Source organism: Adiantum capillus-veneris, chromosome 7 (assembly GCF_014529385.1).
Source record: "Adiantum capillus-veneris isolate H3 chromosome 7, ASM1452938v2, whole genome shotgun sequence".
NCBI classification, from domain to species: Eukaryota; Viridiplantae; Streptophyta; class Polypodiopsida; order Polypodiales; family Pteridaceae; genus Adiantum; species Adiantum capillus-veneris.
In genome coordinates, this window is record NC_140937.1 from 22,614,701 (window position 1) to 22,745,410 (window position 130,710).

The 130,710-nt window shown below is 44.4% G+C and overlaps 1 protein-coding gene and 1 pseudogene across 2 annotated transcripts; one reads left to right on the top strand and one right to left on the bottom strand.

The window, feature by feature from the left end:
- The first annotated feature begins 26,601 nt into the window (after positions 1-26,601).
- Positions 26,602-119,755, top strand: LOC147453547 (uncharacterized protein At4g06598-like). Of its 2 annotated transcripts, none has more exons than XM_086515713.1 (6): positions 26,602-27,207; positions 75,734-75,861; positions 117,779-118,599; positions 118,676-118,751; positions 118,840-118,966; positions 119,236-119,755. In XM_086515713.1, exons 3-6 carry the CDS (start codon positions 117,896-117,898, stop codon positions 119,547-119,549), a joined length of 1,221 nt encoding a protein of 406 aa, XP_086371839.1. In that variant the 5' UTR covers positions 26,602-27,207; positions 75,734-75,861; positions 117,779-117,895; the 3' UTR covers positions 119,550-119,755. The 2 variants fall into 2 exon arrangements, with proteins under 2 accessions (XP_086371839.1, XP_086371840.1); XM_086515714.1 differs by having other exon boundaries at positions 117,815-118,599.
- LOC147453548 (uncharacterized) lies at positions 47,073-84,431 on the bottom strand (annotated as a pseudogene).
- Positions 119,756-130,710: the final 10,955 nt, after the last annotated feature.

A 130,710-nucleotide genomic window follows, 5' to 3' on the forward strand; every position in this document is an offset into this window, starting at 1 on the left:
AGTGTAACATAAGCTATGGTTGCTTCCGAATAAGAGTTTTTTGGCACCTATTTCTATGGAAACGTGGGTTTTCCTCGCTAACTTACCAACTGCGGCAATGGAGGAATGTAGAATGAAGATTCTCAAAGGGGTTCAGTTCCATGACAGAGGTGAACTTATCAAGGCACCCTTCAATATGAGCTTCTTAGATGATAAGAAGTGTGGGTCTAATGTTGGTCTATATGTCAAAACCAAGGGTACTATGACCTTCAGTAATAATAATGATGAGTATTATACAGAGACACTTTGGAATGATTTTAGACCATACCTCTAATGTGCATGCTGCTTCTTGGATCCTAAGGCTGTGTGTGAGTTGAGTATCATTTGGTTTGACCGTGTTATTTGGTTTTCTCTCAATAGTTCGGAGAGGATTTTTTTGGAGAAGGCTTCAGAGTTTCATCTTTCCCTCCTTTGTTTGTGGCTTGGGATACAAGCTAAGGAGCTTGTTTTGGCACAAATTGCGCTTATTCAGTACTGGTCATTAATGTGTGACATTCTTAAAGAGCTGGGTCCTGATGAGTGTGGCACACTCCTAACCACTTATGGTGGTTACAAAGGTAGTAAGAACATGTTAAGTCTTGAGGAGTCACAAGTCCTCAAACACCCCAATACGCTCATTTCTCCATCCTCTTCTTTCACTTATTTTTTAACTCCCTCATCTTCTACTAATTATGTGTTTGGAAGAGGCAACTTTAAAAGCTTTACGAGGGGTAGAGGCAGACATTTTCATTGGATATGTAAACCTGCAGGTGTGGAGAAAGGATGGTGGATGACAATGCCTCCCAGAGAAGGATAGTTGTGGCTGATAGAATGTTTGTTCACTGCCTCTTTATTAAAAAAAAATTGGAATTTATTCCTCCTAGGAATATTATGTTTGAATGCTTTGATGCAATTTTTGGGACTCACATGTTGCTTCGAAATATCACCTTTGGTTGGAAATATCATGATTCAATTAAATCAATTGTGTCTTTGAATGACTTTCTTTGAAGAAATTTAGTTTTTGAATGTAATTGTCATTTTTTTTCTGACTACTGCAAGACTTTTGAAGGTTTTGGTGAACATGTGTGTAGTATTGATTTGACAATTATTGTAGATTCTAATGTTAGAAGCCTGCTAAGTAAGGGGATGAATCATATTCCCCTTCACCCTCTTAATCCACACCACCTAGCCTTTGCATCCCTACTAGCTTGTCTAGCAACCTTGTCCTTAAAGCTCCAACGGGAGAAAAAAGTTCAACAGAACTTAGCCCATACACTTGTCGCTATCTTTCTCAGCAAAATTGGTAACTTACTTCAAAGTTTGCTTAGCCTTGAAACTAGTTGGCTCACACCTGAGGTTATGTGTTATTTCTCTAGACTTACAGATCAATGGTTTGTGATTGGGTTGGACGAAGCACCTAATATGGCATCCATTATGAGTAAATAATTGACTTTTGTGGCGGTTACTAATCAACTCAATGGTAATGAGTTCCATAAACTCCGGCACTCACTTGGTAGAATTTCCACCCTACTCAATGAGGAGTTGAGTGGACTGGGTTATGAGACTAGGTTTGCAAAACTGCATGTCTTATTCCCCACTTATAAAAGTCACAAACATAAATTTTGTTGAATCTCAATTGCATCCAATGGGCTTTTTACTAATATCACGTTCGATGTTGCGGAGTGTTTAAATCTGATACTCCTCGAACTTGAATCTATTTGTGGACAAAGAGGAGTGACCTAAAAAGATTTCAAAATATTGAGTGTTGTCTGTTTTGGCTAGTAGAAAATCCGGTACAAGTTTTGATCAATCTACCCCAAGATATCTTTAATATCTTCACTGCATACATAACACAATGTTATGAGAATATACCACTTACTGGTACATTTGGCCTTCTAGATGTTCTAGGTAAATTAACCTCGTGAGCTTTTGCACATAGACCATCTCTTGGCTATAAGGGTATTTTGCTTAGCAAAAAATCCTATTGGGTTGGAAACTCTAAGCTTAGGGCTCCTCTTAATTTTGATGAAGCAAATCTTTGTCAATATATTATATGGATCATTAATCATTGTTTCATTCAATCGCGTGATACTTGCAAATTCAATCGCGTGATACTCTACAGACCTACTACCCATAGAGTATGGTGCATGGATTGCGTGATACTCTACGGGCCTACTACCTAATAGAGTATGGTGCATGGGAATGGGTGGGCGCACACACACACACACACACACACACTAGGTCTCTAACTCAGACCTTATGATATATATCTATATTTATAACTACGCTTGCTTAATTACTAAGCACCAATCAAAATGAAGGAATTGCTTTTTTTTATAGTAGGTGCTTCTTCGTGAATGGTTTTATGGAAAGGTGACTATTGAGCATTTTTTTGGCTAGAAAACAAGGCCGATTTTTGGAAGACTTGGGCTTGGAATATCTCTTTTTTTTTTTATGGTATGCCATGTGTTGCTTGTTTGTTATTCTCAGTGTATCACAAATAAATGGGCATAATACGCAGATGGGGTAGTTGTGCACCATCGGCGGTTTTTCTAGGAAGGATTTGCATCACCATGTGTTGGAGTTTCTCATTGGCGACGATGAAGGGGTGTTGCGGGTGCATACGCCACTTGAGGATTTTTTTCTTTCCTGCCAGGAGTATGATGACTCACCCGAATTTGGTACAGAGTAGGGGGCCGTGGCTACTTATGAGGCGGCTAGCTGAGAGTGAAGGCTGCCACCTTCTTAAACAGGTGAGTTTTTTTTTAAAGACTCACTTATCTTTGTTACTGTTGTGCTTTGCATTTTTTTTATCTTCTCCACTGTTTGTTCCTGCTCTAAGCAAAGAATATGGCAAAGGGGAAGGACAAAGTGTTGTAGTTGAGCATGCCTCTATATCTTCTCAACAGGTATATATGGGCAAAAAACAAACACACAGGTTGTTATGGTTTCAATTTATCTGTATGGGTTTTTGGGTATGGCTATATATTTCCTGCGTGCCAAATATGGCTCGGGTGGGTTTATATTGGACTTTGCCAGGCTGATTTTGGTGGTTTACTTTCCTGACTGTTGGTTGATGAGTTTGAGTCACTGGACACTCACCAACATACAGGAACACTTGATTATCTTGGGCTACAAAGAAATCAAAGATGCTTACTTTCGTCTCAATTGACAAAAGATCAGTTTAGTTTATATGTTGTCTACATGTGCCAATTGTTAGTCTTATTAAAAGCATTTTTGTTGTTTCAGATTGGTAGGCAGATGGAGGCAGCCATGAAAGTGCAATCAGTCTTTGCTAAATACTAGGGTTCATAACAGCTAGTGTCTATACATTTAGCAAAACTGGATCCGGACCTACATACCCATTACCATAGTTGCCAATGCTTATGCCTAAAACGTTGTGCTTGCAACCTACAAGGAAATAACGAAATAATTTCCACGTTAAAGCCATGATAACATGTTTGGACCATAATAAAATGTGAAAATCAAGCACATCTAGGTACCAAATGAAACTTAACAGAACATAGCTTTGGTACATGTGTAAACAACCATCCATTAAAGTTGTTTAACCATACTTGTAATCTTAACAAGTTTTACTAGGTATCCGACAATTTTTAGCCACTGAAATTGTTCCCGATTTGACATTATCAAAATGGTCTAATAAACGAATCTCATCAGCACTTAGGGACTTTGTTGCAACACATAATTAAAATAATGCATGTCATTTTTAGTCCTAGAGATACATATTCTCCACATGCAGAATATGTTTCATATAAGGATGTCCAAAAATCCTTCAAGTATGAGATGTACTTGTGTCTGGAGATAAATGTAAGCACTCAGTGACATGAGAGAGGGACCCTTATAACCCTTGCTCCACACTGGCTAGACCGAACTCCATGAATTTCTAGACTATGTTGCATCCTTTGTGACAACATGTGCCAAACAAAAGCCTATCATGTAGGTCCATGACTATAGGGTGCAGAAGTGTATCTGGTACACTTCTGTCCCAAACTTCTTTGCTCCTCCATAACCTTGTCATGTGTCTGAAGAGCAAAATGGTTGAAAGCATTTTGGCTTATACATCCTATGTGGAAAACTTAATTAAAGCATATAGAAAATGAATAAAACCTAATCATATGCATACCTGGAGGTTGAACATAGAGTTCACTTACCCATAGTCAAGTGTACTTTGCAAACCTGAAAGATACAACCGGAAAGGTGCCTTACCAAAAAGCTAGTCTGAAAGAACTAGCATATTGTTGATCTCTTAAACACTAAATGAAAGATTAGTGAAAATCTAGTAATGAACTGGTAACCCTGGGTGTTGCCCTTGCAATCCAAACCCCTTGGTTAGAATCGTGTTTAATAGTGATGGGAATCAACTTAGGAAGTTAAACTTGTCCACTACCCCTTGGTTGATTACGGACTGCTTTCCTTGAAAGTACAACTATGATGAGATCATATTGTGATCCTCAACACCTATGGAGTGATTGTGTATTAGCTGGGTATAACCTATGAAATTACCACTCCTAGAGACACAATCAGTGCTACAAATAAGCAACATACCTTCTCGTGTTTGAATCTTATTCACAACTAGCTCTTGAAATAATCATATCTCTCCATGAACAAAAGAGAAAGATGTCTTACACCCCAAAGAAGGTAGTCATACTAAATTTTCTTGGGTGTTCAAACAATCGATCCCCTACTTTGAGGCTCCGTTAGTTTATTCATGTCATCTCATGAAATAGTTGCTTGATAGCTAGTCTATGCCTACTTGCTACCACAAAAAGCATCATCTATATTGGTTGCACCTTGTGCATAGAGCCAGTTATGTAAAGTTCCCACCGCTATAGACATATACAATGATCTCAAGGCAATCTATCAGCCTCAATTCTTCTTGAACAGAGTAGTTGATGTTATAGTGGAATCATAAATGAGGATTCAGCGAAAGGAATCATAGTGTACTCGCATGTCATGCATGCACATCAAAAAAATAGTGTGATAAGCCCTTGGCTTCAATGACGGTCTCAACAGTTTGAGCCAATGTCATACATGCCTTGCACGATTGCGCTGGCATGGATACATCACAGTTTGTCATTGTTGCCAAACATAAATTGTGAGCTTATATCCTCTTATTATTAAATTTGCATGCCATTAATCTTGATCCCAGGTCAATTAAAAGTAATTTGACATGGAATGGAGCTTTTCTTTGTGTCAAGTCTATCAAAGCACTTTGCTTTGCACATCAGAGAAATCTTCTCCAAATGAAAATTTAAAGACAAAAAACAAGTAGATCTTGAACCTTGTCGCCCCTCTGAGAGCAGTTTCCTTCGCTTGAATCTAGCTCGTAGCCATGTATGCTAAGAAATTTAGATTTTGTCAAATGTACCTACATGCCCTTGTGGCTTGGTTCATACCGACCTCCAAAAAAAAATCAGGTAGACAAGTTTCCCCAAGTTCGTATACTAATAGCATATTCCAAACTTTGGAAACTTTTATGCTAGATGCTTGAAAGTGAAGCCTTGATTCGCCTAAGTGCATCGGAAAGATGAGACAGAACGGAGCCTGAGTGCTCATAGCTAACAGGTGCTCCAATTGACACATAAATGTCAAAGCACAAGAAAAGCTTGACCTTGTCGAGCTTCCATAGAGAACCTGCCTTGTCGAATCGTGTAGCTTATTGAGAATTGTGAGATTGCCCAATATTGAAAGAGATAGCTCAAGAAGCGTGGCTATCAAATTTCAGCTAATTGCCAAACTCTGCTTGACCAAAGCAACCTTTGCTTGTCATGTGAGCATGGTAAAAACTTTTGCAAATTTAATTCAAAATTATAAACTGTACTTGCATATCAGCTTGCTTGAATTTTCCACCCTTGGTATCGGAATTTATAGCACCCCTTGGTGTAGTTTGCTTGTGTTGAATTTAACCCATTTCCAATTATCATTGAAAACCCATGGATCTGCTCGCCGACAATGAGTTGATCATGTCTATCTTAGACTCCATCAAGTTTAGACAACTTGCATAAAAGTCATGCCCTAACAAATTTGAAACTCCAAATTAGAGAAGTAGATGCTTGTCGGCTTCTTGGAATTGTAAATGATGATTGCCTTTGGCTTACAAGTCACCAGCCATGATGTACTCGCTTTTACTGTGAGGCAACCTTGCCTTGTATGGGTTATCCTTGTAGGAGCCTTGCTCCTTAATCAAGCCATAATCAAATTCCTTTCATGTATTTGAACCGAGTTAAAGGGACATGACCAAGTTTTTGAAATGTCAAAAGTGCTTATAGAAATAGCCGTGCTATCTGCCTCAAGTTTATATAGTGTTGCTGCAAAACAAACTCTGAATGGAATTAGAATATAATTAAACCAAACAATCCCTGACCTTGTTCGTGTCTCTTTGGTTTTGTAAATTTTCTATGCAATTTTGACGAGAAAGTAACCCCATGCCTTGCATGGATTCTTAGGATCATTTGCTATTGTCGCAGTCCTTAGTTTGATGTCATGCATAGTAGAAACCGCACTTCTTATGCAAGGAAATTCAAGAAATTTCCTTTTAAAGGACCGTGTCCTTGTCAAAATTCTTTAGTGAGGCTGCTTTTCATTGTCCGTTGCATGCCAAATTCGCTCAACAAAGCACAAGAAAATTAACATTGTTGAGATTTCCCTTTTTGCAGGTCTTCATAACCCTCACATGACCCCTTTCTTTAGCTGAGCTTGATTTGCTACCATTCAAAATTTCTGCCCAGCATGATCTCCGAATGCAAGTCTTCATGGTCTTTGTCACCATGCACTCTACATGCCTTCCATGTCGGCATGTTGCATGTTGCCTAGCTTGCCTTGCAAGGTCAACCATGCCAAAGCCCTTGAGTCGCTGCCTTGTCATTGCTCTCCGGCTTTGTAGCCGAGAGGGGAAGACTACTAGTACATGAACTTCAGGCTTGAGAGTGGAAACAATATACATCTTGGTAGAGCACTCTAGGTATACCTTTCGAGCTTCACATGCCTCATGAAGTACTTGTGTTGACTTGTCTTACCGTCGTAATAAGTGAAAATTTTAATCAAGAAGAAAATTGATAAATTCTGCTTGGCCACTTGCTCTCCGCCTATGCTAGCCCCTGGTGCCTTACCCCTATCGACGTGTCCTTGGTTACTAGCTTGTTGTTGTGGCCTCTCACATAGGATGGGCCCTTGAGGCTACCCCATGGGAACCCTAGGATGCCCAAATTTAAAAAAATGTGAACCCTATGCAGCAAATAGTGATGGTGGTAGTAACAGGCAGCGAGAGGGAGAGAAAATACTTTGTAGCACGCCGTAGAGATGCAGAATCATGATTTGTATGGATGCTAGAGGCACTACCAATGAGCCCCACCATGAATGCCTCATGTTGGTTGAGGGTCCGCCTTCCCTGTGTGTAAGCTCTTGCTCCCACTATGCTCCCTTCTTACAAACATGATTTCATGCGGGTCTCTATGACCACGCCATAGAAGCTTCAAAGAGAGAGAGAGAGAGAGAGAGAGAGAGAGAGAGAGAGAGAGAGAGAGAGAGAGAGAGAGAGAGAGAGAGAGAGAGAACTGAGAGAGGGAGGCCATGCCTCCATGCTGAGATCGAGAGAGCGACGAAGAGAAAGAGAGAACAAGAGTCCATGCCTTACGTCCTTCCCCTCCTCCATAGCTTACCTTCTCTTGCGAGCTCTGAAACCCAATCTAAGATAGAGGGGACTAGCACATGCAACTCATCAACCAACCATGCCCTGTATAGGCCCTTTTCCATGCTATTTATAGGACCCCCTTTACCGCATGTCCATCCTGACCCTTGGCTTGCCTTGTCTTACCTTAGGCCTGACACACATTATATCTACAGAGGAAACATGGATGGAACTTGAGAAAGAGGAAGCTTTTCTCAGGTAGCCACCACCAAAAAAATCTCAAAGAACTGCAAATTTTTCTTGGTATGTGAGGGTTTTACTAACAATATATAAAGGACTATGCAAAGGTCGCAGTCTCGTTGACATACCAATTGAGGTCAAAAAGTAAGAGTATAAGTTGGGAGGCATTCCAATAGAAAATCTTAAGGTGGACATAGCCGTTGCGCTTATATTGATTGTAGTGGATTCAAATGGGCAATTTTTCTTGGAGACAGACGGAAGTAATGAGGTCGTTGGAGCCGTACTTATGCAAAGGGGATGCCCACTTGCATTTGAGAGTAAAAAGTTAGATCGTGCCCAACGTAACTACTCGGCCTATGGGTGAGAGTTACTAACTATAGTACATGCACTTAAAAAGTGGAGACACTATTTATATGGTGCCTCTTTTGAGGTCGCGATAAACCATGAAAATTTGAAATGGCTTTCAAGTCAAAATGAATTGAAGAAAATCTTAGTGGGCGGAGATCCTACATGAGTTTGACCTTTAAATATGTCATCAAAGAGGTAAATATAACATAGTGGCGGATGCACTTAGTCGCATGCCGCAAATTAATGAATTAAGCTTCACAATCTTCAAGAACAAGTTTTGGGAGTCATTGTGTGGCGTATGTGAGCATGATCCATCTTTTACAAAGGTTTGGTGTGCTACGCGATTGCACTACTTTTACAGAGGTCTGGTGCAATATATTCAATTGCACCACTTCACAAATGTGACCACCTTCCTCGTCATCGGCACGTAGTGCTAGTCCAGAGAGACAATCCATAGGTATGACGAGTAGGGAAGCGACAGTTAGTATGCAGAGACTAACTGCAACTTTTGGGTATAGTTGAGGGCGGAAGATCTCTTACGTAGACCCTTCATCACTTTTGACAACTACGGCTTCAAATAGGGGTGATAAACTTCGTCATGGGGAGAAGTATGCTAACTACTCCATCGATGAGACAGGTACTTACTATATAAGGGTAGAGTGTGCATCCAACTATTGGTGAATTTTGGATCCGCATTCTTAACACTAGGTTGGTAACCTAACAGGACATAAAAGTATCCTTTCAGGGTTTTGAAAAAAACCTCCAAAACCATAGTAGATCCACTCATTTTGTAAAATCCTTTCATGAGGTTATAGTTCAAGGCCTACTACACATGGAAAAAATAAGAAACTTGTAAAATTTCTCATCTTTTGGTCACACCAAGCCTCCAAAGTTGATAGACCAGTGCATTTTCATCAAAACAGTCATTTCTTACGTTTTGTTGCATAAAAATAAGATTAGGTATTTTTGTAGAACTTGATATAAATTCCCTGGTTAACTTGAATGGGTTGGTGATCAGAACATATGATTGCTTCTCACTCACTATTTTTTGTTTTGCCAAAATAAATAGGTACAAAAAGGTTGAATTTTTACCATTCTGCAAACCTATCATCAAAGTTTTTATAGCCACGCTCAATAAAAATAATATATGCATGTTTTCTTAGTTCCGTATTGTCCTTTATGTTCATAAGGATCCGTGGAGAATTTCAAAAGAATAATACATCTCTTACCAAGGGGAATCTTGGGGACAAAGATGAAGTGCTAAATACAACAAACATGAAAAAACTGGGTTCAACATTATGAGTTGTAGAATCCCATAGAAACTATTCAATATCTAGCCAAATTTGATCCTTATGACTAGATATGGTTACTACCTACAAAATGCATGTAGTTGTCACAAGAAACTAACAATATTGAAAAAGCTATACTTGATATACTAGAATGCTTCGTTTTCTTCTATAATTGAAAAAATCAACCATCGTTGTGTACTATGCAAAATAGGGTATTAGGTGCCCCAAAACTCAAGGAATATTAGCTTTATGTTACAATATGCGACATAGAAAATCAAAAATGCATTTGCATATCACGAAATCCACCAAAAAAATCATAGAAGAGCTAAAATTGACTAAAAAACAGGATTTGACAATTTTTGTAATTTGGTCATAACTTACAACTTTTATATTTATTTCTCCCTAGAAGCATCATGACATGTTGAGGACTACTAAAGATAGTTCTCTAGCATTATAGCCCTCACAAACATGAATTCTAGAGTGGTATAGTTGCAAAAAGTTGAAAAAAGCCAAAAACAGGACCCGTTTTTTCACACAGTTTAGGTTGTGAAATGTTGTGCAAGGACAAGGTTAAAGATGGAATTGATATTCCAAAAAAATGTCGAGTTTTTTTCAGCTCATGAGACAACTTTCTAGATAGATAGCACTTCAAAATCCATTTTGAAACTCTTGACATAATTCAAGGAAAATGGTCACTTAGCAGGACATAAAAGTGTCCCAGGACATAAAAGTGTCCCATTACCAACCTAGTGTTAAAGAAAGGCATGATAGTCCAAGTGCAAGTCATCCAAGGATTCAAAGACCTATGCTAGTTAAAAGGAAATTCTTTTGGCCTACTTTGTTTAAGGACATTCAAACTTATGAGCTAAAATGCGATAAGTATCAAGTCAATAATAAACATGCGATAAGTATCAAGTCAATAAACATGAACGTCTCAAGGTTGGGGGACTACTCCATCCTTTGGAGATTCCTCAAGGGAAATAAGAAAGAATTTCCATGGACTTCATTACGATCTACCCAAGACTATTCAAGAAAATGACTCAGTGTGTGTGGTAATGAACATGTTAATTAAAATGGCAAAGTTTATCGCCACGAAGAAAATGGTTAAAACGCAAGAGTCTAAAAAACTCTTAATGAGCACCTCTATAAGCTATATGGTATGCCTCTAGATATAGTGTCAGACAGAGATAGAAAATTCAACAGTCATTTTTGGAGGGGTCTTCAAAAAGCTGGATATTACTTTGAGTATGAGCACAATAGATCATTCGTTGTCTACTGGTCAAACTTAAAGGAATAGCCAAATCCTAGAGTACATGTTGCATTCTTATGTAAGTAAGAAGAAATCTAGCTGGGAAGAGTACTTATCCATTTTGGAATTTGCTTACAAAAATTCCAAACATGCAGCAACTCGATTTACACCATTTATGTTGATGTATGGTTTCCAGTTGAGATCTCTTATGGCCTAGAGAAGGAGAAGATTCAATATGCTAAGGATTTCTTTGAAGATACAAATGATATGTTGAAGGTAATGAAGGAAAGCATTTGCAGTGCAGAGGAACATGCTAAAATGTATGCTAATAAAGGACAAAGAAAAGTTATTTTTGTAGAAGGTGACTTTGTATTCCTAAAGGTTCCTGCAAAGTCAAAAACCAGGAAAACAAAAAAGTGTGAAAAACTTTCTCCCAAATATTGTGGTCAGTATAAATTTCTTAAAAATATTGGGGATGTAGCATATAGATTTGGGTTACCAAAGAGTTCTCAAATTCACCTTGCCTTCCACATAAGTAAAGGGAAGAAATCAATTCATGATTTGGAGAACGTAGTTTCTCCAGAGATTTTGGCTGAATTGATAAATCCACCAAAGATACCACATGAATCGGAAAGGATTCTAGGGTATCGAGATAGACAAAAGCATCATAAAGTGTACCACAAGGTATTAGTTGAATGGACAGACTTAGACAAGGAAGTGGCAACTCGGGATGTCATAGTGCAATTGCCAAGAGATTTCCCCATGTTTTTTTTGAGGATGAAAAATCTTTATGGAGTCTAATGTCACGTAGCTTGTAATGGCAAAGATAAGGTCAACTGCCTTTTCGATCGTTGAGTCAGAAAGGCGAGGTTCAATGGGAGATTGTCTGGCCGTAGTGCCCAAGCGGTCGACCAATGTGGATGGCAAACCACACGTATACAAGCATCTAGTGCTCTCATATTCCAAATTTTGTTGCACATGCAATAATTGTTCAAAAATGGTAGGCAATAATGGTAAATATACAAATGTAAATGTTACGATTTTGTATAGCCACTATGAGCATTCCACCACAAGAGGGTTAGGTCGCCAAGCTCACTACCCAGTCATGAGACCATGAGGTCACCCCTCATCCCCGGGCCCATCAATTGAAAGGCACTCTAATGCACGCACCTGAATCTAAAGCCAAGCATGAAAAAGAAGAAGAAAAACAATAAAATTAGCTGCAAAGCCGGATATTCAATGATACTAAAGAAGCAGGCATAATACTTATATGGATTAGCCAATTGGATGATTATTTTCACAATGAACATTTTTTCAAACGTGATTCTTACCAATCTTGCAAATGGCATGCATTCCACAAGATGTTTGAATTCCATTTCCACCTACATAGTACAAATCTAAAGCACGCAGGGAATGTGATATTTTTAGACAGACTCAATGTGCAAGCAATTGTTTTTTAGAGTATCTAATTCAATTGCAAGCCGTTTAATATGCTAGTGGGAGGAAGCTCAAAACAAAATTTGTATTTGGCTTCGCTTTACATCTAGGAGTAGATGTGGATAGGTTTAATCCTTCTACTCTTGTAGAAGCAATTTCTGTTGCACTTAACTGTGAAAAAAAGAATGGTGGATGTCAATCACCCAATGGATTTCAAGCTACTGATCATGGAAGAAAACCCCAAAGTTCTTCTAATTTTGATAGGCCTAGATTCCCAGGCAGCCACTCCTCAATGATTCACTCCCTATGAGTAAAAGTTGTGGTCATCCATTGCAAACTTAGAACCTCACTCTCATGCAATACTAAAAATAGATGCTCTTGCTTTATTGTTGGAAGCACTATTGTTGGGTTGTTGCGTTGCTGATATGCATTGTGAAATGTTGTTGTCATGTGCGATGTGTGGTTGGACCCTTGCCCACAAAATCCATGTGGTTGTGGGTTGCTGTCAAATTTCAAGGGTGTCAAGCGGTGGTGGTGGTTTGATGCCATCAGATGCATGGCAATTGCTCATCCATGGCATTAATGCAAAGATGGTTGTTTGTGATACTGTTGAGTGTTAGGGTTGCCATGGGTGAGAAGAAACGCCTTGTATGAAATAGTTGATGTATAGACTGCATAAATGAAGACAAACTAACCATGAGGATAAGGGTCATGTGCGGTAATGAGATAACTAATTGCTTCCATATCAGACACCTAATTAGCGTAGGGCATTGCTCCTAGCTGAGATTCCTAATGTTGGTCTAGTGTCGACCATGCATGCATGAGCTACCATTGTCCACCTTACGCTCTCCCGTGAAGGAGCCGGAGCACAGCGGAAGAGGAAGACGCACACACACTCACACACTCACCACCATAGCCACACACATAGGTTAGAGGGGGAGAGCCGACACATACTGTCTGCCCCCTTTCTTTCTTCTCTATCTTATGCACTAAGGCACAATACACATTGTACTTAGTGTTAGTGGCTCACACAAGTGTATAGCTGTACACTTAGGGTTAGTAGCCGTTAGTGATGGGCGGTCGGCCACATGGCCATTAAACCTAGCATTCTCCCACTTGATGGCCAATGTGGGAGACCATAAGAATGAAAGAGAACCACTCTTCACCCACCAATGCCCATCAAGTCACGACAATTCTGAAACTGATGGCTAGAGAGACTTTTAGTGCGTGCATCCGTTGTGTTCTCTGATGTAGGAATCTTCACTAAATCAAGGCTCTTGTTTGCCAGTCATTCACGAATGAAGAGATAACACACATCAATGTGTTTCATTCTAGAATGAAACACTTGATTGTTAGCCAACGCAATAGCACTCTAACTATCGCAATGAAGAACTGGTGTACATTGCTCCAATCCAAGATCTTTCACTAGGCGAGCAATCCAAATAGCTTCTTTGCATGCCTCACTCAATGCAACATACTCTGCCTCTGTGGTAGAAATGGATGTATAGTCTTGAAGAACAAATCTCCAAGAAATAGCAAAAACCAACAAATGTGTAAATCCAACCTGCTGTTGATTTACAACTGTCAACACAACGTGCATAATCACTGTCTACAAATCCTTGAATGGATGACTCTCCATGACCATAGCATAATTGTCTATCTGCAATGCCACTCAAGTATCTGCGAATCAACTTGACAACATCCCAATGTTTTTTACTAGGGTTAGACATAAATCTGCTGACAACTCCCACTGCATGTGCAATGTGAGGTCTTGTAGCCACCATGGCATACATGAGACTACCACAAGATGAAGCATAAGGAACCTTAGCCATTGCAGCTTTTTCCTCAACAGATTTGGGACAGTCGTTCTTGCTAAGTTTCAAATATGCAGGCAATGGAGTACTCAAAGCCTTCCCCTTCTGCATGTTGAAATGATCAAGAACCTTGTGCACATACTCCTTTTGAGAAAGGTACAACAACCTCTTCTTACGGTCACGAGTAATGCACATACCCAAAATGTGATTGGCTTCACCCAAATCTTTCGTGTCAAATTGACTTTTTAGCTTGGTTTTCAAGTCAGCAATGTCCTTTTTAAAATGACCACCAGCAATAAGCATGTCATCTACATAAAGGATAAGCATAATAAGTTGTTCATTGGGTTGTCTTTTCAAGTAAAGACATGGATCCTCATTACTACGCTTATAGCTTGGGGAACGCATAAATGCATCAAACTTTTGATATCATTGTCTGGATGACTGCTTCAAGCCATAGAGACTTTTCAGAAGCTTACAGACCAAATTTTCTTGTCCTTTAGCACCATGTAAGAAAGTTGTAATGACATCCATTTGATCAAGCTCCATATCTTCAGTGGCAACCAAAGCAAGCAACATTCTCAGTGTGGTCATCTTGACCACTGGAGAAAATATTTCCTGAAAATCGACACCATATTCTTGCTTGAAACCTTTGGCCACTAAACGAGCTTTGTAATTGTCAATCTTCTTCTTGTAAACCCATTTACAAGGCAATGCTTTCCTACCTTTTGGCAATGGAACAAGTTCCCATGTTTTGTTCTTTGCAATACTGGACAACTCCCTCTTCATAGCATGTTCCCACTGAACCTTATCATTGGCTAGCATAGTCTCTTTGTAACAAGAAGGCTCAACACTATCTGTCAGCAAAACAAAATCCGCGCCTGGAAAAAAACGTTCTGGCAAATGTGAGACTCTTTGAGGTCTCCGCGGCTGATCAGAACTCGTACTAGCCTGTGTAGTAATTGACTCGGGAGCTGTCTGGACAAGAGGTGATATATTGGAAAATGTCACTTTTCGGAATTCAACCTCTTTCACTGGCTATCTATGTATCTTAGTCTCATTAAAGACAACATCACTGCTACGGATCACTGATCGACTTTCCGGATCTCATAAACAATAGTCAAATCGACCATCTACACCATAGCCAATGAAGATGCATCTCTTGGACTTAGGATTTAGCTTAGCATGCAACTCCTTGGGTAAATGTGCATAAGCTTCACAGCCAAATGTGCGGAGTTTTTCATAAGACAATTTATGTCCTGACCATAACTCCAAAGGTACACAAAAATGTAATGAAGCATGTGGTGATCTATTGATCAAGTACACAACTGTGTGTAATGCTTCAGCCCAAAACGCTTGCAGTGAATTAGCCTGTGATAGCATAGACATAATCCGCTCTTGGATGGTCCTATTCATTTGTTCCGCAACCCCATTTTGTGCAGGGGTATAAGGAGCTGTAAACTCACGCTTAATTTTCCTACTTGAACAGAAGTCTATAAACTCTTTGGAGACATATTCTCCACCATTGTCTGAGTGCAAAGCTTTCAACTTATGTGTGTAATGCTTCAGCCCAAAACGCTTGCAGTAAATTAGCCTGTGAAAGCATAGACATAAACCGCTCTTGGATGGTCCTATTCATTTGTTCCGCAACCCCATTTTGTGCAGGGGTATAAGGAGCTGTAAACTCACACTTAATTTTCCTACTTGAACAGAAGTCTATAAACTCTTTGGAGACATATTCTCCACCATTGTCTGATTGAAAAGCTTTCAACTTATGTTCAGACCGAGTTTCAACACTAGATAAGAACTTCTTGAAGCAAGAAAAAGTCTCATCTTTAGACTTCATGGTGTAGACCCAAACATGCCATGTTGCATCGTCAATGAATGTAACATAATATGATGTACTACAATGGGATTTAGAAGGCATAGGCCCACATAAATCTCTGTGCACAAGCTTTAAGGGTTTTCTTTCTTTGTCAAAAGAATGTGTACGATGTGTCCGTGTTTGCTTTCCATATTGATAGTGCTCACAAAAGGGAAAATAAAAAAATGACAAAGACAATAAGTAGCCCAAACGAGAGAGTGTCTCCATTCCCTTCTTTGATATATGTCCTAACCAGCTATGCCACAAAGCAACGGTTGGCAGCTCGATTATAGAAAAAACACTTCTTTTATCAGAGACATAAAGAGGATAAATTGAACCAACTTTAGAACCATGGGCTATAATAAGATGACCCTTGGCGTGTTACACACCAAAACTGCTGATGAAAAGTGACTTTGTAACCCAAGTCATCAAGACGTCCAACCGAAATCAGATTGCGTGTCAAGGCTAGAACATGATGCACATTATGGATGATAAACTTCACCCCATTTGCCATAACCATGGTAATATCACCTACGCCAACAATGTCACAAGAGTAATTGTCACCAAGTGTAACAGAGCCAATGGTTTTTTCATATGTAGTAAGCCAATGCCTATGAGGTGTGACATGCAACGAAGCACCCGAATCAAGAATCCATGTATGGGATACTTCACCACTAACAAGGAGGTCAGCTGGCATAGAACTCCACAAAGATAGAGTTTTTTGTGCATCATAAAAGACATCATTATTTTTAGTCAACATATTAATGTCTTGCACATCATTGTCTTCCTGAACTATGTAACAAAACAAAAAGATTGCTTTCATCTCATCATCAATAGTCATGTACTGTGCACAAATCTAAGCAAAAAGAGAATCAAAATCATTAATATGGTTGGCAACGCTAGCTGACTCCTTCATATGAAGGTTGAAAAGTTTTTGCATCTGGAAAACCTTATTGCCGTATCCTTTTCGTAAGTGTCGCATAATTTTTGCAATAAAGCATGAGCAGTCTCACATTCTAACACTGAAAAGTACACCGACTCACCAAGGTGCAGTTTAATCATAAATCTGCATAGCTCATCAAGCTCCTCCCACTGAAACTGAGTCATGTGCATATCTTCAGTTCTAGCCGCATAGGCAATAAGGAAATTTTGCTTCTTTTGGACAAGCACATCATGTATTTGATTCTTCCAAAGCTGAAAATTAGTGCCATCAAACTTCTCTATGTCATAAATGTCACGGTCTTTGCTTGTAGACATGGTGACAAAACTACCAAAAGATTCTTGGAAAATTTCGGTAGAGTCTCCTTTGTATTTGGGACTATGTCAACCAAAATACGAGACAAAATGACCAAATATGTCACTTATAAAGCATAAAAGAGGCCAATGCCTCTCAAAAGCACACTATATAGAGACCATTTGAGGCACATAAACTGACCATAGACCGCTGTCGTGCTGTGACATGTACATAGTGGGAACGCATGCTACAAGAGTTATCTTGTAACTTTTTAGATACATAGTTATATTTTCTATAATGTACATATGCATATTTAAGTATAATAATATGCTTTCTATCTCATCCTATTATTTATCTCAAGGGTAACCTATTTTTACTTTACCATCAGAAAATACTATGGGAAAAGCGTCAATAGCTCCGCCTCTTTAACTTGGGGCAAAAGGCATTGATTCTTTATTTCTACTATCTCGTTATCATCTCACATCCTAGCTAGATCCTATATCTAGGGTAAACTCCAATATATATATATTCTATGTATTTTTCATATTTTTCTTATATTTCTTTTTAAATAGCTACTAGGAGGGAATCAAATCCTAGTGGGACACTAGGTGGCATGATTTCAAAGATACACTTATTTTAATGCATTATTGCAAGCATGATTACAAAACTTTGTCAAGGAGCAATGTCATGCTTTCATATGGCATGAGGTGTCCTTTGGAATCAAATGAAAGTCTAGGCTAAGGGGACCACAGGAAGACTTTTGCTGCCAGAAATGGACCCTATTTTGATGATTTTTTTACACAAGGTTCCAATCCGAATTGAAAAACGATTTTAAAATGAAAATCGTAGCTAATGAGCTGAATTTTTTGCCCATATTTTTACTTTTTTATTTGGAGCCACGGTTGAGGAGATATGATGAAAATATTGGACCCCACTCTGCCCATATCATGCAGGGACAGCTCATTTTCAACTTTTCCAGTTTCTGTTCACACTGGCTCTTCTCTTCTTGTGTAAACCCTTGTGGGTTCCCTTCACCTATAAAAGGGGACCTCTTCTTCCTTGAAAAGAACTGAAGCATTCAAGCCATTGATGAGAGGAATTCATGAGGGAGGGAGTAGTAATGCCAAATTGTCCTTAGTCATTAACATAAGCCTAAGCCTACACTTTCTCCTAGAAGAAGACTAGCCATTCTTGCAACAAGCTAACCTTGGAAGATCAACTCTATTCAAAGAAGGTCTTTCACTTGGTGTATCAATCAAAGTGGAATTATCCACTCTTCTTCTCTCTCCATCAATAATGGTGCCGAAGGGTTTGTCAAGTAAGATGTGTTCTACATTGATGTTTTCTTGATTTCTTGTTGTTTTCATTTTCATCTCTAATCCAATATATATATATATATATATATATATATATATATATGTATGTATGTATCTAATCTCATCTCCTTAACCAAACCTATCTCTCTCATTCTTAGTAATTCATCCTCTCTACAAATTCTAGGTTATCTTGCTACAGGTACATCTCTCCCCGCAGTATCCTTATTGCCTACGGGCAAGAATAGGGCTTGGGATCTCTCATATCTACATTTCTCACATACTATCCTAGATGAATAACCCACACGATGATCATTTCTATCGCTTTCACTCTGTACGATCTATTAGAATTAACGTATGGATTAGCCGTAAAATACACTTTCAACAACGTATAGTGTTTCTCTTTGGCCCAGAAAGGCTTAATGAAATACTTCTATCACTGGATCCCATCATACTACCTCTCAGAGACTATAACTTTTCTTTTGACGTAAGCGTAGTTATCTTGCTATGAACCAAGAGGATTTGTACACACAATTAATCCCAATCACTAGACAAAATATATATATTATGGTAAGCACAAAACTACAATTCCAAAGAACAATTCGTAGCCTATTTGGTCAGCCAAGATTGAATGCCATTAACTCATCTATTAACCCTTTCATATTACCCATGATACGATATGACCATAGCCTTGATGTTTTCATCTTCGTGTTGTTTTTGACATTCTCTTTTGTGTTCTTTCTTTGTGTGTGTGAGTGCAAGAGAGAAAGAGTGGGTCTTCTTTGATTGCACTTCTTTCCAAACCCTAGTCTTCATGGCATCTATGGTTTAACTCCTTCATATAGTTTTTTGGAGTTCTCTCACAAACTCTCACAGCCATAAGCCCGGTGCTTTCCCGGCAAGACCGCAAATTTCTCGACACCGCCAACTCGACGTCAAAAGCACCTATACCACTCTATACATGTCTTATGGTGAGGCATAATAAGGGATGCTCCAGCTACCAGTATCACCGAAGGTATCTCCACATTTGAAAATACCCTAGCTTAATGAAAACCTCACGCTATCGACCCTCAATAACGTAGGTTATGCAGCAAAACGTATAGCCAAGCCTCATAAATGGCTATCATCCGGACCAAGTTTCAGAAATGGCTGGATTGCCGTACTTCTTTTGGCTCCACAAAAGCGTACAATGGCAGTATCCACAAAGACGTACAAGTCTGTCACGACGCTCAAACATGCGCCAAAAGCATGTGCATGCAAAGAAATATCCCTGCGGGAGTCAAACTGCTCTCAAAAGAGCTCAAACACTGTCAAAAGTGCCAACATATGCATGTACACATTAAAAAAAATTGCTCCCACTAGAACCAGAATATCGCAAGCACTGTATAGCCTGTGAGTTGATGCCGATGCCATAGCCGAAGTAGAGATCAAGGCCGAGAAGCACAGAGAAAGCTAACCAAGCCGCTCTATGTACCTGTACCTGTACCTGTATCTGTCCCTCTAGTCAAAGAAGACAATGTCGTCAAACTCCCACTCTATGTATGTGTATGAGGCCACTCCGAAAGGGGCTACACACTCTCGAATGAGTCGTGGGACTCTCGTAGATGGAAGAGACTGCGACAATGATACCTATAATGGCTATGGAAGCTCTACAACACAAACTACCAAAAGAGGGCTGAATTAGCTCTTGAACCGTAGCTCGAATGAGGTTTCTGATGGCACGATGGCTCCGAAAGAGGGGTAAAGCTCAGGATACCTCTCGGAAATGCTCTCGGAATGCTGAATTTGCCGATGCTGAAATCAAAACTTGTTTGCACTCTTGAAAGTGTGCGCACGTGGAAGCAATTTCGGGAATGGAACCTCGCTGATACTAGATGAAGGAGAGGAGCCGGGAGCAAAGCGGAAGAGGAAAATGCACACACACTCACACTCTCACCACCATAGCCACACACACAGGTTGGAGGGGAGAGCCGACACATACTGTGTGCCCCCTTTCTTTCTTCTCTATCTTATGCACTAAGGCACACAATACACATTGTACTTAGTGTTAGTGGCTCACACAAGTTTATAGCTATACACTTAGGGTTAGTAGCAGTTTGTGATGGGCGGTCGGCCACATGGCCATTAAACCTAACATCCCATGCTTGTGACAAAAGACCATATGCTATTGTTAGTGTTGCTCACATTTAATAAATTTTTTAATAGGTATTCTTATGACGATTTCACATGAATCCATGTGATATGTATTCTTATGACTATTCTTATAACCACATAATATTTTTTTTTATAGGTATTCTTATGACTATTTCCCACAAATCTGTGAATGTTCTTAAAGAAAATAGGAGAACATGGACTCTTCTCTGTGATTAAGGTAGGCAATCCTTAAGGTTGTACTCCCAAAAATAAATTGTTGAACTTTCCTCAAGCAAGCTTTTCTCTAACTTATATACAACCCCAATCTAATAAATCATTATCCCCAATCATATGCAAGCCTATTATAGGTTTGGTATCTTCAATACGGGTCTACTACTCAAAGCATGCACCACTCTATCTAAACACATACACGAACTAGTTATTACTTGCACAATGATCTACAATAATAAGAAACAACTCATATTATCTTCAATAAAAAGAAAAATTTAGTCTCATGAAAGGCAAAACTTAGCTTAATCTATACTTCTTGTATAGATAGATCTCGACCATCATGATATGTGAATCATTAGAAGCATCTTTTTAAGATTTGATACCACTGCAACAATCAAAATACAATGACCTACAAAAAGACATAAATATACATGCAAAATAGAGAAATCAAGCAAGCCTTACATAGCAAACATGGTGAAACATGAGAGAAAGAAACTGAGAGAGGATGCGAGAGCATGCACATGTCATCTCCTAGAGTAGATTTTGTTGGAAATAGGGTTGCAGAAGAACACACATAGCTTGGAGAAGATGAAGGAAGCTCAAGGCACACAGCAGAGTGTATCCATTGCTTAGTGTACAATGAAAGATAAGATATCCCTAGAGTGATGGGCGTATATACCATGCACGGGATAAAAAACCTCCTAATGAGGGAAAAAATTCCCTGGCGGTCCTAAGTGTGCTCACACACATCACTACCACATATGTATGGTAACAAATCCCCCATGGGCGTGATGCGATGAACAAGAGTTGGCTCATAGAGTATAGGGAAGTGCCATGCCGTGATGACATGATAAATCACAAAGGGGAGTAAGCCCAAAGCTTTGCAGAAAGCTTCGAACTTCTCACGAGACAATACCTTTGTGAAAAGATCTACAAGGTTTTCCTCTGTTGGCACATAAGCCAAGCTGATATCTCCTATTGATATTCTCTCCTTGACATAATGATAATGCACCTCAATGTGCTTTGTGCGAGCATGAAAAACTAGGTTCCTCACAAATACCACTGCGCTCTGACTATCAATGTCAATGATGTTGGCAGTGTCCTATCCAACACCCAAGTCAGCCATAAGGCGTCTGAGCCATACACACTCAACCATAGATGTGAAGACTGCTCTGTACTTGGTCTCACAACTAGAAGTGGGCACAGTAGGTTTCTTCTTGCTCAACCATGATATGCATGAATTGCCAAGCATGCAACAAAAACCGCTTGTGGACACTTACGTGGCATAACAACCAGCCCAATTTGAGCATGTAAATCTGGTGGCAATGATCCCCCCTTGGGATAAAACAACCTAAGATGTAAAGTGCCACTCAAGTAGCGAAAGATTCACTTAATAGCTTGTTAATGCTTAGACCCTAGGCTATGCATAAATCTATTGACCTGTGAGACTGTAAACTAAACATCTAGCCTCGTATTGCATACATGAATAAGGCATCTCAGTTTGGTAAAGAGTGACATTGACAGGATCACCAGCATCATGAAGACTCAACTTCAAACCTGTTTCCATGGGAGTGGCTTGACACAAGGCAATATCACCATCACACTGCTTAAACTATATGCCCAAGTAATGATGCAAATGCCCCAAATATTTCATCTTGAAAGTATTATTCAAATCAACCTTAAATCGAACAATATGTGTCTCATTTGGACCGTGAATCATCCACATATATAGAACAACAATGAGAAGTACATCACCCTCACGCTTTACATACAAATTTTTTTCTATTGGATTGTTATGAAAGCCTCGTTTGGCCAAATGAGTATCAAAACTTTCGTATACCAAGCACGAGGAGACTACTTCAACCGATACAAAGCTTTCTTACATTTTCACACTTTATCCTCTTGTTCTTTCTTGACAAAACCGCGAGGCTGCGTTACATAAACTTCCTCAAATATGTCACCATTCAAGAAAGCAGTAACAATGTCTGATTGATATACATTCCATCCAAAATAAGATGCCAATGCACATAGAAAACGGTAGTCAGACGACAAGTGGGAGCAAAAGTCTCTTCATAATCTATGCCTTACCAAAGAAGACTGTAAGGGATCTGTTATGCAAAAAATGATACTGACAAAAATTCTGCACAAAATGACGAAATTACCTACGTAGTACTGCCTGTAGTGGAAATGAAGGCTGAAATGAGCCCAAATGGAAAATCTGAGCAGACTACGCTCTACGAGCTCTCCCAAAGTATTTGTCGACTTGCAGACGCTCACCAAATCTCACTAAAATTTGAAAAAGTGAGCAAGTGTGTGCTCACAATGCTAAAGACTAAGACCGGGAGGACGCAATCTGCTCTGATACCAATTGTTGGAAATAGGGTTGCAAGGAAACACAACTTGGAGAAGACAAAGGAAGCTCAAGGCACACAACAAAGAGTATGTATTGCTTAGTGCACAATGAAAGATAAGATAGCCCTAGAGTGATGGGCATATATACAATGCACGGGGGAAAACACCTCCTAGTGCGGGAACAAATGCCCCAGCAGTCCTAAGTGTGTTCACACACATCACTACCACATATGTATGGTAACATATTGCTAAGAGTGTACATAGAGAGGGGGGGAAGGATGAGATTGACACCAGACAAGGGCAAAGGCTACTTCCCCCCGCATGGGTCTCTCAATGAATCCATGTGAGTTTATTGATAATTTTCCAAAAGAGTTGCAATGATAGAGAGAGAGTTTATAAATAGAGATTTTATTTGTGAGAATATGATATCTACCATTAGATTCAGAGAGATAGGCCAATGGTTTACACTCGATTTACATTGCTTTTCACATATCACCCATACAAAAAAGATCTATTAATGCACCAACAATAAATACTATTACATTTCACTCCTTCTACTTGAAGAAAGATTTCACTTGAGTAAGATTTCTTAGCAAAGAGAGTTCTCAATTATGCAGTATACAATTACAAAAATATAGTAAGCCTCCAATTGAGCACTTGGTATAAGCTTTTCTAGTGAAGAGTTTCTCACTCGATAAGTCTTTTGAATGTTCACTACTATAATTTACATTGACTTTTGAAGAATTTCTCACCCACTGCGTCTTTTGAATGTTGACTGCTATAATTTATATTTTTATTTATAATAGCAAGAATAATCTTTGCTTTGAAGCAAAAGGAAATCCTTTAGTTGCACTTAATGAGCAAAGTGAAAGGAGTTTGAATGATAAGAAAATTAGACAACGAGATTTTCCACAATTTATCATCTTTTTGCAGCAACAATTGATTATCATACACAATGCTTTAACTTGAGAATTGAAGTATAACTTTGTAAGGACAAACTCTTGAGGCTATGGGTATTGGTCATCCTATCTTTTGGAGCACTACAAAGTATCAAAGGCTTCATGTACTTCACTGAAGACTAAAATGCTTATTTCCAATCATTATGGTAAGTGGTTTGAAGGTACTTATTGATGCAAAATAGCTCAAAAAACAATTTGGTATTCTTAAGGAAGAAACATGGAAATAATTTAGCTAGGTTAAGAAGTCATCAAAAGTTGGTGCACTGACTAGCTTATGGACTAGGCCAAGCCAAAGCATCCACTTTATCTGATTATTTCAAGCTTGCAGATTGTGCATCCAAATAGTGATATGGGGCTTATTTGAAGATGAGTGTTTATTTAGCAGCTTGAGTTTGATTAGAAAAAGCCCACAAAATAGGCTTTGGTAAGATCTTGGGAAATATTTTGTACAATGAGCCATTATAATTTGGTAATTAAAATTATTACGAACAAAACTTGTTATAGAAACATTTCTGTACAAGGAGGCATTACAATTTGATCTAATTAAAATGCCATAGAAGGAATCAAAGAAATAAGGTAAATAAATCAAAGAGGGTTGAGTTGGACACGGAAACTTTTTAGATATTTCATCTCTAATAATTCAAGTGAATAGATAGTTACTTCCAATGGCTGTATTACAAGTTGCGTGTAGTAGTTATTCCTACATTATAATTCAATAAGTATTTATTATGAGGCTGATACCTACCTAAGATATTCTAACTTGTAGATCAAGAGTGTTTTTTATACGGATATCCATGTTTGAGACCTTGGGACAAATACAATAGATATGTATGCCACAATGTATTATTTGAGCTACTTCACGCAATTAATGTGTATACGAGTGCACCTTATTGAAGAGAGCTTGTGCAACAAAAAAATGATTTTGGGTGTGAGAGCTTTAACAATGGATGAGAAAAATTTGGATTCAAACACAAGCTATCAATGAGGGTTTTATACAATTCTATCAATTTTGCAACACTGTAAGGTTTACATGGGTATTTTGGTTAACAATGGTAGCTATGTGAGGAATTATGTTTTAGAATTTGTGTTATATAAACTAAATCACATGATGGGAGACTAAAGAGTGGGATTTCATCTTTGAAACACCTATAGATCCTTCATGCAAGTGTGGATATATTTAAGGCACTGTTTTTTGTGCATCCAAGACGTATATATATTCATGTGTCTTTGACGGATCATCTTTACCTACATTCTTCCCACATAGACACCTCCACTTGAAAAGCAAGGGTGCTTTCACTTCCATCACAACACTGTGGACCATGTGGCAAATTGTTAGATGATGGAGGATGTAGGTGTTGTGTATTAAGTGAGGAGATCAAGGCATTTGGTGCCATTAAGTGAGGAGATCAAGGCATTTGGTGCCATTTCAATGGACCAAAGCAATTAACAAAATGTAATGCAAAAATGATGTTAATTGCCTAATTTTTGTTTCAAGATGATAGGGATTCAGCTTGGTGAATCTCATTTAGTTGTAACACTTTGACCTTTGATAGATGATGTTGTTTTCCCTTATAGATTGCATGGAATGATTGAAATAAATATCTACAATTTTCTTTTGTTTTTTAGCCTTATATAGTAAATCCTCTTTCGGTGAGTTAATAGCTTGTGGCTATACTATTATTCAATCCTACCTCGGTAGTGCATGGGTTTACTTCTGCATACAACATTGTAGAGTGTGGATCTACTTCTATCATTTTTGTAGGCTTAGCTTGGTGGATGGGTTTACTTCTGCATACAACCTTGTAGAGTGTGGATCTAAGTCTATCATTTTTGTAGGCTTTATATCCTATGAGAATTATTGTCATGGTTCAAAGGTGGCACTTTCAATTTGTAGAACAAATGCTAGTTATATCAATTGTGAGTTTTTTTTAAAAAGAATTTTCGCTGCCATGAAAAGAGAAACGAAGGACGATATGGTGAGATAGAGTACATATATAAAAATTCTATCGAAGGTGAGAAATTCTAAGTGGAAGGGTTTGGGTCTTTCTAAAGTGTTTACACACCACTATTAATAAAAAAGAGGGTGCCCAAAATGTGGCGGCGATTTTGAGACCGATAGGCGTCACCTGTTTAAACACATTATAAATTGTCGATTGGGAATTATGTGTAAAGATAATGAAAAAGGCCTTTAAGTGGCAAGAGATTGAATGCCGCCAAATATGCGCAACATGAAGGGGCCATCCAAATGTTTTAGAGTGTTGGTGTTGACGACATTGGCATGCAATAGTATAGTGGATGATAGTTTTGGCAGTGTGCATAGAGTTGAGTGCCCAATATTGACGTGTGCAGCTGTGATAGGTGTTCGACGATGCACACACATGTAAAGGCCCTCACTTGAGATTGTTCTAGAGTCTCTTGGGCATGGACGTGTGCAACTATGATAGGTGTCCAGCGAGGCATGAGCTCACTGGAGGTTGTTCATGATGTGGGCTCGTGTGAAATGAGCTAAATAGATAGATCATGGGGGCGTGCTATATTGGCATATAGAGTAGATCCATTTTTTACATCGTTGACTGAAACTTATCTGCTCTGGTTGTCTGCCCTCTAACCTGCTGCAAATTAAGTAGGTATGGGAGATGCAGAACGGAAACGTGACGAAGAAGACGATGAGACAGAAGCATGTGAGTGGCTTTACTCATCCAGGATTGTAAAATTCACAGGATAAGAAGAATCACAAAGAAGGCGGTCCTACTATACTCAGGCGCAGAGTATAGGAGGAGCGAATAACCATGCCCCACTCTTAAAGTATTACGTCAGGATCCCATCCATTGTCCTGTATGTATGCTTCAGGCTTTGAAACTCCAGACAAGGAACTGTTTCTATATGATGAAGCATGAAGAGCAGGTCTAAAAGTGTGTGCACCCCTCTGCACTGTGAGGTGATACCTCAAGACCCCATTTTGCGAGTTGACATCACCCCTTTTTCTGCTTGGTGAGCTTTGTGAACCTAAGCTTTGCTTAACTGGCACGATCGTGTGTGTCTCACGAGGATGTCAGCTGAACTTTTATATCAAGCACAGAGGTATGTGTGTGGGCGTTTCAAAGTCTTTGCTAGGTGTCTATAGAAAGCATTCAAATCCTCCCTGTTTTTAACTCCAAAATCTCAAATTGCATTACCTATATGTCAGAGATGTATGCCTGTCAGCCATTGGGTTGCAAGGTGTCTGAAATGTTTGGCAAAAGTTTTGTCTGAAAGAGTTGTCCATTGTACACTTTATCATCTTCACCTTGTGTATGTACTCGTGTACTCATCAGCATGATGAGTATCGATGCAGAGATCTTTTTCAACCAGCCATAGTTTGGGTGGTTCACATTCTGAGGTTTAGTCACTCGGGCATATAAAAAGACCCACGTGGTCCTCTGCGGTGGCGATCTTGTTGTTGTTCTGTGAATAATTTGTTTTGTTGGCAAAATCTTTGTTAAAGGTTCCTGGATTCAAGTCAAAATTTCAGAAAAAACGTTTTTCCTAAGTGAGGAGTCAAGGAGGGATGTTGCAATTGCATCATGTTGTCCTTCTTATTGGCAAGCAGGACGAGGGTGTCCCATGGAGACTTACTGGGCTCAGCAAAGTGTTTCCGATGTAGATCTGCAGTCACCTGGCAATTTCATCCTCCTTTCTGGCCAAACCTATAAGGATGCCAACACAGTCGCTACTGGGAAATACATTTATCATGAGATCGGGGACATGAGAGGGTGGTGTCGACTAAATTCATTTGGCAGCAATTTTTTTTCATGAAGAGAGCCCCAATGAGTATTCATGTACTTGTTGTTGCTCTCGTGCTGCTTGTAGGAGCAGCTGGTTGCGTAAGTAGAGAATGCCAGGTTGCACAAGGGCTGCTTTGCCACTGGCTTCTCTTTGAAGTTGCTGGTTTCACAAGATGGTTCCCATAGCTGATGCCGAAACTCCACCGTGTGGGTTTCATCTGGTCTCGCCAGTAGCATTGTAAGGTGCAGTGAAAGTGAATGTTGAACTTTGCTCAAGATGAGTGCTCCGAACTGTGCTCAAGGGTTCCTTTTACTTACGGAAGGGAGAGCTTTCCGTTCCTTTAGTGAGAGAGTGCAATGATCACAAACAAAGTGAGTGACACTTGGAATGAAGGTGCGCAGAGAGAGAGAGAGAGAGAGAGAGAGAGAGAGAGAGAGAGAGAGAGAGAGAGAGAGAGAGAGAAATATGACACTAGACTGCTGTCAAACCCTCCTCCAAGGGCCCCCCTCTCTATGGCGAGAGAGGTCTATGCTATTGACTGCACAAATATGGTACAATGGTCTAGATGCAATGGACTTGTCGACGATAATGATGACAGCGACGACGAGACGGCCTGCAATCTGAAAACGCTAGGGGCTGAAATCTGCAAATCTACTAACTGTTGAATTCTGACACTATGTTGGCGAGGGCGGCGATGGCAATGACGCGACGACAATGCGCTGAAAAACGTAGATGCTGAAATCTGCGGGCAGTAGGCTGAAACTGAAAACGCTGGTTGATTTGACCGTGCGGCGAAGATCTATTGCGGGTAGGTGAGATCTGCAAGGTTTGGGGTTGATCTTGCGGAGTCTAAGTGCTGAAATCTGGAAACGTTGATGCAATGGCTGATCTGACGCCGAGAAATTGCAAAACGCTAGAGCAATCTGCAGGTTGCAAAAACGACAGGGTTCATGTGGTACTGCTTATTGAAAACGCCAGGCTGAGTCTACTAAGTAAAAACGCTAGGCACTCTGCAGGCTAAAAACGCCAGGTGAAAACGCCAAGGCTGTTCTGCTGCTGAAAACGTTGGATGGTCTTGATGGCTGAAAACGCTAGGGAATTCTGCCGGTCTTGCTGAGAAGGTGCACTGCAAGTTGTAGGACTTTTGTTGCCTCTTTTGTCAGAAAGTGTTAGCGCTAGGTTTCTTTTATAGAGCTTAGCAAATTTGCCCTATCCAGTTTCCCTAAAAAGTCACTTATTAATAATAAGTGAAAAATGGATAAAATAGGGAAAATGGGTTCTGTGCGCTATAAAATGCTCATGATGGGTATTGACTGTAATACTGATGATCATGTTGTGTGCAACCAGAGGATATGGAACTACTCTAAGTTCCTGGACTTGCACTGCCTGCGCACAGGTTCACAAAGGTGCGAGAACACTTCCTAAGCTGACCTGAACCCTAGACCTGAAGTAGCTTGTCCCTCCGTCTATATGTTCATCTACATTGCATGCACAATCTTTAAAGAAGACTAGAATTTATTTAGTCATTTTACATGGAATGGGTATGTTCATGTTTTTGTGTTGGAAGTGGTTTCAGGAATTTTCATCCTCGGACATTCTTGAAGAAGGTAGACGCATGACTATAGACGAAGTTGAAGCATTTAAGGAGCCATAGATGACTTTGTGTTGCTTTCGGCGCGGCCCAAAGAAGCAAGCGTTGCAAACCTTTATGAAGTTCAAGTATCGCATGATCCACGCATCAGAGTGGGCTGACGAAGAGTCCTTTCCAGGATTGTAGACGCTGTTGGCGATCTCCCTCGACGCCATACCGTTCGGTACTAGTACCTCACTTTGAAAAGGAAGGGATGTCACGTGTACATCTAACCCTATGTGTATGTGGACAAGCTGCTTCATGACAAGGGTTCAGTTAGCCTGGCTTAGAAAGTGTTCTGGCACTTTTGTGAGTTTGTTCGCAGACCGTGCATGTCCAGGCACTTAAGAGTAGATGCATATCCTCTGGTCACAGCATGATCATCAGCTTACCATTAGAACCCAAGAGGAGTATTTTTATAGTGCACATACCTATTTTCCCTATTTTAGCCATTTTTCACTTATTATTAATAAGTGACTTTGTTGGGAAACTGGGTAGGGCAATTTGACTCGGGCAATATATGAGAAAAGCTAGCGCTAGCACTTTCTAGCAAAAGAGGCAGCAGGGACTAAGTGTCCAACAGAGCACCTTCTCAGCAAGACTCCACGGCAGGCAACCTAGCGTTTTCAGCCATCAAAGACTAGCGTTTTTCTTCTGATGCAGATCAGCCCCAACATTTTGCAACTTGCAAATTAGCCTGGCGACAACAAAATCATTAGCGTTTTTGCAGCAGATGTCCCATCAGCCTAGCGTTTTTGGAGTTGTAGATCATCTAGCGTTTTGCAGTTCCTTGGCAACAGATTCAGCCCTAGCTTCAGCGTTCCAGTTTTCAGCCTATAGACACCGCAGAACAGCCCCCAAACCTCGTATATCTCACCTTCCCACAGCAGATCCTCGCCGCACGGTCAGATCAGCCAGCCTTTGCGGATTCAGCCCGCTATTCGCAGATTTCAGCATCTGCGTTTTCAGCGCGTCGTCGTTGCATCGTCGTCATCATCGACATAGAGTCAGAATTCAGCAGATACAAGATTTGCAGATTTCAGCCCTTAGTGTTTTCAGATTTCAGCCCGTCTCGTTGCCGTCCTCATCGTCGTCGACATTGTCGGCAAGTCCATTGCATTGTAGAGATTTGTGCAATCAATAGTAGACCGCTCTCACCATAGAGAGTGGGGCCTTCGGAAGAGGGTTTGACAACATTCTAGTGTTGTATTCTTCTCTCTCTATCTCTCAGTCTCAGCACCTTCAGTCACAGTGTTTACCACTTTGTTTGTGACCATTTGCACTCTCTCACTAAAGGACGGAAGGCTCTCTCTTCCATAATTAAAAGGAACCCTTGAGCTCAGATCGGAGCACTCATCTTTAGCAAAGTTCAACATTCATTTTCGCTGCATCTTACAATTTGTCCCTTGCACTTAACACATCTGCAAGAGGGTTAGCTTTTCCAGGCACATACTCAATCAAACCTCCAAATTGCTCAAAAAATTGTGACCATCGTGCTTGGCGATCACTCCAATGTGTACTAGGCATAGACGGAGCCACTTGGGGGCTTGGTGATCTGTGTGAACTGTGAACTCTCTACCATACAGAAAATGCTTCCAATCCTTAAGAGAGTGAATGACAGACAAAAGTTCTTTATTATAAACTGAATAGTTCTTTTCTGCACTATTTAGCTTTCAACTAAGGAATGCAACTGGACGGCCATGCTACTGAAGCACAACGCCTATGGCGACATTGCTCGCATCCGTCTATACCTCAAAGGGGTCATCCCAAGAGGCAAGGATAAGACATGGCGCTTCTGTCACCGTAACCTTGAGAGCTGCGAAAGCCTCAATGGCTGCTTCGGGCAAATCCACGTGCTGTCGGCGAGTCTTTACGTCTTTCAAAACATCTCTCATGGGTGCGGCAATGCATGCAAAATTCTCTATGTGCTAGAAGAGTTACCGTTTTTACCATTTTTACCGTTCTTACTGTTTAGAGGAGTGTGAGAGGTACTGTGAGAAGACTTGTTCTTCTTAGGCTTTCCCTTGTCGTGCTTCATTTCTTGGGAGAGTGCAATTGCTACCGCCTTGTTGAGATCCACGGGGTCAAAGACTTCTACATCAAACTTGATATATTCGTCTAACCTGAAAAGGAATGCCTCTTTGTGCTCATCATCCGATTTGTGTAATTGGATGCCTAGCTGCAAAACACGGTTAGAAAAAGATATGACTGGCATACCATTTTTCTTGAGATTGCGCGAATCTTCTCTCAACCGCGCTAGGTACTTAGGAGGCATAACAATTGAAGGAAAGGGACGCGCCTTCTTCGGCTTCCTCTAGGTGCGCGGTCAACTATGTCTCTTGCCATGCGTGGTACCAATTAATGGCATCACCGGCAAGGTACATGGCTGTCGTCAAAACCTTGCCATTTCCTTAGTTGTGGCAAAATAAGCTTCAAATTGATGCAACCAAGAATGAATAACACTAGCATCCATCTTATCGTCATACTTACTGAAGGTCAACTTCTTTGTGACGGGGTTGTTGGAGTCCGAGTCTCTGCTTGTGCTACTTGATGAACTACCAACATCTTTGACTAGCTCGGGTTTCGAGGTAAGTACTTGTAGGACCAACTCTTGCATGCATTGGTCTCTCTGCGCCTCACGCTCTAACTCCAAGGCCACTCGTTTGTCTTCGGCCGCCAAGCGCGCTTGCTCGCGCTCATGCTCCAAGGCTAACCGTCTCTCTTCGCGCTCGTGATTCAATTCTGCCTTTCTTTCTTCGCGCTCGCGATCCAAAGTTGCCTTTCTTTCCTCGGCTGCCAAGCGCGCTTGATCACGCTCGCGATCCAAGGCTGCCTTTCTTTCTTCGCGCTCGCGATCCAAGGCGGCACGTTGCGCTTCTTGTTGTAACATCATGTCCATCATCGTCTTGACCAAAGCCTCCATAGGATTTGGTGCAAACCGTGGCGTAGATGGAGAAGGGGGAGGGCCGGAAAAACCTCCTGGTGGGAAAATTCTTCTTCGCCACCTCCATGCTCATCACCTTCACGCAAAGTATCCATTCCGCTTCGGATAAATTTTGACCTGAAAACCGGGAGAATTTCAAGTTTCCCCTTATTTTGATCGGTTAGGAAAAATGTATTTTTCTAGCCGTGCTTTCTAGTCTCTCTCTCTCTCTCTCACCACCACACTGCACATCCTGGTTCTAGATTAGCTTTCATTTCAGCATTTTATTTTCAGTATTTTCTTTTCCGGACACCCGGACTACCACTAGATGTACATTGATTTGTCTCAAAGGCTGACTTCGGCCTTTAGAAGACGTAAATAAAGCTTTCTTTCTTTCTTTCTTTCTCTCTCTCTCTCACACACACACACACACACACACACACACACACACAATTACTCCTTTTTTATAGATACACAATTAAATATATTGTTTTTGTTCTTCGTCTCTTTATTAAAGACACGCAATCTCACCCCCCCAAAAGAAACTCACAATAGGGTAAAACCCAAACTTTAGGACAGTGAAGATGAGGGCTTTGGATCATAGACGCAAGTGGCTCGTTTTGTGCCCTGAGGAGCACAATCGATAGCTGTGCTTAAGTCCACAAGGAACTTGGGTTCTTGTGGTCCTTGGGTTCTTGAGGTTCTTGAGTCCTTGAAGTTCAAGTTCTTGAGGTCTTTCTTTAGCTTGCAATCTGTGTTAGAGAAGGCTTTTCTCTTATCCGAGCTTGACTCTTCCCTGCGGGCGCACCCCTTGCCGGCCTTGCGCTCACACCAAAGTTGCTTTTTCCCACCTCACGTCGATTGGCCGGCCGCTAAGTGCACGGTCCGCTCTCAATGAGTGAAAAGAGGAACAAGGGAAGGCCGGACAAGCCCTTCTTTCTTGGGTTACCTATCACTCTTCAAAAAGACGAATAGAAATTGTCGTCACCGATATAGAGTGAGAATTCAGCAGATAAAGATTTCTAGATTTCAGCCATTAGCATTTTCAGATTTCAGCTCGTCTCGTCGTCGACATCGTTGGCAAGACCAAAGCATTGTAGAGATTTGTGCAATCAATAGTAGACCATTCTCTCCATAGAGAGTGGGGCCTTGGGAGGGGTTTTGACAACATTCTGGTGTCGTATTCTTCTCTCTATCTCTCAGTCTCATGCACCTTCATTCATAGTGTTTATCCACTTTGTTTGTGATCACTTGCACTCTCTCACTAAAGGAACGGAAGGCTCTCCTTTTCGTAAGTAAAAGGAACGTTGAGCACAGTTCGGAGCACTCATCTTGAGCAAAGTTCAACATTCACTTCTGCTGCACCTTACATTGGTATCAGAGCTTTGGCAGTGTTCTGTATCACTCAAGGAAAGAACCACAAGAAATTTTTTTTGCTTGTTGCGGTCGCATGTAACCCAAGTCCTCTTGGGTGTGTCGATTTCTAACCGTGTTTTTGAAGAGTGACAAGAATCCCAAGAAAGAAGGGCTTGTCCAGCCTCCCCTTGTGCCTCTTTTCACTCATTGAGAGCGGACCGTGCACTTAGCGGCCGGCCAAACGACGTGAGGTGGGAAATTTTGAAAAAGCAACTTTGGTGTGAGCGCAAGGCCGCCAAGGGGTGCGCCCGCAGGAAAGAGAAGAACTCCGGTGAAGAGAAGATCCTTCTCTAACACAGATTGCAAGCGAAAGAAGAACCTCAAGAACCTCAAGAACTCAAGAACCTCAAGACCCTCAAGAACCCCAGAACCCAAGACCCACAAGAACCCAAGTTCCTTGTGAACTTAAGAACCCAAGACTTCAGTGGATGGTCATCACCCGAAGCGGAATGGATACTTCGCATGGAGGGTGGTGAGCATGGGAGTGGCGAAGAAGAGTTTTCCCCACCAGGAGGTTTTTCCGACCCTCCCCCTTTCCCATCTATGCAAAGGATTGCACTAATTCCTTTGGAGGCTTTCGATAAGATGATGATGGACAGGAAGCTAGAATGCAAAGCAAGAAAAGCAGAAAGAAAGGCAGAACATGAAGAAAGAATGACAGCCATAGCATGCGGCGCAAAGAACGAAGAGCCGAATTGGATCGCGAGCGCGAGCAAGCGCTCTTGGCGGCCGAATAGAGAGCCCAACACATGCAAGAGTTGTTCCGACTCTTTTGGAATGTGCAGGCATAGATGGCAAAGGATTAGGAAAAGGAGACTCTCTGTCTCTTCTTTTCCAAAGCACGACACACATGATTATGATAAGCATGATGATTTAAATGACAATGATAAGCATGATGATTTGAATGATAATGACAAGCATGATGATTTGTATGAAGATGATGTGATTGTTTCGCAAGGATGATGTGTTAGTTGATACTTTCTCTAGTGAAGCTAACCTCATTGCAGAGAAGATCAATCACGAAGAACTGATCTTGGCTTTCGAGTCGAGGTCCACAAAACCCCCACAGGAAGATTCGATCAATCACGAAGAACCGATCTTGACTCTCGAGTCGAGGTCCAAAGAACCCCCACAGAAAGTATTATGTGTTCGAATGATTCGTGATGCTTTCCTGTATTTTAGTCACCGTCCTGATGCGATCCCTTTTCATAGGCATGCCATATTGCACGATGAACACGATTCACTCATGAATGAGCACGGATGTATGCGGATTACTCATGAAAAGATGACATGTTTGCACCCAAGGAACTCACATTCCATGTCTCTTCCTTGGCATGACACAGTATCCGAAAGAGCACAAGAAAGATTGAGCATCAAGCCTCGGCATTTCCATTGAGATTTGCCACAGTTGATTGATTTAGATCATAAAGACAAGTTTCGAATCCATTGTTTGCGTGTGTTTGATGAACGGTTTGGCACTCCGTCTATATGTTCACCTACATTGCATGCACAGTCTTTAGAGAAGACTAGAATTTTTCGAGTCACTTTACATGGAATGGGTATGTTCATGTTTTTGTGTTGGAAGTGGTTTTAGGAATTTTTAGCCTCGGAGATTCTTGAAGAAGGTAGACGCATGACTATAGATGAAGATGAAGCATTGAAGGAGCCATAGATGACTTTGTGTCGCTTTCGGCGCGGCCCAAAGAAGCAAGCGTTGCAGACCTTTATGAAGTTCAAGTATTGCATGACCCACGCATCAGAGTGGGCCGGCGAAGAGTTCTATCCAAGATTCCAGACGTTGTTGGCGATCTTCCTCGACGCCATACAGTTCGGTACCAGTACCTCACTCTCAAAAGGAGGGGATGTCACGTGCACATCCAACCCTATGTGTACGTGGAGAAGCTACTTCATGACATGGGTTCAGTTCAGTTCAGTTCAGTTAGCTTAGATTAGGAAGTGTTCTGACACTTTTGTGAGTCTGTTTGCAGACCGTGCATGTCCAAACACTTAGATTAGATGCATATCCTCTGGTTGCACACAACATGATCATCAGATTTCCATCAGAACCCATCAGGAGTATTAAACAGTGCATAGACCTATTTTTCCTATTTTTGACATTTTTCACTTATTATTTTTAAGTGACTTTTGTTGGGAACTGGGTAGGGAAGTTTGACTAGCCAAGTATATCTAGAAACCTAGCGCTAGCACTTTCTCGCAGAAGAATCAGTAAGAACATTGTGTTCAACAGGCACCTTCTCAGCAGAACCCCCACAGCAACCTAGCATTTTTGGAGCAGGAAACTTGGCGTTTTCTTCATCAGCAACCTAGCGTTTTCAGCATTGCAGACAAGCCCAACGTTTTTGCAATTGCAGCAACCTGGCAACAGCAGATAGCAGATAGCAGATCAGCCCTAGCGTTAGCAGTTTGCATCAGCAGATCCATAGCAAATTGCATCAGATAGCAAAATTCAGCCCTAGCGTTTTTGGTTGCAGATCAGCCTTGGCGTTTTGCAGATTCATCGCGACGGAACCTCAGTAAGCACCAGCGTTTTCAGTTTCAGCAGTCAGACATCACAATAGTAGTCCCAAACTTCGTAGATCTCACCTTCCCGCAGCAGATCCTCGCCGCACGCTCAGATCCATCGAAGTTTGCAGTTTCAGCCCGGAAAACGCAGATTTCAGCATCTGCGTTTTCAGCGGGGCGTTGTTGCATCGTCGTCGTCGACATCGTCACCGACATAGAGTCAGAATTCAGTACATAAAGATTTGCAGATTTCAGCCATTAGCATTTTCAGATTTCAGCCCGTCTCGTCGTCGTCCTCATGGTCGTCTACATCGTCGGCAAGACCAAAGCATTGTAGAGATTTGTGCAATGAATAGTAGACCACTCTCGCCATAGAGAGTGGGGCCTTCGAAGGAGGGTTTTGACAACATTCTGGTGTCGTATTCTTATCTCTCTATCTCTCAGTATCATGCACCTTCATTCACAGTGTTTATCCACTTTGTTTGTGATCACTTGCACTCTCTCACTAAAGGAACGGAAGGCTCTCCTTTTCGTAAGTAAAAGGAACCTTGAGCACAATTCGGAGCACTCATCTTGAGCAAAGTTCAATATCCACTTCTACTGCACCTTATAGATGGATCGCGGAAATAGCCAGAACCAATGGCTTTCGAGATAAAGCATTTGCCACCAAATTCTTCTGTCCCTGCACATGGACAATCTGGAAGTGAAACTGTGACAAGATGTTCGCCCACCGCATCTGCTTTTCTAATAGCTGCTTCTGTGACAAGAAGTAGCGTAAACTCTGATGCTCTGTGAAGACAATAAAATCTGCTCTGAGTAGGTAATGTCGGCACTGAGTAAGAGCATGGATAACCTCCAAAAGCTCTTTCTCATAAATTTGTGCTGTCAATTTCGGCCTTGACAACAATCGGCTCTCGTAGGCAATGACATGGCCTTCTTGCATTAAGAGTGCACCCAGACTACGACCACAAGCATCACAATATACTTCAAATGACTTCTGCAAATCCGACAAAGTCAAAACTGGTCCTGTAGTCAATTTCTCTTTCAATGTCTGGAAGGTAGTCACCTCTGTGGGCCCCATGAGAAAGGGACTCTTTCTGCGTCAGCCTATGCAAAGGGGAAGGAACCTCTGCAAACTTTCTAATGAACCGCCTGGAGTACGAACACAAGCCCAAGAAGCTTCTAACTTCATGGACATTCTTCAAATTGGGCCAATGACGGATAGTCTCTATCTTGGCCGAGTCCATCTGCACTCTTGCTGTTGAGACAATATGTCCCAAAAAGTGTATCTAGGGTAGGAAAAATTCACTTTTTTTCGCATTAATCACCAACTTGTGATCTTGTAATGCCTGAAAGACCTGTAGGAGATGTTCTCTATGTTCAGCCTCATCCTTGGAGAAAACAATGATGTCGTCAAAGAAAGTGCCAACAAATAGTCTGTACTCTCGAAAAATCCTGTCCATCATTCGGTTAAATGTCGCAGGAGCATTGGTTAGGCCAAAAGGCATCACCAAAAACTCAAATTACCCAAAAGTCGTCCGAAAAGCGGTCTTGTAGACATCTCCCGGCGCGATTCGGATCTGACATTATCTGCTCTTCAAATCGATCGTGCTAAAACACGAGGCTCCCTGTAGTCAATCAAGAATATCATCGATCCTAGGAATTGGAAATCTGTTCTTGATGGTGATTTTGTTGAGAGCTCTATAATCGATGCACATTCTCCAAGATGCGTCTTTCTTCAAAACTAACAACACTGGAGAGCAGTACGGTGAAGTACTAGGCTGGACAAGACCCTTTTCCAAGAGGTCTTTCACTTGGTTCAATCTCTTCGTTCTGGGCTCGGCTCACACGATAAGGTGGCCGGTTCGGTGGTGTGCTTCCAGGTATCAGATCAATGGTATGATCCTCAGAACGAGTGGGTGGTAATTCGCTTGGCAGGCCCTCCGAAAAGCAATCGGCATGAGTGTGGAGAAAATCTTGGCGTTCTTTATCAAGTTCATACATATTTGTCCTATTCTCATCATTCAACTCTCTCAAAAAGATCGAGTAAACAAAAAGATTGGATTTCATTAATTTTGAAACGGCCAAAGCCGATACAATAGGGGCAGACTTGCCTTTAAGTTTTACATCAAGTACAATGGTTCGACCCTTCTCTGTAGTCAAAGTCGCTTTTCTTGCTCGATAGTCGACCACGACGTTGTTCTTATGGTACCAGGGAATTCCCAAGAGGACATCACAACCTTCCAAGGACATTATGTAGAAGTCCTCATGCCCCAAATACCCCCGACAATGCAACTGAAGTTTGCCAATGACGGGTGTAATGGCTACGTCCCTGCCGAGTGCCGCTAGAACTGCCTCTGCTAGTGGTTCCATCCGATCGGAGGTGATCTCGATGGTTCCATTCGATCGGGTGTGATCTCGAGCCGCGCCGCCAATTTAGGTGAAATGAAGTTGGTCTTGGCTCCTCCGTCAAAGAAGATCAGGGCTTCTTGATCTTTCACTTTGCCCCATGCTCGACAAAGTTCTGTACTCTCGTCAATTGTGCTTGGGTCAGCACCCATGCAATCCGGAACCAGTCTTGCTTTCATCTTGCCTTTTCGTCCACGTTCCTCAGTTTCAAACCCTCAGGCCTGTCTTCATCCTCGTCGTTCTGGTCTTTCGGTGCCTTTTTAGGGCACTTTACGGAGATATGCCCCGTTTCCTTGCATCCAAAGCACTTCCCCTCTTTGATGTAGAGAGCTCTTTCTCAAAGAGTGAGCTTGGGTCGTGCATCCTTTTCTTTCTTTTCTAGGTTACTCTTCCTCTTTCTACTTTCGTTGTTTGAAGTGTGTTCGGTCCTTTGCATTATGATTTCATTTGTGGGGTAGGTCAAACTGCCTGAATGAATGGCAAAACCCCGTTTCGCATGACTCATCAGTTCCTGAATGGAATCTGACTTTTGCTCTAAGCAGTGATCTCGGATCTCTGTAGGAAGTCCCAAGGTAAACCGCTCAATCTGTTCTTTAAACGAGATCTTCTTAAATAAAGAGGCTCGTAGAAAAGAGCTCCAGAATCTCTCGCAGTATGCGGCCAATGTATCCTTCTTGGTCATTCGAAGATGGTTCCAAGCAGTTCGTATGTCGCGTTCGTACACCCAAGTCAACCAAGAAGAAATAAAAAGCCTTATAAATTTAAGCCATTTAACTAGCGCTGTCTTGTTCAATAGAAGTGTGGACCACCAAGTTCGAGCATTTCTTTTGAAGTAAGAGGTAGCCCTCCGAATCTTGGAGTGCTCTAAGTAACGCTCTCTAGAGAAAGCTATGTCAAACTGCTGTATGAAGGCCAAAGCCTTCCAAGCATCTCGATATCTAGAAAACGTGTCAAATTTAATTGACTGTCCACCTTCTTTAAACTCTCGGACTTTCTTGCTTTTATCCTCCAAAAAGTCATACCGGTTGGCTTTATAGAAATTCTTCTTCTTTGCATAAAAGCTGTCATCGTCAGAGTCTGAACTATCTGAAGACGAGTCCTCTGTAGAACTGTCAACATCTGGGCAAGATTTAGATTTCTTTGCCTTTTTCTTGCCCTTTCCGAAGCTTTGCTTTTTGCTTCGCTTTTTTCCTTTTCTGTCTTCTTCGCTCGAGTCAGAGGAGCTAGAAGAACTATCAGAAGAAGAAGGACTGGGTACTCCTTCAAATCGCACATGCTTGTTCTGCTTTCTTGCCGAGGCAAATGTAGACTGACGACCCAAATAACCCGGGAAGTCAGTGCCTTTCTTCTGCTTTTTGTCGTGCTTTTTGGCTTTGTTCTACGTATCAAAAAGCTGAGAAATCCATGTATCAACCACCTCTTCTAATTCTTGCTCTGTAAACATCATTGGAGTAGGAGGTTTCTTGAGTGCCGGTTTGAGGGTGGTTCTGTGGTTTGCCGCCACTGTGAGTGCACCTCGTCGAAGGGTCCTTCGCAAAATTTAGCATTATCTTTGTTGCATCGTCAATCAATCGTCGATGCTCCATCTCTGCAAGCTCCGCCTGAGTAGGCCGAGGTGGGCCATACTCGCGTGAATCTTCTTTGTGATCTCTTCCCGCATCTTCGGATGCAGAGAAAGTCGATTGATCTCTGTCTGAATCCATAAGTGCCGCGTAAAAAGGATCGGATTTCCTTGCAGAAGAGAAATCGGCCGCGCTTTGATACCACTGTAATAGACTCAGACACTCCAAGTCAAGATTCTACCGCGAGACGACAGGAATTCACTACAAAACAGTTCACAGTTCACAATTGATTTGACACGGCCCGGCGGAGTTCCGTGCCTAGAGATATTGGCCCCAAAGACTGGCGCCCCTTTCGGTATTTCTTTTTGTATTAATCTGTTGCACAAAGTACACAGAGTGGTTGGGTCTCACTCTCAGACTCTGCATCCAGATGCTCTAAGAAGTGGGAGCCCAACAACACTTAAAAAGAGTTATAAGGGACGCCAAAAGCAGAGCCCCAAAAGCTGAAAATAAAGCAACTTGTTCCCAAAAGCTGCCCCATAATTTGCATAAATTTTCAGCCTTGCATTGCGCAGCCAAAAATCAGTTGTACAGCTGCGTAAAACGCGGAATTGCGTACAGCCCATGCCACGTCAGCATTCCGGATTTTGCGGAGGTCCGTACTGAGGCCACGTCAGCCTGCCACGTGTCACACCGAGGGTCTATTGCCATGTCAGCATTTCAGCCAGCCCTAGCAGGTGTGTGTGTACCATGGATGGGCAGCCACGTCACCAGTTTGTGACAGCTCCTCTAGGTGAAGAGGTAGCTCAAGCCTCTAGCGCATCTCCTCAGTCACAAGACAAGGCATTTGTGCCCACACTTGCTCTCTGCATGCATCCTTACGCTCTGACTGAGGCTCTGCAGACAGTAGATCACGATAGAAGTCAGTAGCAACTGCACGCATGTCCTTTGGCTCTAAAGCAACTGACCTGTCGGGCCTCCTCAACTGACTGACCTTGGCATGCGTATGCCGGGGTCCCACTGCCTCAAAGAAAGCGTTTGTCACTCTGTCACCCACTTGGGTCCACTGAGATGCCTGTCGATGGAAAGCAAACTCATGGTGCCTCTCCTCTGTGTTGACAAGCTCCTTGCGAGCCTGCTGCAACTGCTCCTCCAACCAAGGACTGTTTGGATGCTGCTCTTGCATCCTTTGGAAGGAAGCAACATCCCGTCGGAGACGCTACTCCTCTTTCGCTGCAGCCAGGCGAGCCGAAGACTCTTGAAGAAAGAGTCGAATAGGCTGAGCAAGTCCTGAGGCCACTCTGTGAGGAGGAGAATCTTGCATATCTAAGCTCTCTGTCCCTACCCGCTCTCTGAGCGCAGAGTCCAGCAAGACCCTCTCAGGGATGCGTAGCATCGTGCTTCGCCTCCTCTGCCTATCAATCACTGTGAGGATCACTGGTGCATGGTTCGAAAAGGAAGTCCTAGCCAGAATGCCAACAGTCCCACCCAAGTCTCAGAAGTGGTCATTAGTGTAGAAGCGATCAATCTAAGATAGATTCACTCCTCCCACTCTACGGTCCAAACGAGAGAAGGCCAAGCTGTTAGGTGGCCTCACAAAGCATGTTGAAGTCTCCCCCAATGCACCATTGTTCTGCCTGCGGTAGAGACTCTACTATGTGAGCCCAAAACTCTGCATGTGCGCTCGCCACATTGGGCGCGTAGATATTCAGGAAGCCCATGAGGCAACCCTGAACCTGCATAGTAATCTATTGAGCCCTGCTTGGCACAATAATCCCTTGGCCACAATGGCCTACTGCAAGGAGTCCGCAATAGTCATACATACCCCACCTTGGATGCTTCCAGGTCCAAATGCAGCTGACCAAAACGTCTCATAGCGACCACGCAAAATCTGACCGCATCGCCGAATGCGGCTCTCTCAAAGGTGATGCTCCTGTAGCATAAGAATGTCAATCTCACCACCCACAAGGCATCTCTGCAGCTTCTAACGCAGCCGAGCCCTTTGACGCTGAAACTGGAGCCCTCCTAATCCCCGCACATTCCATGAGATGATCCTCATGGAGTCAGTGAGAGAAAACAGATGCTGCCGCAGCAGCCAACCTCGCTATCTTTGAAGCCGGTTTGGATGGGGAGTAATCCGCATCCGAACGACCTCTAGACAAGCGCGAAAGAAGTGACTGTCTCGCCTAGGCCCAAGCCGAGCATGCAGCCCGAAGGGCTACATCCTTTGTCCAAGAATCCTCATGCACAAATACATAACAAGGAGGGCACTGAGTGTCAGCAAACAAATGCACCACATTGTGCCTGCAACCCGCTACATCCGGAGGTGTCAGGCTGAACTTGGCAAGAGGCCAAAGTGTCTGCACCATATCTGTCACCGCTAAGTCCTCTATGTGGTGTGAGAACTCAGTAGCCTGATTCTGGAGCCAATCAAGGACTGTATGCTGGGTCCACTCTGTGAGATCCCTACCACATAGCGGAAAGGAGAAACCCACCGTTGTGTCTAGGGCCTCGATGCCTGTAGCTGCAAGAAAGAGGATGTGGACTTGAAAGCTAGCCTCCTCCAGGTCAGAAGAAGAGTCACCCAGAAACCGAGTGAAGCTGTAGTCAAAGAAGTCCCGGCATCTGCGAATGTCGAAACCAGTCAAACCTCTAGGGACTGCTGCAAAGGGAGAAGTCTGCACCAAGAAAGGTGGCCTCAGGTGGGGCTGTCCCTCTTGAGCCACACAGCTTGTAGCGAAAGCACTACCAAGAGAACGCCTCGCGGCGGCAGAAGCGAGTCCAGTACCCTGTGTTTGAGGAGTGGAGGAGGGGTCAAGAGATGCGGCTGTGGGCCCCATCGAGGAAAGAGGAGGGGCGGTAGGCGAAGGTGGAGGTGGGGGGGGGGGGAGGAGGCGAGGGAGGCGGAGCGGCAGTGTCTGAGGGAGGAGGAGGCGGTGGTGGAGGAACTGAAGTGGACAGGGCCTCCTTAGGCTGGTCGTGCTGAAGGGGGTCAAAACGGTTCCCAGTCGGAACCCAGTGCTGCTGAGTTGCAGAAGGTCGGTCACCAGGGGGAGCAGTGGGGCGAGCCCGTCCCTGTCGACGGCAGCCAGGCACCTGCTGCCAACCGTCAGCTGTCTGATCACTGGTCTCTGTCGAGGTATCAACCTGTGCGTCCTGTGTATTTGGCTGCTTGGCATGCTCAGCCTTGGGAGGCCGCGCATGCGTTGTGGATCGAGGTCTCCTGCGAGGACAAGCCTTTGCCAAATGGCCCATCTGCCTGCAAATGAAACACTGGTTCGGGAGTTCCGAATACTCCACACTTTGTCTGATCTATCCCCCACTCACCGAGGGGGCAATACCACCTTGGAGAGGGAGTGTGTCATGAACAAGAATCCGCGCAGTAGGTAAACCTGCGGCCTTGGCCACAATTGAAGTTGCAGTGCGTCGAGACTCTAGAACTGTCCCAAACATGGAACCAATCCTGGGGAGGAGGGGAAGGTACTCTCGCCTCAAGCCTGGGAAATAGACCGAAATCGGCAAGTTTGCCTCCTCCTCAAGCACATCTGTAGTAGGGTCAAAACCATGATGTCAATGTCGGAAGTAAGCTCGAGCTGCTTAGATGCCGATTGGGCTCATCGAAATCACCTTGGCTGTCATATCTGCAGACTCGAACTCTACCTGGTAGTACCCTCTCCCGAGGATCTGGACATTGGTGATCTTACCCACATCGGAGAGAAGACGGGCCTGCAAGTAAATCCCGAACCTAGGCCGAGTGCCAATGATCTTACAGATAACCGAAGTGGCTTGCAAGCGCTCCACTTCGGTCATCAAGCTCACTTGCTCTTCTGACGAAAGAGCAAGTCGAAGGGCCGGCTCCGCGGTGTCGGGCGAGGGGGCTTCAGTGGAGTCCCTCTGAGGTGGAGCAGAAGCCGCCATTCTGTGTCTGCTGCTGAGTGGAGGAAGACGAAAGTGACGCGAAACTCCCAGAAGACTGCAAAGACAGACTCCTACGAGCTAAGAAATGGGATGTGGGCGCGGGGGTGGATGCAGGCAGGAACGCGAGGCAGGGGCAGGCGGACTGAGGCGCAAGGGATTGGGGCGGACGACTGTGGACTGGCTGCGCGCTGGCAGGCAGCGGGTTGTGTAGGCCAGGGCAGCGCGAAGGAGGGTTTGGTGGTGGGGGGGAGGGGGGGAAGAGAGCGATGGCGAGAGAGAGGGGGTGCAAGTGCGTGCGCAGGGGAGGGTGCGAAGGCAGCAACAACGAGCTTGGCTTGATCCAAAATACTTCCTATTGATACTCCTCAGATTTGGAACTTTACCTTGAGATTTTCGGTTTAGCTTCGACTATTCCGAGAGATCCAGTGGATCAACATGGTTAAATCTGGTAGATGGGAGTGCACAAGAGGGGAGTCACTCCGCTCCTTTGTCACAGATTACCTGGATGGAATAAAGTCACTGATTTTCCTTTGGATTTCAGGGATACTGATGGGTTGACAAAATTCTGCTAGATGACTTTATAAAAGAAGTACTTGACATGGGAATTACCGGAAATGAATCTGGTTTTTGTGCTCACTCATGTGATTGCGTTTGAGTGTAGGTTTGAAATACGAATGACTGCAGCATTTCATCTCGAGAGTCTATGGACATGATCACCATAAGGATTAGTTAATTCGACATCAGTGAGGTCCTATGTGGATCTAGATGCGATTGCTAAATATGTTGCTAGGAATCATGGTCCTAGATCAGAATGGAATGTATATACATGATTGCAAGAAGAATTAGTTAATCCGCCATCATTGAGGTCTGGGATGGATCTCGATGCAATTGCTAAATATGTTGCAAGGAATCATGGTCTTAAATTTGGAATCAATTTTAATATGATTGATATGATGTGAATGTGCATTGATTGAGTCGTCTTTGTGCAAGAGTTTGTGTTTGTCTAGTGCGTCGGTACTTAAGAGTCAGTGTCTATTGAACTGGTTTATGGCCTCTATCTGTTTTACAGGGGTAATCGAGGGCGATCCAGGCGTGTTGCTCCATGGACCTACCTCCCACATGTCAATTAAAGCCCATTTCTCATAGAGGCTTATCCATTTGGATCTTCTAGATCTAGATATCATGTTTGATGAACCAATTCTGTCTCTTCTTTGGTGCTCTCTAGGTGTATGGTTCTTTCGATCTTCATGGGGTGGCTCCCCTATTAGCCAATATATATAATGGTTAGGGTATATTGGTTGTTCTACGATGGGTCTACTATTTGGTTTGTGGATCCTTATGGTATCCATGGCTCGTGTTGGGCAGGGATGTCGATGTAAATTTTTTGGATTTTATTGTACAATCACCCAAGTCTCGAGCCAATTGATGACGTGGCAGAACCGTACGGAACCACCCGAAATTTGCGTGGGCATGCTGACGTGGAGGACAATATGGATTTTTGCGTTTTGCGCTGACATCAGCTAACGTGGTAGGCTGTACGGAATTCCATAATTTGCGCTGGCTGCTTTTTGGCAGTTTTTGGGACCAGATACATTGGGACAAATTGCTTTTGAGTTTACAGCTTTTGGGGCATCCCTTGTAAGAATAAATTGAACCCTTGGGGCCTCACTTTGCAGAGCATCTGGATGCAGAGTCCGAGAGCAGAGGTTCCTCGGGAGTTGTACTTTGCAATGATTAATGACAAAGTAATACCGAAAGGGGCGCCAGACTTTGAGGCCAATACCTCTGGGCACGGAACTCCGTCGGACCGTGTCGACTCTCTCTCTCTCTCTCTCTCTCTCTCACAAAGTTCAACAATTTTGAAGTTTCGGTTCGTGTGTTGCTATTGATTTCACGCTCGGAGTGTTCAAGCCTGTTACAGTTTCACCCAAAAACTTAGCGGAAGTGAAGTTTATTAATAAATCATTTTTATGATTTATTTTTTAACTTTGTCTTCCAGTTTTGCCCTCCCTCAACCTAGAGGAGCTTATAACTAGTAAATTTGTCCTATAAAGGGACTCAGGAGCCAAGGACCTAGCGATTTCACTCACTGGAGCGTTTTCAGCATAGCAGCCTTGGTGTTTTTTGCGAGGGCATTCAGCCACAACGTTTTTGCTTCTACTCGCCAGATCAGCCCTAGCACCTGCAGATCCAGCAGATCAGCCTCAATGTTTTCAGATTTCAGCCCTTTCCACGGAAAACGTCTTGGATTTGCGTTTGCAGGTTTCCCGTTGTGGTCCGGTGCTTCGGCAGTCCATCGAGTCTCTCCCCGGCCATTCCCTCGCTGGCATCGAGTTCTTCGGCATCATCGAGATTTACATTTTTAGCCCTTCATTCCTCTCACATCGGTGTGCAAATCAGCCTAGATCTACCCCTTGGTGGCCATCCGCAATCCCACAAGAAGGATTGGCCACCTAGGTTGGCCGGTAACCTTCGTGGACATTGACGTTTGCATATCCCTGCCATTTGCAAGGGTATTCAGCCACAACATTTTTGCTTCTACTCGCCAGATCAGCCCTAGCGCTTGCAGAACTAGCATATCAGCCTCAACGTTTTCAGATTTCAGCCCTTTCCATCGTCGGAAAACGTCTTGGATTTGTGTTTGCAGCTTTCTCATTGCGGTTTGGTACTTCGACAGCCCATCGAGCCTCTCCTTGGCCATTCCCTTGCTGGCATGGAGTGCTCCCATTGCTGTGCATCATCGGAATCATCAAGATCTGCATTTTCAGCCCTTCATTCCTCTCACATCAAAAGCACCCAATCATTTTCCTTCAACTGCGTCACGTCGATGCTTGTCGGCTGTCTTCAGCTGTGCTTGAGACTTCTCGAGAGCCTCGCGCACCTTCGCAAAAGCAGTGTCCAGATCCTGAACATACTGATTTGCTTCAAAAATATTATCCTTGGTGCTTAGAATAGGTGGAACCTTCTTAGCACCCTCGATAATCTCAAATGACGCCTTCCTTGTAGACGTATGTATTGTGTAGTTATAGGCAAACTCTACCAAAGACAAATACTTCTCCCACTGAATTTGCTATCTCCGATTGCCCATCTGTCTGTGGGTGGAAAGAGGAAGAAGATTGTAGATGTGTACCAATATTCTCGCAGATTGCCCTCCAAAACAAACTGGCAAAACGGGGATCTCTATCTGAAACCATGGACTCAAGCATACCATGTAGTCGAAAAATCTGCGAGAAAAACAGTTTAGCCAAATGATCAGGCTTAACTGTCTTCTTGGTCAGAACAAAGTGAGCTTGTTTGCTTAATTTGTCGATGACTCTCCAAATGTCATCTTGCCCACTGTGAGTCTTAAAATGAAATCCATTGCTATACTTTCCCATGGTCGGGTAGGGATAGGTGAAGGTTGCAGAAGACCAGCCTTATGCCTGTCAAAGTTGACCTTCCGGCATTCCAAATGCCCTCGTGCCCACTGTGAGTCTTAAAGTGAAATCCATTGCTATACTTTCCCATGGTCGGCTAGGGATAGGTGAAGGTTGCAGAATACCTGGTGCCTTATGCCTCTCAAACTTGACCTTCTGGCATACTAAACAATTGCGAACAAACTTGTCCTCATTTTTTTCAAGCCTTGGCCAATAGAAGAACCGTTCCACACCCTTCAAGGTGGTTTCTATGCCGCGATGGTCCAAAAAAGGGGCACAATGGCATTCTGTCAGAACCTTATTCCGCAATCCTTGTGTAACAAACAACAAATTTTTCTGCATCAAATAGCCTTCCTTGAGAGAATAGCCTGTAACCACACATAAAAACAGCCAACGTTCTCTATCTGGGAACAACTACAGCCATCGCTGAATTGAAGAAGAGTCTTCACCGCCCAGAAATTGTAGGTGCTCGTGACTATCCTCCGAAGGGAGATCGCTTTTCCGCACTCCGAGCAACAGGTACTAATTGTGAATACGCACTACGAGTAGTTGTTTTGTGCTTGTGTTTTTGCAAGGACTCTGTCACGAAGAAAGAGCAAGAAGGCCCCGGCCTACGCTCAGGGATTCTGGGAAAGGAATCCGGAATACTCTGCGGAGTCTCGACTTTGAGTACAGACGGAAAAAGGATTGAGAGTTGCGTCTTGGATTTCTCTCACGGGAAGGAACGACCGTCGAGTTTGAGAATTAAAACGGAGGGGTTTTCTCCGGCTCTTGTGCTTGTAAAAACGATTCTCTCTAATAAGATCTTCTATGGGGGGGGGGGGGACTAGCCCATCTTTTGGTCCCAACTACTGTGTCGATCTTCTCCCTTATCTCTTTTGAGTTGAAAGATTATTTATTTTCAGCTTGTTGATTATTCGTGTGCGCTCCTGTTTGTGACATTTGTATCAGAGCTGTTTGTGACGTTTTGTCCATGTTTCGCTGCCAAATGCTTCATATGGCTGGGAATAAGGTGGCTGCAGACGCAGACGGCCTAGGGTGAATGCAGTTACTTTTGCATATCACGAAGAACGGGAATCAATTCCAAATTTGTATCCAAATGACCAAGACTTCTCCTTCATTTGGAGTAAGTTACAGAACGGAGAGAATGAATATCCGTATTCCATTCGGGGTGGTTCTTTCTACCACCACCAAGCAATTGCTTCCACCGATCCTTGTCACTAAGGATAATATTTTTGCAGCGGATGAGTTTGTCCGAGATTTGGACACGGCCTACGAACAAGTTACGAGAGAAAGTTTGCACTCTTAGGAAAAACATAAGAAAGCTGCGGACAAGCACAAAAGAAAATCTAGACTTAACAATCGATCAATTGGTCTTACTCACGTTTGAGAAGGCAAGACTAAAAAAACAAGCGACTCATAAAGGGAAAGCGGTAAAACTTTCCAATCGTTATTATGGGCTGCTTAAGATAATTGACCTAGTGAATGATGTGAAGTTCCGATTAGACTTACGATCTAATTGGAAGATTCACAATGCTTTCCAAGTTAGTTTACTCTGGCCATATGTGAGATCGCCTCCAAGACAATCTATTGCTAAGGAACCTCTTGAGGTTTAGGAAACAGAGGAAATACTCCAACCGGAGCTGATTATTCATCATCAGGAGCGGCCACTTAAGTCCTGAGAAGATTACACGGAAGTGTTTGGTAAAGTTTAAGAATTATTCTACTCTAGATGCTTAGTGGATGTCCAAGCAGGAATTAGCATCTTATCCCGATTCTGGAAGGATATGTACAAGCACTACAGTTGAGGACAACTGTTTAGAAGCCAGAGGGATGTTGCTAAATGGACTTTTTTCTTATTTTTTTGAGTAATTTCTTTTTATTGAAATTAAAATATTTAAATGTGTGCACTTGAACCGTAAGGTTAGGAACTGTAGATCTACCGGAATTATTAAAAGCCATCAAGAACGGACAACCGTGATGTGTCATATGATGGATGACATTAAACATCGTGAAGGTGTTGTACCGCTAGTTGGGTAGGAGACTGGGAAACGGATATTTTTGATGCGTCACGTGATGGGTGACGGGAGCACCGGAAAGGGAATATTCTGTTGGTTTGGTAGGAAACCTAACCTAGAAAAAGAAATACGCGTAAAGTCGCAAGTACAAGAATAAAGCTGGGTTCTGAGAAGCTTTTTCTAGAAAGCGGGAGGAATATTTTTAAGTATTTTCCGGGAAGAGCGAATGCTTTCCCGCGAGGAATCTGTGTTTGCATTGCGTTTATGCTTGAGAATTGCAGCCGGGGATGCTTGGAAAGTGTTGTGGGGCATCAGTTTTCAGCTCACCAAGTTTTATTGAGTTTTTTTTACAGGTTGACATTTTTTAACGAGTGGCCAGCTGCCCATTGAATAAGTGGGTAGGCCTCTTAAAATTAAAGGAATGTGTAATTCAAAATAAGAGCAAATTTCTGTCCGTACAGCTGAAAAACAGCAGCGCTCTCTCGCCCTCCTCTCGCTAGAAGCTGCCGTAGGCAAATCTTCTCTCTCTAGGCTATTCTGGCTAGTGTGCATGCCAAGGCACCTCTTTCCTCTATTATTGCCAGCCCCCAAGAGCATTAAAAACAGCCAGAGTTCTCTATCTGGGAACAACTACAGCTAGGGCTGAATTGAAGAAGAGTCTCCACCGCCAAGTAACTACAGATGCTTGTGACTATCTTGCAAAGGGAGATCGCTTTTCCGCACTCAAAGGAACAGGTACTAATTGTGAATACGCACTATGAGTAGTTGTTTTGTGCTTGTGTTTTTGCAGGGACTCCGTCACGGAGAAAAAGCAAGAAGGCCCCGACCTACGCTCAGGGATTACAGGAAAGGAATCCGGAATAGTCTGTGGAGTCTCGGCTCTGAGTACAAACGGAAAAAAGGTTGAGAGCTCGCCTCTTGGATTTTCCTCACAGGAAGGAACAACCATCGAGTCTGAGAATTAGAGCGGAGAGGTTTTCTCCGATTCTTGTGCTTGTAAGAAAGATTCTCTCTAATAAAGATTCCCTATAAGGGGGGGGACTAGCCCATCTTCTAGTCCCAAATACTGTGTCGATGTCACGTGCACATCTAACCCTATGTGTACGTGGACAAGCTACTTTATGGCAAGGGTTGGGTTCAGTTCAGTCAGCCTAGATTAGGAAGTGTTCTAGCACTTTTGTGAGTCTGTTCGCAGACCGTGCATGCCCAGACACTTAGAGTAGATGCATATCCTCTGGTTGTACACATCATGATCATCAGATTGCCATCAGAACCCATCAGGAGCATTTTTACAGTGCATAGACCTATTTTCCCTCTTTTTGACATTTTTCACTTATTATTTTTACTGTGTCGATGTCACGTGCACATCTAACCCTATGTGTACGTGGACAAGCTACTTTATGGCAAGGGTTGGGTTCAGTTCAGTCAACCTAGATTAGGAAGTGTTCTAGCACTTTTGTGAGTCTGTTCGCAGACCGTGCATGCCCAGACACTTAGAGTAGATGCATATCCTCTGGTTGTACACATCATGATCATCAGATTGCCATCAGAACCCATCAGGAGCATTTTTACAGTGCATAGACCTATTTTCCCTCTTTTTGACATTTTTCACTTATTATTTTTAAGTGACTTTTGTTGGGAACTAGGTAGGGCAAATTCAGTAAGGATGTATATAAGAAACCTAGCGCTAGTAGATTCTGGCAGAAGAGGCAGCAGGAGCACCTTTGTTCAACAACACCTTCTTAGCAGGACCCCCACCAGGACCCTAGCGTTTTGCACCATCTGCAACAAGATAGCGTTTTTGGACAAGATCAGCCAGCGTTTTTGCACTTGCAGATTCCCGGTAGCAGTAGAGCCCAAATCAGCCTAGCGTTTTTACATCTGCAAGAGACCTAGCGTTTTTGCAGATCTTCGCGACAAGGACTCAAGAAGGACCAGCGTTTTCAGTTTTTAGCAGTCAGACATCGTAGTAGAACCCCCGAACCTTGCAGATCTCACCTTCCCGCAGCAGATCCTCGCCGCACGGTCAGATCCAACGTAGTTTGCAGATTCAGCCCGGAGAACGCAGATTTCAGCATCTGCATTTTCAGCGCGTCGTCGTGGCATCGTCGCCATCGACATCGTCACCGACATAGAGTCAGAAATCAGCAGATAAAGATTTGGAGATTTCAATCCTTAGCGTTTTCAGATTTCAGCCCGTCTTATCGTCGTCCTCATCATCGTCGACATCGTCGGCAAGTCCAAAGCATTGTAGAGATTTGTGCAATCAATAGTAGACCGCTCTCGCCATAGAGAGTGGGGCCTTCGGAGGAGGGTTTGACAACATTCTGCTGTCGTATTCTTCTCTATCTATCTCTCAGTCTCAGCACCTTCATTCACAGTGTTTATCCACTTTGTTTGTGATCACTTGCACTCTCTCATTAAAGAACGGAAGGCTCTCCCTTCCATAAGTAAAAGGAACCTTGAACACAGGGAGCACTCATCTTGAGCAAAGTTCAACATTCACTTCCGTTGCACCTTATAGTCAATCTTCTCCCTCATCTCTTTTGAGTTGAAAGATTATTTAGTTTCAGCTTGTTGAATATTCGTGTGCGCTCTCGTTTGTGACAAGATCCCATCAGCATCTAGGACCATTGTATCAACATTTGTGCAATCTAAAGCAAATACCTCTCTAGGGAATCAGGGATAGACCCATTGTGATGTGCCAACCACTGAATAGTCCTAATTGAATGAGATTGTTTTGGGAAGCCAACGACCCAGGACATCAAGAGCTCCAATATGGAATGAGACTCCTTATTGGATGAGATTTTTCTGGGAAGCCAACGACCCAGGATATCAAGAGCTCCAATCTGGATTGAGAAAACTGATTGTCTCTCAGCAAGTCCCTCGAAATGACCGTTGGAAAATTTTGATGTAACTTGAGTTGTTTTGCAGATATGCTGTAATCGCGGACGATTCTTTCTTTCAAGAAGGGGGGATGTCACAAACTATTGACGTTTCAAGTCATTGAGGAACAGAGCCAACCTTCAGATCCCGAGTGAGGGACCTAAACCCTAAGAAGCGGAAGCAGCAGCAGAAGAAGAAGAAGCGGAAGAAGACCAACTTATGGGACCCTGTCCGATGGGGCCCAAGTAAACTAAAGATATTAAAATAAAGCAGGACTAGCACATGCACACACACATGCTAATTTGCGAGTTGCTTGACGACATGGCAAAGCTTTTACGGATTTCCGGAAATGACGTTGATTGCTGACATGGCAGCTTTTGCGGATTTCTGGATTTTACACTGATTGCTGACGTGGCAGATTGTATGGATTTCCGCGTTTTACGCTGGCTGTTGACGTAGCAAAGCTATACAGATTTTCGCTTCTGCGCTGGCTGTTTTTGGGCATCTGGTTTTGAGTTTATAGCTTTTCATGTAAACCGCTTTTCATAGGCCAAGGGCCTTTAAATATGAGCCAAGGGCTCATTCTCTGGCTTTTGCTTAAGTGTGAGTTGTAGAGGATGGAGTATCGGCGTTGTGCAGTGTCACATGACACATCTAACCCTATGTGTATGTGGACAAGCTACTTCATGGCAAGGGTTCAGTTCAGTCAGCCTAGATTAGGAAGTGATCTGGCACTTTTGTGAGTCTGTTCGCAGACCGTGCATGTCCAGACACTTAGAGTAGATGCATATCCTCTGGTTGCACATAGCATGATCATCAGATTACCCATCAGTAGCATTTTTATAGTGCATAGACCTATTTTTCCTATTTTTGACATTTTTTACTTAGTATTTTTAAGTGACTTTTGTTGGAAACGGGGTAGGGCAATGTAGCAAGCCAAGTACATAAGCAAACTACCGCTAGCACTTTCTGGCAGAAGAGGCAGTAGGAGCACCTTTGCTCAACAGGCACCTTCTCAGCAGAACCCCCCAAGACCAACCTAGCGTTTTTGCCAAGCAGAGACCCAGCGTTTTCATCCACAGCAGAAGCCAGCGTTTTTACACTGCAGTATCCTGGCGACAGCAGAAGACAAATCAGCCTTAGCGTTTTGCATTTGCAGGACAACCCGTCAGTAGCAAGACAACAAATTTCCACAGCAAGACTCATTTTCAGCCCTGGCGTTTTTGCATCAGCCTAGCACCTCAGCGTTTTTGCAGATCTTCGCGAGAGAACCAACAAGAAGACCACCGTTTTTAGTTTTCAGCATCAAGACTCCACAATAGAACCCCCGAACCTCGCAGATCTCACCTTCCCAAAGCAGATGCTCACCGCACGGTCAGATCCAGCGCAGTTTACAGTTTTAGCCCGGAAAACGCAGATTTCAGCATCTGTGTTTTCAGCGTGTCGTCGTCACATCGTCGTTATCGCCGTCATCAACGAGATGGAGTCATAATTCAGCAGATAAAGATTTGCAGATTTCAGCCATTAGCATTTTCAGATTTCAGTCCGTCTCGTCGTCGTCCTCATCGTCGTCGACATCGCCGGCAAGTCCAAAGCATTGTAGAGATTTGTGCAATCAATCGTAGACCGCTCTCGCCATAGAGAGTGGGGCCTTCGGAGGAAGGTTTGGCAACATTCTGGTGTCGTATTCTTCTCTCTCTATCTCTCAGTCTCATCACTTTCTTTCACAGTGTTCACCACTTTGTTTGTGCAATGTGTCCATTGCACTCTCTCACTAAAGGAACGGAAGGCTCTCCCTTCCGTAAGTAAAAGGAACCCTTGAGCACAGTTCGGAGCACTCATCTTGAGCAAAGTTCAACATTCACTTCCGCTGCACCTTACATTGGTATCAAAGATTTGGCAGTGTTCTGTATCACTCAAGGAAAGAACCACAAGAACCACAAGAACCACAAGGATTTTTTTTGCTTGTTGAGGTCGCACGTAACCCAAGTCCTCTTGGGCGTGTCGATTCCTAATCGTGTTTTTGAAGAGTGACAAGAAACTAAAGAAAGAAGGGCTTGTTCAGCCTCCCCTTGTTTCTCTTTTTACTCATTGAGAGCGGACAATGCACTTAGCGGCCAACGAATCGACGTGAGGTTGGAAAAAGCAACCTTGGTGTGAGCGCAAGGCCGCCAAGGGTGCACCCGCAGGGAAGAGTAGAACTTGGGTGAAGAGAAGATCCTTCTCTAACACAGATTGCAAGCTAAAGAAGAACCCAAGATCCTCAAGGCCCCCAAGAACCTCAAGACCCTCAAGAACCTCAAGATCCCCAAGAACCCAAGAACCCAAGAACCCAAGACCCACAAGAACCCAAGTTCCTTGTGAACTTCACAACCCATGACTTCAGTGGATGGTCATCACCCGAAGCGGAATGGATACTTCGCATGAAGGTGGTGAGTATGGGAGTGGCAAAGAAGAGTTTTCCCCACTAGGACGTTTTTTCGACCCTCCCCCTTCCCCATCTATGCAAAGGATTGCACTAACTCCTATGGAGGCTATCGACAAGAGGATGATGGACAGGAAGTTAGAAAGCGACGAAATAATGGTAGCCATAGAGCGTAAGTACCAAGACAGAATGGCAGCCATAGCGCGTGAGCGTAACGAAAGAGAAGCAAAATTTGCTCGCGAGAACAAAGCAAGAATGCAAGAAATGTTGCGACTCTTTTCTCAAGTTCATGCACAGATGCAAGAGACTCGGGAAAAGAGACTCTCTGTCACCAGCGTGTGACTACTATCTATCATTTTTGTTGATTTCTTTCTTATTATTTATTTACTTTCACTTTTTGGAAACACCCCTCGGGAAATCTAACTGCCCTGCATTGCATAGCTAGTGTGGAAGTGTTCAGAGGGAGTCCAGGCCTGAGGGCAAGAGAGCACTAGGGTTGGACAAGGACTATGGTTAGCCAAGTGGGGTCATTGACTAGCCAAATTGGAATCCTTTGTTACAGAGGCTACATTTCAGTTCTGGGTGTGGCTGCAGTGTACAAAGAGGGTCGGATGACCTAGAAAGATACAAGGGCAGCATCTCCTAAAATTTAGGGAACTGCTATTTTGGGACATGAAAATGTGTTCGTGTCATTACCTCCGGAATGACAAGGGGAACCTTTTATTACTCTGCAGTGAAGTCAACCGGGCAATCGATCGGGAGATTTTTAGGCGGCAACCCCGAAACGGGAAAATGCTTGTAAATGTGCCAAGTGGCACCTTCTGGTGAACTTTCCTCATGCAACAAGAAGTGGTGCTGAATTTTAAGCTGGGAGAGGCTCTTTTTCAGATTTTGTCACAGGTTAAGAGCTATGGAGTGCTTGCTTTCCCTGCTATGTACAGTGCGGTGCCAGGAGTGATGACCTGCACGCTACGCACTGCCCTCTCTCTCCCCTATGGCAGTATGTTATGCCCCTCTAGTGGGCTTTTCAATTGACCAATGTACAGTTGTGTGGGTTCATGCGCGATTGCCGAGGCAAGAGCCTCTTGCATAGGTACTGGATTAGCTAGCGGCTAATCCCCCGCAGGTACAGGTGAATTCGAAGAGGTTTCACGCCAGAAATCTCGTCCGATTCAAAGGGCAAGTAGCCCTACAGGTGCGGGAGCTCGAGGACTTGCTACGGATGCGACCGGCACGCGAAACAGAGCCCGAAACAGTAAATTACAGCCTGCTGTGTATTTTTGCAGGTTTAGGGTTTTGGCCCTAAACGGTCCCTAATACCCCTAGGAGGTTCGGGGACGCGAGGGGACCGCAGTACAGGTGATCTGCCGCATTTTCGGGGCTGAAAACAGAGAATTCAGCGTGCTGCAGATTCTCGCCAGGTTTTGCAAAGTGCCCGTATGCGTTGGGAAAGTCAGTCAATGCGTGGGAATACTGACTGTGGAGTGTCCTAGTACAGTTATGTTGCCGAAATCGGGCCGGAACAGTTGAAATTCAGCCAAGCTTGTGCGGGGCAGCTTGTAGGGAACCACAGCGTTTATTCCCTCTGTTAAACAATAAAGAAATACCGAAAGGGGCGCCCAAGTTAGGGGCCAATCTGGTGTCGGTCTTCTCATACAGGTGCATGCTAGCAGCCTGTATCCCTTTCCTCCGTGTTGTGTCTTGAAAGTACAGGCAGAGTAGACAACTAATAATGGGTGAAAGCTAAATCAAGGTTTGAAGTAAAGTCTACCAGGCCGGTTTCATGGTTCCATCGACGGGATTAAATCACTTTTTCCCATAGAAGTGAGCCTTGGTTAGGTTGGGCTTGAAGACACAGGGGATCATAGACCAGACACAGGGAATTGCAATTATGGCTGACAGACCAGATGATGTGACTGAAGAGGTTTCCTCTTCACAGGGTCAATAGACACATGAAGTGGGTGAGTCATCAAGACCACCACAAACGGATGATGATATATTCAGGACCCAGTTGGCTACTCCTGTGGCTATGTTCACACAAGTAATGCAGAACCTGAGGTTTTTAGCCTTTTTGGAACCTCCTGTTCCGTCTCAGCAAGTTGGGTCACTGGATCATATTCAAAAGCCTGTTAAGGCTCGAGCACAGGTGGTTCATACTGCAGAGTCAAATGGAAACACCTGTACACTTGACGGAGAACATGCAGTCTCCACAACCTGTGCCTAAAGTGCAAGAACAGGTGGCTGAGATGCGAGTCTTTCAAGCTGTACCAGTTCAGCCAGCCACTTTTCAGTAGCCTATAGCTGGTTCTAATGGGCAGGGAAGCAACCTACAGGCTATGCAACAAGTCTTCCCACCACCTTCAGTACACCCTGGCTATTTTGGAGGTGGATCGGTATTCCAGAGCATGGCTGGTCATGCACCTGGAAATCAGTTTTACACGCCAGGAATAGTGTTCGGGGGTGCTCAAACGATGATGCCTAACGCCATGTATGGTGTCACGAGCATGCTATCAGGGTTTCAAAGCACTCAGGGCCAATTTGGGATGCCACAGGCAAATTTTGGTATGGCTGGAATTACAAATCAGCAGCCAAATATGGCATTTCCAGGTCAACTTAATTGCGGTCAGGGAACACAAATGAACCCTAACAGTGTTCCCATGTTTCAGTCAGTTCCATATGACAATTTAACGCCGCTGGAGAGGCCAACTCCGTACAAAGAAGGTGGCAAAGGTGTGACATTCACGACCTTTATAGGGTTTGATGAAGGCTCTCTCATTCCTCCAGCAGTTTGACAAGGCCTATGCAGGGGGAAACTTTACAGAGGCTTCAAAGGTCCGCAAGGCAGCCACTTTCTTGACAGGAAATGCAGGGAAATGGTGGACAACTTTATTGCTTCAAGGGCAAGCTCTGTCCACATGGATTTACTTCAAGCAGATTTTTGTAGCAGCATGGTTATCTGATGACTTTGAAGCAGATGTCATGACAGAATGGCACCGGCTTAATGCTGCCACTTGCAAGAATATGGATGACTACAATCGGAAGTTTTGGAAAGCTCTACTTCCAGTAACGTCCTATAGGTTTGTGCCATTGACAAAACAGATTGAAAAATACTGTTGTGGCCTACCCAAAGGATTGAGAAAGTACTATACGAAGACTAAAGTCACTACTTTGACGCAGCTCATCGAGGTAGTAAACACTGGCAATGGTTTGCTCAAGGGAGAAGATTGTGAATTCAATACTGGCGTCAAGGAAGGATTAGCCAAGAAAAATTCAGCGAAGAAGCACGTTCCCAATGAGGCTCCAAAAGGGACTCAGGAGCCAGCCAACGCAGGGAAAGGCAAAGCTTCGGCTGAATCAGAAAAGAGACAAGTAAAGAAATGGAAAAGACGTTTTCCTCGCAAGTCGGAAGAGCAAAAGAAGGTCCTGAGGTCAGAGAACAAATGCTTCATCTGTGAGCAGCCTGGCCACATTGCTTACAATTGTCCTACAAAGAAAAGGCGAGCTCATTCTGAAGACAAGGAGGACAGGAAAGGAAAGAAGCCCATGGCTGGTCTAGTGCCAGATATGGTGGGCGACAAGCCAAATTCAGATGCAAGTGAGCTTTGCAGAGCATGGGGAAAGGTCAGGGATCAAACAATGCTTATCTTCTTTGATCTAGGTGCCAAAGCCAACTTCATTTCCCCAGAATTGGCTTCAAAGTTGGGAATCAGACCTGAAGAGATGGGGTATACAACAGAGGCAGGTTTGGCATGTCCTGGCCATATAGAGGCTGTGACACCCATCATTGGAAAGTTGCGCTTACATATCCAGTCCTATGTAGATGCTTAAGAATTTTACATCATACCACTGGACGGATGTGATGTGTTGTTAGGTATTCCTTGGTTATTTCGTGTACAGGGAATCATGGATGCCTACAACAAAAAGATCCACGTACAGAGCAGGGGAAAGACTCACATTCTGGATGTAAAGCTTAAAGGGGACTCTATTCCCACTGTATCAGCTTCTGCTATTACTTCTGTAATGAAAAAGCATCTTTCTGCGTACTTGGTTTTTGCACGTGAAGTGTCAGATTGTGATGAATCAAATTTATCTGTGCTAGATAAAGAAAGGTCAATGTTTTTACAACAGTATAGTGATTGTTTTTCCGATTCATTACCGTCTCAATTACCGCCAGAGAGACCCGAGGACCATGCGATAGATTTGGTGCCAGGCAGTAGCCCACCAAATAAGCCTCCATACAGGGTTAGTGCGGCTCAGCAGAAAGAGATAATGGGCCAAGTACAGGAGCTGTTAGAAAAGGGGCTGATTCAGCCCAGTTCATCCCCATTCTGTTCTCCAGTGTTGTTGGTGCAGAAAAAGGATGGCTCATGGCGTATGTGCATCGACTACCTTGCACTGAACAAGAATACCATCAAGAATAGGTTCCCTATACCTAGAATTGATGATATTCTGGACAAATTAGAAGGAGCGGCTATGTTTAGCAGGATAGATCTAAAGAGTGGGTACCATCAGATCCGCATTAGATCAGAGGATGTGTACAAGACTGCTTTTAGAACAACGTTTTGCCTTTATGAATTTTTAGTGATGCCCTTTGGTCTCACAAATGCTCCTGCTACGTTCAATAGGATGATGGACAGAATTTTTCATCCACACCAGCAGTTTGTTGGTACATTCTTTGATGACATGATAGTCTACTCAAAGAATGAAGAGGAGCATAGGCATCACTTGGCCATTGTGTTCAAAGAGCTACGCAGTCATAGGTTGCTCATCAATGCAAAGAAAAGTGAATTTTTTCTGGAAGAGATCCACTTTCTGGGACACATTGTCTCAAAGGATGGTGTCAGAGTGGATCCTGCAAAAGTTGAAGCGATCAAGTCATGGCCAGATTTGAAGACGGTGCACGATGTCCGAAGTTTCTTGGGACTATGCTCCTATTACAGAAGGTTTATCTGAAATTTCGCTGAGATTGCTTCACCTTTACATGCTCTTCAAAAGAAGGCAGTCACCTTTAGATGGACACAGAAAGAGATTTCAGCTTTTAATCTCTTAAAGGAAAAGATGACTTCAGATCCAGTCATTGTGTTGCTAGATCTTAGGAAGTCATTTGTGGTCCAGTGTGACGCCTGTGGTAGTAGCATTGGTGCAGTGCTAATGCAAGATGGCAAGGTAGTAGCCTATGAGAGCAGAATTTTGCAAGGGCCAGAGATGACCATGCAGGTCTAAGAGAAAGAGTTACTGGCTGTGATTCATGCGCTCTTAAGTTGGAAACACTACCTGCTAGGTGCAGATTTCGTTGTTCAAACGGACCATCAGACCTTGCGATACTTCTTGACACAGGCAAAGTTATCTGAGAAGCATATGCGATGGGCAAATATCTTGTCCATGTTCCACTTTCAGATTGTGCATGTGGAAGGCAAGAAGAACGTTGTGGCTGATGCCTTGTCAAGGAAGCCACAAATTTCAGCTGTGTCAATTCCTGATCATCATGAACTTGATGATATGAGAGAACAGTATGCAAATGATGAAGATTTTGCAAGGGTCTTCGAGCAGCTAATGGATGGACAACGTCATGAACACTATCTTCTTAAAGACGGGTTCATGATGATGCATGGCAGATTGTGTGTCACAAAGCCATTGCGACGCAAAGTTATAGAAGAGAGTCATGTCCCACCGTATGCAGGGCATCGTGGCATCGATGCTACAGTTAAAGCGGTTGAGACATTCTTCTATTGGCCTACATTGAGAAGAGATGTGGATGCCTTTGTGCGAGAATGCCTAATTTGCTAGAAGGTCAAGTTTGACAGGCAAAAGGCACCAGGATTATTGCAACCACTACCTATTCCAGACTCTCTGGCAATGGTGACTACCTCCTCGAAGGTGGTAGGTCTTTTTAGCTCAACTTTGAACTTCAAACTTTCTTTTAAGTTTGCCAAAAAACGGTCCTTCTTTAACATGGATGGAGGAATCTCGTTTCCCAAGGCCCGGGCCCATTTATCCCATAAACGGGTGGGTAAACTGCATCACAAAATCATCAACACTTTGACTAGCCCTTTGAGTGTATCCCAAAATTTCATGCCAAACTTTATCTGGTACTTCGATGGATCGGTATTGTGCAAGGAAAGCTTGCTTCACACGATTATAGTCCAAAACCACCCATGGGTTTTGTACCTGCATCAACTCCTCAAAATTGTGTAACCAAACTTTTGCCTCTTTTGGAAAAGCCTCAGGCAAAGCAAAAGAAAGCAGCTGATCGTCACCGTCGTGAAGTGGTATATTCACTTGGTGATTGGGTGCTTTTACGCTTTGAAAAGGCAAGGTTAAAGAAGATGAAGGGCAAGGAAAGACTGTTTCCAAAGCTCAGCATGCGTTACTATGGGCCTTTTCAAGTGTGCGACATAATCAGTGATGTTGCATATAGGCTGAAATTGCCTGAGAGTTGGAAGATTCACAATGCGTTTCACGTGAGTCTTCTCAGACCCTATGTGGGTGATGTGCCAGAAGATATGCCAGTTGAAGATCAGCCGGAAGTCGAGGAACTTGACGAGATCTTGATCCCGGAACAGATTTTGGCACATAAAGAAAGAAAAGTGAAAGGCAAGGTTGCTAGGCGTTACTTGGTAAAGTTCAGAAACTATCCACCAATGGATGCTAAGTGGATGGAAGAAGGTGAACTTGCAGAGTCACCAACTGTGTTATCACTTTACCTTGAAGCCTTCGATTTGCAACCTACCTTGACCCCTTGAGTTTCAAAGCTACATGGATTGTCAGTGTGACAATGGATTTTGAAACAAATGATGTACATGGTATTTATAGTGAGCTCAAATGAAATACCTGTTACATGAATGTTAGAGCTGTACAGATTGTCAGTTTGGCAATTGCTCTTATGGAATGTTCAAAAGTGTGCTTAGTGCTATAGAAGTGAGTATTTCTTGTCAGTTTGTCAAGAATACAGTAATTGCTTCTATTAAAGAGTACATGTGTAACTGCATTCTTAAACTGTCGGTTTGGGTATGCTTGAAAGTGTTACGGGATCCAACGTGTACTATAAGACAGTGGCAAAATGTGTGGCTACCATTTTGTCATTGGAAAGTTAGTAACTCAAAGCAATGGCAGAGTGCGAAGCTACCACTATGTCATTGGGACAGGGTTCACACGTAGGCAATACATGTGTCGACGAGGTGTTGAATACACCAGGGTTGACAATGAGCATGTATGTGTCGTACATGTGTCGACAGGTGTTGAATACATCAGTGTTGACTGTGAGCATGTACGACATAGATGCAAACGAGGACGTTTGAGATTTCAAGAGGGGGGTATGTCCCCAGCGTGTGACTACTATCTATCATTTTTGTTGATTTCTTTCTTATTATTTATTTACTTTCACTTTTTGGAAACACCCCTCGGGAAATCTAACTGCCCCGCATTGCATAGCTAGTGTGGAAGTGTTCAGAGGGAGTCCAGGCATGAGGGCAAGAGAGCACTAAGGTTGGACAAGGACTATGGTTAGCCAAGTGGGGTCATTGACTAGCCAAACTGGAATCCTTTGTTACAGAGGCTACATTTCAGTTCTGGGTGTGGCTGCAGTGTACAAAGAGGGTCGGATGACCCAGAAAGATACAAGGGCAGCATCTCCTAAAATTTAGGGAACTGCTATTTTGGGACATGAAAATGTGTTCGTGTCATTACCTCCGGAATGACAAGGGGAACATTTTATTACTCTGCAGTGAAGTCAACGGGGCAACCGGTCGGGAGATTTTTAGGCGGCAACCCCGAAACGGGAAAATGCTTGTAAATGTGCCAAGTGGCACCTTCTGATGCACTTTCCTCATGCAACAAGAAGTGGTGCTGAATTTTAAGCTGGGAGAGGCTCATTTTCAGATTTTGTCACAGGTTAAGAGCTATGGAGTGCTTGCTTTCCCTGCTATGTACAGTGCGGTGCCAGGAGTGATGCCCTGCACGCTACGCACTGCCCTCTCTCTCCCCTATGGCAGTATGTTATGCCCCTCTAGTGGGCTTTTCAATTGACCAATGTACAATTGTGTGGGTTCATGTGCGATTGCCGAGGCAAGAGCCTCTTGCACAGGTACTGGATTAGCTAGCGGCTAATCCCCCGCAGGTACAGGTGAATTCGGAGAGGTTTCACGCCAGAAATCTCGTCCGATTCAAAGGGCAAGTAGCCCTACAGGTGCGGGAGCTCGAGGACTTGCTACGGATGCGACCGGCACGCGAAACGGAGCCCGAAACAGTAAATTACAGCCTGCTGTGTATTTTTGCAGGTTTAGGGTTTTGGCCCTAAACGGTCCCTAATACCCCCAGGAGGTTCGGGGACGCGAGGGGACCGTTGTACAGGTGATCTGGTGCATTTTCGGGGCTGAAAACAGAGAATTCAGCGTGCTGCAGATTCTCGCCAGGTTTTGCAAAGTGCCCGTATGCGTCGGGAAAGTTAGTCAATGCGTGGGAATACTGACTGTGAAGTGTCCTAGTACGGTTATGTTGCCGAAATCGGGCCGGAACAGTTGAATCTTAGCCAAGCTTGTGCGGGGCAGCTTGTAGGGAACCACAACGTTTATTCCCTCTTTTAAACAATAAAGAAATACCGAAAGGGGCGCCTAAGTTAGGGGCCAATCTGGTGTCGGTCTACTCATACAGGTGCAATCTAGCAGCCTGTATCCCTTTCCCCTTTGTTGTGTCTTGAAAGTACAAGTAGAATAGACGACTAATAATGGGTAAAAGCTAAATCAAGGTTTGAAGTAAAGTCTACCGCCCTTTTTGAAAGTACAGGCCGGTTTCACTCTCTCAGTCTCTTCTTCTCCAAAGCATGACACACAGAATTTGCATGATGATAAGCATGATGAATGGCATGATAATGATGAGGATGATTATTTGCATGATAAAGATGTGATTATTCACGAGCATGATGATTTGCATGAAGATGATGTGATTGTTCACAAGGATGATGTGTTAGTTGATACTTTTTCTAGCGAAGCAAACCTGTTTGCAGACTCGATCAATCACGAAGAACCGATCTTGGCTCTCGCGTTGAGGTTCACAAAACCCCCAGAGGAAGATTCGATTGATCACAAAGAACCGATCTTGGCTCGAGTCGAGGTCCAAAGAACCCCCACAGGAAGTATTATGTGTTCGAATGATTAGTCAACACGCATTGCTCGAGTGTTTCATTCGTGATGCTTTTCTGTATTTTAATCACCGTCCTTATGTGATCCCTTTTCATGGGCATGACATATTGTACGATGAACACGATTCACTCATGAATGCGCACGGATGGATGGCGGATTACTCATGAAACGAAGAAATGTTTGCATTCAAGGAATTTACGTTCCATGTCTCTTCCTTGGCATGACACAGTAGCCGAAAGAGCACAAGAAAAATTGAGCATTGAGCATTAAGCATCGGCATTTCCATTGTGATTTGCCACAGTTGATTGATTTAGATCAAAAAGTCAAGATTCGACCCCATTATTTGTGTGTGTTTGATGAACGGTTTGGCACTCCGTTACTTTGTTCATCTGCATTACATGCACATTTTTTTCGAAGGAATAGTATTTTTCTAGTCACTTTACATGGAATGGGTATGTTTATGTTTTTGTGTTGGAAGTGGGTTCTGGAATTTTCAGCCTCAAGATTCTTGAAGAAGGTAGACGCATGTCTATCGGCAAAGTTCAAGCATTGAAGGAGCCACAAATGACTGTGTCGCTTTTGGCGCGGCCCAAAGAAGCAAGCGTTGCAGACCTTTATGAAGTTCAAGTATCGCACGACCCACACATCAGAGTGGGTCGGCGAAGAGTCCTTTCCAGGATTCCAGATGGTGTTGGCAATCTCCCTTGACGCCATACAGTTCGGTACCAGTACCTCACTCTGAAAAGGAGGGGATGTCACGTGACACATCTAACCCTATGTGTACTTGGACAAGCTACTTCATGGCAAGGGTTCAGTTGAGTTCAGCCTAGATTAGGAAGTGATCTGGTACTTTTGTGAGTCTATTCGCAGACCGTGCATGTCCAGACACTTAGAGTAGATGCATATCCTCTGGTTGCATAGAGCATGATCATCGGATTACAGTCAAAACCCATCAATAGCATTTTTACAGTGCCTAGAGCTATTTTCTCTATTTTGACATTTTTCACTTATTATTTTCAAGTGACTTTTGTTGGAAATTGGGTAGGGTAATTTAGCAAGCCAAGTACATAAGTAAACTACCTCTAGCACTTTCTGGTAGAAGAGGTAGTAGGAGCACCTTTGCTCAACAGGCACCTTCTCAGCAGAACCCCCCAAGACCAACCTAGCGTTTTTGCCAAGCAGAGAATTAGCGTTTCCATCCACAGCAGAAGCCAACGTTTTTACACTGCAATAGGCTGGCGACGAAAGAAGACAAATCAACCTTAGCGTTTTGCATTGCAGGATAACCCGTCAGCAGTAAGTGAAACCGGCCCGTAGGGCGGTAGGCGTTGGCTTTCACCCGAAATTCTTTACTTTAGACACACACACACAGAGCACTTTGCAAAGAGAACCTGCGACGGGAATTAACACTTGAATACACACAGCTCGGAAGCTAGAATGCTCCGAGCAGACACCGACAACCTGTAGGCCCCAAAACTGGCGCCCCTTTCGGTATTTCTTTATTCCTTAGGAGGGTAAAGTACAAAGAAGAGTCCTGGGAATCCTTTGACTGTATCCCACTAGATACCGCCTGTTTTGGCCAAATTTCGGCAGCATAACAGCCCCAAAACTTGCACGAAACCAATTCCCTTGCTGGAACTCGCTTCTACTGGCGTATACCCTCTGATTCCTGCCCAAAAACAGTAAATTCAGCACGCTGTATTTACTGGTTTTTGCCCTGTTTTCAGCCCCAAACAGTCCCCTAACCGTCCTTTGCCAGTGGGGCACGATTCCCAATGGTCCTGGCGTCCTTATGGCTGAAAAACAGTAAAATTACAACGCATACACAGCGCTGATTTTGCACTTGTACGGTGAGGTTATGACCCTCACCAGTGCCTGCTTTGGAGTAGCAGCTAGCTACCCCTGTTCCTGCTCAAGGAGGCTCTTGCCTCAGCACAAAAGCATGAACCCACACAATTGTACATCGGTCAAATGAGTAGCCCTCTTGTGGGGCATCACATAACTGCGCGTAGGGGAGAGAGAGAGAGAGCAGTGTGTAGTGTGCAGGGCATCACTCCTAGCACCACACTGTACATGAGAGGGAAAGGAAGCACTCCATAGCTCTTAACCTGTGACAAATTGCAAATGAAGCCTCTCCCTTCTGTAAATTCAGCGCCAATTCTTTTGCAAGAGGAAAGTCCATGAAAATGTGACACTTGCGCATTTACAAGCATTTTCCCGTTTCGGGTTTGCCGCTTAAAAATATCGTGACCGGTTGCCCAGTTGACTTCGCGGCAGAGTTGTAAAATGTTCCTCTAGTCATACCGGAGGTAATGACGCGAACACATTTCACGGACCAAAATAGCAGTTCCCTAAATTTTAGGAGATGCTTCCGTTGGGCTCCCACTGGTCTTCTGACCATCTATCCTCATTGGGATTGCATCCAAAAGTGCAATGTGGCCCAACTGTCGGATACTTTTTGTTGGTAGTCCCACCTTGACTTTACGCCTTAATTGAGTTCACTTCCTAGTACCCACCAACTTGCTAAGTGCGACGGGGGGACCTATATGATCTTGCTCTGAGCCTAGACATCCTCTTACCATACGAATTCCAGTGCCGACCACTTTCTGTCTGCGGGTGAATCTACCGTTCACATTGGCCATACAATGTCCGATCGTTTGCTACTTCAAAAAGAGGGTCTCAAAACAAATAAAATAAACCCCATTGAAAAGAAACCAACAACCAAGGTTAGCAGTTGCCACATCTTTGTGACATGGTTAATAACTGCCACATCCTCGTGACATACTCCCCTCTTGAAATCGCAAACGTCCTCGATTGCATACCATAAATACACGCCATTGATGATCTTGTGCTATTAACACTCTTGTATCATCGCATGTATCCGCAAGAAAGGTCGTAACATACATAGATACAAATGACTTAATGAGACCTTCATACTTTTGCCATTTCCATCTATGGCATTGAATTCATATGTACATTTGATGTACTAGCTCTATCATTACCCCTCCTTTGCACACGTTGGGTTGGGGCATAAGTAGGCTGTAACCCAAAGGCTTCAAGGTAAAGCTGCAATACATTTGGTGACTCTGACAGTTCATACTCTTCCATCCACTTTGCATCCATAGGCGGATAGTTCTTGAACTTCACCAAATAGCGTCTTGCAACTTGTCCTTTAACTTTTCTGTCCTTATGTGCCAAAACTTGCTCAGGTACCAGGATCTCATCAAGTTCCTCAACTTCTGGCTGATCCGCATCTGGCATATCTTTTGGCACATCACCCACGAAGGGTCTTAGAAGACTCACGTGAAACGCATTATGAATCTTCCATGCATCAGGCAATTTCAGCCTGTAAGCCACATCGCTGATCTTGTCAAGCACTTTGCTGAGCTTAGGAAACAGCCGTTCCTTGCTCTTCATCTTCTTTAACCTTGCCTTTTCGAACCTTAACAGAACCCAATCACCAGGTGATAGTAGCAATTCACGACGGTGACGATCAGCAGCCTTTTTCTGCTTTGCCTGAGTCTTCTCTAAGGCAACTTTAATCTTCTTATACATCTCATCCATGTTCTCAACATATCGATCTGCCTCAAAGATCTTGTCCTTTGTATGCAAAATGGGAGGAACCTTTTTGCCGCCTTCAACAATCTCAAAAGGTGCTTTGCCAGTAGACGAATGCACCGTATTATTGTACGCATACTCGAGCATAGGCAAATACTATTCCCACTTGCCCTTATTATCTGACACATAGCATTTCAGCGGATCTAAGACAATAGAATTAGCCTCTTCTGACTTTCCATCAGTTTGTGGATGAAACGAAGACGAAAACTTGAGCGTAGTGCCCATGTTCTCAAACAATCCTCTCCAGAACAAACTGGTCATGCGAGGATCACGATCACTGATAATTGATTGTGGCATTCCATGGTACTTAAACACATTGTACATGAACAAGCGTGCCATCTGATCAGATTTTATCTTCTTCCTGATAGGGATAAAATGGGCCTGCTTGTTGAACCTGCAGATAATGGTCCATATACCATCATTCCCTGTTGGCGTCCTTGGAAGATCAAAGATAAAGTCCATAGCAATGCTTTCCCATGGCTTATCCGGAATCGGCAGTGGTTGTAACAACCCTGGTGCCTTTTGCTTGTCAAACTTGACCTTTTGGCAAACTATGCATGCTCGCACAAAGGCATCCACATCTCTACTCAAGGTAGGCCAATAGAAGAACGTCTCTACCGCTTTAACTGTCGCATCAATGCCACGATGCCGTGCATATGGTGGGACATGACTCTCTTCCATGACCTTATGTCGTAGTGGCCTAGTGACACAAAGTCTACCATGCATCATCATAAAACTATCTCTGAGGAGGTAGTGCTCGTGATGTTGCCCCTCTTGTAACTGTTCAAAGATCCTTGCAAAATCTTCATCAGCAGTATACTGTTCCTTCATGTCATCTAACTCATGATGATAAGGAATTGACACATCTGAAATTTGTGGCTTTCTTGATAACGCATCAGCCACAACATTCTTCTTGCCTTCCACATGGATAATCTGGAAGTGGAACATGGAAAGAATGTTTGCTCATCGCATATGCTTTTCGGATAACTTTGACTGTGTCAAGAAGTATCGCAAGGTCTGGTGATCTGGTTGGACAACAAAATCAGCACCTAAGAGGTAGTGCTTCCAGCTAGAAAGCGCGTGAATCACGGCCAAGAACTCTTTCTCATAGACTTGCATAGTCCTCTCTGGCCCTTGCAAAATTCGGCTTTCATAAGCTACTACCCGTCCATCTTGCATTAGCACTGCTCCGATGTTACTGCCACACGCGTCACACTGGACCACAAATGACTTCCTGAGATCTGGCAAAACAATAACTGGATCTGAAGTCAACTTTTCCTTTAAGAGACTAAAAGCTGAAATCTCTTTTTGGGTCCATTTGAAAGTGACCTCTTTCTTTTGCAATGCGTGAAGAGGCGATGCTATCTCTGCAAAATTTCTGATAAACCTTCTATAGTAGGAACACAATCCCAAGAAGCTTCTGACATCGTGCACAGTCTTCAAGCGTGGCCATGTCTTGATAGCTTTGACCTTTGCGGGATCCATTCTAACACCATCCTTTGAGACTATGTGGCCCAGAAAGTGGATCTCTTCGAGGAAGAATTCACTTTTCTTAGGATTGACAAGTAACCTGTGACTGCGCAGCTCTTCGAACACAATGGTCAAGTGACGCCTATGCTCCTCTTCATTCTTCGAATACACTATCATGTCATCGAAGAACGTTCCAACGAACTGTTGATGCGAGCGGAAAATCCGGTCCATCATTCTGTTGAACGTGGCAGGAGCATTTGTTAGCCCAAACGGCATCACTAAAAACTCATAAAGACCAAATGTCGTTCTAAACGCAGTCTTGTGCACATCCTCTGGCCTTATACGAATTTGATGGTACCCACTCTTAAGGTCTATCCTGCTGAAAATTGCAGCACCCTCTAAACGATCGAGAATATCATCAATTCTAGGAATAGGGAACCTATTCTTGATGGTATTCTTATTCAACGCACGGTAATCAATACACATGCGCCATGAGCCATCCTTCTTCTGCACTAGGAGCATTGGGGAGCAAAAGGGTGAAGAACTAGGCTGAATCAGCCCCTTCTCTAATAACTCCTCAACCTGGCCCATAATCTCTTTCTGCTGCGCTGCACTAACCCTGTAGGGAGGTCTATTTGGTGGGTTACACCCTGGCACCAAATCTATCCGATGGTCCTCAGGTCTCTCTGGCGGCAATTGCGACGGTAATGAATCAGAAAAACAGTCACTAAACTTTTGCAAAAATGCTTACCTTTCTTTATCTAACACAGATAAATTTGACTGATCACTATCTGAGACATCATGTGCAAAAAACAAGTACACAAAAAGATGATTCTTTATTACAGAAGTGATAGCAGAAGCAGATACAATAGGGACTGACTCTCCTCTAAGCTTTACATCCAAGATGTGAGTTTTGCCCCTATGTTGTACAGTGATCTTTTTGTTGTAGGCATCCAAGACTCCATGCACTCGAAACATCCACGGGATCCCCAACAAGGCGTCACAACCTTCCAGCGGCATGATGTAAAACTCTTCAGTGTCCACATACGACTGAATATGCAGACGCAGATTTCCAATGATGGGAGTAACATACTCTGAGTGGCCAGGACATGCCAACCCTACCTCTGCTGTGTACCCCATCTCTTCAGCTCTGATGCCCAGCTTCATAGCTAACTCTGGTGAGATAAAGTTGGCTTTGGCACCTGGATCAAAGAAGATGAGTGCCGTCTGATCCCCAACTTTACCCCATGCCCAACATAACTCAGTGGCATCTGTGCTGGGCCTGTCACCCACCATGTCTGGCACTAAACCTGCCGTGGGTTTAGGCTTCTTGCCTTTCTGGTCTTCTTTATCCTCTGAGTCAGCTGGCCTTTTCCTTTGTGGACAATTGATAGAAAAGTGACCAGGCTGCTCGCATATAAAGCATTTGTTCTCAGCCATTAGGACCTTTTCCTCGAGCGACTTGCGCACAAAAGGCTTCCTTTTCTGTTTCTTTGCCTGCGCTCCAGAAGTCCCGGCTGAATCCTTGTCTTTGGTGGCCTTTTCTGACCCCTGTGACGCATCAGGAGCCGTTTTCACAAAAGGCTTCTTCGCTGAATTTTTCTTTTGCTGCCCTCCTTTGTCACTGCTCGGAAATCCACTGTCCTCTCCTTTCAACAAGGCAAGACCAGTGTTCGCAACTTCCATAAGCTGAGTAAGGGTAGCCACTCTGTTCTTTGTACAGTAATCGCGAAGCCCTTTAGGCAGCCCACAACAGTACTTCTCTATCTGCTCTGTCAATGGCACAAATCTGTAGGAGGTCATTGAGAGTAACGCTTTACAAAACCTCCTATTGTACTCCAGCAAGCTCTTGCACGAAGCTGAAGTAAGCTGGTGCCAATCTGTCATGACGTCGGCTTCAAATTCATTTGACAGCCAAGCAGATGCAAACATTTGCTTGAAGTAAACCCAAGTGGCGGGTGCCTGTCCTTGCATTAACAATGTCGTCCACCATGTAAGCGCATTGTCCTTTAAGAAAGTGGCAGCTTTCCTGACCTTCGAGGCCTCTGTAAAATTCCCTCCCACATAAGCTGTATCAAACTGTTGGAGGAAAGTGAGGGCCTTTGTCTTATGCTCGAAACCACCGAAGGTACTGAACTTTACTGCTGCACCACCTTCTTTGTAAGCCTTCGGCTTCTCTAGTGCCCCCAAGTTGTCATAGGGAATGGTCTGCAACATGGGCACTGTCCCCAAGTTGAGAGAAGCCTTCGGCTTCTCTAGTGCCCCCAAGTTGTCATAGGGAATGGTCTGCAACATGGGCACTGTCGTAGGCATGATCGACACGTCTTGGCCATATACATTTTGCGTCAGAGGTGTGATATCTGGTTGCTGTCCAGAAAAACCAGCCATGCCAAAATGACCCTGTGGCACCTCAAACTGGCCCTGGTTGCAGTGGAAACCTTGTTGCATGCCGATACTACCATACATGGGGTTTGGCATGATGCCTTGCATACCCGCGAACACTGTTCTTGGCATGTACGGCTGACTTCTAGGCGCATTACCAGCCATACTTTGGAACACTGATCCACCCCCGAAATACCCAGGATGTACCGTGGGTGGTGGAAAAACTGAGTGCATAGCCTGGTATCCAGCTCCCTGTCCATTTAAGACAGCATGCTGGCTTTGAAAGGTGGCGGGCTGAACTGGCATAACCTGTGGAATAGGCGTTCTAGCCACCTGTTCAAGCACGGGAGGAACCTGCTTTGGAGCCCCCGACTCCGCAACATGCGAGTGTTCCCTTTCCTCGTGCGCCACATGAAGTACCTGGGCTTGAGCATCAACAAGCTCCGTACGCGGCGTAGGTTGCCTATTTTGCTGCTGCACTGGTGGCGCTTGCAAGAATTCCATAAACCTCGGATTCTGCACCAGCTCCGAAAAGACATTCACCGCGGAAACTAACTGAGTCTTGAACGCATCATCCTCAAGTTGCCCAGTCATAAAGCCCTGTACTGTTGGAGGGACATTCACGTTGACAGGAGGTACAGACTGACGTGGCCGTGAGCTCTCGCCAATCTCAAAAACCATAGGAATCTCCTGCCTGTCCTTTGAAGAGGAACCCTCTTCCATAATTCCCTACCCCTTGTCGGCCATAGTGTCATCCCCGCGTTCCTGCACTCCGTGTCTTTATCCCAAACAATCCAGGCTCACTCTTTAAGGAAAAAGTGATTGAGGTCCCGGCAACGGAACCATGAAACCGGTCCGTAGGGCGGTAGGCGTTGGCTTTCACCCGAAATTCTTTACTTTAGACACACACACACAGAGAACTTTGTAAAGAGAACCTGTGGACGGGAATTAACACTTGAATACACACAGCTCGGAAGCTAGAATGCTCCGAGTAGACACCGACAACCTGTAGGCCCCAAAATTGGCGCCCCTTTCGGTATTTCTTTATTCCTTAGGAGGGTAAAGTACAAAGAAGAGTCCTGGGAATCCTTTGACTGTATCCCACTAGATACCGCCTGTTTTGGCCAAATTTCGGCAGCATAACAGCCCCAAAACTTGCACGAAACCAATTCCCTTGCTGGAACTCGCTTCTACTGGCGTATACCCTCTGATTCCTGCCCAAAAACAGTAAATTCAGCACGCTGTATTTACTGGTTTTTGCCCTGTTTTCAGCCCCAAACAGTCCCCTAACCGTCCTCTGCCAGTGGGGCACGATTCCCAATGGTCCTGGCGTCCTTATGGCTGAAAAACAGTAAAATTACAGCGTATACACAACGCTGATTTTGCACCTGTACGGTGAGGTTATGACCCTCACCAGTGCCTGCTTTGGAGTAGCAGCTAGCTACCCCTGTTCCTGCTCAAGGAGGCTCTTGCCTCAGCACAAAAACATGAACCCACACAACTGTACATCGGTCAAATGAGTAGCCCTCTTGTGGGGCATCACATAACTGCACGTAGGGGAGAGAGAGAGAGAGCAGTGTGTAGTGTGCAGGGCATCACTCCTAGCACCACACTGTACATGAGAGGGAAAGGAAGCACTCCATAGCTCTTAACCTGTGACAAATTGCAAATGAAGCCTCTCCCTTCTGTAAATTCAGCGCCAATTCTTTTGCAAGAGGAAAGTCCATGAAAATGTGACACTTGCGCATTTACAAGCATTTTCCCGTTTCGGGTTTGCCGCTTAAAAATATCCTGACCGGTTGCCCAGTTGACTTCGCGGCAGAGTTGTAAAATGTTCCCCTAGTCATACCGGAGGTAATGACGCGAACACATTTCATGGCCCAAAATAGCAGTTCCCTAAATTTTAGGAGATGCTTCCGTTGGGCTCCCATTGGTCTTCTGACCATCTATCCTCATTGGGACCGCATCCAAAAGTGCAATGTGGCCCAACTGTCGGATACTTTTTGTTGGTAGTCCCACCTTGACTTTACGCCTTAATTGAGTTCACTTCCTAGTATCCACCAACTTGCTAAGTGTGACGGGGGGACCTATATGATCTTGCTCTGAGGCTAGACATCCTCTTACCATACGAATTCCAGTGCCGACCACTTTCCGTCTGCGGGTGAATCTACCGTTCACATTGGCCATACAATGTCCGATTGTTTGCTACTTCAAAAAGAGGATCTCAAAACAAATAAAATAAACCCCATTGGAAAGAAACCAACAACCAAGGTTAGCAGTTGCCACATCTTTGTGACATGGTTAATAACTGCCACGTCCTCGTGACAGGAAGACAACTGAGTTCCACAGCAAGACTCATTTTCAGCCCTAGCGTTTTTGCATTAGCCTGGCACCTGAGCGTTTTTGCAGATCTTCGCGACAGAACCAACAAGAAGACCAACGTTTTTAGTTTTCAGCATCAAGACTCCACAGTAGAACCCCCGAACCTCGCATATCTCACCTTCCCACAGTGGATGCTCACCGCACGGTCAGATCCAACGCAGTTTGCAGTTTCAGCCTGGAAAATGCAGATTTCAGCATCTGCGTTTTCAGCGTGTCTCGTCGTATCGTCGTTATCGCCGTCGTCACCGACATGAAGTCATAATTCAGCAGATAAAGATTTGGAGATTTCAGCCATTAGCATTTTCAGATTTCAGCCCGTCTCGTCGTCGTCGACATTATCGGCAAGTCCAAAGCATTGTAGAGATTTGTGCAATCATTAGTAGATTGCTCTCGCCATAGAGAGTGGGGCCTTCGGAGGAGGGTTTGACAATATTCTGGTGTTGTATTCTTCTCTGTCTATCTCTCAGTCTCAGCACTTTCTTTCACAGTGTTCACCACTTTGTTTGTGTCCATTGCACTCTCTCTCTAAAGGAACAGAAGGCTCTTCCTTCCGTAAGTAAGAGGAACTCTTGAGCACAGTTCGGAGCACTCATCTTGGCCAAAGTTCAACATTCACTTCCGTTGCACCTTACATACAGAGTTCAAGTAATATTAAGAAATACCGTAATATAAAGAAATACCGAAAGGGGCACCAAGGTTTGGGGCCACTGCTCTCTTGGGGTGGAACTCCGCCACTCCCTGTCTCGTGTCGTGCATCTCTTTCGATTCAGTTGTTATTGAAGTGCTAAAAGCCTGTTCAGTCTGTTCTTTTCTGTTGGCACGTGGTGCCTGTCCCGTGACAGACAACAATTAAAAGTAAGGGGGGAAGTGTTACGTCCCCATACATCAGGATGGGTGCGTGCAATATGTCTGACGAGTGTTAACCTGGCCCCATTTGTGAGACACCTTGTGTGAATACCGCACTTGGACTCTTGGCCCTTGGCAGCTCTGTCCGCTCACCAGTACTGGTGTGGGCTTGGTGGTATGGGACACCGACCCTTGTGGTAGAGGCTAGCTCGGTTGGTTGCAGGCGCTCAGTAGGATTTCATAACTGTTTTCTAAGCTATGCATGGTAAAGGTGGTGATTAAGCTTTGTGTTTGGACGAGCAGTGAAGCTACGGTGGCATGTTGTCAAGTTTTCAAGATTTTGTTAATATGGATAAGTATTACTTCTTTGTGGGTTGATACAATGAAGAATATCAGTTAAGTCTTCAGAAAGTATTTGGAGTTTAGCACTTCCTGCTTTGTCTTATGTTTGCGCTGTAGTAATGAGCTTGAATGAGGGAATAAGTCTTTGCATTGTCTTGTTCCTGTTGTGAATGTCTCTAAGTTGAGTTCTTGTTCACTCAAGTAAGTTTCTTTGATTTACTTTGCCCATCTCTATTTGTGAAGTCTCTTTTCATGAATTGGTGTGCTTTTAGTCAATTTTTTGTTTTTCAGCAATAAGTTGATTGATGAATTAGTCTCGATTCATGATCCCTTTTTTGTGTGCCTTGACCTTCTATTTTGTGCAAGGGTAAATTTAGCCCCTAGTATATATTATTCTGGCCTTATGAAGGTATGTTTTTGCATGTGTCACTTTTATGCCCTTCCTATCATCAAGACCTAATATGCAACCTGAAGCTTTACATGAAGTCTTTGAAATACACAAGAAAACCTAAGCGTGTTTGTGTTTTTTGCCTTTACAGGTAAATATGAGTTTTGACTATTAATTGGCGAAAGAGAGGATGAGTTTTGACTATTAATTGACGAAAGAGAGGATGAGTTTTGACTATTAATTGGCGAAAGAGAGGAGTTCTTTTTGCAACATTCTCAGGTTTTTTCCTCTCTTTTTTAATAGAAAATATTTGTGTAGATGTATCACTTTAACAGTTGTGTTTGAAGCCTCTTTAGGTCAGCCAGTGTGATCAATAGATTCTATTTTCTCAATAAAATTTTGAAGAAGCTTTTGCTGTAGTCGCATCGGTTCCATAGTTGTAGTCAAACTACTAAAAAAAAAAAGGTTGAAAAACGTTTGAAACTATAGGAGTGTAACATAGCTTTTGAAAAGGCTAAAAAATTATATAAATAATATTCTGCGAAGTTAGATCCATGAAAGTTGGAGGTGCTGAAAAGAAGAAAGTTACACAAGCTATTTATGTAGGTTGTAGCCACTAGCAAGGAGTGTGCGATTTCTCAAAGTCATGGGCCAAAGCATTTTCTCAATGTTACCATCTGGTGCACTAGTCACATTGCGAAAGCCTTCTTCATAGAGTTGTGAGTGCTCTTTCTTCAGTATAGTAGACACTGTTGCTTCTGCTATCCTTAAAATGAAAGTTCGGAACCTTTCTTAATTGCCCAGATCCTCTTGGAACTTTTCACAAAAGTCGTGAGGTGGTAGCCTCCACTACAAGAGGAGAGGTGTCACAAACGGGAGCACATAGCAATATAGAATATACCTGGATAAATAGAATTTATCACTTAATACTGAAGCCAACGGATATATATATATATATATATATATATATATATATATATATATATATATATATATATATATATATATATATATATATATATATATATATATAGAGAGAGAGAGAGAGAGAGAGAGAGAGAGAGATCGACACGGTACTAGGGACCAGAAGATGAGTTGGTCCCCCCCCCCCCCCTGTAATAGTATCTTTATTACTGAGAGAGAGAGAGAGAGAGAGAGAGAGAGAGAGAGAGAGAGAGAGAGGAGATCGACACAGTACTAGGGACCAGAAGATGAGCTAGTCCCCCCCCCCGTAATAGTATCTTTATTACTGAGGAGAAGTTTATACAAGCACTTGAACCGAACGTATTACCACGTCCATTCTAGAATAAGACTTGATGGTTCTTGGAAGCCTCAGCTTCCTATTCCTAGGGCAAAATCCTATTCCAAGGAACTTCCGTTTCTTATTTCAAATCCTCGAGAATCAAGGTTCTCGCCTCTGGATCTCACCTTCCAGACTCAGGGCATGGCATCCTTGCAACTCTTTTTCCGACTCGGTTTCTAGAGTCTTCTTCTTGCAGAATAACTCTGCTTTCCTGGACACAAAGTACTTCCCTTGGGAATTTCAACTTCCGGATCACATCTTGAGAGTCTTACCACTCTCGTATCCGTGGATCTACTTCCCAAACTCGGGTACAAAACCCTTGGGCTGATCTGGCTCTAGTTCCTCAGAGCGCTTTCTCCTGCAGAGGCTCATACCTTCCTCTGCTCCTACTCCCTCACTAAGAGCAAGTACACCTGTCACCTGCATACAAATACTTAGAGATCATAGCATGAAAATAGTTAGGTTCAAAGTCTCGACGCTCGAAACGCAATTCGGTTCTCGAAAAGCAATTGCCTAGAAGAGAAGGTCTACATAGAAAATCCTCTCTTTCAATCCTACACAGAAAAGAGGTGTGTTCTTGGGTTCCTTCTCGTAAATCAGCCCCATCTACGACGTTTATGGGCTGAAAACAGAGAAAAACTTGTCGCGATGGAAACACGCTCTGTAGACTCTTCTTCACGAGGGAACTTGCGCACTCGGTCCTGGCAACATCTGGTACACTTGGGGCAGCCATGGGCATCACCGACAACGTCTTCTTTGCGGTTGAAATCTGCTGCAGCATCTCCTCCTTGCGAAAACTGGTCTTCTCTTTGGGAGAGGGGGTTTGATGCTTTTATAGCTCCCTAGCTATGGCAAAGATAGCAGAGCACTACTGCCCGCGTAGAGATCGCGCCCAATTTTATTTTTTTTGGGTTTTTTTTTTTTTTTTTTTTTTGCGTTGTTTTGCCAGAAAGAGAGAGAAAAAACGCTGGCTGATCTGCTGCCTTATTTATCAGATGGCTGCCCACTTATTAAGTGGGCGGTCGACGTATTTTAAAAATAGTCTGAATCTGCCCAAAAACTCAATAAAACCTTATAAGTTAAAAACAATGCTTTCATAGCACTTCCCAGGCGTCCCTGGATGCAATCACATGCACAGTTGCAATGTTGACATAGACTTCCTCGTGGGAAAGCATCTGCTTTTCAGAAAAGCAATCCCGCTTTCTCAGAAAGCATCTGTTTTTCCTCAAAGTTTCCTTTGAATCCATCTTCATTCAAGTGCTTGCTTTTCCTTGTGCACAATTCTAACAGAGTTCGGAATTTCCTCCTAATATAGCTATTCCCTTTCCGATGCACCCGTCACCCACCTTGCGACGCATCAAGAATACCCATCACCTAGTCCTTTCGTATTGAACTTACGATACAATCTCCTTCACGATGCTCTGTCACCCATCCTATGACGCATCAGAGATGTCCATTCCGTGATGGTCGGATACTTCTTCCCGATGCTCCGTGTCACCCATCCCATGTGACGCATTAGAAGTACCGTTTGTGGTGGCCTTACAGATATTCCCTTTCACAGTGCTCCCATCATTAGTCTGAATGACGCACTAGGAATACTCTGTACTTGGATGTCTCCGGTGAGAAAAACCCTCTCACTTACAATTTCAATAATTCATTTTGAATTATTTTTCCTCTTGTTTCAAGCGAGAAAACCCTCTCACTTATAAATCCAATAATTCATTTAGAATTATATTCATGTAAGATAAAGTCAATTTAGCAACATCCCTCTCACTTATACACAATTGTCCTCAACTGTAGAGGTCCAACTAAACTGCCCGGGGAGAAACTGGAAAAATTCAAAAGCTTGCTCAATGGTGAGTTGAGTTGGTCCTTTCTCAAAAGAGAACTTTAAAAATTAAATTAAATAGAAATTCAAAAATTCAATAATTCAATAATTCAATACTTACCTTACCGGTTCATGTCCTTCCTCTAGTACCTCGAGGATATCCTTTACCAATCATCAAACTTACGAGCCATGTAAGGAACTCGTCATTCGTGTCTTTCCAACAGATGGAAAGTTTTCTCATCCGAGAATCTGTTAATTCACTTTCGCCTTCTCAACCTCGAGAAGAATAATCCTCCTAGAAATCAATCTAGGTATCTGTCCTTGCGCATAATCCTGCGCTGTTAGTCCAGAGGGTATAAAACCTCTTGTGTCCTCTCACTTAGGGAATGCTTAAGTCATAGAGCATTAATCTCGATGTCTTTCTTTCTCAAATAGAGTCTGCGATCACCTTAAATAAGGTTCTTGTTCCGGGCCGTTGCTTTGGGTAGGCCAATTGTTCTTATCCGAAGATTCCTTGTGCACTGCGGCACTTCCTTCCAATCTCTTTCTCCTGTGAGTTATTACCACCAACAATGTTTTCCTGACGTCATTAGCGTCTCTTCCATTTTAAAATGGTTGGCAAATTATACTCTTACGAACATAATAGTTTGGATTTATTCTAGCAGCGTGTAAATACTACTTGACCTGCTCATGGAGAAATATATACCGCAACCAAAAGTTGCTACTGTAATGGTGAAAGCACATAGCGTACTCAATGATCAACGACCATCAAAAAACCTCTTCTTCGTAGAGAAACTCAATTCCTTCTACCGAACACATCTCAAACAGAGATTCTCATGTCGGAATATCCTTGCGTGCAAAAAGGCGAAGAAAGCGACTTTGACAAATGAGAAGGGCATTTAAAGTTTATTGTGATGCTTGTGGTCGTAGTTTGGGAGCGGCCTTAATGCAAGAAGGCCATGTGATTGCTTATGAAAGCAGAATGTTTTCAAGGCCAGGATTGGTAGCACAAATTTATGAGAAAGAGCTATTGGCAGTCATCACGCTCTTACTCAGTGGCGACATTATCTACTCGGAGCCGATTTCACGGTCTTTAGTGATCATCAGAGTTTACGCTACTTCTTGTCACAGAAGCAACTTTCGGAAAAGCAGATGCGGTGGGATAACATCTTGTCACAGTTTCACTTCTAGGTTGTCCATGTCCAGGGACATAAAAACTTAGTGGCAGCTGCATTGTCTCGGAAGCCCCTCGTGTTGGCTATTACCGCGATCCATCATAGAACATCGAGAATATGGTTGATTAGTACGCCATCCATTCAGATGTGTTTACTCGAATACAGAATAGGGAGATGGTGCCAGGGTATTTCATATGGGATGGCTACTTGATGAAGAAAACAATGTTGTGTGTTACACAGCCGTTGAGTGAAAAGGTTTTGATTGAGTGCCATTGTCCACCTTTTACGGGTCACTGCGACATTGATACCACCTTGAAAGGTATGGAGCGTTATTTCTTTTGGCCGAGACTCAAGAAGGATGTGGACGACTTTGTTCGTAGTTGTTTAGTATGCCAGAAGGTCAAGTTTGACAGGCATAAGGCACAAGGATTACTACAGCCTTTACCCATTCCCACCCGCCGCTGGGAAAGTATTGCAATGGATTTCATCTTTGATCTTTTGAAGACACAGAGTGGGCACGATGGCATTTGGACTGTCATTGTTATATTTAGCAAGCAAGCTCACTTCATTCCAGTGAAGAAAACACAAACATTCAATACTCCCCCCATAAATAACCATCCAGGTCCGGGCCATGAGTAAAGACAACACCCAATCATACTCCCCCCGCAAATAATCACAAGGGTCCAGTCCATGAGTGTGTCCAAGCATTCTCAATCATCAATTCTCTTCAGTACTCCTCCCAGGAGTAAATCACAAATTATTGAAACCAGTATCAAAACGAGAATCAGAACAATTCTCAAATCGGCAGCAAGACATGTATAAAACAGATATTGTGGGGGAGGTGAAGAAGAAGCCTACTTGGCACCTCTTGTGATGGCGATGGAGAAGAAGGATGGAGTGAAGCAGAAGCAACCCACGAAATTGGTCAAGAAGGAGATGGCGTGGAGAGGAGAGAGTCATACGATTTTGGGAAAAAACGCCCATGTGTTGAGTTTGGGGCTATCTCTTTATTATGAGTAAGTGACCTAGAGGTCCAAGGGCCATTCACATTTGGGCCTTTGGGCTCAAGGCTTAAAATGCCTTTATAAACATTATTCCCTAACAACCTCCCACCTAAAGGCAATGTGCCTTGGGAGATAAGAGAATCAGCTAACTATGGTACATCAGCTGACTATACACTTACTCATCCAACCCCCATCATCTGGCGGCAACATGCAAACTTCTCTGCTAGGAGACTCTTGGTCAGAAGATCTGCAGGATTGTCATCTGTATGCACCTTGACAAGGGTGATAGCTTTCCCTTCAAGCACACTCCTGATAAAGTCATACTTTACCTCTATGTGCTTTGTCTTGGCATGAAAAACAGGATTCCTTGCAAGCATAATAGCACTCTGACTATCACAATGTAGCACAGGAACGTGTGACTTGATGCCAAGCTCTGCTACCAAACACATGAGCCATAAAGCTTCTTTGTTTGCCTCAGTGGCAGCCACATATTCAGCCTCAGTGGTAGACAAAGCAACACATTTTTACAGTCTAGAAATCCAAGAAACTGCACCTATTGTGAAAGTAAACACATATCCAGAGGTAGACTTTCTTCAATCTGGATGTTCAGCGAAGTCTGCATCTGTAAAGCCATGCACAGATGTCTCACTCTTCCCAAAACAAATGCATAAGTCTTTAGTGCCTTTCAAGTATCTCAAGATACATTTCACTCCTTCCCAATACTTTTTGCCAGGGTTACTCATGTACCTGCTCACCACTCCCACTGCAAATGCAATGTCGGGACGTGTGGCAACCATAGCGTACATCAAACTACCAACGGCTGGAGCATAAGGAATCTTGGCCATTTCGGTCTGCATATCATCTGTCTTTGGGCAATCCTGTGCAGTGAGTTTTACATATGGAGGCAACAGAGTACCAATTGAACGATTGCTTTGAACCATTTCTTACTGTCATCACGTTGCATAGCCTCTTTATAACAAGACGGCTCACCACAATGAGTAAGCTTGACATAGTCCAAAGACGGTTCATATCTATCGGGAGGCCTTGTCACCTGAGTAGACCTATGCACCCAATGATCCATAACAGGTGGATTTTCAGCCTGTAAGTCATCAAAAACAGCAGGCCGTTCAGCCGGTTGCATCACATCAACGGGCTGCCTATGGCCATCAACCTGTTCCCCAACCTGTGGTGCATCAATGGCAACTTCTTGGGGCTGATTTTCAGCACCTATTGGCTGATTTCCAGCACCATTTTCAGCATGCATTCGTTGCTTAACATTGGGCCTTCTTGGCTGTCCATAAGTCACATCTTCACGAAAAACAACCTGTCGCACTTCCTCGACTCTTATGGGTTGTTTATGCATGCAATTCTCATTGAAGATGACATCATTGTTGCGTATGATTTTCCGCAATGTGGGATCCCATAATCTATACCCCATTTCACCATCCTCACCATATCCTAGGAAAATACATTTACTAGACTTGGGTTCAAGTTTGGTGCGCAGTTCACTTCGGATGTGAACATAGGCCTCGCAACCAAACACTCGCAAATGTGCATATGAGGGTGGCTTGCCGGACCACACCTCCTCAGGCACCTTTCCACCCAAAGTCTTACTCGGTGAGCGATTAATCAAGTGAATAGCTGTTTGCACAGCTTTTGCCCAAAAACCATGAGGTAATGCAGCATGTGACAGCATACTCCGAACTTTCTCCTGGATAGTCCGGTTTAACCTCTTTGCAACTCCATTCTAGGAGGGATTAAAAGGAGCAGTGAGCTCTCTTTTAATGCCTTTAGCAACACAAAATTCAATAAATGCTTTTGATACATACTCTCCACCATTATCTGAGCGCAAAGACTTAAGCTTCTTGTCAGTATGATTCTCAACAAACGTAAGAAACTTCTTAAAAGTATCCAAAACATCACTCTCAGCACGTATTGGATACACCCACACCTTACGTGTAGCATCATCGATAAACGAGACAAAATACTTCTTTCCCACTAAGGACAACTGGGGCATTTCACATACATCTGAATGGATTAAGTCTCACCTGTCAGACTTTAAAGAAAGAGATCTCTTGTGCGGTGTTTGAGTGTGCTTACTATAAATACAATGCTCACAATGAGAAAAATCAGCATACCTCAATCACGGCAAATAACCACAACGAGACAGAGTTTCTATTCCTTTTTTACTCATGTGTCCCAACCGGCCATGCCACAAAGAAACATTCGACTGCTCGGTTACGGCGACAACATGGTCACACACACTGGATACGTACAAAGGATATAAGGTGTCCACTTTGCAGCCCTTGGCTACAATCCATGACCCTTTACATATCTTCCACTTGCTATCACCAAAAGTGGTGTGATAGCTTGCATCATCCAGCTGCCCTGAACTGATCAAACTCTTCTTGAGTTGTGGCACATGACGCACTTTATGCAAAACAAAGGTCATACCATCTGCAAAAGAGAACTGCACACTGCCGATTCGAGCTATATCACATGCATAATTATCCCCCAAATAGACAGTGCCCTGCACCTCACCTGTGTACTGGGAAAACCAATCCCTGTGAGGTGTCACATGAAAAGAGGCACTTGAATCAAGGATCCAAGTATGCACGTCCTCATTAGAACCCATAGCCAGGGTATGTGCATCAAAAGAAGAGGCATTGAGTACATCATTGCTGCTGTCACTCTCACAGCTACTTGCAACATTTATTTCCTCAATCAAAACATTGCTCTTCTTTGCATTTCCCTTGTCCTTTGAATCTGTTTCAGCACCTTTGTTTTTCTCTTTCTTCCACTCGAAACATTCGCGTTTATAATCCCCTTTCTTACCGCAATGGTGGCACTCAACATCTTTCCTGCGAGATTTGCTGCGTGCCTTGCCCTTATGGTCAAACTTCTCCCTTTGCTGGGACCTACCCCTCAAGTGCAATGCATTAGAAGAAACCCTAGTGGTGTTCTTCCTGTTCATCTCTTCCATCAGGAGAGAACTCTCTACATCCGCATGTGCAAGTGATGCACTCGAGTTACTCAGAGCTGTCCGGAAAATATCCCAACTCTCAGGCAATGTGCATAGTAGAAAAGTGGCTTTGAACTCGTCGTCAATCTCAAATTTCAGACTTGAGAGTTGGCTGAAAATTTGAGTTGAACTCATTGAGGTGCACCAACATTTGCGTGCCCTCCTTCATACGGAGATCCATAAGCTTCTTAAGCTAGTAAACCTTACTAGCAGCACTCTGCTGTGCATACAAATTGTCCGATCTCTTCCACATGCCCCAAGCTGACTTTTCGTTCTCAACATTGAACAATAAGCTGTCAGACATTGAAAGCATAATCGTGGAACGAGCTAACTTGTCCACTTCCTCCCATTCCTCATCCGACATGTCAATAGGTTTCTGTCCCTGCACTTTAATCGGTTTTGCCTGTTTCTTTTGCAGCATCACATTATAACATTGCTTCTTCCAGATCACAAAGTTATGGGCCCCTTCAAGCTTCCGGATGTGCAAAAGATTGCCACTTTCATCGCTTGAAGCCATCCCAGTGAGTGCAAATGCTAAAACCCTGATTTGGCGACTTAAACACGCCCAAATGTGCACAAATAGGCCAAAAACAGCCTGCTGTACCAAAAAACAGCAACCGATTTTCACTCAAAATCAGTCCACAACGGCTTACATTCACTGCCAAACCCTTACTAAAGGTTTCCACAAGGTGTAATACATCTATTGCTTGCTGGAATTCACTGTTTTAGGGCAAAATTCAGACCTGTAAACACCTGTTTTACTGAATTTTCAGACTGGTACTAGTGGAAATGCCTGTAAGAATAACCTGTGAGACTCGCCCTGCTGAAATTGTGTCAAATTGACATCAAAATTGGTCAATTTCAGCAAAAATTGACTGCTGTTCGCCAATTTTCGAAACCCTAATCTCGCGGAAATGGTCACTGTGGGTCTGCTCTACACGATGAGGAGACTCCTTCGCGACAAGTTTGAGGCAAATTGGCAGAAATCCATGTGTGCAGCTGCCAGCGAGCAAAATCGAAATTCTAATCTGTGCTCGCGAGATGGCTCTTCTGGGAAACCCTAGGCTCTGATACCATGTGTGTGGGGGGGGGGGGGTGAAGAAGAAGCCTACTTGGTACCTCTTGTGATGGCGATGGAGTAGAAGGGTGGAGTGAAGCAGAAGCAGCCCACGAAATTGGTCAAGAAGGAGATGGCGTGGAGAAGAGAGTGTGTCATACAATTTTGGGAAAAAAACGCCCATGTGTTGAGTTTGGTGCTATCTCTTTATTATGAGTAGGTGACCTAAAGGTCCAAGGGCCATTCACATTTGGGCCCTTGGACTTAAGTCTTAAAATGCCTTTATAAACATTATTCCCTATCAGATGTTATCCATTTTAAACGGATTCCAAACATTATTCTCAAACAATTTGTCAATTAGGTTGTCAAACAAAATTCAGAGAACTGCTAAATCAAACTGAAAAAGCATTCTTGACGTCAATCAAGCTCGAAAAGATGTCTGGCTTTCCATCCTGAGACCTATAGCAAAATTAGGTTTAGGTTCCTTCTACAAGGTTGTTGTTGACCGCAACATGGTCCATAAGCTCTTGACAATGTTGCATAGAAACACGTTTCATACCTATATGACTTACGAAACATATCGAAATGTTGCTTTCATATGAAACGCGTGTTTTATACCTTAACCCTACTTTACTTGAAAGGGGTTTCTATCGTTGAAATCTGTGCCCAATCGTTCCGTATGTTTTGGGGAATTACATCATTCTTATTTTGAGCACAAGGTGGATAGGTTTGATAAGGACGATACGAAAAAAACATTAAAAGACGGTGTGCAGTTAGGTAATTACTACCCGTACGAAAAATTCATTAGGTATTGAATTACATTAGACCTATATGTCTACTTATGCATGCTTGGACACATGTAAATGCATGTATATACACATAAGTACATCCATGTATACATCATATGTACACAACCCTAGATGCATGCACACACCCATGTATGTGTGTGTGCGCGTGTAAATAACAACCAATACGTAAAGTACTTAATACCAATACGGTATTTATTGTACGTTACGGGAAGACTGATAAATACACATTTGGGATGCAATCTTGTTTGAGCATTTGAATGCTCATTGGCTGGTAGCTTAGATTTCTATGTTGTATTATTTCAAAATGGTGGAGATTGTAGTTTGTGGCATGCACTACCTGTGAACCTGTGTTTGCTTGAATCTTGAAATTTTACTAGATTGGTAGCAATTGCCAATGAGATACTTTCACCTGAAATTCTTTACTTTATTTTAGACACACAGAGAAAGAGAGTACTTTGTAAAGGTAACGTGCGACGGGAGTTAACACTTAAGCACACACACGGCTCGGAAGCTAGAATGCTCCGAGCAGGCGCCGACAACCTGTAGGCCCCAAAATTGGCACCTTTCGGTATTTCTTTATATATTAACAGAGGGAATAAAACTTGTGATTTCCTACGAGTTGTCCCTCATAATCCGGGCTGAAAACCACCTGTTCTGGTCCGATTTCGGCAACTTAACTGTACTAGGACGCTTCATAGACATTATCCCCACGCAATAGATGAGTTTCCCGACGCATACGGACACTTTGCAAAACCTGGCAAGAATCTGCAGCACACTGAATTCTCTATTTTCTGCCCTGAAAATGTGCCAAATCACCTCTACAGCGGTCCCCTCGCGTCCCCAGACCTCTTGGGGGTATTAGGGACCGTTTAGGGCCGAAACCCTAAACCTGCAAAAATACACAGGAGGCTGTATTTCCCTGTTTGGACTCCGTTTTGCGAGCCAGTCGCATCTGTAGCAAGTCCTCGAGCTCGCGCACCTGTAGGGCTACTTGCCCTTTGAATCGGACGAGATTTCTCACATGAAACCTCTCCGAATTCACCTGTACCTGTGGGGGATTAGAATCCAGTACTTGTGCAAGAGGCTCTTGCCTCGGCAATCGTGCATGAACCCACACAACTGTTCATATGTCAAATGAAAAGCCCTCTTGTGGGGCATCACATAACTGCACGTAGGGGAGAGAGAGGGTAGTGTGTAGTGTGCAGGTCATCACTCCTAGCACCACACTGTACATAGAGTGGAAAGCAAGCACTCCATAGCTCTTAACCTGTGACAGAACTCCCAAAATGAGCCTCCCAGCTATAAATTCAGCGCTACCTTCTCTTGCATGAGGAAAGTCCATTAAAAATGCGCCACTTGGCACGATTACAAGCATTTTTCCGCTTCGGGGTTGTCGCCTAAAAATCTCCCGTCTGGTTGCCCAGTTGACTTTGCGGCAGAGTTGTAAAATGTTCCCCTTGTCATTCCAAAAATATGGATGGAACACATCTCATGGCCCAAAATAGCAGTTTTCTTAATTTTTGGGAGATGCTTTCGTTGGGCTCCCACTGGTCTTCTGACCATCTATCCCCATTGGGACCGCATCCAAAAATGCAATGTGGCCCAACTGTCAGATGTTTTCTTTTGGTGATCCCACCTTGGCTTTATGCCTTTATTGAGTTCACTTCCTAGTATCCATCAACTTGCTAAGTGCGACTGGGGGACCTACATGATCTTGAACTGAGCCTAGACACCCTCTTACTATACGAATTCCAGTGCCGATCTACTTCCCATCTGGGGGGTGAAACTACCATTCACATTGGACATACAATGTCCGACCATTTGCAACTTCGAGGGTCTCAAAAATAAAACAAAAATCATTGGAAAGAAACCAACAACTAAGGTTAGCAGTTGCCACGTCCTTGTGACAGAAAGCATGTGAAACCGGCTGCAGCACGAAATCGCTGTAAGCCATTAAGTATGTCTAACCCATGTGTGGTCGTCATCTCTGTGAGGTATCTCCCATACTCCGTCTGCTTTCTATCATGTGAGCATCTGTCAAGCCCCAAGTCACGTACATCCCGCTCTCTAAGCATCTCATTTGAAGTGTCGTAGAAGACTGTCTGAGAGTTGCCCGTTTGGGCATTGAAGTCCCCTAGGAGGATGATATGACCATCCCTAGAAAACTCCCATATATCATCATCTAGTATAGAGAAAGGCAAATGTCCTCTGGGTGTAGCATATAATGACGTACTGGGGGGAAGTAACATATGGCAATGTATTGAAATCGGCCCGTGTCAGCTCTCAGCCTCACCCACATGTATCTAGCATGATCATCTCTCCGTACAATATGTAGTAGCGGCCGTAACTCCTCCCGAGCCTCTACTCCCATGCTCAGATCTTGCGATTGTCCTGTGGGCTGTCTCCCATCTTCTGTATCCCACCACATGTGGTATAAGCTGTCCAGGGGCCCGATGAGTCTCCGAGAAGAAAACAATGTTCTCTCTCTGAATTGTCCTCAAAGGCACCAACGTCCAACCTCATAGATCCATTACAATTCCAAGTAGCCATCTTCAGTGTGATCCCATAGGTCTCACACCGTCATGTAGTGTGCCGCTCTACAATCACCACCCGACCATCTCTGTAAAAGGCCGTCTTTCCCTTCTCCCTTGCCGTCGTAATCTCTGGCATTACCTCTCTCATATGCGCAAGCTGTGAGAGAGTGAGATCATCACCGAGGAAAATACTTGTCTTCTTGAGAGTAGGTCTCTTTTTCAAGAATTTCTTCTCCTCTTCCAAGGAGGGGAACCGTAGTATGAGAGCTCTCTCTTTTGAAGATTCTCCCGGGCCTCCACTCTTCTTGCCCACTCGCCATGCCTTTGTGTGTGAAGGCTTGTCCAATGTCCACCCCCATCATGGATGTGAGGTTTGTGACCTCTTTTTCCACATTGTTTATGTCCTTGAGGCCAATTACCCTCACATGTAGAGCCGGCATCCTCCTCCTTTGTTCCTCTTCGAGGGTCATGTTAATAAGAGTGGGTGTACAAGGAGCTTCCTTACCTTTCCCTTTCTTGGTGACCTCAATCCATTTTTCGGCCTCTTCTACTTTCTTTTGTGTTGCGGAGATGACCGCGGCCCATAACTTCTTCTCCTCATCTTCCTTGATAACCTGTATTTCTTCTCTCATGGTATTCAATTCTTCCATCATGGATGGTTGAATTTTGCCTTCTTCGAGCCGCCCACTTTTTGCTGCAAGAAGTTCACCTTGGAGAGTTTGGATTGTGGCTTCTTGTGAAGCCGCTTGCTCTTCGACACTAAAAATCCTTTCGCATAGGTTCTTCTCCTCCTCTTTCCATTCCTCCTATCTTTTGAAGAAAGGTCGCCTCCATCTCTTCCTTCCATCTCTTCACTTCAACTTCAAGTGTTGATATTCGCTTGTTGGTAATCGAGAACTTCATGTTGAGAGGGAGGCGGGCTATAGCCACTGGAGAGGCCTTGTGAAAGTGGGTCAATGGGTAGCCCAATGGAGGGAGACCATGAGAGAGAGAGAGACTAAAACAACCAAAAAATGCAAGAAACTCTAAAAAATAGCAAGAAACGCTTGTGAAACCCTTAAAAATAGAGAAAATCAACTTCGAAACTTTTCAAAACAGCAAAACACATATTTGAAACGCTAAAAAACAGCAAAAAACAATCGCAAAACCCTAAAAAATGACAAAAAATAGTTTTGAAACCCTAAAAAAAGCAAGAAACAGTGACAAAACCCTATAAGAGAACAAAAAACAGTGACAAAACTCTAAAAAACAGCAAAAAAACAGTTTCGAAACCCTAAAAACAACATAAAAACTATGACGAAATTCTAAAAACAGCAAAAACAAGGTGACGAAACCCTAAAAACAGTGAGAAGAGTCCAAACCCATGGGGGGGAGGGGGGAGAGAGAGAGAGCAATTACATGAAAAGAGACGGATCCAAAAGCATTAGTACCAAAATCTGGCTCCCAAAGAGCTGTCAACGTGAATTGAGGAAATCCGCACAGCTTGTCGGCGCGAAATCCGGGATGTCCGTTCAACTTGCCACGTCATTAGTTTTTACGTAAAATTTGTGCTGGGAAGTTGTTTTAAGTGTTTTGGCCCTTGGGTCCCTCGGAGGTTGTCTTCAAGTTGTTTGGGTTAGGATTTTTGATTCTAACCAGTTAGCCTTCTGTTAGGCCCCTCGGCCATCTTTAGTAAGTTGGTAGAACTTCGTTTTGCGTTTCTTCTTCTTCTTCTGCTAGCGTTTAGGCCCCTCGGCCGGGATCCGTAGGTTGGCTCGGATCTTGACTCATCAGCGGTTTGTGACACTTGATCGTCAGAACTTGAGTACCTATGATGAACAGTCGACCCTCAGGACCCACAACATCCCCAACGTTTTTGGACCAGCAATCAGCGTAGCGTTTTCTCCTTTCTCTAGCGCTGGAGGACAATAGATCAGCCTAGTGTTTTGGAATGGTGGATCAACGACAACAGACCTTAGTACCCCATAAGCCATCACAGTACCCCATAAGCCATCATATTTCAGCCTATCCATCAGTATCAGATCTCAGCCATAGCATCACCAAAAGTTGCACATTTCAGCCAGTCACACCAGCTTTTTCAGATTCAGCCCTCAAGTCAGCCAGCGTTTTCAGATTTCAGCCCTTAGCCTCGCAGATTCTAGCATTGTCAGCAAGATCTCATCGACATCTCAGTATCTAGGACCATTGTATCAACATTTGTACAATATAAGCAAATACCTCTCTAGCGATAGAGAGGGAGGCCCTTGGAGGAAACCTTCACTAATAGTATTATTCTCTCCTCTCTCTCTCTCTCTCTCTCTCTCTCTCTCTCTCTCTCTCTCTCTCTCTGGTCTATTGCACAACTCTCACATGAAGTACTCACTGAGCAGTCATCTTGAGTTTTCACCATAAATCACTTCTGCTGCACATAACATTTTGGGAATAGATGCATGATGTGTGAATATATGCTTCACCCTTGTGAGCCTGTACGCAGAGTACCAAGAACCCCAAGTATCCAGGAATCCCCGTACCCCAAGTACCCGAATACTTAGTGCATGGTTATCACTGGAATGGGAGGAGAAGAAATGCGAATCCCTATACCACAAGGACCGTTTCCAAATCCTCCTTTATTCCCATCCTTGCCATGGATTGAACCTAGCTCTGTGGAGGTGTTGAAGTCCATGGTGGAGATGATGTTACGTCAATAGGCTCAACGGGCTGCAATCAAAAGGAAGTGAATGGCTCTAAAGAGGGAACATGAAGCTCTACGTATAACTGCTGAAGAAAAGAGAGTAGCTATGGAGCAAGAGCGTGAGGCCCAGAGAGATGAATGCATGCAAGAGTTGGGTCTATCATAGCCCCCAAAGAGGCCGGTGAGTCATCACATAGCTCGGGAAGAGACGAAGATTCCAACCTCCCAGTTGCTGGGAAGTTGACTTTCAGTAAGTATGATGGTAAAATGGATGCTTCTGTGAATTATTCTTGGTTGCATCAATTTAATGCTTAATTTGCGACTAACAAGAAGAACAGTAAGAGTAAAGTGTTGACTGCCGCTATGTATTTGTCTGGTGATGTTGATATCAAGCGTGACAAGAGGCACAGATGACCGCACGGACGTACCCCTGTCGTATAGTTGGGCCGACTTCCAAATTAAGCTCAAGGATCGCTTTATGCCACTGCAGTACCTTGATCGTTTAAAAGAGGATTGGAGAGAGCTCAAGCAAAATGGGACTCTCGTTATGTCTTTTTCTAATCGTATTTTGTGTTCAATTACACAAGGCGGATGAGGATTGCAAGAAGACTTTCCTTTTTGGTTTAGACGAGTACATCAAATACGACGCGGAAGTCTTACGAACAACTGACTACAATGACGCCGTTTGAATCGCTTTCAAGCAATAAATGAAGCACAACAAAGATAAGCCTAATGAGCACACGTCCTACGAACAACTAGCTACAATGACACTATTTGAATTGTTCTCAAACAATAAATGAAGCACAACAAAGATAAGCCTAAGGAGCACACGCTCAACACCCCACGGAACCAACAAAATTAGGAGAATGGTAAGAATGATGGTAAGAACCACAATACCTCCTCTTCTCGATCTTCCACTACAAAAGAGATTGTTCCGAGAAAGAACCCACATAATTCACATCTACTGTTAGTGTCATAAAGGAGTAGACTAATGTGCCACAGTCACAAGGGCGTCAGGGGCCGGGGCTCAAATGGATTTTTAGTGTAAAAAGAGGGCGGGAGGGCAAGTGGGGGCGGGAAGCCCAAAAATGGGCGTCCCCTGTGACTATGTAATGTGCCCCAAGTTTTTAATGATCATTATAGATGAGTCTCTCACGAAGTGTTATGGTTATGTGAACGGTCATCATATTGTGATCTTGTTTTATCGTGACAATATTCATGATGTGATTAGTGATTCTCTTGTAAGAGCGCGTGTTTGGAAGCTATTCTAGTGGATCCCATTGTGGTCTTTGGATTTGCTCTTGGCATGCACTCCTCACTTATGCATGAATGTCCTAAAGTAACAGTCGTGATTCAAGGTGCAGTTTTTTGTCTTAAGTTTGTTGTTTCTTCTCTGTCTAGATGTGATATGATTTTTGGCACGTAGTGGTTTCATGAGTTTGATCCAACAAGAAAACTCTCTCTCTCTCTCTCTCTCTCTCTCTCTCTCTCAAGTGCCTCTCCTGTGGTCATTCGTTGTGAGCAAGGAATTTCTTCTTTGTCATTAATCTCTGACTCTTGAAAGGGGATAAACCACGTAGTACAATAGTATCTCTCAATACAGAGTCACATAGTTCAAAAAAGAATCAGGCAGTGCATGAAAAGAACCTCTCTCTGTCATTCATTCTCTAAAGCAGGAGAAGCATTTTGTGTATGGTAGAGATTTCAGAGTCAGTATTGATCATCAAACCCTCAAGTGGCTCTAGCCCATGCCTAGTGCATTTATGAGTGACTGTCAAGCTAGACGGTTTTAGTCTTGCGAGCATTTGGTGGTTTGATTGTCTATGTTCTTATGAGTGTTTGGTAGATGTAGACACTAGGAAGTGTTCCCATACAATTGCATTAGTATCCAGCCTAGGTATTTACGTGCATGTGAAGCACCTCTTATAAGTGAGTTCATTAACATTCTGCACAGGCTTACACAACGACACTAAAATTATCCAATAAGTACGAATCTAGAAAAATGCTAAACTTTTTCAATGCTTTGTAGCTCCCAATTGGCTCCGAATCTGTCCGGGCTCGTCTCACATTTATTTGTTTGCGTCGACTCTTTGACCGTCGTATGAGGCTGAAAAGTCACATCCTGCTTGGATTCTTCAAAAATCAACCCGCAAGATGGCAACGTTTACAAAAACGATGTAAAAAAGACATTTTTCACTTTTTTCTTAGTCTACGGGCTTCAACGAGTATCCAAACCATGGAATCTGAAAATACTCAAAGAACCAATCTTTTTCCTTGTGTTAAGGGCTTCATTTCCTACATACAAAACTTCACAAATCTCGCTTGAACACCCAAAGAGTGTTCTGGGTCAAAATTTGAAACTGAAGGAGAACAGTCAGAAGGAACTCCTAGACTCGGGACAAACTTAAGCCAACCAAAATTTCCTTCAAAGAAAAGTTATTATCAGAACTTTGAAAATAGGTCCTATGACAATAGGGTCCCCATTTCAAGAATTTCCCGCAAGATCTCATCAACATCTCAACATCGAAGACCATTGTATCAGCATTTCTGCACTCCAAAGCAAATACCTCTCTAGACTATGGTTAGCCAAGTGGGGTCATTGACTAGCCAAAGTGGAATCCTTTGCTACAGAGGCTAGATTTCAGTTTTGGGTGTGGCTGCAGTGTACAAAGGGGGTCAGATGACCGAGAAAGATACAATGGCAGCCTCTCCTAAAATTTAGGGAACTGCTATTTTGGGACCTGAAAATGTGTTTGCGTCATTACCTCCGGAATGACAAGGAGAACATTTTCTTACTCTGCCGTGAAGTCAACTGGGCAACTGGTTGGGAGATTTTTAGGCGGCAACCCCGAAACAGGAAAATGCTTGTAAATGCGCCAAGTGGCACATTCTGGTGCACTTTCCTCATGCAAGAGAAGGTGGCGCTGAATTTTAAGCTGGGAGAGGCTCATTTTCAGATTTTGTCACAGGTTAAGAGCTATGGAGTGCTTCCTTTTCCCTCTTATGTACAGTGCGGTGCCAGGAGTGATGCCCTGCACGCTACGCACTGCCCTCTCTCTCCTCTATGGAAGTATGTTATGCCCCTCTAGTGGGCTTTTCAATTGACCAATGTACAGTTGTGTGGGTTCATGCGCGATTGCCGAGGCAAGAGCCTCTTGCACAGGTACTGGATTAGCTAGCGGCTAATCCCCAGCATGTACAGGTGAATTCGGAGAGGTTTCACGCCAGAAATCTCGTCCGATTCAAAGGGCCAGTAGCCCTACAGGTGCGGGAGCTCGAGGACTTGCTACGGATGTGACCGGCACGCGAAACGGAGCCCGAAACAGTAAATTACAGCCTGCTGTGTATTTTTGCAGGTTTAAGGTTTTGGCCCTAAACGGTCCCTAATACCCCCAGGAGGTTCGGGGACGCGAGGGGACTGCTGTACTGGTGATCTGGCGCATTTTCGGGGCTAGAAACAAAGAATTCAGCGTGCTGCAGATTCTCGCCAGGTTTTGCAAAGTCCCCGTATGCGTCGGGAAAGTCATTCAATGCGTGGGAATACTGACTGTGGAGTGTCCTAGTACAGTTATGCTGCCGAAATCGGGCCGGAACAGTTGAAATTCAGCCAAGCTTGTGCGGGGCAGCTTGTAGTGAACCACAACGTTTATTCCCTCTGTTAAACAATAAAGAAATACCGAAAGGGCGCCTAAGTTAGGGGCCAATCTGGTGTTGGTCTTCTCATACAGGTGCATTCTAGCAGCCTGTATCCCTTTCCTCCGTGTTGTGTCTTGAAAGTACAGGCAGAGTAGACGACTAATAATGGGTGAAAGCTAAATCAAGGTTTGAAGTAAAGTCTACCGCCCTTTTTGAAAGTACAGGCCGGTTTCATGGTTCCATCGACGGGATTAAATCACTTTTTCCCATAGAAGTGAGCCTTGGTTAGGTTGGGCTTGAAGACACAGGGGATCATAGACCAGACACAGGGAATTGCAATTATGGCTGACAGACCAGATGATGTGACTGAAGAGGTTTCCTCTTCACAGGGTCAATAGACACATGAAGTGGGTGAGTCATCAAGACCACCACAGACGGATGATGATATATTCAGGACCTAGTTGGCTACTTCTGTGGCTATGTTCACACAAGTAATGCAGAACCTGAGGTTTTTAGCCTTTTTGGAACCTCCTGTTCCGTCTCAGCAAGTTGGGTCACTGGATCATATTCAAAAGCCTGTTAAGGCTCGAGCACAGGTGGTTCATACTGCAGAGTCAAATGGAAACACCTATACACTTGACGGAGAACATGCAGTCTCCACAACCTGTGCCTAAAGTGCAAGAACGGGTGGCTGAGATGCGAGTCTTTCAAGCTGTACCAGTTCAGCCAGCCACTTTTCAGTAGCCTATAGCTGGTTCTAATGGGCAGGGAAGCAACCTACAGGCTATGCAACAAGTCTTCCCACCACCTTCAGTACACCCTGGCTATTTTGGAGGTGGATCGGTATTCCAGAGCATGGCTGGTCATGCACCTGGAAATCAGTTTTACACGCCAGGAATAGTGTTCGGGGGTGCTCAAACGATGATGCCTAACGCCATGTATGGTGTCACGAGCATGCTACCAGGGTTTCAAAGCACTCAGGGCCAATTTGGGATGCCACAGGCAAATTTTGGTATGGCTGGAATTACAAATCAGCAGCCAAATATGGCATTTCCAGGTCAACTTAATTGCGGTCAGGGAACACAAATGAACCCTAACAGTGTTCCCATGTTTCAGTCAGTTCCATATGACAATTTAACGCCGCTGGAGAGGCCAACTCCGTACAAAGAAGGTGGCAAAGGTGTGACATTCACGACCTTTACAGGGTTTGATGATAGGAAGAAGGCTCTCTCATTCCTCCAGCAGTTTGACAAGGCCTATGCAGGGGGAAACTTTATAGAGGCTTCAAAGGTCCGCAAGACAGCCACTTTCTTGACAGGGAATGCGGGACAATGGTGGACAACTTTATTGCTTCAAGGGCAAGCTCTGTCCACATGGATTTACTTCAAGCAGATTTTTGCAGCAGCATGGTTATCTGATGACTTTGAAGCAGATGTCATGACAGAATGGCACTAGCTTAATGCTGCCACTTGCAAGAATCTGGATGACTACAATCGGATGTTTTGGAAAGCTCTACTTCCAGTAACTTCCTATAGGTTTGTGCCATTGACAGAACAGATTGAAAAATACTGTTGTGGCCTACCCAAAGGATTGAGAAAGTACTGCACGAAGACCAAAGTCACTACTTTGACACAGCTCATCGAGGTAGCAAACACTGGCAATGGTTTGCTCAAGGGAGAAGATTGTGTATTCAATACTGGCGTCAAGGAAGGATCAGCCAAGAAAAATTCAGCGAAGCACGTTCCCAATGAGGTTCCTAAAGGGACTCAGGAGCCAGCCAAGGCAGGGAAAGGCAAAGCTACGGTTGAATCAGAAAAGGGACCAGTAAAGAAATGGAAGACGTTTTCCTCGTAAGTCGGAAGAGCAAAAGAAGGTCCTGAGGTCAGAGAACATATGCTTCATCTGTGAGCAGCCTGGCCACATTGCTTACAATTGTCCTACAAAGAAAAGGCGAGCGGATTCTGAAGACAAGGAGGACAGGAAAGGAAAGAAGCCCATGGCTAGTCTAGTGCCAGATATGGTGGGCAACAAGCCAAATTCAGATGCAAGTGAGCGTCCTCCTCTGGGGATAATCTGCAGGAAAATGACCAGAGTGCTCACATATAAAGCATTTGTTTTCTCAGCCATTAAAGCGATAAATAAAAAATACATGTGTGTGTCCTCCATCGATGGAGGAAAGACAATAGTATAAAGCAACAAAATGTGGTCGTGTGGTAAGGGGAGAGGGGGCGATCCATGGGAGGCTAGGATACAAGATACATTGTTTATGAGGGAGAGGGGGTTGGAGCTCTATCTTGAGGGGGTATTTCAGAAACTCATGATGGGCATGACCTAAACCCTAATAAAGAAGAAGTTTCCTAACTCACAGTTTATGGTTGAGAGGCCTAAAGGGGTTAGGGTTTAAACCCTAACCCCTCCGAACTTGCAGAATCTGGCTGAGGGGTCTAAAACCCCTAAAAATAAATCAAAGGACTTAAATGTGCGTAGAGATGATGATGTGGCACTGTTGTACGGACGCTCTGCGTTTTATGCTGACTACTGACGTGACACTGTGTTACAAGCTTGGACACTCCAAGTGAGAAATCAATAGGAACACATGAATAGAAATTGCGAAATCATTGAACTTTACGAGAGAAAGAGTCGACACGGCACGAGGAGTTCCGCGCCCAGATGCACTGGCCCCAAATACTGGCACCTCTTTCTGTATTTTTTAATTATTGATCACTGCAAAGTACAACTCTCGAGGATCCTCTATTCTCAGACTCTGCGTCCAGATGTGTCACAAACTAATGACGTGTCAAGCCACTCAAGAACGGGGCCAACTTGCAGATCTCGGCCGAGGGGCCTAAACCCTAGAAGAAGTAGAAGCAGAAGTAGCAGCAGAAGAAGCAGCAGCAGAAGAATATTTACCAGCTTGCAAAGTCTTGCCGAGTGGCCTATTTTTAAAGAGGAGTTCCCACCAACTTATGGGACCCCGTCCGATGGGGGCCCAAGTCACTAGAAGTAAAGCCCATACACACACACACACACATTGCGTGGAGGACTGATGACGTGGCAACAGTTGTATGGATGTTCGCGTTTAACGCTAGCAGACAGTACGGATTTTTGCGTTTTACTCTGATGACATGCAGATATACGGATTTTCTAATTTGCGCTGGCAGCGTTTTACGCTTGTTTTTGGGACCAAATGCTTTCGAGTTTGAAAGCTTTTCATGTAACTGCATTTCATGGCCAAGGGCCTTTAAATATGAGCATTCTCTGGCACGCTTCTAGATGAAGGTGCAAAGGATGGAGTACTAGCGATGTATTGAGTTCAGCAATAAAGAAATACCGAAAGGGGCGCTAGCGTTTGGGGCGAGTTCTCTCTACGGATGGAACTCCGCCACTCTTTGTCTCATGTTGTGTACTCTCTCTCTCTCTTTCAGTTCAGTTATTATTTCAGTTCAGTCAACTTCACCTAAAAGGGGTTGGGAGGTGCAAAAGGGAGACATCACCAACCTCAGCGGACGCCACCTGTGAGCCGATGCCCTTCCAAGCGGGTATGGCATTTCTTAGGGGAAAACCGTCGGGTTTCAAAGGCAGTTTAGTGAGGTGAGCGATAAGTTACCTAGAGGAGGCAACTCCAAAGGGAAGACTGAAGCAAGTCCCGCAGTATCTGGGCCTCTGAACAAAGGTACTTGGTCGCTATTACACCCAAATCCAAGTGGCGAGTGGGTCTCTCAAGGGATTAGTCATGGCCCTAAGAGTGTAGATAATTCTGAACTCTCGTAGTCCAGAGGAAACTGATGACAAAAGCGTCTGCCTTCGGTTTCTGGGTGCATAGTTGTCACGTGACACATCCAACCCTATGCGTCCATGGACAAGCTACAGCATGGTCAGGGTTCAGTCAGTCTAGTCAGTCTAGATTTAGAAGTGATCTGGCACTTTTGTGAGTCTATTCGTAGACCGTGCATGCCCAATCACTTAGTGTAGATGCATATCGTCTGGTTGCACACATCATGATCATCAGTATTCCCACCAGAATCCATCAGATTCCATCAGGGGAATTTTTCAGTGATTTTAGCCTATTTTCCCTATTTTTGACATTTTTTTCACTTATTAATTTAAGTGACTTTCCAACAAAAGTAGGTAGGGCAATTTGGGTAAGAAAATATATAAGCAAACCTAGGCTAGCACTCTTGGGCAGATGAGCAAGGAGCACAACAGGCCTCAGGCAGCAGGTACTCCCCTCTCTCAGCAGACATCTCCAAGTTCCCTTGTGGATTCCATCATCCCTTCAGCCTAGCGTTTTTGATCATCGCCAACACCCCATTCAGCCTGGCGTTTTCAGCATTGGTTGGACCGCAACATCCACTAGCTCCTAGCGTTTTCAATCATCGCCAGCAAAGCTGCAAATAAGCAGCGTTTTCAGCCTTCAGTCGCAGCAGACAAAGCAGCGTTTTCAGCATCAAGTATGGCAGCAAATTCAGCCACAAAACGCAGCAAAACTGCGTTTTTCAGCAGTCCGAATCAGCCCCGAAATTCAGCAATTAGCGTTTTGTGGACATCAGTTAAAAGCTTGCAGATTTCAGCCCTTAGGTCATTGTCGCCGTCCCCGTCGTCATCGTCGACATAGCCTAGACTTGCATCAGTCACTTGCATTTATTTGTACCAGATTGTGCAATCAATAGTAGACCATTCTCACCAACGAGAGTGGGGCCTTCGGAGGAGGGTTTTACAACGTCTCTGGTGTCGTATCTCTCTTCTCTCTCTATCTCTCAATCTCATACACTTGCACGCACAGTGTCCATTCACTTTGTTTGTGATCATAGCATCTCTCATTAAGAACGGAAGGCTCTACCTTCCATAAGAACAAAAGGAACCTTGAGCACAGTTTGGAGCACTCATCTTGAGCAAAGCGCAAACATTCATTCCGCTGCACCTTACAATAGTCCTGGTCGTTCTTCTTGTATACTTTTTTGGTGTATGAGGGGAGCGGCCGGGTGTGCCCTACCCGACTCCGAAAAAAAAACAAAAAAGTTATTATTTGAAGTACTTAAAGTTACTTGAATCTATCGTGTTAGATAGAGATCCTTGCTTTCGTTCATCCACAAATAGATGGGCAATTAAATATAGCCAACTCAGTGGTTTTAGACTTGCTGAAGTCATATATCTCCGATCAAAAGACTCAATGGAAAACGTTTTTACCCTTGGTGTAGTTTGCTTACAACAACACAGTTCATAGGTCTATGAGGAAGGCATGATTTGAGATTGTCGAGGGTGTTAGAAAGGTTCCACCAATTCTGAGCACCAAGGTACGGGAGGCTTTGGAGAAGTCTCAAGCACGACATAAGAAAACAAGTTACAACAGACAAGCATCGACGTGGCTTGTAGTTGAAGGAAAATGATTGGGTGCTACTTAAGTTGGAGAAAGCACGATAACGAAAGTGGAAAGGTAAGGAGAGTCTTTTCCCAAAGCTAAGTATGCGATACTATTGACCTTTCAATGTACAAGAAAAGATAAATGACGTATCCTTCAATCTGAAGTTGCAGATACTTGGAAGATTCACAATGCGTTTCATGTGAGTCTATTGAGACCTTTCAAAGGTGAAGTGCAAGTGGACAGGGACAGGGAGCCGGGTGAGCAACGAGAAGTGGAAGAGACAGAAGAGATACTCATCCCAGAAGAGGTCCTTGCTCACAAGGAAACGAAGGTGTAAGGTAAGCTGACACGATGGTATTTGGTCAAGTTCAGGATTTATCCAGCTCTTGATGCCAAGTGGATGGATGGAGGACTTAGCAGATACTCCTCAGATACTAGAGCTTTACCTCGAGACTTAGCATCGACCATACCAAAAGCTACCAATGAATTAACAGGTTGAATATGGTGCGGTGCGGATTGCACAAGAGGGGAGTTACTTCGCTCCTTTGTCGTAGGTTACTTGGTGCGAATAAAGTCATTGATTTCTTTTGATATTTCAGGGATACTGACAGGCAGACAATATGTTGTTGAATGACTTCACATGTAAAGATGTACATTTGAAATGGAATTCCTATAGTGAATATGTTACACGTGCTCCCTCATGTCTGTATTGAGTGTGCGTTGTAAAGATGAAATGATTGCAACATTTTATCTTAGTCATGTGAGGGGTGATGTGAGTGTGATAGTAATGAGATTTAGTCAATCAAGACATCCATGAAAAGATCAACGCAGTCTGGATGTGATTTCTACAATGATCATGATTCTCATCAAAGATCTCGATGGGGATACCGATGTGAATGTGATGTGACTATCATCTTTGTGCAAGTTTTGGATGTGTGTGGTCTAGTGTGTTGGTACTTAAGGGTCAGCGTCTACTGAACTAGGTTTTGTGTTATGTCTGTTTTGTAGGGTAATCGAGTGCGATTATAATTCTTTCAAGAGGACGGTATGTTGCAAACTGATGATGTGCCATGACCTAAACCCTAATAAAGAGAAGCAGAAAAAGTTTTCCAACTTATAGTTGGTCACAAACTGCTGACGTGTCAAGCCATGGAAGACCTAGAGGGTTAAGGCTCCTTGAGCCTAACCCTAGACAACTTGCAGATCCCGACGGAGGGGCCTACCGCCCACTATGCGGTCACGGGTAGCAATGTGCAAGTGCAAGGTCTGCAAGTAGGGTGTCACATGGGAGGGGAAGGGAAGTACTAGAGCAAGGGAGAGAGATCGCTAGCAAACTGAGAGAGAGGAAGAAGAAGAAGAAGAAGAGAATTTTAACATCGTAGGAAACTATCCTAAGAGACCTTAAAAATTTAGAGAGAGAGAGAGAGAGAGAGAGAGAGAGAGAGAGAGAGAGAGAGAGAGAGAGAGAGAGAGATAATGTTATATTAACGTCTTCAAAAGGCCAAAGTGACCTACGAGACCAGAAAGTTACAATGTGGTGGATCTGATACAAAGTCAGAGTAACAAGATGACAAAATGACAAAATGACAGAATAAAATACTATGAAATCCTAAACTGCTAGGTGTGAACTAAGCAGCTAGCTGGGATAGCTAGATCACAAGAGATCCAGCAGCGGTCGTTGGCGGATCTCCTCAATCTCCTCCATGGTCAGTAGTCTGGCCGGGCGTCGTGCACGTTGGGCCAAAGTGATCCGAATCCTCTGATGCAGCCTCCGTCGATGCTGTGTAGTCCTCCGTAGTCATGGGCGTCTGGATCTCCCCAGCTCATTCGCTCCGTCGATCAATGTGCCTCTGGTGTGAGGCGACGAGCTCTGCTGTGGTAGTAACTCCTCTGGGTGTCCAATGGCAGCTCCAAAGAAGTCTGTGATCTGTCTCCGAGACTGGCTAGCCTCTACTCTCATCAGGCTCTCTCTGTGTTTGCGTAGCTCGAGCAAAAACAAACCCAAGCATCTCTGATCCTCGTACGGCATGACTCTGGAGAGTGGTCCAAAGCCCTCTCTGAACAAGCAATGGAAGCGTCCTCGTATCTCGTAGTAGACGGAGTGGCATGTGTAGTGCAACTCTTGTCTCAGGCTCGATGTCACACGGGGGGCATGTCCCGTCCTCTGTTGGTACTCCGTTGTATCTCCCAGTCTCGATCCGTAGTTGGTGTGAAGATGTGCGTATCTGGCCAATAGCACATCGTATCCCATGAGACAAGTGGGTGTCCATGTATTTGGGCCTCGTCACAAAACCATTCTCCGTAAGCTGGAGAAGATGCTCTCTGTAGAAAGCCATCTTCGTGCCCAGCTCCTGTGCTGGCTGTATCCATGTCCTCCTGGTGTCTAGCTGAGTCGAGTCCTGGCGGATGAGCCTGGTGATCTCAGACTGTGTAAGAGTCAGAGAGGGTGCATCCAATGAGTACTGGAAGGGAGGCAATCTGTCTATGCTGAACCCATGCGCCTGCAACCATGATGTCATCTCCCCATACCAGCATGCTGTATCTCCCTGCATGGCCAACTGTCGAGAGGACTCAAGTGCAAGGTGGGCATATCTATCTCTGGGAAGTTCCCACGTGCGGTTTATGAAGGAGACAGATCTGGTGAGCGCCTCAACCACTAGTGGGGGGGCAGCTAGCTCTGCTCGGACAATAGCAGGTGGTACTGAAGCCTTGGCTCTAATGAGCTGCGAGATCATAGAGACCAAAGGCTTCTCCATGTCCCCCCATCCATCATTGCGGCCTGTCCTCCTGTGATGATCCAATGAAGGTCCCCAAATCTCAGCTCCATAAAGCAATGCAGAAGCCACCAAAGTGTCTAAGAGCCAGAGCTTCGTCCAAGGCTCCTGAAATTGAACCTGTGAACACATCCTTTCCAATCTGCCCACTGTTGCATGTGCTCTGGTCAATCTAGTCTCTGCTGCCCTCCTCAATGAAAATGTTGGCCCACTAAAAACCACTCCAAGGTAAGTGTAAGCATCTGTATACTCCACTGTCTCCTAGCCGTTGTGAATGCGGGCGCTTACCTCCTAATCCACTGTGGGGTGGTATTAAATACCATGAAGCATCGAAGGAGCCTCAGAAGACTTTGTGTCACCTTCAACGCGGCCTAAAGAAGCAAGCGTTGCAGACCTTTATGAAGTTCAAGTACCGCATGACCCACACATCAGAGTGGACCGGCGAAAAGTCCCTTCCGGGATTCCGAATGCTATTGGCGATCTCCCTCGACGCCATACAGTTCGGTATCAGTACCTCACTTTGAAAAGGAGGGGATGTCACTTGACACATCCAACCCTATGTGTCTGTGGACAAGCTACAACATGACAAGGGTTCAGTTCAATCAAGTCAGTCTAGAATAGGAAGTGATCTGGCACTTTTATGAGTCTGTTCGCAGACCGTGCATGCCCAGGCACTTAGTGTAGATGCATATCCTCTGGTTGCACACAGCATGATCATAAGCATTCCCATCAAAATCCATCAGAATCCTTCAGGGGGATTTTCCAGTGAATTTAGCCTATTTTCCCTATTTTTGAGATTTTTAACTTATTAATTTAAGTGACTTTTGTTGGAAAGTAGGTAGGGCAAACTGGGTAAGATAATATATAAGCAAACCAAGTCTAGCACTAATTGGCAGAAGAGGCAGCAGGAGCACCATTGCTCAACAGGCAACTTCTCAGCAAGATCCCCTTGGTGGCGTTTCTCCTCCAAGCAAGACATCCTCCCATCCCTAGCGTTTTGCCTCCAAGCACCCATCGCTAGGATAACCTCAGCCCTAGCGTTTTCATCAAGGCATCATCGCCAGGACAACCTCAGCCTAGCGTTTTCCAGAACCCCCAATCGCCCCCTTTGCATGGCGTTTTTCAGCAGATAAAGTACCAGCAGAAATTCAGCCTTTGACCACCTAAAAGGACAACAAATTTCAGCCATCAGAGACCCAACCATATCAACGTTTTTGGTTCCAATGATTTGCAGCCATTAGCGTTTTTGGGACAGCAGCAAATCTGCGACAGATTTCAGCCAGTAGCGTTTTTGGACAACAATACAAAAGCATCAGTTTTCAGCCCTTAGATCAGTCTCGCCATCCCCGTCGTCGACATCGATCTAGCCTAGACTTGCATCAGTCACATGCATCCACTTTGTACCAGTTTGTGCAATCAATAGTAGACCACTCTCGCCGATGAGTTCGGGGCCTTTGGAGGAGGGTTTTGCAACGTCTCTTGTGTCGTATTTCTCTTCTCTCTGTATCTCTCAGTCTCATACACTTTCACGCACAGTGTCCATTCACTTTGTTTGTGATCATTGCACTCTCTCATTAAGAACGGAAGGCTCTCCCTTTCATAAGAACAAAAAGAACCTTGAGCACAGTTCGGAGCACTCATCTTGAGCAAAGTTCGAACATTCATTCCGCTTCACCTAACATTGTATCAGAGCTTTGGTAGTGTTCTGTATCACTCAAGGAAAGAACCACAAGAATCACAAGAATTTTTTTTGTTTGTTGCGGTCGCACGAACCCAAGTTCACTTGGGCGTGTCGATTCCTAATCGTGTTTTTATAGAGTGACAGGAATCGTAGGAAAGAAGGGCTTGTCCGTTGGGAAAAAGCAACCTTGGTGTGAGCGCAAGGCCGCCAAGGGGTGCGTCCGCAGAAAAGAGCAGAACTTGGGTGAAGAGAAGATCCTTTTCAAACACAGATTGCAAGCCAAAGAAGACTCTCAAGAATCTCAAGACCTCAAGACTCTCAAGAACCCAAGAACCCAAGACCCACAAGAACCCAAGTTCCTTGTGAACTTAAGAACCAAAGATCATAGTGCATGGTCATCACCCAAAGCGGAATGGATACTTCGCATACAGGTGATGAGCATGAAAGAGGTTAAGAAGAATTTTCCCCACTAGGAGGTTTTTCCGACCCTCCCCCTTCCTTATCTACGCCAAGGATTTCACTAACTCCTATGGGGGAGTTGGAGCAGATGTTTATGGAAAGACAGTTAGAACGCGAAGAAAGAAAAGCAGAAAGAGAAGTAGAAAGAAAGGCCTACGAAGAATGAAGGGCAGCCATAGATCGTGAATACAAAGAAGGAAATGGCAGCCATAGAGCGTGAGCACGAGCAAGCACGCTTGGAAGCCAAAGAAAGACAAGCAAAATTTAATCGCGAGAACAACGAAAGACAAGCAGAATATGATCGCGAGAACAAAGCAAGACAAGAGAAGGGCGACCAACACATGAAGAGTTGTGGCGATTTTTTTCTCAAGTGCAGGCATACTTCAAGAAAAGGAGCCTCTCACACTCCCTTCTTCTCCCAAGCATGACACACAGGATTTACATGATTATGAGAAGCATGATGAATTGAATGAAAATGATGAGCATGATGATTTGGATGACACTGACAAGCATGATGATTTGCATGATCAAGATGTGATTTCTCACGAGCATGATGATTTGCATGAAGATGACGTGATTGTTCACAAGGATGATGTGTTAGTTGATACTTTTTCTAGCGAAGCTAACCTCGTTCCAGATTCGATCAATCATGAAGGATCGATCTTGGCTCTCGAGCCGAGGTCCAAAGCACCCCTTCAGGAAGAACCGATCTTGGCTCTCGAGCCTAGGTGCAAAGAACCCTTACAGGAAGTATTATGTGTTCGCATGATTAGTACGCACGCATTGATCGAGTGTTTCATTCGTGATCGTAAAACGAGCACAAGGAAGTATGATCACCAAGCATGGGCATTTCCATTGTGTTTTGCCACAGTTGATTAATTTAAATCAGAAGAGAAAGGGTCATTTGCTACATGCACTGGAGAGGAATTGGCCCAAGTGCTGCCCGCTACTGCTAAACGCCCCCCCTCTCCCCCCCCCCCCCCCCCCCCCCCCCCCCCACTGCCCTCGCGTTGTCCCCCGCCCCCGCCTGTCCTTGCGCACGGCAGCCCAGCCCGCCCGTCCCTTTGCTGTGCGTTCTTGCCCGTTGCCCCCCTCTCGTGCCGCCATCCCCCCACCTTCCCGCTACCTCTTGAGTTCCCGCCCATTGCCCTCCTTATCTCACTCTTCCCCCTCCCCCCTCCCCCCCCCCTCTTCTTCTTTTCCGAAGACTCCTGCAATTGGCTCTGACAGCATTGTTTCTTTGGACAGTGCTCGGCGCGCTCAGTTGCAGAGTCTCTTCTCCGTCCGCTTCTTCGTCACAGCAGTAGACACAGATGGAGGCTCCAGCTCCGCCACAGAGGGCTCGTCCGAAGCCCCCTCGCCCGACCCCGCTGAGCCCACTATTCGACTTGCTCTTTCACCGACAGAGCAAGCGAGCCTAGCCGCAGAGGTAGAGCGCTTGCAGGCGACTTCTGTCATCTGCAAGATTCTCGCCACCCGACCTAGCAGAGGAGAGCTGTGTGACCTTCTCCATGTCCGCCTTCTCGCAGAGGTGGGCAAGATCTTGGACGTACAGATACTCAGACGAGGTTACTATCAGATCGAGTTTGAGACCTCCGAGATGGCGTCCAAGGTCATTGCCATGAGTCCATTGACCATCCGAGCAGCACGAGCCCACTTTCGACAGTGGAGACATGGTTTCGACCCTATTTCAGATGTTCTAGTAGAGGAGGCAGACATCCCCATCTCCGTCTGCTTTCCGGGTTTGCGGAGGGAGTACTTACCACTTTTGTCCAGGATCGGCTCAGCCATTGGGATTGTTTTGGAGACACCTCGCACGGCAGCCTCAGTAGCTGCCAAGGCGGCTGGCATTCCCTCAGTTCGTGTTTTGGTCAGAGACACTCACACGCTCCCAAAGGTTATTCTTCTGCCTCGTGTGAGTGGGGGTTGGTTTAGACAAAGTGTGGAGTATTCGGGCCTTCTGAACCAGTGCTTTATTTTTCAACAGATGGGTCATCTAGCGAAGGCTTGTCCACGGAGGAGGCCTCGACCTACACCACAGCCTCAGCCCTAGCCTGCAAGGGTTGGCAAGCAGACACAGATAGAGACACAACGCACACAAGCAGAGCCACCCTCTGAGCCTGGGGCTCCAGCGGAGGAGGGATGGCAGCAGGTCCGTGGTCGACGACGACAGGGGCCACAACGACAGCTTGGCACTCAGAGTGGTCCTCAGGCGCCTACTCAGCAGCAGTGGGTTCCCACGGGGAACTGGTTTGGTCCTCTTGAGCAGGATGAGGTCTCTGCTCCAGCCCCCACCCCAGCTTCACCCTCGACAGCCCCTCCCCCCCCCCCAGAGTTCCCCCCTCCTCATCATCCTCGCCCCCGCCTCCTGCTCCCGCCGCCTCTTCCCCCCGCCCCTCTACCTCTGCTGCTCCCCCCGCGCCTCTTCTCCACCGATCCCCCATGCTCCTTCTCCTCCCCCTCCCGCTCCAGTTGCACAGTCGACCTAGGGGGCAAGGCCTTCTCCGGCTGTTAGGAAAATCTCTTGGCAGCGCCTTCGCCACGAGTCGCTTGGCGAGAGAGGGACAACCTTTCTTGCGGCCCCCTCTGCAGGTACAGATGTCTCCCCTTGCAGCTATCCCTCGAGGTCTGACGAGCATTGACATCTGGCGCCGATGGGATTTCTTCGACTACGACTTCACTCGTTTTCTCGGCGACCCCTCAGCAGACCATGAGGCAGCTTGCTTTAGGGTCCATGTTCTGTTTCTTGCAGCTAGGGGGACAAAGGCCTTGGACTCGACTGTTGGCTTCTCCTTTCTCCTTTGCAGCAGGGACCAAACTGAGTGGACTCTCGACTCAGTGTTGGGATGGTTGCACACACAGGTCCTAGAGTTCTCTCACCACATGGGAAAACTAGGAGTTACAGACATGCTTCAGACTTTGTGGCCATTGGCCAAGTTTGCGGTGATACCTCTAGATTCAGCAGGATGTAGACACATTGTGGTTTACTTCTTTGCCGATACACAGTGCTTGCCATGCTATGTACACATTCATGAGGACTCCTGGACAGAGGAGGTTGCTTTACGTACGGCTTGCTCTGCTTGGGCTTGGGCTAGGCACTCGATGCAGTCACGCCTATCTAAAGGACGCTTGGATGCGGATTACTCTCCATCCAAGCCAGCCTCGAAGATAGCCCGTCTAGCTGCTGCGGCAGCATCTGTTCTCTCTCGCTCCCCATGAGGATCGTCTCATGGAACGTGCAGGGACTAGGTGGACCCCAATTTCAGTGTCAGCGGGACCGACTGCGTCAGGAGGTTCAGCGATGCCTTGTGGGAGGAGAGATTGATCTCCTTATGCTTCAGGAGCACCATCTGTGTGAGAGCCGCATTAGACGTTGTGGTCAGCTCTTGTGTGGACGATATGATAGTTTTTGGTCAGCTGCTTTTGGACCTGGAGGCATCCAGGGTGGGGTATGTATGACTATTGCGGACTCTTTGCAGTAGGCCATTGTGGGCAGAGAGATTATTGTGCCAGGCAGGGCTCAATGGATTACTATGCATGTTCAGGGTTGCCTAGTGGGCTTCCTGAACATCTATGCGCCCAATGTGGCGAGTGCTTGAGCAGAGTTTTGGTCATAGATAGTTGAGTCTCTGCTGCAGGCAGAACACTGATGCATAGGAGGGGACTTCAACATGTTGTAGGACCCTTCTGACAGGATTGGTGGTAGCCATGCTACTGTGCATGGAGTTGAGCTGGCAGCTTGGGAGAGGTTTTGTATGACTTTGATGGTCTCGGATGACCGTAGAGTGGGAGGAGTGAATCTATCGCGGATAGATCGCTTCTACACTAGTGACCATTTCAGTGACTTGGGAGGGACAGTGGGCATTCTGGCAGGGACTTCCTTCTTGGACCATGCACCAGTGATCCTCATTTTGGCAGACAGGCAGAGGAGTGGGAGCACGATGCTTCGAATCCCAGAGAGGGTCTTGTTGGACTCAACACTTAGAGAGCGGGTAGAGGCTCTCTGGACAGAGAGCTTGGACAGGCAGGATTCTCCTGCTGACAGAGTGGCCTCAGGCCTAGCTTAGATTAGCCGTTTTTTTCTCCAGTAGTCTCTGGCTCGCCGGGTTGCAGTGAGAGAGGAGGAGCAACGTCTCTGACGGGGCATTGCTTCGTTACAGAGGATGTGTAGGTCATGAGGGCAACAACTTCCCGGGAGGTCACCCATCCCAGTACTGTTCCCGCGCATATGCGCTTAACTGTGACGTTCCACAAATTGGTCTAGCCATCCAGACCCCAAAACCTTAAGGTGTTAGGGACCTCCGGTCTAACCAATTTATGCAAGCCTCATAGATAGACACCATTTTGTCACCACAAGTTGGGCTTACCCCAACAATCGCCCCCTTAAGCCAAACTTGGGACTTTCCTGTCCCCTTGAGTACCAACGTGTTCCGCCTTTTTCTAGGCTCAGAGGTTGAGAGCTTCAACGTGGCCGGGAGCTAGCTCAGAGGTTGAAGTCAACATCAACATGTCCTGTTCCACGGACTCAGAGGTTGGACTTTGAACCATGGCTCTGATACCAGTTGTAGGTCATGAGGGCAACAACTTCCCGGGAGGTCACCCATCCCAGTACTGTTCCCGCGCATATGCGCTTAACTGTGACGTTCCACAAATTGGTCTAGCCATTCAGACCCCAAAACCTTAAGGTGTTAGGGACCTCCGGTCTAACCAATTTATGCAAGCCTCATAGATAGACACCATTTTGTCACCACAAGTTGGGCTTACCCCAACAGGATGCAGGAGCAGCATCCAGACAGTCCTTGGTTGGAGGAGCAGCTATAGCAGCCTGGACAGGAGCTTGTTAGCACAGAGGAGAGGCGGCATGAGTTTGCTTTCCACCGACAGGCATCTTAGTGGACCTAGGTGGGCGATAGAGTGACTGGTGCTTTCTTTGAGGCAGTGGGACCTCGGCATTTGCATGCCAAGGTCAGTCAGTTGAGGAGGCCCGATGGGTCAGTTGCTTTTGAGCCCGAGGATATGCGTGTAGTTGCTACTGACTTCTATCGTGAGTTACTGTCTACAGAGTCCCAGTCAGAGCGTCAGGATGCATGCAGGGAGCAGGTTTGTTCTCCCTATGATCCAAGCATCTGAGAAGCCTATCCTGCGTAGAGTGCCCTCTAGAAAGTCCCAGTCAACTCTGTCGTATGCCTTCTCAAAATCGAGAAGAAGAATCACTAGGTCCTCACCACGGAGCCCTGCCAGGGCAAAAGCCTCCTAAAAAGTAAAGATGTTGTCAAGGATACTACTTTCCTTGACAAAACCTTTCCGAGTCCCATGTATAAGGTTCTCTAGAAGTGACTGAATCCTCAAACTCAGAGCCTTGGCAAGAATTTTGTAGGCTGAGTTGATGATGGTTATAGGGCGCCACTGTCGAATCTCATCCAAGGAGCCATTCTCCTTAGGAATGAGGTAGATCAGGCCCTCACTCATGCTATCAGGCATTACTCCTGTGTGCAAAATGTATTGAAAAGCACTACAGAGATCTGGGCCAAGCAGGTCCCAGTACTCCAAGAAAAAGCGGGGGGTCAGCCCATCCTCACCTGGACAGCTACCACGGGGGAGGGCCCTAAGAGTTGTGTGCAGCTCCTCAAGCTGAAGTGGTAGCTCAAGCCTCTGATGCATCTCCTCAGTCACAAGACAACGCAACTGTGCCCAAACCTGCTCCCTGCATGCATCCTGATGCTCTGACTGAGGCTTTGCAGACAATAACTCATGGTAAAAGTCAGTAGCAACTGCACGCATATCCTCGGGCTCAGAAGCAACTGACCCGTCTGGCCTCCTCAACTGACTGACCTTGGCATGCGAATGCCCAGGTCCCACTGTCTCAAAGAAAGCACCCGTCACTCTGTCCCCCACCTGAGTCCACGGAGCTGCCTGTCGGTGGAAAGCAAACTCATGTCGCCTCGCCTCTGTGCTAAAAAGCTCCTGACGAGCTTGCTGTAGCTGCTCCTCCAACCAAGGACTGTCTGGATGCTGCTCCTGCATCCTCTGTAGCGAAGCAATGCCCCGTCTGAGACGTTGCTCCTCCTCTCTCGCTGCAGCCCCGGCGAGCCAAAGACTCCTGGAGAAAAAAACGGCTAATCTGAGCTAGGCCTGAGGCCACTCCGGAGAGTCAGAGACTCCTGGAGAAAAAAACGGCTAATCTAAGCTAGGCCTGAGGCCACTCTGTCAGCAGGATGTCTAGAGAGCCTCTCCCCTCTCTCTGAGTGCCGAGTCCCACAAGACCCTCTCTGGGATTCGAAGCATCGTGCTCCCACTCCTCTGCCTGTCTACCACTATGAGGATCACTGGTGCATGGTCCGAGAAGGAAGTCCCTGCCAGAATGCCCACTGTCCCTCTCAAGTAACTGAAATGGTCACTAGTGTAGAAGCAATCTATCCGCGATAGATTCACTCCTCCCACTCTACGGTCCGAACGCGAGAAGGCAAGGTTGTCTGGGGGCCTCACAAAACCAAAGTGCTGCCAAACATCCGAGACCCTCATAGTCATACAAAACCTCCCAAGCTGCCAGCTCAACTCCATGCACAGTAGCATGGCTACCACCAATCTTGTCAGAAGGGTCCTCCAACATGTTGAAGTCCCCGTCTATGCACCAGTTTTCTGCCTGCGGCAGAGACTCAACTATCTGTGACCAAAACTCTGCTCGAGCACTCGCCACATTGGGCGCATAGATGTTCAGGAAGCCCACTAGGCAACCCTGAACATGCATAGTAATCCACTGAGCCTTGCCTGGCACAATAATCCCTCTGTCCACAATGGCCTGCTGCAAAGAGTCCGCAATAGTCATACATACCCCACCCTGGATGCCTCCAGGTCCAAAAGCAGCTGACCAAAAAGTGTCATATCGTCCACACAAGAGTTGACCACAACGTCTAATGTGTCTCTCACACAGATGGTGCTCCTGAAGCATAAGGAGATCAATCTCTCCTCCCACAAGGCAGCGCTGAAGCTCTTGACGCAGTCGGCCCCGCTGGCGCTGAAACTGGGGCCCACCTAGTCCCTGCACGTTCCATGAGACGATCCTCATGGGGAGCGAGAGAAAACAGATGCTGCTGCAGCAGCTAGACGGGCTATCTTCGAGGCTGGCTTGGATGGGGAGTAATCTGCCTCCGAACGTCCTCTAGATAGGCGTGACTGCATCGAGTGCCTGGCCCAAGCCCAAGCAGAGCGAGCCGTACGTAAAGCAACCTCCTTTGTCCAGGAGTCCTCATGAATGTATACATAGCATGGCAAGCACTGTGTATCGGCAAAGAAGTAAACCACAATGTGTCTACATCCTGCTGAATCTGGAGGTGTCACCGCAAACTTGGCCAATGGCCACAGAGTCTGAAGCATGTCTGTAACTCCTAGTTCTCCCATGTTGGAGAGAGAACTCTAGGACGTGTGTGTGTAACCATCCCAACACTGAGCCGAGAGTCCACTCTATCTGGTCCCTGCCGCAGAGGGTAAAGGAGAAGCCAACTGCTGAGTCTAAGGCCTCTGTGCCCCTAGCTGCAAGGAACAGAACATGGAACCTGAAGCAGGCTGCCTCATGGTCTGCTAAGGGGTCGTCTAGAAAACGAGTGAAGTCGTAGTCGAAGAAATCCCATCGGCGCCGGATGTCAATGCTCGTCAGACTTCGAGGGATATCTGCAAGGGGGGACGTCTGCACCTGTAGAGGGAGCCGCAAGAAAGGCTGTCCCTCTCTCGCCAAGCGGCTCGTGGTAAAGGTGCTGCTAAGAGATCTCCTAGCAGCCGGAGAAGGCCCTGCCCCCTGGGACAACTGTGGAACTGGAGCGAGAGGGGGAGAAGGAGCAGGGGGGAGCAGTGGAGAAGAGGGGCCGGGGGGGGGGATAGTAGAGGTAGAGGGGCGGGAGGAAGAGGCGGCAGGAGCAGGAGGTGGGGGAGAGGATGAGGAAGAGGGGGAACTGCGGAGGGGGAGGGACTGTCGAGGGTGAAGCTGAGGTGGAGACTGGAGCAAGGATCTCATCCTGCTCAAGAGGACCAAACCGGTTCGCCGTGGGAACCCATTGCTGCTGAGTAGGTGCCTGAGGACCATTCTGAGTGCCAGGCTGTCGCTGTGGCCCCTATCGTCGACCACGGACCTGCTGCCATCCCTCCTCCGTTGGAGCCCCAAGATCAGAGGGTGGCTCTGCATGTGTGTGCTGTCTCTGTCTGTGTATGCTGGCGAGCCCTTGCAGGCTTGGATTGAGGCTGTGGTGTAGGTCGAGGTCTCCTTTGTGGACAAGCCTTCGCTAGATGGCCCATTTGTCGACAAATGAAGCACTGGTTCGGGAGGCCCGAATACTCCACACTCTGTCTAAACCAACCCCCACTCATCCGAGGCAGAAGAATAACCTTTGGGAGCGTGTGAGTGTCTCTGATTAAAATGTCAGCCGCCTTGGCAGCTACTGAGGCTGCCGTGCGAGGAGTCTCCAGGACAGTCCCAATGGCTGAGCCGATCCTGGACAAAAGTGGTAAGTACTCCCTCCGCAAACCCGGAAAGCAGACGGATATGGGGATGTCTGCCTCCTCTAGTAGAACATCCGAAGCAGGGTCGAAACCATGTCTCCACTATCGAAAGTGGGCTCGTGCTGCTCGGATGGTCAGTGGACTCATGGCGATGACGCCATCTGGGAGGTCTCAAACTCGATCTGATAGTAACCTCGTCCGAGTATCTGTACGTCCAAGGTCTTGTCCACCTCTGCGAGAAGGCGGGCTTGGAGAGGTCATGTAGCTCTCCTCTGCTAGGTCGGGTGCCGAGAATCTTGCAGATGACAGAAGTCGCCTGCAAGCGCTCTACCTCTGCGGCTAGGCTCGCTTGCTCTGTCGGCGAAAGAGCAACTCGAATGGTGGGCTCAGCGGGGTCGGATGAGGGGGCTTCGGACGAGTCCCTCTGTGGCGGAGCTGGAGCCTCCATCTGTGTCTACTGCTATGTCGAAGAAGCAGGTGGTGAAGCCGAGCGCGCCGAGCATTGTCCAAAGAAACAATGCTGCCAGAGCGAAGTGCAGGAAGCTTCAGGGAGAAGAAGGCGGGGGGAAAAATCGGATAAGGTGGGCAGCGGGGGGGGGGGGGGGGGGGGGGGGGGGGTTGAAAGGCGGCGCGAGAGGGGGGGTGGTAGCTGGCGGGCTGGGGTGTCGCGCGCAAGGGCAGGTGGTGGGGCTTGGCAGTAGCGAGCGCTGCTCGTAACATTAGAAGGATCTTTTTTTCGAAAAGAAAAAAAATCAGAAGAGAAAGATTTGATCTCATTGTTTGCGTGTGTGTGGTGAACGGTTTGGCACTCCGTCTCTTTGTTCATCTATATTGCATGCACAGTCTATTAGGATGACATGATTTTTTCCACTCACTTTACATGGAATAGGTATGTTCATGGTTTTGTGTTGGAAATGGTTTCAGGAATTTTCAGCCATGGAGATTCTTGAAGAAGAAAGAAGCATGACTCTAGATGAAGTTGAAGCATCGAAGGAGTCTCAGAAGACTTTGTCTCACTTTCGGCGCGGCCCAAAGAAGCAAGCGTTGCAGACCTTTATGAAGTTCAAGTACCGTACGATCCACACATCAGAGTGGGATGGCGAAAAGTCCCTTCCAGGATTCCGAATGCTATTGGTGATCTCCCTCGACGCCATACGGTTCGGTATCAGTACCTCACTTTGAAAAGGAGGGGATGTCACGTGACACATCCAACCCTATGTGTCCGTGGACAAGCTACAGCATGACAAGGGTTCAGTTCAGTCAAGTCAGTCTAGAACAGGAAGTGATCTGGCACTTTTGTGAGTCTGTTTGCAGACCGTGCATGCCCAGGCACTTAGTGTAGATGCATATCCTCTGGCTGCACACAACATGATCATAAGCATTCCCATCAGAATCCTCAGGGCAATTTTCCAGTGAATTTAGCTTATTTTCCTTATTTTTGACATTTTTCATTTATTAATTTAAGTAACCTTTGTTGGAAAGTAGGTAGGGCAAATTGGGTAAGATAATATATAAGCAAACCTAGTCTAGCACTAATTGGCAGAAGAGGCAGCAGGAGCACCATTGCTCAACAGGCAACTTCTCAGCAAGATCCCCTTGGTGGCGTTTCTCCTCCAAGCAAGACATCCTCCCATCCCTAGCGTTTTTCCTCCAAGCACCCATCGCCAGGATAACCTCAGTCCTAGCGTTTTCATCAAGGCATCATCGCCAGGACAACCTCAGCCTAGCGTTTTCTTGAACCCCCAATCGCCCCCTTTGCATGGCGTTTTTCAGCAGATAAAGTACCAGCAGAAATTCAGCCTTTGACCACCTAGAGGACAGCAGATTTCAGCCATCAGAGACCCAGCCATATCAACGTTTTTGGTTGCAACATAGTTACTCGGAACGGGAACGGGGAACGGGAACGGGAGGGTCCGGAACGGGACAGGAACGGGGAGGAGGAGGGGGGGCCCAGAACGGTCCACCTAAAGTAAGACTTGAATTACCTCCATTCAGCTTAGTCCCAAATAAACTCCTAAACAACCCCAAAACTGTCCCCAAATCTGCCCCCTAACCTGCCCTCAAAGTGCACCAAATATGTTCCCCGAACAACCCCAAATCTGCCCCCAAATGCCTACTTCTGCCCGTTTCGCCGTTCTGCCTCATGTTCCACCTCGTTCCCCCCATTCCGGAACACTGTTCCGGTTACAACCCGTTCCGGAATGGCGTTCCGTTCCCATCTCCGTTTCGGGAACGGGACACGTCCGGAACGCCGTTTCGAAACGTTTGGGCTGTGTTCCCCCCGTTCCCTGTTACACTGGGTTGCAATGATTTGCAGCCATTAGCGTTTTTGGGATAGCAGCAAATCTGCGACAGATTTCAGCCAGTAGCGTTTTTGGACAGCAGTACAAAAGCAACAGTTCTCGCCATCCCTGTCGTCGACATCGATCTAGCCTAGACTTGCATCAGTCACATGCATCCACTTTGTACCAGTTTGTGCAATCAGTAGAAGACCACTCTCGCCGACGAGAGTGGGGCCTTCGGAGGAGGGTGTTACAACGTCTCTGGTGTCGTATTTCTCTTCTCTCTCTCTTTCATGCACATTGTCCATTCATTTTGTTTGTGATCATTGCACTCTCTCATTAAGAACGGAAGGCTCTCCCTTCCATAAGAACAAAAGGAACTTTGAGCATAGTTCGGAGCACTCATCTGGAGCATTCATTCCACTGCACCTTACCTCTGAGGTGTGTACATGCCCCACTACTAACCTGTATAATGCCATGACCCCCCAAATGAGCTCTATGGGTACTCCCATCAGTTGTAATGTGTGCATCAATCTAGCTCTAGGCACTGTGTCAAATGCTTTGTGGACAATAGATCTGTCTCCCATGTGATCTGCCCTCCTCAATGAGAGAGACGTTGGAACTTGGTGCATAGAAAACGCTAGAGAGAGGAAAAACTGTGGACTCAAGAGAAAGCTCAATAGAGAAAACACTAAAGAGAGAGTATGGCCCGAATGTTGGAACTTTGCAATCGCTGATATGCCAAATACATCCAGTAGGGGTTGCATATATAGGGACATAACAAAAATGGCCTACCTGCATGCATAAAACCCCACAATGGAAAAACTGGGAAAACTCCTAATCAAATGTGTGAAGTCACATAAGTGATAGACTATCCACATTTTAGAGGAAAAGATGCAGAACATGAGACTCTGACCCCGGGAAACCCTAGGAACAGGGGTCCCGCCTCATGCCAGCCTACGGGTGAGCAACACCGTGGAATGCACCTCCAAGAAAGTACGTCTACCTCAGGTACGGTCGGGCACAGCTACAAAACAGCCCTCACTCAAAATCTGAGTAGGTTGCTGTATCAGAGGCCAGCAAGGTAGCTATGTGACTTACTAATCTAGAGGGAGATTTGGGCATTATAACTGGCAAGATTGCATATGCTAGACTGTCGCAAATCTGAGTATGTTACTGCGTCAGAGGCCAGAAAGGAAGCTATATGGCTCACTAATCTGGTGGGAGATACTATAGAGGTTCCTGTTCTACATTGTGAGTGCTGTCCAGTTGGTAAGAGTCCAATGTTTTCCTGCAGATCTTCTTACTAAAGGGTTATCCTCTGAGTGGTTTGTAGAGATACAAACTCTACACATCATTATTAATGCCCGTAGCTTGCTTAAGGCACAACCAAAAGCCTTCAAGTCCGAGGTTATTGTTTAATGGGCCAGGAGCTTGTGTGTCGTGCCGCCCACACTAGTGGCCACCCATGCTAACCTTTTCCCCGTATCTCCAGAGCCTTCTCTTCTCTGTGTTCGCTTCTGCTGTCGAAACCTTCATATAGCTGATGTGTGGATGACTACTAGAAGTCTACAAGTGGCAGTTTCCTTAAGAGGTGGATTTGGCATACTTGGGAAGAATGTTCTTGTAGGAGCCGTCTGAAGCTAAAATAACTTTTGTAGTTTAAAAACTCGAGCATGTTTTGTTTGTTGGGTTTGCAGGTTGTTACGTGTTTTTCTGAATAAGTGGCAGAAGGAGTGAGTTTCCTAGGTTTAGTTTTTCTCTGTTTTTCTTACTCTTAGTACAGATATCTTATTCAAACAGCATATCCTTGAAGGTTTTCTTTTTTTTTGTGTTTTCACTGCATGTGCTCAAGTGGCATGGCTTTGTGCTAAAAATGGGAGGCTCAATCCTTGATACAAGATTTTGTTTGATTTTTGTTTAAACGCTTTAATGACATGCACACGCTTTTTTCACTGAGGGATTTTAGTAGTTCTTTTAGAGTTATGCATCATATAAACTGTGATTCAGTAGGTACAAACCGATTGGGATGCTATTTATAAATATAGGCAATAATAGTCCACGTTAATCTTTAGAAAAACTGACATTCTCATGTTTGCATGGGTTCAGTGCTTGCCAGCTTGATTACATATTTGGTACCTGCAGAAACAAAAGGAGTTGTTTGGAATGTGAGGCTCATATTTCCTTTGTTGAAAAGAGGTTCAAGGATCTGCATCATATACCTACATGGCGAAGCTTCTGGAAGGGGACTCACGTGGCTTTCAAAGAGGACCTAATGGCTTCGCTTCTCGTCTTCCTCCAAGAATCCCTTCGATTCCTGGTAGGGCGTTGTTATCTTCAGATTTGGGTCCTGGAATTCACAGCGGTCAAAGCTTTGAAGACCTTGGTAAAGGCCAAAGACAGCACAAGCGCACACCTTCCTGCAATATGGTAATGCAGGAGCAGCCTGTCTGGTTAGATGATTTGCTGGAAGATTCAGAGGGCTCGAGCAAGAAGAGTTCTCACAGGCGAAGTGCAAGCGACTCTTTTACTTTTCTTGAGAATGCTGGAAGTTTGTGTACATTCAATAACATTGCTGAGGAGGAATTTAGTTACACTGGCAGTTTTCCTACAGAAAAGTCAAAGAGTGGCAACATAATCAATAGCAATTGCTTGACTGACTTGTTGGATGAAATACGGCAGCTGCAAGATCAGAGAAATGCCCCAATTAGTGCTGTCCCCCAACCTGCAGTACTGAGATCTGAGGTATCCAGGCTGGACGATACTAGAGCCTTGTCGACCAAGTCTGGAAGTACATTGGCATCAAACTTGAAGGGATTTTCAGCACAATCTGTCTCACTACCTGAAGGGAAGAGTCTGGAAGCTTCCGAAGCAGGCTGTCATGACAACACAGCTGTCGATGTGAACTCCGAATCGAAGAAGGCAAAGCGGTAATGATATCTGTAATATTCTTCTTTTCGACCTGCAGGAACATGCTATAAATTCTTGTAGTTTTGTGGTCCACAGGCAGTCAGCTCAACGCTCTCGAGTTCGCAAACTCCAGTATATTGCTGAACTTGAGAGAATTGTGAATGCATTACAGGTAGGAATGGATGTAACAAATTGTGTGGGTAATCCGATGCGTAACATTCAAGAGAAATGGCCTAATGCACTTTTTTTTGGTGTTGAAGACACAGGTATCCTCGTTGTCACCTCAGGTGCTACTCTTTCAACATCAACGGACCCTCTTAAATATGGACAATGCTGCACTGAAGCAGGAAATTGCACTTTGTATGCGAGAGAAAAGCATCAAAGACTGTGAGTATTGATTTTTGCTATCAAAAACAGGTTAATCAGCTAGTTAGGGTCTTATGTCTTTGTTGTCGTAAGGATCTCAGTTTAGGAATTATCTTCTTTCTCTTTTTAGGTCTACTCTTAATATTGTGTTTGTGTGCAATTGTTTTTTTGGCCCTTTTTATGACTTTGTGAAGGTATATAGCTAGGATGGGGCTCTCTCACTTAGTGGTCAAAGAGTTGCAGTTTTTTCACGTGTCCAACGGTCTGAAGCAAGCCATTTGTTTGTGCAGCACAAAATGAGACGTTAAGTACTGAAGTGCAAAGATTGCAAAGGTTGTACGAGCTGCAACTGCTTCATGATACACAAAGGCAGAAACAGCAGCCCCATCGCATACATAGGCATTCCTCTTTGCCTACAGATTTTGGTGTACAGCTGCATCAATATAAGGAGCTGACGGCACATCCCACTCATTCTGACCTTGCCATGGCTTCCCCAGATATACTTCCTAGGACTTCACCAGACATGCTTCCTAGGGTGATGGAGGAGTTGGCTAGCATGTCCTTGGATGCTCAAGGAGAGAGGGCCCCACAGCGAGGTTCCTAGTGCAGGTAGCTGTCGGCCAATCAAGTTTGAGCTGAACAGCAGTGGACAACATTCAAGTAGATAGTTCCAATTATAAAATTGCAAGTCATTGTTACAGAAACTAGTACCAATTGTGGGCAATTTGACAATCCCAGCTGTCTTTCTTTGAAATGGGGCCAGCTATAGGTGTCGTGTTTCAGTTGAGAAAGCTATTGAGCAGTTCTGAATGTGTGTGTGTGTGTGTGTGGGCTCAATAGTTTTGAGAAGTTTTGGAAGTACTAGATCAATTGCTTCATAGGGTGGTGTTGACCACTCCTTCCGCTTCTGCTTCTGCTGCTTTTCTGCTGCAAACAGCACATGGTGCTATAAAATAGGCAAAACACATCAGATCCTCCTTATCAAAGGAGAAAAACACATCAGATCCTCCTTATCAAAGGAGATTTTTCACCTGTGAACCTAGAAGAGACTGGAATTTGGCAGGTTGAGTTTTGCACACAGAAAGTTGTTTTAACATTGGGCTGGCTTGGGATCTTTTCCACGAAATTAGCAGTCGTGTTTAGGTACCAGCAGAGTTTGTTGGAACAAGAGCCATACATGTCAGGGGCTCCACTCAGTAAGAACTGATCAGGTGGAGATGGCTTGCCTAAGTTGGAATATGAACCAAGGGTTTACACAACAGCAACCTGCTTTTTCTGCCTTTTGGTCTTAAAATCTACTATTAAGCTTTCTCTTAAAACCGTCTGAATATTCCCAAATCTTGCAAACATCTAGCTCCATCTAGATGGGAACTGACATATGATCATAGAAAGCTCAAAAAGCATAAAGAGCTCATGAAAATGCAAAAAGCAAGCTCTAAAATTGAGCTTAAATCCTGATTACACATGCTCTGTAGTCAAGATTGGCGCGAGTTTGCTATTTGCATGCCATTCCTATGGCTTGCCACTTCCCGTGGTGAGCTTACATATTTAAGAGTGTGTGAAGGTCAACTGATCTTTGAGAGAAGTGGTCTTGTTAAGTGCATTTGTTTGCTTACATGAGAGCATGCCAATGCCACGCTAGGATTGATTGATGATCGAGTATGCCAATGCCACCCAAAAAACCACTTGCCCTTGTGAAGGTGTACGCATGAATGTTGGCAAGCAGAGCCACAACCAATGAAAGTTTGTCTTGGTTGATGCCAGAGCTTCATGAATGGGAAGGTAAATGATTTAAAAGACTTATGTTCAACAGTAAAAGATGTTCAAGAGTATAAACAGCACACGGGCACATGGAGGTGAGCAAATGAGCCTTGGAGTTTTAAGCTCTCTCTCTCTCTCTCTCTCTCTCTCTCTCTCTCTCTCACACACACACACACACACACACACACACACACACCCCTACACAAGTTTGCTACGAAATATCCACTTTGTTCATTCATACATGGGAACTCACTCTTGAGCTTACTCTCTTCACAGAGGCTTGATTCTTCAATTTATAGCTCCCACACGTAAAAGGCATGTTAGTGGATTTTTGTATCAGATTAGCCTGCAAGAAATGAAGCAAGAACGTATGCCCAGGACTCTTCATTATTGTAGCTTCCTTGACGACTCACTAACGAAAGTTTTAGAATCAATTTAGTAGTGCAGTCAAGAAGAGTTGATTAATTGACTGGGGTGGAACATTGCCATAATCAATAGTAGCTATGGATGTTGCACCCTGTAGGCCAGCACAGAACCTTGTGGTGAGGTTTTACTCTCAACTATCCATTTTGATGTATTGTTATGGGCTTGTACAAGGGTATGGCTATCAACATCGTTTATGGTTATGGCTTGCACAAGGGTATGCCTATCAATGTGGTTTATGGTTACACATTTGGTTCTAGTTCTGGTTTTGGCTATGTTTATAGTTATGAACTTGATGTAGCTATTGATTTGGTATCAACAATGCTCGGTAAGTGGCTCTGATGTTAATATGATTATGCTATGCTTACTTGTTATGGCTGTAATTATGACACTCGGTATGGTTTTGATTAAAATTGTGGTTGTGAAGTGGTTAGTTTCTTGTTGAGGCATTGATTATATATATGACGCTTGTATTTGCTATGATGCTTAGTGTGGTAATGATGTTGGAAATCCAATGAAATCTTGTTATGTGGTTCTTGTTGTGTGCTCTTGTATAGTCATTTTGATGGTTGGAATGTTGTATTCGTTGTTTTGAAAGCTTTCTTCTCTATTGATCAATTAGTGCTTCCATTGTTAGTATAATGTTAATTGTGTTTTGACGACTTGCTTTGTTGGTGCATGGTGTAAGAGATGTATTAATTAACTTCAAAGACTATGGTTGCTTTTGCACTCTTTCCTTCGATAGAATGGGGTTGCATACGCTATGCGTTGCAACTGCAAAACATAAAAAAGATTGCAGTTCGGTTAGGTATTGGTGTGAACATACGTATGAGAATGTATGTCATGTAATGGGCTTTGCTACGAAATTTAGATTAGCCGCCTAATAAAGTGCTCTATGGAATATATGCAAGGGTGATGTTATTCCATTTTATCATATGTAGGCTTTTGAAGAAGCATTCTACGTTGGCTTCTTCACCTTGAGAACCAAGACCTTTGGCCCAATTTGAAAATCTATGGGCAAGGTTTGTTGGATATTCAACAATTGATTTCAAAATTGACCTTCAAAGTTCAAAGCTCAAGTTTTACGCATCCAAATTGCATTTCATGCATAGGAGGGTTATTAGGGCAGCATTGCTAAGCTATAGAGTGTATTTTGGATTGAGATTAGTTAAGTCAAATCACCCTATAGATAATAAGTGTGATTTCGGCAAGTTTCAAAAGGGGATTCGAGGCCATAGACATGTGTCTTTAGTCATTTTCTATCCATCCTAAAAATTTTGGTCATGTTTGGACTTTATATGCTTGGTGAATCACTGAGGTTTGCTTGCAGATGTTCCAATCAACTTTGTCTACTTGACACGCAGTTGAGTGTAGCTTTAAGTAGATAAGGATTGAGTGTGTTTCTTGACAACTTTTTGTAACCTCCATGTACTAGTCGAGTTGACTCCGTCCCACGGTATGATATGACATTTATGTACGTGGTTTTTGCTATCATTACAATAAGATAGAGGGGCTTGGTAATCAATGAGCTGATGCTACCCATCCGTGTTAGATATTGTATTTATTTTCATTCCAATTTCATTTAATTTCAATACTTAGTTTTTTTCATAGAGACAATTGAAGGAGTATGAGCGGAAGTGCGATGCGAGAGAGAGTGCGAGAAGAAGAGCACGACGATATGGTGAACTCGCTCTACTGTAATGTGTAGAGCATAGTGAGTTCTTATTAGGTTTTTACAAAAGAATATGTGTACATACCTGGCGGCCCGCCCACTTACCTGGGCGACCACATTGGGCTTTATACCCCAACAACCTCCCACTTAAAGTCCAATGTGGTACTTTAAGTGTGAGAGAAGCTACTATACAAGCTAATATACAAGAGATGTAGAGAAGTGATGTACTACCCTACACCTAACTGCTTGTGAAAATGCGCAAAGCTCTCTGAGGGAAGTCCTTTTGTAAGTAGATCAGCAGGATTTTCTGTGGTGTGAACTTTGACAAGCTGAAGTTGCTTATCCTCGAGCATTTCCCTGATGAAATGATGCTTCACATCCACATGCTTTGTCTTTGAGTGATAAACTGGATTACGAGCCAATTGTATAGCACTTTGACTATCACAATATAACACAGGCATCTCTTCTTTGATTCCCAAATCTGTTACTAGTCGATTAAGCCAAATTGATTCTTTGCATGCCTCTGATGCTGCAACATATTCAGCCTCTGTAGTAGACTGAGTAACACAATCTTGTAATCTAGAACGCCATGATACTGCTCCACCAGCCAATGTAAAGACATACCCTAACGCAGACCTTCGGTTGTCTAAGTCACCTGCATAATCTGCGTCTGTAAAACCCTTTACACTTAGCTCTTGACTCCCATAGCATATACGCATACTCTTTGTAGCTTTCACGTATCTCAATATTCCTTTCACTGCCTCCCAATGTTTCTTGCCTGGATTTGACATGTATCGACTTACTACTCCCACTGCAAATGCAATGTCTGGGCGAGTAGCAATCATTGCATACATCAAACTACCCACTGCAGACGCATATGGAATCTTATCCATTTCAGCCTGTTCTTCCTCAGACACAGGACAATCTTGTTTGCTAAGTTTCACATATGGTGGCGATGGAACACTCAGTGCCTTTCCCTTCTCCATATTGAAACGTTTCAAAACCTTGTCAATATACTCTGTTTGAGATAACCAAATCAACTTCTTTGATCTGTCTCTCTCAATGCGCATACCAAGTATATGACTTGCCTCACCCATGTCTTTCATGTCAAACGATTTTGCCATCTTTGACTTCAAAGTTGAAATTTCTTCCAAGTGCTTGCCAGCAATCAACATGTCATCCACATACAAAATAAGGATCAGCCAACTGCCATCCTTAGCCTTCTTTGTATATAGACAGTGATCGAACTCACTACGTTTGTAGCCTTGAGAAAGCATAAACTTGTGGAATTTATGGTACCATGCCCTCGGTGATTGTTTTAAGCCATAAAGACTCTTTAACAACTGGCATACCCAATCTTCCTTGCCTTTCTCAACAAACCCTTCTGGCTGCTGCATGTAAATTTCCACATCTAAATCATCATGCAAGAATGCTGTCTTGACATCCATTTGGTGCAACACCAAATCTAATATGGCAACCAATGCAAGAAAGCATCTTAATGTAGTCATCTTACCACCGGAGAGAAGACTTCATCAAATTCAATGCCTTGTTCTTGCTTAAAGCCCTTGGCTGACTATCATGAGCGGTGATCTTATACCTGTAAACCCATTTACAGGGTAGAGCCTTGTTGCCCCGTGGTAATTTAACTAGCTTCCATGTATGGTTTTTATGCAGAGCTGTCATCTCTGACTGCATGGCCAATTGCCAATTCCCGGAGTCCTTCATTTGCACTGCTTCCTTGTAACATGAAGGCTCATTGCAATCAGTCAACATGAATAGTTCATAGATGGAACAAACCTATCAGGAGGTCGCGTGACACGTCCAGATCTACGCACAATAGGTGGCTCAGGGTCATCCACAACCTGTGGTTCCACTCTATTCTGTCCTTGCTCCTCTTGAGCCCTGACATTTTGTCTTGCACGTGCAGGTCCATCTTCTTGGAAGACGACTCTTCTAATCTCCTCAACCCTCTCTGGTTTAGAATGATATTTGGATTCATTAAAGTGAACATCATTGCTGCGGACAACCTTTCTGGATTCGGGATCCCAAAGTCTGTACCCCATCTCACCAGAATTACCATAGCCTAGAAAGATGCACTTTCTACTCTTTGGCTCAAGTTTGTTCCTAAATTCTTTTGGAACGTGAGTATATGCCTCACAGCCAAAGACTCTGAATGCTTGTATGAGGGCATTTTGCCTGACCATACCATCTTTGGCACTGAATCCTTATGCAAAACCTTGCTAGGAGATCTATTTACAAGATGAACAGCTGTTGATACTGCTTCAGCCCAAAACCCATTTGGCAGCTGTGCATTAGACAACATACTTCTGACCTTCTCTTGTATGGTCCTATTCATCCTCTCAGCAACACCATTTTGAGGAGGATTCTAAGGAGCAGTAAGTTCACGTTTTATACCTTTTGACTCACAAAAGTCCTGAAAGGCCTTTGAAACATACTCTCCACCATTGTCAGTGCGTAAGCATTTAAGCTTCTTGCCACTCTGATTCTCCACAAGTGTCACAAACGTTTTGAAAACACTAAACGCTTCATCCTTGTGCTTGAGAAAGTAAACCCATACTTTCCTCGAGTAATCATCTATAAATGTCATAAAGTAAGAAGCTCCCCCTAGAGATAGGTTAGGCATAGGTCCACACAAATCACTATGAACAAGTGCCAACTATGTATCTCTTCTACTGCTTCTATGCTTATGTGGCTGCTGTGTTTGCTTACCATACAGACAATGTTCACAGAATTCAAAATCATCAAATGAAAATCCAGGCAAATAACCAGAACGAGACAAGATTTCCATTCCCTTCTTGGACATATGTCCTAACCGGCTATGCCACAAAGAAACGTTCGGCTGCTCGGTTACATTGATTACATTTTTAGAGACATTTGATACATAAATCATGTAAAGTCCTCCAAACTTTACTCCATGTGCTACTGCCATAGAACCCTTGGATATCTTCCACATGTTCTGTCCAAAAGTGGTGACGTAGCCAGCATCATCAAGTAAGCCTGTGCTGATCAAGCTCTTTGTAATTGCGAGAACATGTCTCAAATTCTTCAGCGTGAAAGAAGAGCCATTCTGAAACTTCAATTGAACATCTCCAACACCTAAGATCTCACATGTCTGCCCATTGCCTAGCCGAACATGATCTTTAGTGGTCACATAAGAAGTAAACCACTCCTTGTTTGGAGACACATGAAGTGATGCCCCTGAGTCTATAATCCAGTCACTCAGTGCATTTCCATCAGATGCTGTAAGAAGAGCTGAGTCCATTGTATTCTTCAAGAAGTAGATGTCTCCTGACACTAGACTGTCATCCTCTGCAACAGTGTTTGTCACATTTATTTCTTGAATCTCCACTGAGGACTTGTTCTTCTCACCATGGTCTTCAGCTTTCTCTTTGCCTTTTTCTGCTTTCCATTCTCTGCAGTCTCTTTTCATGTGACCCTTCTTGCCACAATGGTAGCATTCTATGTCACTCTTGCCTTTAGCACTGCGGGACTTGCTACGAGACTGATTCCTCTTTCCACCTTTGTACTTTTCTTTGGTCCTTCCCCTGACAACTAAGGCTGTTCCTTTGCCTTTGTCCATTGTCTTTCTATTGGTTTCTTCAGTAAGCAGACTTCCTTCTATACCTGCTATGTTCAAACCATTTGGAGGTGCAAAATTACTCAAAGTTGTGCGAAAAGTGTCCCAACGTTCCGGCAATGTGATCAACAGGAACATAGCTCTAACAGGTTCATCAAACTTGACACCTTGAGCTGACAACTGACTGTAGATTGTGTTGAATTCATTCAGATGATTGGACATAGGTGTCCCTTCTTTCATCTTCAAGTCAACAAGCTTCTTAAGCAAGTATACCTGTGAAGCTGCACTCTGCTTCTCATAAAGATCACTCAGCTTTAACCATGCTTGATAAGCCGACATCTCGTCTGCTACATTGAAGTAAACGCTTTCTGCCAAAGTCAGCATAATGGTAGAAAGTGCCAATTCATCCATTTCGCTCCATTCATCTTTGTCCATATCTTCTGGTTTTATCCCCTTGAGCTTTATAGGTTTTATCTGCTTCTTTTGTACCAACACGTGCCAAATCTGCTTCTTCCAATATGGGAAATTGGTTCCATCCAGCTTCTTGATATTGTAAAGAGCAGTGTCCTGTGATCCAGCCATAGCTACGCTTCACAGTAGTTTACTTTCCTGGGAAAAATTCGGCAGAGTTTCCCTTGTAAACTGACCTCTGAACCAATATCAACCTGTCAAATGAACCAATAAAGCTTTAGATTCTGCATAAATTTCGGCAGAGTCTCCTTTGTAAAATGGCTCTGGTGTACTAAAAAACAGACCAAAAAACAGCTCAAAAACACTGTCTCTCTGACACTGTAAGATGTGGGTAAACCTGTCCTGCACCTGTACTGTCTCTAACTGTCCTGTCACTGTCCTGTAAGCATAGACTGCGACAATGCCTCAACGGCAGTAAAGCAAAGATGCAATCCCAACTGTCTAACTCACAGTCAATACATCCTAGCTGCCTATCTAAGGGTGCTCGATGGATCGCTCCAAGACCTGTATCACCCAAAGGATCTCAACATTCGAGAATCCCCCAGCTCAATAAAACCTCACTCGACCCTCAACAAAGGCTGCAGTAAATCTGACAGTACATAGACTTCCCACAAAGTCATACATCCACAAATTTCCCACTGTATGCTGTAACCGCTGCGGCGGTTGTTTGCTGCGTGACTCACAGCCAGCAAACCCTCAACAGACATACATCATCTCTGACAATACATCCCATGTGGAAGTACCGGCAATGTCAGGATGAAATCTGGAATATCAAGCAGCAAACACAAGCTACCTGATGAACTAGTGGATGTCGCCTACAGTCTGTGTGTAGATGCGCCCGTGTTGTATGTGACACGCCTCCAAGAACTGTGAGCCGTCCTTCGATGTGTAGACAGCCACAAATCAACACTCTGGGAGTGTCGATATCCTCAGCACCTGTAGTTGTAGGCCGAAAACCCCAAATTTGCAGAGTCGGATCTGCACCCGCTGAGACCACGGAGTCGAAAATGGCCTGCGCAGACCTTTGTCGAAGCCGAACGGTGGCCGAGATGACCTCAGAATGAAATTCTGACAACACCAAGCCCTTTGGGCTTACCCACGAGATTTGTGGCCGTGTCTTTTCCTGTCGAATTTCACTCCAATCTGAGTTGGTGACTCTAGCCTCCTGCAGTGCTGCCCCGAGCCTCGATCTGAGCTCTGATACCAGTTGAAGGAGTACGAGCGGAAGTGCGACGCGAGAGAGAGTGCGAGAAGAAGAGCACAACGATATGGTGAACTCGCTCTACTGTAATGTGTAGAGCATAGTGAGTTCTTATTAGGTTTTTACAAAAGAATATGTGTACATACATGGCGGCCCGCCCACTTACCTGGGCGACCACATTGGGCTTTATACCCCAACAACAATCCTATCACTCAAATGCTGGTCGTATAAAATTGGTTCATAGGTCATTTTGGCCTTTTGCAGACATTAATAGTACATTTTATCTCTCTCTCTCTCTCTCTCTCTCTCTCTCTCTCTCTCTCTCTCTCTCTCTCTCTCTCTCTCTCTCTCTCTCTCTCTCTGTGTGCAAGTACTAATTGTGCATTGTCTCGTCTATGTCATAAAATCTTGGCCGCTTCCTTTAGCACTTCTTTCTTGTTCCATTCCACTCCAATCTATTTGTGCAACTAGGCAATCACAAACTTTATGTTGAGCTCTAGTTGACCTCTACATTACAGGAAGATAGATTATAAAAATCAATAGTTATGAAACATTCAGAACAACACATCAATGCTTACATCCAATGTATGTGTAGTTGAGGCATGTAAAGCGTTGACACCTATCATATGTGCTGACAAAACAAACATCCACCTACAATGGGCATGATCCATCCATCTGTGTCGATGTTGCACGTGACATCGTAGGATCCAAAAAGCTCCTGTTGCTTAGAACTCGGCCTTGGTGAGGGCGTTATAGATACATGGGACCCCAACAAAGAGGGTAATGGGGTCGTCAATGGTGTCAAGGCCTTAGAGGTATGCCATTGGACTCGTCAAGAAGAGACACTATGTGCACGAATAAAAAAGAAGGTAATTGAATAAATGTTTACAATTTTATAAGCATAGAGTGAATTAATGCCATATAGCCTAGTTCTACTATGCGAGGTCTCGATCGGATGGTGGAAGAGTAATGTGTGTTGTTTGTTGAGTAGCACCAACTAGCTTTGGAAGAGAAGTCATGCTATTACCACAAGTTTATTACAGTTTGGTGATGAAATGGTATACTTATATGCGCAAAATATATACATACATACATACTTTACATAAAATGAGATTAAACATGTGTGCTCATCCCATGGTAGGGTTTTGAAAAGGGCCCTTCTATGTGCATATATGTCTCAATGTCTCTTGTAGCCGATGTCCGGTAGCCTCCAACTCCTCGTCAGTGAGCTAATGGTACTCTATGATGTCCTCTGTTATATCTGCTCCCTCAGAATGCTGATAGCTCATAACAAGCCCTTTGAGGCCAGTAGTAGCCCCACTTGACCTGAGGTAGGGGACATTGAGATGATCTGTTTGAAAACTTTAGAATTTAGTGAGCCATTTGGTTTGAATTAAGGTTAGAGAGAAAGTAGATCACAAAAACTAAGCTGTCCACTTAACAATACCTCAAAAAGTAACCTTTATAAAAAAAATCTACTGAATTACTTTCTTTGCTTTCTAGAATTTTTCTCGGATCTACTTTTCTTGCCTTTACTTTGCTTCTTTTTCTTTTTCTCATCGTCGCTCGAACTAAAAAAGACAAACTATCAGCAATTTTTTTTTGGGTCATCCTCTAAATAAACACGTTTCTTGTATCTACTAGCCACATGTCAATGTGTAGAGATTCCCTGCTAAAAATTTACCAAAATCTACCGGCCCATAAAAAAAAGTCATAGTCCCATCAAGCACAACGGAAGGGTTTAAGGATTATAACTCGGATCTAGTACTTCGCATAGACACAAGGTTAATTCAATTTGCTTGAGAAAGAAATTAAACTAAATGCAATGAGAGAGAGAGAGAAAGAGATATTGGGCTAATACGGTGCAAAAGCGATGGGCTCATATGATGCAAAATGTTGGGCTAATGTGATGTAAAAACACTGATTGAACTGATGCAAAAACGTCCGGTTGATGTTGCAAAAACACCGTTCCATGTTGAATCTCTCTCTCTCTCTCTCCAAGTTAAATTATTTGCAATTTTCTATATATGTCTTGCTATTGGTTTTCTTGTTTGGAGTGTCCAAGCCTATAAAAATTGGCCTCTAATCTGGTGGACACCTTGACTCCACTCTAGAACACCTGCAATGCCACATACATGAACACGACACCTATGGAGAAGAGAGAATATCACCCCACTAGTGAATGAAGAGTAAACATCTAGTAGAAAGGAACACCCATTAATGCTAAAAGACTACAACTAAGATGGCAAGGTCAGGATATGCACCTAAGCTTTACAAGAGAAGAACAAGGTGCTATAGTAAGTTACCCAATAGACTATCAATCCTATCCATTGCACATGGACCCACTAGACTAAAAGGAAGTAGTCTCAAAAATTGACTCCAAGATGGCTCTATATCCCCTTCTAAAGGAAGAACACCCGGACCATGGATAACTACCATAACTCTCCAATAGTCTCTACTTGTGTAGTTCGATCACCCAATGTAGGTAAATTTGGAACTTGTGGAACTTGAAACCAAATCTAGGAGATGGGTGTCCTTGTAGCCTAAAAACATGTTAAACTTGAATACTTGACCTCTATCCATCAACTCTTTGGTCTTCTTTCACATTTTTTCACTATCGAAACTACCAAAAGAGGACA

Bases quoted from the DNA above. Each gene is read 5' to 3' on its own strand.
- LOC147453547 (XM_086515713.1), top strand. From the start codon at position 117,896: ATGGCGAAGCTTCTGGAAGGGGACTCACGTGGCTTTCAAAGAGGACCT. The intron at 118,600-118,675 runs GTAATGATATCT...TGTGGTCCACAG, and splicing joins GAATCGAAGAAGGCAAAGCG to GCAGTCAGCTCAACGCTCTC. The intron at 118,752-118,839 runs GTAGGAATGGAT...TTGGTGTTGAAG, and splicing joins GAATTGTGAATGCATTACAG to ACACAGGTATCCTCGTTGTC.